The sequence below is a fragment of the Falco cherrug genome, chromosome 9 (assembly GCF_023634085.1).
Source record: "Falco cherrug isolate bFalChe1 chromosome 9, bFalChe1.pri, whole genome shotgun sequence".
NCBI classification, from domain to species: domain Eukaryota; kingdom Metazoa; phylum Chordata; class Aves; order Falconiformes; family Falconidae; genus Falco; species Falco cherrug.
Window position 1 is genome coordinate 15656104 of NC_073705.1, and position 115749 is coordinate 15771852.

The 115749-nt window shown below is 41.4% G+C and overlaps 1 protein-coding gene and 1 long non-coding RNA gene across 7 annotated transcripts; one reads left to right on the forward strand and one right to left on the reverse strand.

The window, feature by feature from the left end:
- Window positions 1-24244: 24244 nt before the first annotated feature.
- LOC114016642 (uncharacterized) lies at window positions 24245-28132 on the forward strand. The gene is made up of 3 exons (XR_003561226.2): window positions 24245-24399; window positions 26899-27052; window positions 27444-28132. It is a non-coding gene; the product is annotated as an uncharacterized LOC114016642 (long non-coding RNA).
- An 884-nt stretch (window positions 28133-29016) lies between these two features.
- CDK5RAP2 (CDK5 regulatory subunit associated protein 2) lies at window positions 29017-112312 on the reverse strand. Of its 6 annotated transcripts, XM_055719672.1 has the most exons (39): window positions 112125-112311; window positions 111894-111961; window positions 109838-109905; window positions 105284-105394; window positions 103767-103843; window positions 102294-102417; window positions 99736-99887; window positions 97507-97669; window positions 96025-96078; window positions 95478-95597; window positions 94769-94861; window positions 92840-93058; window positions 87049-87219; window positions 86118-86291; window positions 79590-79687; window positions 76442-76572; window positions 74722-74837; window positions 73161-73289; window positions 68453-68548; window positions 67684-67731; window positions 66862-67049; window positions 64254-64719; window positions 60786-61053; window positions 59247-59363; window positions 56458-57058; window positions 54171-54403; window positions 51395-51443; window positions 50417-50601; window positions 49166-49291; window positions 44690-44806; window positions 42622-42811; window positions 42285-42406; window positions 40653-40901; window positions 38937-39020; window positions 38551-38810; window positions 36093-36239; window positions 33970-34108; window positions 30540-30586; window positions 29017-29662 (listed from the first exon to the last, which is right to left on the reverse strand). In XM_055719672.1, exons 1-39 carry the CDS (start codon window positions 112175-112177, stop codon window positions 29603-29605), a joined length of 5913 nt encoding a protein of 1970 aa, XP_055575647.1. In that variant the 5' UTR covers window positions 112178-112311; the 3' UTR covers window positions 29017-29602. The 6 variants fall into 6 exon arrangements, with proteins under 6 accessions (XP_055575647.1, XP_027665409.1, XP_055575646.1 ...); XM_027809608.2 differs by lacking the exons at window positions 111894-111961; window positions 112125-112311 and adding an exon at window positions 111426-111444; XM_055719671.1 differs by lacking the exons at window positions 29017-29662; window positions 30540-30586 and adding an exon at window positions 30593-31439 and having other exon boundaries at window positions 112125-112312.
- Between the last annotated feature and the right edge of the window lie 3437 nt (window positions 112313-115749).

Consider the following 115749-nt stretch of genomic DNA (forward strand, 5'->3'; position numbering starts at 1 on the left):
TGTCTGGATTTGGGTTTGTAGGACTGCAATGATTATTTTTGTGCAGAGGTGGTGTAGAAGTGGGTCCTCACTTTTGCAGAACTTAGCACTTTTTTCCCTACTACCCCTCAAAAGAAGAAAAAAAAAAATTGAATCCCTTCTGTTTTGGAATGCAATGTGTAGAAGTGGAATAATTTGGTTTGTTTTTTTTTTTCCTTTCATAAGTCACATAATCATTTTCTTAAGTCACAGAATTGTTTAGGTCAGAAAAGACTTTTAAGATCATTGAGTCCAACTGCAAACCTAGTACTGCCAAGTCCACCACTAAACCATGTCCCTAAGTACCACATGCTTTCAAGCAAGGGAGATACGGGGAGGGAGTGGAGATGTTTCAGCACATCTTCAAAAGCAAAAGCAAGTTTCATTCCCTCCACCCCCAGAAACCATTTAAAAAAGCAGAAGGCAAACTTTTTCTTTAAGTTTTTCCATTAATAACACTGCATCTTCTAAGTGCTAAATTGCTTGGGTTTTTCCCTCCTCCCAAATTTACACAACCTCAGTTTGAAATAGAAGAAGCTCTGATTTGTCATTCTACCCCAGGATTTTCAGATCTAAACTTCTTTAGCTATTACACAATAATCTCTTTCTCAGAAAAAAAAAAAAAAAAAAGGCTTAAGGCAGTTATTGTTGCATATAACAAACGCACTTAGAGCACCAGTTATGCTTTAATGTACATTAATTTTAGATTTGCTGGCCCTTTTCCAGCTAAGCCTGTGCCTAGAATTTTTTTGGACTATGTAAAATTACTCACAGATATGCCATGCATTAAGTTAGTAAATGAATATAGGTTTGAATTCAATTTGTTTTAGCAAACTACTGTTATAAAGAGTCTAGTGTAGCGTGAATTATTATCCAGATTTATGCTTAGCATCTGACAAAATGTTAAGCTACTTTTTCAAGTATCCACTAATTCTAAATAAAGGCAGAACCTTGCCATTCCTCTATGGCAGTTCCCAACGCCAGCTTCACACTCCATCACATTTTTAACTTGATGCTGTTCCTGCCATTGATATCTTCCATTTCCAGGCGCTTCAGCAGAGGCAGGATTTATTCAGAGCCTGATCCATGCTGGCTCGCCTCTTTGGACAGAGGTATGTGATTCTGCAGCATCAAATCAACTGAAAAGTGTGTTGTCCTCCACACCTCCCATGTCCTGCAGGTTTCAGGGCAAAAGGCCCACCCCTGGGTGACTCTGGGCACACAAACACAGCTCGAAAGGCTCAATGCGGCTCAGCAGAAGGAGCTCTGCAGCCGTTTTGCCCGGGGGAGCAGAGCAGCTCCTGCCAGGTGATGGCCCAGGCTGGACCACTGGGAAGCAGAGGGAGAAGCAAAGGAACTGTTGGGTATTCCCAGGCATTTTGGGAAGGAAGAAGGGGGGTATACAACAGTTACCCCCCCTTCAGGGATGTTACTCAGTGTGAGAAGCATTGTGTCTTACCAGACCCATCCCCCTCGGTAGGCAATGACAGGAGAATGTGGGAGGACAGTCCCTTCGCAGCGAGGGGAGATGCTCTTGCCTCCTAGCCTTGGCCTGGTATCAGCCTAAATCCAGGCAGAGTTAGGTGAGCTTTGCTTTGAACGTCCATTCTTTACCCCACCACGTGGTACGTCTGCACTATTTACACATTGTCAGTGAGTGTGAGCTTTAAGCTCCCCAAAACTGAGCTGGGATGTGCCAGGTGCAGGGCTCAGGGATGGGAACACAGTTGCTGTTCCTCATAGGCTTTGGGAAGAGTGACGAGACCGTAACACTTCATCACCCCATGAAGAGCGAGCAGCTGACAGGAGGTGTCCAAAGGACTTCAGGTAACGATGGCTAAGGTCCGTATCCTCTTCCAGAGGTCTGCAGGAGCACGGCAGCTCAGGCAGCAGAAGACAGTCCTCGTGGTCAGCAGCCTCAGTCCCTGCTTGAGACCTATAAGGAGAAAAACGGTGGATTTACAACAGAGCCATACTCCAGCCCTACGCACAGGACTGTATCTTCAACTGCAAAAGGGAGCCAGGCAACAGCATCGCACAACCGCCCACACCATCACAGCGCTCTCACAGTGGGCCTGAACATCTGATTAAACATGCACCAGGCTGAGCTCCAGCCTCACCCTGGAAAGAAGCCACCAGCATATCACACCAGCATTGCAAGATTTACAAGGAGCAGATGAAGTCGAGTCCTACAATAGTTCATTATAATTAACAAAGCTGGAATTGCACTGGGCTTTGAGCTGTATATCAATGCTAAATATCTCATTACCAGCGTAAAATATTTATGTCTCGCAGTCTTTATCACAAATGCAGGCTCGTAGTTGGTGCGTCCTGGTCCAGAAGATGAATTCCAAGGAGAAAATGAACCGCTTGGATTAAAAGGCTGGCAGCCCTGCAGGGTGAAATTCCTTACTGCACACGATCCTGGCAATGGAAGGAGGAAAGACAGCAATGGATGCACAGCCTGGGGCTGCAGAGTTATAGTCTGTGTAGGCTAATGCTCTCCACTTCTCCCCCTTGCTGTCTCCTCAGGGCCAGATCAGTCCCTGGGCTGTCACAGCTGATGGCAGTTTGTGCTTTACTTCATCAGGGGCTGACAGACACTTCTGGGTCCAGCTTGAGCAGCGGTGACAATTGCTGGTGCAACCATGTCCATGAGTCTGAAGACTTTCTCTGCAGCACAGCCTGCTCTGCCTCCAGCCTGAGTGTCCTGGGGGATTTCCAGGTATTGGGAGTGGGAGATAGGACCGACGGACTTTTTCCCTGAGCAGACTGCTCCCTGGAGGGGTGGGAGCTGCATCGGCTGGGAGCTTTGGTGAGCTCTCCTAGGGTCTCCTCTCCTCTCCCCACTGGAGAGGAGGCACCTCTGCAAGCTCAGCCTTCCTCTGGCCACAGCAGCCCCCGCGTGCCCACCCCAGCTAGGGCAGGGCTCCAGAGCCACTGCAGCCATGTGCCAAGGGTAAGAAAAAGTTAAACTTTCATTACTCATTTTAATCTTTTCACTGGAGAACAAGGGTCAAGTCCTGGAGAAGGGTTGCAACTCGTTTTTGTTGGCTCAGCACTGCTTCACTGAGGACTTGAATAATTTGGAGGTGTGAATACTGTGCTGGGACTTGGAAGAGCTGCTTCCCTGCCTGCCACAGGCTATCTGTGTAGCTAGGCAAGTCTCCCAGGCTCAATTCCCTTCGCCTTCTGCAAGTGGAGGCAAGTGAACATCTGTTTCTTGCCTTTGCCCGGCCTGGGTGCAGGACAGAGCGGCGCTGCCCTGGGCTCTGCGTGTCTGCAGCGGTGGGAGCGGCGAGCCCTGAGCACTGCTGGGCATCTCTGGGCTCCACTCCAGTATGAACAAACAATTTACCCCTCTACTGCCTGTTCCTCCACATTTGTGAATAATTCTTAGATGCTCAACAAAGCTCCGGCATGAAGGTTGAGCCGCCCCAGAGCCGCAGCAGAAATGCAGCACGCTGGCAAGGGTCTCAGTGCAGGGAAGGAGCAGAGGAGCCCCTGTTCCCCCAGCTGCCCATCCACCCCGCAGGCAGGGATGTGCTGGCCTGGTGTCACCCTGGTCCCCTCCAGCCTGCAAGTCCCCCTGCACCTTCCCTGGTTCCCTGGCCTTGCAGGCAACTAATGTGCTGGCTGGGGGAGAGCACACGCTGGGAATCAGCCAGGGAGGGATGAAACAGGTTTGCCAGCATTTTTTAGCCATAGGGACTGCCATTAGTGGGAGTATTGGTGTGATGGATCCCCACCCGGCTGGAGCAGGGTGAGGGGGATGCGCTGCTTTGCTCACAACAGCTTTCACAAGTGAGGTGCTAAACTGTTCAACTCAGCAGCGTTTAGTTTCCAAAAGCTGGTATAGCTGCTGCCAACATACTCCAAAAAATGGGGCAATTTTTAAAATTCCAATTATCAGGTGAACGTTTTTTGACAGAGGGAAATTGGGAGCATGGAAGTATGTTTTGTATACATAGGATATTTATTTGTGAGATTAGCACCTCCTAGTAAATAGGTATTAACTAAAACCTGTCTGAATTATGCTTCTAATTACTATTTCATTTGCAGTGGTGTTGTATTTATTACAATAAGCTTCTTGTGTATTTATTGTATTATGTATGGGAGTGAGACTCTGGATGCTGAATCGATGTGCTAAATGCAAGGGCTCATAAGCATTACAGTGAGTATAACTGCAAAACCCTCTATAGGAGTCAAGCCATTTTATTCAAACCTTGGAACCCTTTCCTTGATTAAATGCAAGAAATATTCCAGGTGCCCACCTTTATTCCCATCTTTGTATGTATTGCTCAGTCATCTTGGTTTCTTATTTTTCTCTCTCATTTTTTTAGTCTGTTGCCCAAAATGACAATCCTAACTCCCCCACCCCCCAGTAATGTCTCTCTCTGGGGGGTACATTTACCAGCGGGATCACTGCGTGGTTTTGCTGGCAGTCCTGGAGGTATCGCTTTGCTGAAGTTCTTTGAGGTGGACATTCCCCTCCGTTTGCAGCAGGCTCAGGTTTGCTTTATTAATCGACGTTTCTGGGCTCGGTTGCTGTTTTTTACAGTGATGGCAACCTCCAAAGTGACCTGAGAAACAGCTGTGGATGGAGCTGTAGCTCTAAGGAGCCCATTCCAGGATTCATACTATAATATACAGAGTCTTTATGCAAACTCCACAGAGCCAGGACGGCTATAAATCGTAGTTAGACGATTGTGCATTTAATGTTTCTCATAAATGTATAAAGTTTGTCTCCAGAAAGCTATAATGAAAGCAAGCAGATTGAAGCCAGGAAGTGTCTCGTTAGCATGTGATGGAAATGTTAATCAGGAGTCTTTAAGGAGGATGTAATTAATTCCCCACACACTGGGAGTGAGGTTCTTGGGGCCAATCAGGAAGCAAAGGGCAAATCAGCTGCGGGGGAAAGTGGGGAAAGTTGTTCTGCTGGGGGTGAGAGGCTGCCTGTGGCAAGTCTCCCCCCTGTCGTGGGTGTTGTGGGTGGCCTGGAGCAAGAACCTGCCCAAAACCTGCCCTGGGATCATGGAAACGGGTGAGTCACGTCATTGCTTTCTGCTTCCTCATCACCGGGTCGAAGGTATTCACGTGCTCCCAGTTAGCAATGCTGTGCGACAGACACTGATGAAGCAAGTAAATAATGTGAAAGCTTTTACTCAGTCGGGCTTGCTGAGTACCCAGTACTCCCTATTCTCTCTCCTCCCGAGTCCCTTTCCCTCCTGCTCTTGTGCCCGTACTTTGGTTTGCTTGTGTGCTCTGCCCGTGATTGACTAGAGCCTCTCTGGGTCAGACGAAGTCTCTGATCGTGCTTGCAAAACGCAGGCTAAACCCGTGGTGCTATGGAACTGTCTCAGGGCAGTAACGATGCCTGTGACATTGACTCCTGTTCTTACGGTGCCTTGCCCAAGCTTTGATGGCAGCGAATGCCAGCTTCCCTGTGCTGCAGGCGGCGGGGCGCCTCCCCTGTGTAGTGATGGCCAAGAGCTGTGCATGTGTGTGTGCCCCCACAGCGATACCGGGTCCTTCCCTGGAAAGCAGTTCTGCTGGGCGCACGGGGAGGGGAATGAGGATTTTGTTCCCCCTCGGGAGCGGGTAGAGCTGTGCTGGCTGATCTGGGTGTGATCCTGGAGGAAAGCTGCAAATACACACATGTGCTCTGGAGATCTCGGCTAGAGCTTGTCTTGGTCTGGGCAGCCTCTTCCAAAGTCTGAGCTAAAACCTTGCCGTGTTTTTCACCAGATGGGTTTCATTTGTTTCTATCTCTGCTTCATTCAAAGCAGAGCATCAACTTCTACACTGAGAATGCAGTTGCTGTGTTTTAAACATCCCTCTGTATGGAACCTCTTGCATTTTTCCAGTGCAAAGGGCTTGCTGTCTGAATGGAAATCAAAGTTTGAGCTTATTCCCTTGAACTTAAGGATGTCTGTTAGTTATCACTTCTGGTTTGGATCCAGATTTCACCCTTGATACTGCGCTCCTTGTGCTCTGCCCGAGGCCTCAGCATCGTAACAGAACAACAGTTCCCAGTCCCGGGGGATCTCTATTGACTGTGGCTCTTCCAACATCTGGGACTCTCCCACCCCAACAGGTTTGCAAGTACAGAGAGACTTTATTTTACTGGCTAATATTGCAGAAAAGAATAAAACATGCAAACCAGTGAGCCTGTAAACCAAACCCATTAAGCCTGATTATTGTCAATTTGTGCCTCATACCTGCGGCTTGTAGAAAGTTCTCGCCTGTGGTTAACTAGCAGTTGTTGTTGTTTATGTGTTTATTAGCTTGTACCCAACATATGCTTAATGGCTTTTCTACTCCATGTTTTAGCTGTGGTTTTAATCTCTGTTTTTGTAAAATGTTGTGGCCGCAGCAGTCACAAACTCTCTTCCCTGCAAGCTCTACTGACCTTTTTGTAAGAGGTCCCTTTTGCTACAGGCTCTGAACTCCTGCCCCCCCCCTGTAGCGCTACTTTTGGCTGATGAACTGCTCTAGCGAGGAAAATGGCTACAAGAAGTCCTGGCTCGGGTCTGGCCTTGATCCACCTTGACCAGCTCTATTAGAGGGGGCTGCTAGATCCAGACATGATCTAGGCAACAGGAGAAAATATTTCAGCTACTCCAGAGCCAGCTGAGGGGTTCCTGCTGTCCCCATGGGAGAAGGCAAATCTGGGTTTGTTTTAAACTGCATCTTCTAGCACCTGAAATGATTTGTGTGGTGCTGGTGGACGCAGGACATCCCGTGGGAAGCCGTGCCCTTCAGGGGTGACTGGGGGGGACCTCGGGCACCATTCTCTCAAGGCAGTTGCCCTGTTCAGCCTGTGCGTGGGGCTGCCTGAGCCCCTTGGCTTGGGGCCCAGGTGTTTCCAGAGATCTCTTTTGGAAGATAAATACTTCTGTGCTTATTCTATCTCTACACCCAATTGTATCCAGAAATGAAGCCTTCATTATTTAAGCCTATGAGGAGGCTGGCATTTTTATCACATGCATAACAAGACTGGGAAAAATTGGTATTCTCACACAATGCTGTCTCTGTGGTCAGAGGAGAAAGCTCACAGTGTGGCTTTCCTGGGAGTGTCCTGGTGCAAGGAAGAAGCCCAGGATTCCTTTTGCTAGGACAGAAAAGGACCTGGTGGCACACAAACCAGACCTGGGCACTCAGCCCCAAGGTTTTGCCAGTAGCTGTCTGATTTCTGACAGCTCTGACGGTGGGAATACCCTCATTCCAGCACATGGGCTGTCTCCCCACTCTGCTCTGAAGTTAGGGATCGGTGGTGCTCCCCCCCCCCGCCTGCCTAGCTGAACCTGGGAGGTCTCACGCCTCTCCTGGAGCAAGCCATCCACAGTAACGGCAATAGCTGCTCTCCTCTTAACTAGGAAGCCAGTGCTTCTGCTCCCGTTCCAAACTGAGTCAGTAAGAAATGCAAACTATTACTTCAGTGCCTGCCCTTCTCTTACGGGGCTAGAGGACCGTTACCTTTACTCTAGCTGGTAGAAGAGATGTATTCACTAACTCTTCAGGGAATTAATATTCATGTTATTAAGCTTAACATATTGCTCTCAGTTCCACATCTTTTGGTTTAACAAGCAATTGCAGACCCAAAATGATGAGCTTGGTTGAAAACACTGCACCTCTCTTTGGGGGTCTGGGGACTGAGTTTTACCAATTAAAGTGGAAATATGTTTGAACTGCACAGTGGAAAAATCAACATCCAAATTAGTAGCATGTAAGATTAAAAATACTACAGTAGGAGGGCCTCACTGGAGAGAGTGTACCTGCACCTCCACGGGACTGAGTGGGGGTCCCAGGTTTGTTTCATTTGCATAATGTTTGTCCTTGGGGAAGCTCATGGCTCTGCGGGGATGGAGCATCATTCCTGGGCAGGGCTGCAGCCAGTATAGCTCTGGAGGAGAAACTCTTCTATAGGGTCTGGGCACTGGGGCCGCAGTGGGTCTTGGCAGAGGGTCAGGTGCAGGTGGGCAGATGTAGCAAACCTCCAGCACCTCTTGCCGATATCTGTAGACAATCCTGGTTTTGCATGGTTGATATGCCTTTTCCAAGCAAGAATGTCTTGGGAGAGATGTCCCACAGCTCTGGAACATCCAAAGGTCCAGCTCCTGGCTTTGTTACGGAGTAGCTGAAGGTTCTGCCAGAAGCATTCCCAAAAAAATCCACTTCTGGGCTTTCTTTCCATCCTTCCAATTTAATAGGTACCTTCATGCCTCCTATCTGCTGCTGAAATGTGATGTATGACATGCTGGGAACATTCTTTAAACCAATGAAGTGGCGATTCAAAAAATCTCTCCCACACTTATGTTGGAAGATACCAGGGATCAGGTGCTCCTCTACTGCTGGCTCAGCTCCTCCTCCCTCCCCAGGGACGATGGCCTCTTTGGAAGGCTGTTCTACACAGCAGGACAGAAAAACAGGTCTCTATTGCCTTCCTTCTTTGAGGTTATTTTCTAACGTATTTATGTATTTCAGCCCTCTGTCTCTGTATGGAGTTCTTTGCAAGAATGCAGTACAAAGTTAAGCTCATCAGGAAAAGCTGCAGCAACATCAGGTTATTTATTAGAGTGGACAGCAATAATCAATAATAGATGATTTGGAAGAAGTTTAAAGGGTTTTAATGAGCAACTTATCAAGAGCCTGTTTCTGTACATATTTGTCAGCATTCTCTACCTTAACCCCAAGCAGTGGCTGGTTTTGGGGTTCCCCTCCCCCCCCCCGCCCCCCCCCATATCTCTGGAAAGTACTCACTGATTTGAATGTGAGATGAACACCTGAAAGACTACTTCTTATTTCAATTTAAAAAACCCAAACCATAAAATCAAACCTCTGAATGAAGCGCCCCGTAAGCCTTTGCAGGAAAGGTGGGTTTGCTTTGCCCCAGCCTATCGCACAGCACTGAATTTCACAGCTGAAGTCCACGTTGCATTTCTGAAATGTTTTCCAATCTGTGAGTAGAGTTGTTACTCTTTCAGTACCCGGTTATCAGTGCTGCTGTGAGCTCTTCTGTCCTGCTTCTTCTAACCTTGAACGACCTTCGCTTCTGAGGCTGAGATGCTCGGTCCCTTCCATCTCACCATCCATATGTATGCAATTGCATAAAGAAAGAAATAATAAGCCTCCACACCATTAAATTCAGGGAACTGATGCATTTCAAATGCAGAAAACAGAAGCAACTGAAAGTCTTGCTAATTTTTACACTAATTTACACCAGAGGGAATTAGAAGTCTCTTAAATCAGATGCTAATTTTGTTTACTTAACTTCCTAGTCAGCACAATGACCTTTCATCCACAAGTAGGAACAAATTAGTGCAGAAGTTCTTTGTGGGAGACAGGAGAACTTGCCTCAACCTGATACTGAATAATACCCAATTAAATGTACTTCTAAACAACTCTGCCTTCCCTCCTGGAAGGAAGTTTCAGATAAAAGAACAAAAATGATACATCTTCTATTTGCCACTTTACAAAATCTCTTCACGTAATGCAAACAACCCTAACCCTAGTGTGTGTGATACAGGATTTGCAATGCTCTCCGTTATTGGCAAGAGGATAAGAAGCTTATTACTATTTATCGGGCAAGGATAGAAGTTCCCCTGTCCCTCTTGTGAGAAGGGAATGGATTTCCATGTTTATTGTCAATCAGGGAAAGCTGGGTGGGAGGCAGATATTTGGGTAACAAAGCTGTAAGCAGATCCAAAAAATATTTTTCTGGTAGGTGGAAGAATGGGAATTCTTCGTATTCGGTAATGGGATAAGAGATGTTGAGTGCGCTCTTTGGTGAGATAAGGAGCTTATGCTGAAGTGGAAATGCTTTTTGGTATCGATTGGTGGTGATCCAGAGGCCACCTGCTGATTAGGAGGCAGCTGAGCAGCTACTTGGGGATTTGTGAAGGGAACAAGGTGGCTCGTGATGTGCAACAGCTCTGGAACGTATGTGGCCGCAGTGGGCAGTGACCTGCAGCTCGGGGCTGGGGCAGGTGTTTCCCCACAGGCTGTGGGTGGGGAACCAGCCAGTGGGTCACGGCTATAGGAAAGCAAACGTGGTGGCAGGTGCCAGCTGTGCCTTTGGTCACTGACACATGGCAGGGTGCTGGCCAGGGGACAGTGCCTTCGGCCTCAGGGCATGCAGGGCTTGAAAGATATTTGCAATGGAGGCATTTCCAGCAGCATCCCTTCTGCCACCTCCTGCTCCGGCCAGACCCCAGGGTCTTTTCTCCAGGGGGAATCGAGCTGTCGGTGCTCAGCCTGGACAACGGCGATGAGGCAGGAGGAAAAGCAGAAATCCAGACCCGCGCCATGCATGCAGAGGGATGTCTGTCCCTTCCTCACTCTGGAGGCAATGTTACGTTTCCTTAGCCATGCTCTCATCATTGGGTTGATGTAAATTTAATATCTTTGGGTTATGATGACAATTTCCAGGCATTTTTCACACAGTAAATGAAAGAGACAATGTGGCGGCAGGCAGAACATCTGATTCGCTGAGCTGTGAAGGCAGCTGCCCGCAACACCACGTTCAAGTGCTCCTTGGGAAGAAATGGAGGGAAGCAGCCGGAGGCGGGAGGAGGAGAGTGCCGTGGCAAACCCCGACATTGCTCAGTGCGTGAGGTGCCGCAGGGGCTGGGTGGGCACTGGAGGAGGTTAAAAGTCAAATGTATCTAAACATTAAATCTGTGGCACAAGTCAAGTCTAAAATAGGCTACTGCAGCTGGAGGCTGGCAGTGTGTGGTAGGTAAAACGGCTTTCTGCAGTCACTGGAGGGGTGACCTCTAAGGCAGCACCTGCGCCAGTGGCATGCGACATCTGGAACATCTGGCACTAGCCCTCCTGCTGCAGCCGCTGCTCCCTGCATCAGTCCTGGTGCTTGCCGGGTGCGGGAGCAGCCATGGGCCAGCAGCGGGCCCTGGGAGGTAGCCTGCCTGCCGTGCTGCCCTCACCGGGCGGCATCCCCAAATGCGGGCAAGGGCACCCTGTGCAGGCTGGGCGGGGTGCAGGGCTGGCAGGACCGCTTGGCTGTGGCTCCTGCTTCTGTGTCAAGGCACAGCTGGAGCAAAGCCCCATCAAAGCGCCTTCACAGGCTCAGAGCAGCAAACTGCTCTTCCCTCCTGTCTTGCACATAGCAGTGAAATAGGAACTGCTGGCAGTGGCTAAAAGCAGTAATTTGGATTAAATATTTATTGATTGATTTTTTTTTTATTTTTTTTTTCCCCTCCTCAAAGAAACTGAGGATATTGGCTATGCAGTCCCAGGGACACTTAACAAGAGCAGGTATCTAATTCCTCTCAGCTCTTCTATGACTCTCCACCAAGGAGTCGCACCGGCTGTTGCACCCACCTCTGCCAAACCCAGCACCTTCCATGGGTCTTCTCTCCTCCCAGGAGCTGTGAGAGGACCCTGGTCACAGCAGCAGCAGCCTGGGCTTGTGAGGATCCCAGCAGAGACCTGCGGGCCAGGCCAACTCCCCTCTCCTCGGAGTGACCTCACCCAGAAGCATGTCTAGGGTTAAAGCAGCCCAATTCCTGTAGCTGTGGCTCTCGAAAGGCAGGAATGAGAGAAGGCTTGTGAGGAAGCTCATACTGCTTTTTTAACCTGCTAACACTACTGAGGGAAAGGAAAAAAAGCTATCCAGCAGGTGAACCTTCTTTAAACATGTATGCAATGCAGATGAGGCTGTGCCACCTATGCCCAAAACTTCTTTTTAGTGCTTTGTGTCAATCTTCCCCCCTGCCGGTCTGTGCCAATGTGACTGCCCCAGCTAAAGCATCCCAGAAAACTTCAGAGAAAAACCATGAGAGAAGAGAGAGCCTTACTTTACCTTCCTTTTTAATCAGCTGTTTAACCTAGTAACTCTAGTATTCCTCTCTTTCTTTTTTTTTTTTTTTTTTTTTTTTTCAGTTTGAGCAAGGACTGTTAAGGGAGCAATGGCTCTCTGAAAGGAAAAAAAGAAAAATAGACTGCTACCACTATAATCTTTTTTTTTTTTAAAGTCAGTTTTCATATGCTTGTTAGCTCTTGGCAGCTTCACAGTCTGTCACTTAAATTAATTTTTTCAGAGGTAACCACTAATTGTCTTTATTTTCTAGACTCTGGGGCACAGTGCTGAGCTGAGTGCTCTGCAGCTGGAAGCAGCTGTATTGTCCACCGAAGTCGGTTTAGGCCGACTGGTGACGTGGGGAAAGGAAACTACAGGCACGAGTGCAGCAGGGAAGCTGGGTTCAGCCCCCCCTGCCCCCGGCTCCTGCAAAAACAAACCTGGGGTTAAACGAACCGTGGCCAGGGGGAGCAAACTGCCCCTTAGGCCTGTGGCAGAGAAGCACGAGCAAAACACAGGGTCTTGTACCAAAAGCATGCTTTGCTGCACATGTCGTGCGGTGCGGCTCCTTGGTGCCGGGTGGTGAAGTCCAGCTGCAGGCGACCTGTCCCGCTCCCTCGGGAAGCATTTCTCCCATTAGGGCCTGAGGCCCATGGTACAGAGGGAGGTTATTTTGCAGCTGGTGCTGGCTAATCCTGTTGATTTCTATCTCCTTTCTCGGGTGCCTGGATGAGAGCGTGACAGCTGCCCATCCACTCACCGCACAGGCCATGGGGATGCTGCCCTGCACCAAGGTCCGCCGCATCCCTCTGCGGGTGGGCCAAGCAGCCGGGGCCGCAGCCGCCGCATGGCACCCGGAGGGTTCGGGCTGGAGGGTTAAATTCATATTCCTGGATCTGCCTCCCACCACACTGCAGAGCCAGGGCTTGGGCTGCAGCTGGGAAGGTCAGCAGGATGCTCCTCAGATCGAGAGCTCAGGTTTTTCAGCTAAGGCTTTAGGTTTGGGCTTCTCTCCAGTTGGGTACAGGCAACAGATTGATGCGTTGCTTATCCTCCCCTCAACAAACGCTCCAGCTCAGAGGATAAGCTCCAAGCTGAACTAGTTATCAAAGGGATCCAGGCGCCAGCTAGCAGAGTGTGCTTGCTGGCACGGACCAACGCTGTGCTTCGGCCTCTCCCAAGGATTCGGAGCGGCGGTGGTGGAACCGCTCCGGGGAGACTGGCAGGGGACTGGGCTGGCAGCCATCAACCATCGGCAGGGTAAGCGTGCTCAGCCTGGGCAGGCATGCAGGGTATTTCCATCACAGCCGTTGCACTGTGGCTGAGTGGGGGTGGCTCTTCTGCAGAGCTGTGAAAAGTGTCCGTCGCTTTCGGTGTGAGCAGAGGAGGAGGGTGGCGATGCCCCCTCCGAGCTCGGTTCCCTGCTCCACAAGGTGAAGTCTTATGGCAAAACTCCCCCAAATCTCCAGATTCTGGTGTCTGCACTGGGGCCTGAGGGGCCGCGGCGGGTCGGGCCGGGCTGTCTGAGCTCGGGGAAGGCTGGAACAAGATCGGGGAAGCAGCTGCCCAGCCAGGGTGTTGCTGTTCATCAGAAATGAGCCACGTTTTGTGTGTTAGTTATTTGCTCCACCCTCAAATCCTCGCAGGGGCCGTGGTTCAGCCTAGCCCCTGCGCTTGCAGCCCCTTCCCACCCCGCCAGGAGCTGCAGGCCCAAACCCTGCTCGCCCGGGGGTCCCGGCACTCGTCCCCACCCAGGGTAAATCACTGCCACCCCCTCAGCCAGCTGCTGCCCCCACCTGCACCCGGGCGCCGTCCCTGCCTGCCGGTGGCGGGGGACTTCTCATCTCCCCTTTCCAGATGAATCTTTCCCTCTGGAGCTTAACTCCAGCAAAGGAATGATTTGCTCTTACAGCCTGTTAATGAATTTCTGAAATAAGAAATTAATTACCGTCTGTCTAAATTAGAGTTGTCCTATCCTTTGAGATCCATCTTTTTGATTCTAATTAATTTTAAAAATTACTTTTAGAGTCTTCAGTAGAGATTCTAATTTATTTTACTCTAATATTATTTCTCTGATAAGCAATTTAATTTTTAGATCGGAATCCGCCTAATCTCAAATTTGTCACACAAACTCTGCTCTCTAAGATACTGTTTACAGCTTCTTGGAGATGACAGATCATGATGCTCAAATCATTCTTTCTTCTTTTTCCTTTTCAAACACCTGAATGTGTGTGTTCAAAGGAGATTAATTGAAACCTTTTACTGTGCTGTGTTAGGAAAAATCCTCAGTATTTTAGAACCAAAAACAAATATTAGTTATAAAGCTTCTCTAATTGCACTTCTTCATGGAGAAAAATGTGTGTCTAATTTGCTTTTTTAAAAGAACATTTGCTTTATGGGTATTTGCTAGAGTTTGACAGTTATTTAACTGGCTGTTTTTATTAACTCGTGTTCTCAGCATCAAGTGCAATGGCAGCTGGGGAAAATCCAAATATCAATTTTATGTTCTTATCAAAGCTGCCATCCCACAGGCTGCAATAAACCGGGAGGCAAACTTCATTCTGACTCCTGAATTTGTCCTGCTTGAGTTTAATATTTCAGATCATTATGTTTGTGGTGGTGACTGGAACGCCTCAGCTGATGCTGCAGCCCCCATGGCCCAAGTGGTTCCTCGCCTGCGTCTTCTAGCCCGACAGGGAAGGCTGTGAGGGGCAAGTTCTCGGCTGCCGGCGTTCCCGTTCTCTGCTGGGCAGCAGTGCTGATGGGGAGCCACGGCAAGGACAGGGGCAGGGGGTGTCCAAGGCCTGGGGGCCAGGGAACGGCAGCTGGTGTAAAAGGCTGGGTCTCCATCGCAATGGGTGATGGACGAGAGGACCAGCCTGAGCAAAGAATTGAGCAGACACTCCAGCCTCTCCCTCAGTATGGGAGGAATTTTGTTTGGGTTTTAATTTTTTTTACTTTTTTCCCGTCAAACATGCATAAAGCTTGGTAGAAGGTTTAAAAATATATCGGCAAGGGACAGAGACATAACCTGAAGTCTTACAATGTCTACCAAAATTCTTGCAAGCAAAGCCCTAGAGTCCTGGAAGTCTTCCTGGTGACCTCAGGGGATTTTGGGTTCTCCTAGTAAGTCTCATTCGTGGGGACTGCTGCTGCTGGGTACCCTGCCCAGCTGCCTCCCTGCAGCCCCTCCGTGCCCCCCCGGGGGTATGCTGCCAGCCGCTGCTTGGCCCTGGCGTGCGCCAAGGAGCACTGGCCGGGAATTGCCTGGCTGTCATCTGCTCGCCATGTAGGGCATCCGGTGAGAACCTGGCTTCTTAAATTTGTATGCAAGTTAAGAAAGAAACTCCTTAGTCATTTTGGACAATTTTATATTATAGTTTGTTTGGGTTCTTAAGCTCCTTCTATTTGTATTTTTTAATTCCCACCTGTGTGTGGTATGGATCTTGGATTCTAAGAATCCCAGATGCTTAGCAGATGGTTAGCTTGAAAAAATAATCAGAGAGGCAGAAAAATTCTGTGTTCATGAGCTCCTATTTATTTCAATCTGGTGTTTTGCCTCACAACAAGACTAATAAGCAATTACTCTAGCATCTCAAATGCTTATGCAGTGTAAATGCATCTGTCAACCAGATTCAGCATCATCAATAAAGCTGCCAAAGCTGTTCATAATTCAATGATATATGCTTTGAGCATCTTTTTTGAATATAATTTAAAGATTGCAGTCCTATGATTCTGACATTATTTCCTATGTGTTTAAAATACCTCCAGCTGGAAAGATCCATGTATGCATCACATAATCACCTCTGCCTGTGTGGACCACTAGAAACTGTGCCATTTGGCTTGCGTGCCCATCTTACATCCTGGCTGGTCTCTGACAGGGCTCCCACAAGGGCTGCTGGGGCTGCGAGAGTCTTTCTGGGATTTGCAGTATTTCCCTCCTCCTTTCTCTTCTGGTGAGATTCACCCCTCTGCACAGCTTCACTGAAGTGCTATAAGCTTTACATGCTGCGCAGGAAGGGAACTTGTTAACAGGGAAGGTGTACTCTGCAACACCCTGGGGGAATACTTTTTTTGTTTTTAAATATCTTCTACAGCCAGATGTCATTAGGAAACAGGCTGACATGATAAGTCTCCACTGTACTCACATCTTACTTGCTTTTCTGGATTTCAACTCTGTTTGGTAGAGATGTTCCAAATGCGTTTTCATTAATGTATGTGAACAAATCATGGTGCACTTCTGCAAACCGGTACCTTGCCTTAGCTTCAAAAATTACTTAAGACTAGAATCCAGCACAGGGTCCCCCATGATGCTCTTCCAGCTCCTTACACTTCCCTTTTCTCCCCCTCCCTACTGCTGCAACCTCCACCTTCCTGAGTGCCTGTGAACATCGCATATCGCTATACTCCGTCGATGCTTGTGGAAACAGAGTGATGCCACGGAAAGGTGTAGTATTCATGCCTCAGCTGCAGAAAGCGCAGGCCCACATGCTCAGCCGCTTGTTAGATCCCAATGTGTCTGTGTGGGAGAGGTATTTATGAATGTCCTAGCTGTAGGAAAAGCTTCAATCGGATCTTGCAGTTTGCCCTAAGACACAAATCCATGGGAGATGCTCCTTGGTTAGTGTTGGTGCTACAGGGTGATACTTTCAGCCTAGAGCATCATGTTGAGAAAATAAGGAGTATTTGGTAAGGTAAACGTCAGCTGGGGCCCACAAGTTGCTGGTCTGGTGAGGAGGGACCAAGACCTGCCTGTGGTCCTAGCTTTACCTCCCACCCACTGCTGCAGCAGGAGAACTTGTCATTATCCACTGGCCGTGCCAGAGACCTGAGTGACGCTGAGCTCCTGGCGAGCCAAGCACCATGCGGAGCCATGTGAAGATAAGCACTGTCCTCCTCTGCGCAAATGCTTGTACCAACACCGACTAGCAGGTGGAGAAATGCGAGGGGCAGAGGGGGCCCTTTGCTGCTGCAGGCTTTCGGGTGGGCTGGCTGTGTGCACGACCGGTAGCTGTGCACAGCCAAATCATCAGCGATTGTCCCAGTTTGCCACCTGCCTGCCCGTTATTCTCTGATCGCGCTCATCCTCAGCATCCGGAGGGCACAGGCTCTCATTCCTGGATGGAACTAGGAGGGGGCGTCCATTCAGCTCTGCCAAAAGTCCTCCCTGGGAAGCGCTGCGCTCCACTTGCTGCATGAAGGATTTTGCACACTGCTCGTGCCATGTCTGGAGGAGCTGGAGAGCCACGGCTTAACTCCCCCATCGCAGGGGTGCTGCGTGCCCACGGCTGGGCATGATGCCCGGCAGCTCTCGGGAGCTGGTGCCAGGGAAGTTGATAATTGCCACTGAGCAGGGTTTGTCACGCTCATGCCTCGGGGTGGCTCCTGCAGCCCCTCCTGGTGCTGAGCTTTCCAGCCCCCCTAACTGGGGCTGCCTGGGAGCTGCCATCCCGCCAGGTCTGGGCAGACCCTCCTCTGCTTTGCGCTGAGGTCTTTCCTCCGAGGGACAGATCCAAACTTTTTGTCGCTGCATAATGGGATTATTGTCACTTTCTTGTTTACCAGCATCTCTTCAGATGTCAGTGTGTGGTGGTTTTCTGTCAGGGTGCTCTCAACTCCTCTTTTCCAAGTGTGGTGCACATTTTCCAGCTTCAAGCAGAGCAGCTAATCAATTGCAAGAAAGTGATGCTCACTGGAGTTTGGCTCCGTCTTATCTCTGCTACCAAATTTGTGGACCCTCTTGGCCATAGGCTTTTATTGCAGCTCTGAGGAGGGATTGACTGTTCCTCCCGTCAGAATCATTTTGTATGAGTCAAAGTCCTCTGTTCGCTTTGCACACTGAGTATGCTAATTTACCCTGCCTCTCTTTTCTAGCTACCCACTGGTGTGAGTTTCTCTTTCTTTTGGTTTGCATTGTGCCTTATGCCAAAGTTAATGGAATACAGATTTCTGAGCAAAGAGAGATACTAATGATTTTTTTTTTTCCTTAAGTCTTTGTGTGAATAAGAATCTGAGTCTATCAATGCAGAAGGCAATCCTGCACAGTTCAATTTCTCTGCTCTCTCAACTGTGTCAGCTCCTGAAGGGACAAAAAAAATTAAATAATAAAATAGTTAAAGCAACACACTAGGAGCAGTAGTCTAAGGTTAGAACAAGGAAGTGTTTTGAAATTGGCTCTTTGGAAAAGATATGACTCAACTTTGGGCAAGACGACCAGGGAGGATGCAGATGTTGAGGGGCACAGGCTTGGTGCAGGACACCTCATCACTTGCCTCAGCACATGATGCTCAGGGCAGCCCTGGCCGTGCCGTGGGCGTGGTTGGTGCCCGTGTGCCTGTCCTGACCAGAAACCTCACCCGAGCACTGAGCCTGTTTGACTCTAGTCCTTGACCCGCATGTTCAAAAGCTTTGTGGGGAGGTCTGTGTCCCTCCTCGGCCCTCCGTCAACCCAACGCCTGCAGGCAAAGTGGGGGCTGGGGGGGCAGGGCAGGTGTTAATGTCACCACCGCCATAGAGGTGGTCCTGGGAATAACAGGGGCTGCCTGTTGCACAGCTGCATTATCCTCGTTGCCAGCGCTGTCAGGCTTCCCTTTTTTGGACAGTTTTGGAGTGACCACATGCTGATTTTTTTTCACATGTCAACAGAAAAACATCCTGGCTGTGGTTTATGCTAAAGACAACATATTTTATCCTAATGTTAATTCTTTCATTGGCTCTCCGGAACAAGCCAGATTGCTTTGACTGACCTTAGGTTGGGTTTTGGGGTTTTCGTTCCTAGATTCTACAAAAATGTAGTGCTCATCTGATGAAGATGAGGTCCGCTGGGTTGTGTGTGCCTCAGCATTTGGCTTCTTTTCAGGGGTGGTTCTTTTGGTCTATTACCCTGATGCTTTTTAAATAGTTCCCATCGCTGCTGGAGGGGAGCCCTCCTGTTTCTGCATGCACGCGTGTTCGGATCAGTCCTTTGGAGTCTTCAGTAGAAATAGACTCAAAATCCAAGTTTTCCAAGGGCATCCTCTGCCTCGCTGTGTGAAATCAGTGAAGGCGAAGGCTTACCAAAACACCGGCCATAGTCCGCCTAGACTTTTACCTCATGAGGAATTGCAGGATCACTGTGGATTGCATATTTTTACATAGGAGATCACATTGCATAATTTTACTCCATTTCATGCTTTCACAGCTAAAAAATTTTTTAAGACCATGGAATAAGTGAAAAAGTGAAGGTGGCTTCCCCCTCCTGGCAAGCTCTGTTCAGCCAAGCTTTCAGCTGTTAAACCCAGCCTGGGTTTATAGCCAAGAGGTACAAGGAAAAAAGACGACAGAAAAATTTAGAACACTTTATGAAGTATTTTACAGAAGAGTGATGTAACATATATAGGCTGGTTAGTAGTGTGGTGTAAGTGTTTTACTGGCACTTGTGAGCAATGCAACCCCCCCCCCCCCCCATGCTCGTGCTAATAAAACCTTTAATCGGCACCATATTACTGTGGTGCCTTGAGCCAAATCCTGCTGCCTCCACTGGTGTGCCAGATCGCCCAGGAGCTGGTGGGGCTCCCTGGGGATGGAGCTGAGCCAAGGGCCCGGGAGGCTGCCACGGCCACGCGGCAGCGGGTGCGAGCACAGGGGCTCAGCGGGTCCCCCCGCCCGCAGCTGGTGCAGTGTGACGTGCCGGTTCCCCCAGGCTGCAATACGGCCTTCCTCGCTTCCAAGGGGTGGTGGCTCTGCTCTCTGCGTTGGAGCAAAGCGTGTGGCTTCTGTAGAAGTACCAAGCCAAGCAGGCTGCAGGCTCTGGCAGAGGGGCTGTGGCAAGGGCGCAGGCCGTGTCATGGCGAGGTGGCCACTGCCTGCGGCGTAGGGTGGCCCAGCCCACTGCTGAAGGGCAGAGGAGGGGTTAGATGACAAAAGTTCCAGGGTTTGGCTCTGCATGCAGTGGAGGTGGCTGGTGAGACCCCGCTCCTGCCTCACCGTGGCTGCTGCTGCCGGGTCTCACGGGGCCGTGTCAGCAGGTAGCGCATTGCTGGCAATGCCGGCAGGAGCTGCAACATCGCTCCTGAAAAGTGGAGCCCGGAAGGAAAACCAGCACAATGCAAGAGACCTTGAGGGTCTGTAGGGAGCAGGTCATAGCTTCTCCAGGTGCATAAAATTCCCGTGCTGTTTCCCAGTTTCCCGATGTCAAGTCCCGGTGTAAATTCCACACTGTTGCGGAGGCTGCCAGGCCAACTCGCTTCATATTGATCTTTCCTTCTGCATTATCATCAGATGTAACTAAAAACAATCAGAGAGCGGGTGCATGCAAGCCTGCATTCAAGCAGACATAAACACAAAATCCTTCCTGTTCTGCAGGCTGAATTCAATCACACAAATTGGTTTGGGGGTGGAAGTTAGCCCCATTTCTGCTTAAAGTCACACTTTTCCAACAGAAGAGGTAAAAATGTCAGGTTTCTGGACCATATGCGTCTCTGCCTTTACACCAACAAAAAACAATCAGGCTCCAATCAAGCCTTGTCCCCTGCTATCTTGACAGTTGCTGACGATGATGGATGGAGACAGGTTTAGAAGATCAAACGCGAGACAATCTGTACTGCATTTCAAACCACCTTAGGCTTTTAAGTGCCAATGTGACATCTGGTGGACTCAGTAACACAAACCGCGCTTTAAAACACCTCCGCTGTCCCCATCAACCCTTATTTACCATTGTTATAACTTAATAGCTTTTGCCAAGATATTTTAACTTATTATCCCACATGTGCATTTTCTGTGTTGCTTTGTTAGGGATAGGCCGTTGAATGAAATTATAACTGCATGGTTCTTTTTCTTCCTTAACCACTGGTGGCTTGCTATTTTTTATTATCTTTTCTGCCTGGAGGAGTTTTAGAACAAAGTAACTTTTAAAATCACAGCATTTCTCTAATGCAATGTCTGGAGATAAGTTTATTGTGCTTTTACGGGATGTAAGTAAACACATTTTTTAAATATATTCCTGTCTACAAAAAAAAAAAATATCCTGCCATGGCTCCAGGCAAGCAGAATACTGGTGGAGACTGTCAGAGCACCAGTGTGTACCATAGGCAAGACTGGTATGGGTTGGTGGGATGCTGCAATCTCTTTCTCCATCTTTTTTCATGCCTTGAGGGCAGTAGGACATGGGGAGGGCTGCGGGACAGTGAGTTTGACGTTGAGCTGCGAGGGGATGCTGTGGTACCCGTTTGCCAAGTAGTACCTTGGGATCACAATGTGGATGTCACGGCAAGTGACGCTGAAGGGAAATCACAAGCAAATGGGCTCAAATTATGCTCGGGGGAAGCGGCTAACTCGCCTCTCAAGCAAGATGGGCGCACAATGGAGTTATTTAATTTCATATTACATGACTGCTGGAGAATGCATAATTTGCTCTGACGACTTGAGGCAAAGCAGGTTGGTTTTTCACATCTTTGACATCATTTTTCAAGGCTGCCAACATCACTTGCTGCCTTGAAGGCTACCATGGCTCAGAGCTGAGCTCTGGGATACCTGCCCATGCCCTGGCCGCATCCTGCAGGAGCTGTGGGGTGCTTGCGCCAGGCCAGGCTGCAGCCGGGGCAGGACGGGGGTGTGGGATGGGCATGGCACCCTCAAGATGGATGCAGAGCCAGGCAAAATGTCAGGGTGTGATTTCTCTGAGTCGCTCCAGCCCTGTGCAGCACAGATATCTTAACGAACCCTTAACGAACTGCTGCTTTGATGCGCTTCCCCCTGCTGCGCCATGAGCGGGTGGAGGAGGCTGCAGGGATGGGGCTGCTCCCACGCTTCCTGGTGTCTGTGATGAACCACCTGGCCTCTTCTAACCCCTAGAAAGTTTATTTCTATATATACAGCATCTTTATATAGCGTAAAGATTTTTTCCTGTCAACAAAGATATGCTGTGGAGGTGTGATGAAGGGCTCAGGCTCACCTAGTTAATTTATACAGCTGGTCTCCACCCCAGAAGTCACGGCTGAAGCTCTCATATCCCCACCTTCCCCTTCACCGGGATGCATGGGGCATACACCAGCTAGCATATACACATATATTTCTTTCTTTTTTAACATCTTTATATCTGCCCAAGCAGCTGCTGGGGTTAATGGTGGGTGGGCACGTCCCCAGCACCAGCACGCAGGGGCAGGGAGAGAGGAAAATATGGCATCTCAGCCTGAGCCCAGCTCGGGGGTGGGATGTCAAGAGAAGGAAACCCAACCCTGTGCCTCCCCACGAAACCTTTCTGCCCCCACACAAAGCCCCGTGGCTCTGGGAACGTGCCATGTTTCTTTTGCTGAGCAGAAGGGGAGACTGTAAAGAGTAAGACATGGCCTATAGGCAGTTAAAATTTTCCACTTTTCTGAGCATTAATATAATGATTACACTGTCTAAATAACGTCCAGGCTCTGACCGCTGTATTACCTATCCTAAGCATGATTTACCGCTGTAATAAATTAGCCCCTAAGCCAAAGAATCAAAAATAATTGGCTTTGTATCTTGGTCCCCATTTTATCTGGTTCCTTTTTCCTTTCCACATGTCCTCTTTCTCTCCCTCTTATTCATTCTCTGACATCTTTTTTTTTTCCTTTATTCCTTCTCAGGGGCCACTTTCTGATTCTCTTCCAGTTCTCATGCTCTTCTTGGGATTAACAGACCTGGTTTCTTGTCCTTCGTTTTCTCCTCCAGCCGTTTCCAGCTGCCGTGCCCATGAGTGGCAGAGCAGGAGGCTTCGCCCCCCTCCCGGCGCAGGGTGCCCCAGCGCTGGCCGTAGCCCACTGGGGGGCTGGAGGGGAAGCCCCCTGCCCACCATGGCTGCTGGGCGAAAGAGGTGATGGAGGTGCTGAGGGCTGCGCTGCAGTGGAGGTTGGTGAGGACACCAGTGTTGCAGCTGGGTTTTAATGGACTTTTAAAAAAGCTACACATCTTACTGCACTAAATAATAGTAGATGATCTCCAAGCATGACATACCGTGGCGCAGGGGGCTGGGTGGTTGTGGTGGCCTATGAACTTTCTGCATCTTTCTATCTTTAACCCGAAGGTTTCTCCCACAACGCCCAGCAGCGTTGTCTCCTCAGTCATTTGACCTTCCAGTGTCACCGGCTCCTACCGTACCCTCACTGCACAGCAAACCATCTGCTCCCAGCGTAACTGGCCAAGGAGATGGGCCCCCAGCCCCTGGGCAGGAGAAGGTAAAGGGAGGTGGGGGGGGGGGGGGGGGTGCTGGGGAGAGGCAGGTCTGGCAAAGAGACTGAAAGCCGTGGTGAACGTGGCCTTTGGGGTTTTGCCCAGGTCTGGCCCCGTGACACACTCCGAAAGCTGCTGCAGCACAGAACGTGTCAGCAGGGGTGGCGACTGCAGGCTTCATTTATCGCTAGCAGCAAGGAAGCATGGGCTCAAAAATGCCAGTGTACGTGCACATACGTGTGTATCTATACATCTAATACCATCAGTGATATAGAGAGCAAGCCTTCTCCGGGAGGGGGTACATGCCACCCGAGCCCCATTGCTGCGGGTGTGTTTGGGGCTGTGGGGTGAGCCCCCCCGGGCTCGGTCGCACCGAACATGGCAGCTCTGAGCCAGTGTACTCAATACTGGGGTGTAAGTGTGAACAACTTGACTGCTCTTGCTGCTTAGCTGCTCTGAGCAATCCCAGCTAGAACAGCTTGAAAGAGCGGAGGGGGGTTTTTTTGCCTTCCTTTAAATAAATGGGCATTTTCTTTTTTTCTTTCTTTTTTTTTTTTTTTCCTGAGCTGCTAATGTTCATTTTGTGTGCAGGCACGCGATGCCATTCCTGTTTCAGAATGCACACAGTGGAGTGCAAAAATAAAGATTGCATCTCATGCATAATGTATGCCCCAGCAACCCGCTTCAACAAATTACCCAAGCAGATTCCTCCAATGGGGCTGGGGGGACAGAGGGAAAAAAAAGTATTGTAACAAGTATCTTTCTAAAGAAATGACACAGTAAACACATTAAAAAAAATAGGCACCCAGAGCTTTTTTGCAGGAGGGTCAATGAAAATAAAAAAATAATGATAAAGACAATGTGGTTGCCGAGTGCGGAGCAGCAGGTCTGAAGCCAGGACGGGGCAGGGGTGGCAGCGGGTCCCACAGCCCGCAGGTGGGTGGGGGGAGCCCAGGGCTGCCTGTGCCGGTGTGCGAGGGGCAATCTGGTGGTGTTGGGAACTTGTCAGAGTGGATTCCTGGGCAGATAGGTAGGAAAACGGCATGCGTGTTGGTTCATTTAGCGCTTTCAATTTGCTGGTTTGCAAAGATGTGTTGCAAGTCTGCACTGATGCCCGGAGCCAGGTTTGGTGCTGCTTCTCTGGAGCCAGGAGTGAGCTGTGCAAAATACAGATTTTAATGTGTGGGAGGATGGTGGGTAGGGGGATAGAAAGGTGGGAATGGGCCACTAAAGTGACTTGAAATCTTCCTTGATTCCTTGGTGCCCCCAGCTGGGTAGCAGCGTTGGCTTGCCCCACCTTGGCAGCACGGAGAAGCTGGAGGACACAGCCTGCCCTCCCTGCAAGGGGTATTTTCTGCAGATGGATGCTACAGCTGCACCATGTAAGCGACCGAGCCCCTTCCCTGTGCACGCACACTTCATCCCGGCTAAATCCGAATGACGTGGTGCTGGGTGGCAGGCGCGGCAGCCCGCTGCCCCTCGCCGGGGCTCCCCCCTGCAGCCTGGTGGGTGACCCTGGTGGTCTGCTGCCGAGCCTGCGGTGGAGAAAAATGCCTTTGTAGGGGCAGCCGGGCTTTGGTCTGCCCTTGCTTCACCCGGAGGGCGAGGGGCTGGGCGCCCACCCAGCGGGGCTGCAGTTGCAGCAGGGGTCAGTGTTTTGGTGCTGAGCTGCCTGCAGCACCCAGCCGAGCATCGGGCACCCTTGAGCGCCGTGTGCCCTGGAAGGCAAAGCCTGTTGAAGGGGCCATGGGGGGGTGGGGGGCCTGGAGGGGTGCAGCACTGCAAAGGGCAGCACCAAAACATCAGCAAGCACCAAACGTGCCGGTAACAGCACCTTGGTGGTAACGCCGGTGGCCTCTGGGTCACTACGACTCAATGCAGGGCAGTTTGGGACTCTTTGGGATTGCGTTGGGTTTTGGTTGGGGTTTTGTTGGTCTGGGGGTGGGGTGGGGTGGGGGGTGACTGGTAAGTCGGTAAGCACGGAGTCCAGTGCTCAGCTTTTTAATGTCATTCGCACCACCGAGCCCAGGCCGGACCAGGCAAGGTGTGCCTGGGTTTATCGCAGGTTCCCAGGCAGGAGCAGGAGCCTGGGGGATCCGCGGCCGCAGGTACCTGCGTGCTCCGCAGCTTCGTCCCACAGCGGCTCCCGAAGCTGCGGCCGGTTCCCGGCCGGCACAACGTGCTTTTGCCATCTAGTGGCTGTCCCGGAAAGGCCCAGAAACGGACCAGGGTAGCCAAGGGAGGGATCACCTCACGTAGCTTGGAAAAGACCTTTAGCATCATCAAGCCCAACCACTCACCCAGCACTGCCAAGCCCACCGCTAACCCCGAGCGCCGCTGCTAAGCGGGTTTTAAACGCCTCCAGGGATGGACCAGGTCGGGAAGGGAAAGCAGGGCGTAGAAATGGGGAGTGTGTACCTGGGCTATTCAAACGGCTTTTTTCCAAGTTGTTACAGACCCGCAATCGAGACCGGCGTGCCGGGTTTTGCGGAGCGCACTGCGGGCACGGGAAGGCTCCTGCTGGAGGGTCTCAGCCTGCCCAGCGTGTCTGCAACATCCAGAGGCCAAACGGCCTCTGCCAGCAGCAGCCCCCATGCCTGGAGGTACGGGTCCCTGTGCACGGCCACCTAGACGTGGTTGCTGGGGCACCAAAGGGCCTCAGTACTGGTTTGCACCGCAGTGGTTCACCCTCCGTCTCGCTCACAGCAAAGCCCTCCGCCTGCTTCCAGGCTGGAAAAGCTCTGGGCACCCACCGCTTCCAGCAGCTCCTGTCTGCAGGTGACCAGGGGTCAGGCTTTGGCTGCTTGTAAATTGGGATTTTTGGTGTCAACAGAATTCCAAAGAGTGTTGTCACTTTCTTTTTATGTTTTTCTTCCCATATTGTCATTTCTGTTGAATTTCGAAGTGATGACAGGATTTGCTTTCCGTCTAGGTTCAGGAGTGTTCAAAATAAACCCAAAATGCAAAGAGGGCGTGTTCCCCTCTGCTCAGCCTTTCGGGGCACAGCTGTGGCGAGTGCTCTGCCCCCTCCACCGGCACCTCTGTCCCCTGCCAGGAGCCCCGGTCCCCTCCCCGTGCCCCGGCATCCCGCAAAACCTCACCGGCTCCCTTGCAAAAAATGGAACTGGCAGCTTTTGTCAAGATTAAAACACCATACAGATCTGCTGCGCTTTTGTTTTTAAACGCTTGAATGCATTAGCATTGATTTATTTTTAATACAACCAACCACCTGTGATTTTTGAATATTATTTCTATTTGTTCTCTTTGGCAGAGGTAATTACAACGCTGTTCTTAAGCTGTGACCGCAGCCTCCCAGCCGTGCCCTTTCCTTTTTATTTTTCTTTCCTTTCCTTTTTATTTTTCTTTCCTTTCCTTTTTATTTATTTTTCTTTCTTCTTTTCCTAGTCTCAACTGGTCTGCAAGCCTGGGAACAGAGCGGAAAGGTTCAAGGTCACAGGTAGAGCCAACAGACCCACAAGCCTCCCTTCGTGTACTCAAACGCTCGCTCCTGAACCACTCTCTCAGCAATGTTTCAATTCACCTTGCACATATAATGAAAGTACAGGCAGGAACTCACTAAGCAAATGAGCTCCTCTTTTAATTCCATTTGCTTATGCTGCTTATTTTTCTCCTGCATAATTATTTTTAAAGGAAAATTTAATTTTGTTTAATGGGAACAAAGTTTAACACTCCATAAGCTTTGTCTTCTATAGCCCTCCATCTGGTAAGCTTTTTTTGCGGGTTTTTTTTTAATTATTTTTAAACCAGCCCAATAAATTGTGTGTGTTTGAGGCACGTCTCATTAAGATGAAATACTTTGATCTCGTAGGATCATCTGTTTTTAAAGAGGTAAAAATGATATGCTACATTTTTCCCCCTAGTTAACCCACTGTCAGCAGTGGGTGTGATGTCCCCTTCCCTGCCCAGCGCAGGCGCACGCTCTGCTGTGAACTCGATGCAGCCATCGGAGCCGATCAGAAGGAAAAAGGGGTCAGGAGAAGCGCTCCAGGAGGGCACAGCAGGGGCTAGCAAGAAGTAAGTGGCAAATCATCTCAGGAAAGGAAAGATTTTTATTTATTTATTTATTTAAGTACATATCGGGGGGGAGGCTGCAAGACGACCAGGAGCATGGGTGTACTATATATAGATGTACAGCTGTTTCCTTCAGGTGTTATAACTCAAAAATGTAGGATGATTAATTTTGAAAGTTGAAATGTATAGCAGATTCTGATTACATCTGAGTGTCTATAATTTAGCTACTTAGTAAAATTAACTTGACGTTTTTAGTGAGCTGTGAGGACAATAACGTGTGAAGAGACTGAAGAACAAGTTTGACTGCATGCTCTTCCCTTACCTCCCCCTTTTTCAATTTGCAAAGTTTATTTTTAACTTTTCCAGTTTTTCTGGCATCTTTCCTCTAATCCAGACAAATGAGTTTGCCTCCCCCTGCTGCCAGCTAAAGACACCGTTTTGCTATTGAGTTGTCATTTCCCTTGATGGACCAGGAGTGCAAGTACTCAGCAGCCAGGACTTGAGGCGGAGGCTCAGGCTGGCTCAGGTAAGGACTGCCGGTTGGGATCTCCAAGGCACAGAACGTTTCTCAGAGCACGACACCTCCAGGCAGGCTGTGGAACCTCCCCATTAAATCCATTTTTGTACTTTAGAGAAGGTCCATTGCTGTGAGCTTGCAAAAAGCAGGTCATACCAGGGACTACCGGAACGGCCACCCTGAAAGCACATGGCTTTATGTTGTTTCTCTTTATTACAAGCTCACACGCACAATGGCTTGTGGGAGTATGGTATATGACCAGCCATCCCGCTAACCAGTGCCGATGTGACCTGTGTGGCACCAAGCTATCACACCGGTAACCGCCCAGAACTTAGGCGTGTAGGCCTGCCCAACCGGAGGATGCAACAGCTCTGACCATTTAATATGAATCTGCAATTTAGAAGCAATGGGATTTAAAGCATCTTTGTGGTATTCAGAGTTAGCTGAGTATCATCAAACTGCTGGGAAACTACTCCAAGCAAACCAAAGCTTCAGGGGGAGGAGGGGACCGATTCTGACTTGTCTGAGCCTCTGTGTGTTGTGCATGACCTACCAGACCAGGCAGAACTACCTGGCCAGCTCAGAGCTGTAACCGCAGGCTGTCGCCACAGCCGTGTTCCAGTGAGCACAAACTCATCTTCTGTGGAAGCCTCGTACACACCGGTTATGTTCTGGGGTGCAATAGCCAAGGACCCAATATAACCCCAGTCCTGTGCAGAGATTTCCCAGGCCTGGTGCTAACCTTCTTACATGACAGAGGCAAGTTATCTTGCATAATGGGGACATCACAAACTTGGAAAACATAAAAAAAAATCACACGGTGTGTGAAATTTATTTAGTTCAATCAAGTCATGATTGCACCATAAAGCCTACTTTTGTAACCAAAAAAATCACTTTACCCTACCAAGACCGTAACTTCAACTAAACTCTTTTCCCAGTTCACTTTGCCACTGCAAGCAGTCAGCTCTGCTCTGAAACTGGCTGCTCGGGCAGCTCAAACCGGAGGGAACATTGAAAAGGCAGCAGGCAGGACGAGCAGAGCACAACCAGGCATGTTTAATGCTGCAGTTCTCTGGCCCTGCCAAAATATCACTACTATACATACCGATGTGGGACATAAAAATCCCTAGTAAAAGACTTATTTTCAAAACTGTTTGGCTGTGTCCCTCATGTGGCCTTCCGTCCTCTCTGTACAGGTCTCGAGGAGGCAGGGGGTGACAGGGACGTTCTGTCAGCAGGAGGACACCCTCTGATCACAGCTCCCTGAATGCACGTTCCCAGCACTCCCACCTTGCCAGACCAGCGCTTCTGCCATACCTTACAGACGCTGCCGTAAGGGCTGGATTCCTCGGGCAGAACTCCGGGAAATGAGCATGGTAATGAGGAGGCTTCTTTGTTTAGTATAAGCTCAAAGTCTGGTGGTTTAAACGAACTAACACAAACACATTAGTGATTATTTTTCATTTTAATTGTCTGCTTTTTAAGTAACATTTTCAGACATAACATCATCTCAGTTTTTAGCAGAGCAATAAGAAAGCTCAGCATTAGGCAGCTTCCAGAAGAACCTTCCAGATATGTTTAAAATGCTTTAAAATATTGAACGTTTCTCAGATGGCTACAAAACAATGACAACTGACAACAATATATTTTTTTTAACCTACATTCTTTTAGCGGTAGAGAAACAGGTGGGAAAGTGGATCACGCTTTCAAGACCTGTTTGACTATAACAACAAATAGTTTTATAACATAACAAGTACAAATATAAAATTTCAAATTAGCCAACTTTAAAAAAAACAACTGGCTTTTCTTCAATACCTCCAGTACCTTGCTTCTGTAATAAATATTAAAAACCATCATTACATTACAGAAAATGTTAAATAAGTTATTTACCAAAAGATGTCTTTTTTTGTCTGGTTTTTTTTGGTCAAAGGCTGATGCCATTAAAAGAGCTGAACATTTTTACATCAATAAATAGTAAGGCATAAAGAAGCAAACAACAATCACAGGACCAGTCTTTGTAAGTGGAACCTTCTCCTTCAGAGAATCCTTTTTTTGCTGGTACAGAAAGGTGATTTTTGATTCTCAGCTGGTGGGACCTGGTTAGAAAAGCAATAATTATTACTATTTTACAGTACTTCAAATGCACACAATTTGTCCCTGGGCCACAATGCTGCAAATAGGAGCTTCTGTGTTCAGCAGCTCTTCAAATTAAAGCGGTAAGACTTCTGTAAGCAGAAAGACTGGTTTATGTCATCACTTTCTAACTCAGGTAGGGCTGAGACAACAGTACAGCCGCTGCACAGGGAAGTGTTCAAGAAGACACTGCTGATGAGGATAAGGGAGAAGAGATTCACGGAAAAGGTTAGAGGAAAATTTAAGGAGGGGGCTGAGAAATGTCATTCAGAGGGGAGTGTGTGAGAAGGATGGGATTTAGGAGTCAAGAGGTGCATTACATCCTTCTGGGACTGAAGTCTGAACCTTCTGGGAGAAATCAAATCCAAACAGTGATTACTTGAACACTCAAACTAATTTAATACACTGCATTAGCAAAAGGCTGTTTGCAAAAGCTTTGCCTGTTGGGTCTATATTTTTTTTAAAAAGCACCACCAGTTATTAACACATACACAGGCTTTAAATAAGGGTGACTTCTGTGAACTTTTTCAGTAGACAGGTTATTGGATTGTGATGTGCTGAAAATAAACTCCTGGAAGAAGAAGACAGACATGAATATTAATCTAGGGAAAGCATCAGAGAGGAGAGGGTTTAGCTGTTTACGTGGTCAGTCATAAAACTCTAATTCAAACATCAAACATTGCAGAATGTTTATCATAGTAAAATGCTGTCACCCAGACTTGATTAGGTAGCAAATCTAAAGCAAATAAGACTAATTCTGCAAAGTACTACTGACACAGCAATGCGTATTTCTAATGAGTATATACCAAAGAATTAAAAGCAAGCAAGAGTTTTACTTACTTCCAGGTTTCCTCTAGCCTTCTTCAAGACATCATGAGTTAAAACCACTGGAAACAAACAGGAGATTACAAACAATACTGCACAGTCTTTCTATATTCCCTGTATTCAAGTCTTATGACCAAATATTAAAAAATGTATGAACTCACATCTGTGTGATGGGCAGAGACCAGGCAATCTCACACAGCTCCCCCCACCACTTCAACTTTCTTACTCACCAAAATGTGAAATGGTTACTCCCTGTTCAGAAACTCAGGCTGATGTACAAACCTCCAGCTGCACCACCAGAAGGTTAAGGGGCCATGCTGGACAAGCAGACAGCACAGGGGGCTGGGGGGCACTCAGGACCACAGGGCAGGTCCCAAGCAGTGTCACCACCTGAATGCCACTTCCTACCTGCAGCCCATGTTCCATCTAGCACACCGTCTGCTTTTCAAATCTAAACATCAGGGAAGTGTTTTTAAAGTTTTTCCCACCATACCAAGAATGCTACTGAAAACAAGCACAGCTCATCACTGCATTTAACATCACCGATACAAACAGTGCCCTGCGATACTGATGACCTGGTTCCCTTGACCTAAGTCATCAAAGGAAGACTTTCTGTTAATTTTTAAGGGGAGATGGTGCATGATCTAACTATAATTTGATCTATTAGGCAGCCTACTTGTGCTGGGGGGAGCAGTTAGCAGGAGGGGGAGAAAAACTGCACAGTGGAGAGGTTATGGGGGATGATGGGCTGGGAAGAGGACAGATGGCAAAAGAAGTCAGCCAAATCCTCCAGCAGTTCAAGGACAAAGCAACCGATATACGCGTAGGGGAAATCATGCCAGTGGCTCGCTCTGAAGGGTTCCAAGTTTTCTCTATTCATCCAGCTAGTCTGCCTCTGTGGGGACAGCGCAAGACCTGTGAGGAGGACGGGATGCTTCTAAACAAAACTGATATTTAGAAATGTCAGGTTAAATATGTGATTCTCTAATCTATGTCAGCTCCATATCTGCTGAAAAATACCATTCACAAGTACCAATTTAATATTCCAGTCTCAAAAATACACAATTTAGCCATAATAAAGATTTTTCATTACAATAATAAGAACCCAACAACTCCAAGGGTATAGCTGTCATGAGATAATTATACCCTTGGCAGATTACTGCAATTTGGCACTGCATTGTTACATGTTCAGAGGTTCAGATGAGGTTTATAAGCAGTGAGTTCTCTTGCCAGAGAAAGCACACAGAAGACTCTGAGCCGCAATAATGTTCCAGTCTCTGCCTCCAACTATATTTAGGAATGCTCAACTAAATAACAGAGGGAACCTGCATATCCTCAGTGGAGTGGCCAGCTAACAGGATGTTTGGAGAATGAAGGCAGGCAAGGTCACCTGCTGTGATGCCTTTGCTTTCTTACTAGCAAAAGGAGAAAAGAAGAAATATCAAAAATAACCGTAAACAACCTAACAAAGTCCAGCAGCTTCAGATGATCCACCAGTTTTGTTTTATGCTTGGTCAGGAATTTGTGTACAGACACAATTTAGAAACATTTCTGAAATTGCTCTTTAAGGCAAAGGTAACTTGACATCCATAATCTCCATAATCAATGAAACTTACAGAAAATCGTATCTCGGTTTTTCTGTGCAGCAGAGTGCTCTCTGCTCATAAAGAACTCTGCTAGTAAATTCATTTCACCTGGCAAACTAGATTTTTCTAAATCAAAAATATTAAATTCAGTACATGAAAATAATTTAGAGGCTATGACACTAACATCAAAGCTGCTGCTAGCCAGGCAGCACTTTGCATTAAGGAGATCTCAGAAAATGCAGGCTTCGTTCTATTAGGACCTAGTTTGGATGAGGCTTAATGCCCTGAAAAGGAGCGAGCAAAGTAAGGGGGAGATGTGCCATTTCTTTCTGAACGTATGGGCGGGTGAAGTGGCTGTGTGCAGGGGTAACGTGTGGCCATAAGGGTAAAATCTCTGTTGATATATACCCTGCCCAGCCCTACTGAAACTACCCAGCACGTCTGCGCTGTCACTGGAACCAGGAACTGACCAAACTAAACCAGTACATCTGCCCCAGGGACAGAATTTGGACAGACAGAACAGAATAGCTTTGATTCTTATATGACAACCCCAAACTGAGCTATTTAACTGTAAAACCTGAACAAAACATAGTTTTGGATTTAAAATAAGTAACTTGTACATCAGTTAATACAAAAATTCTGGAAGAAGTGACCAAAACCCAGCCCACAAATGCTTTAAACAAAAAAAATAATAATCTGCAGGCAGAAGAGACATGTACCTTAGAAAAGCTACAGGCTATGGAGCAAAATAACATTTATTCCTCTACACTGCATTTAAATGACTTGAGTCACTTACAGTATTGTGGCCATTTTCATAACTTTGTATGATGTGTAACATTTTACAGTCTAGATAACTGATAACACAAGTGCCATTCCAGCACAGACTAATGAGTCACTTAGTCCCACCTCCTAAGAGAAGGATAATTATTTTTTTTAAGAAGAAAATTAAATCCTCCTCCTGCAATACACATATTACCATAGCATGAAGGTAGAAAAGAGGTTAGCTCCATTCAAATCTCTTCTGATGAGTGATTAAACTCTAAAGCAGAAGAGATGCATCTCTTCAGACACCTGGCTTAACACAGCTACAAAACAGTCCATATCCCACTTGTCTTCCTGTTTCCAGATATTTTCTAGATACAGCTGCTAAGGGTAAAATATCATTTCACAGCACATCCTAATTTTTCTTTACAAAATGACTCATAGTAAGCTTCTGTTTCCCTTGTTCTGAGCCTTCTGTTCTCTTGCACTTCTCAGTCTGGTGTAGAACACTGACAAATCTCCTTTGCTGCTGCGCTGCCTTTTCCCAGCATTCAGCTATCTAGTGTGACACATGCAACAGACAGACACCTCAGAAACTCTAAAAGCCTAATTCCACATTTATTAAGACTGAGGCAAAATGGCCATTTTGACAAGGACAACGTCAAAAACTTTGGCTGGAATGGTCTACAGCAACAGTAACTTTGCCTCTGTCTGGCACTGCTGTAGGATAGTACAACTTGGGAATGGCATTATCTGAAATGGAATAACTCAAGAAATCAGCAGCAATTAGTGGCAGCTGCATAGACTGACACATTATCTGTGGGTTGTGTAAAATCACAAACTGCTTCTCATGATACTCTGTGCAGTCTTTTGCAGTTGGGCAACTTCTTCCCATTTGAATGAGGTGCCATCAGTTCTGTACAGTCAGAACCTCATGAATTGTTTTGTCACTAAAAACTGACAGGGCACAGGAAAGCACCAGTCAGAGCAATTGCAGAAGAATGGGCACCTATATTAATTTTGTTTCTTCTCCAATTTTAGAGATAGGCACAGACAACAAAAATAAAATAAGAACCTATAATAAAGCATACACTTACACTGGTCAATGATGACTTTCTCCATGTTTTCCTTCAGCTGGTTTGTGGAGTGCAAGCGTTTCACTGTGCTATGTAACTTCTTCTCTTGCTCAGACAGTTTCTTACGTAATCTAAGTATTTCTGCTTTCATTCCTTCATCCTAATTTGAGAGAAGAAAATATTCAAGTATTATATAAGTGGTTTGTACACCGTGAATTACTAAATACTTTTGTACAAGACACCTCAAGCTTCCTTAGAGTATGAACAACTCAAGTGAAACAACATTGAGTGCCTCTCCTTCCATATTCACATCCCTGATGACACACGATTCCATGACATCTGCCAAGAGACAATGCTTAGCTGGCTTTTAGTGCAATTAATTTTTATGCTAGTCTGAGAAAATTCTTAACACCAGTGCTTATTTTTGGTTTTAAACTTCCATTCCCCTCAACTAGAAAATATAAGGCAGGCCAGTGCTGTGGGATCAGCAGGTATCCTTCTGCCAGGTTCAGAACCTCCAGCTTCCTTCTCCAGTATTCCATTAATGGTTCATGCTGCCTTTATAAGAGGGCTAAAAGGCATTGTACAAATGACCAAGACAGTTTTATTGCAAAATTATTTGGCAGTATCATTATTTAAGGTTCAGTTTTCAACACCAATTCCAACCAAGTTACGGTTAGTATCTTGTAAAACAGGACTATGAGTAGTACTGACATAGTCTGATAGTATCACTGATCTGGATCCTCATGCAAACTTAAGCTTGTACATATTTTTTCTCTTGTTGTGCCACTTGTTAAATAATAGTATCTTCTGGAATTCGCCCCTGGCATTTAGCTCTTCAGAAGAACTGATTACTCACAACTCCTGTGGGGCTGCAGAGAAGGCAGTGAATGCTCAGTATCTTTTAGAATCAAGCTTCAAGAGACATCCTTTCAAATACTGCATTTAAGACATCAGAAGCAATCTAATATCCTGAAGATCTCAGAATGTCGGAGAAGAAGAGAAGAAACTCCAGAATCGATTCTGTTAGGCTGTAATTAGGTGCAGTCCTGGGAACTCAGATCCCACACACATTAAGGTCTGATTTTCAGAAGTGACTGATCCAGATCAGGAAGGTTTAGATCAGCGTGACAGTAAAGCATTAGATGCATCACCCACATACTGAAAGCCCTCGGGGGGGGTGGGGTGTGAGATATGTTCAGATACTGCAATCCAGGCCAACATATAGCTGTGTGTATAGATTATACATACACATAAGGATAAAAATGTAAGTATACACATTTGTCAAGACATCCCAAATATGGAGCTGAAACATCAGTGAATAAATTAGACGACACAGTTCATTCTTACTGCTTCTGTGATTTTACACATTTAAGGATGCTAGAAAATAACATTAAAAAATGTTATGAAAATTTTATGTAAAATGTTTACTTTCCTAAAGTTTGGGAGAGGGTTTTAGCAATATCCTGCTTCCCTTAAGAAACACACACAAAAACCTCAGTGAAAACACTTTAGATTGTTTGAAACAGTTTCATTACTGAGTGGTGTATTATGACAGTATGGATAATTCATTCCTCATTCAGTTTACTTTCATTCATTTGCATAGTGCAATCCTTTTTAGTGAAAATGTTATAAAACTTGTCTTGGCATTTTGTCACACTTTTAAAAAAGCATCCTATTTTACAGCTTAGGCATCAAAAAACGTAAAAGAAAAATGTAGCTCAGATTACATCAAAGTTGCTGAAGTTTCTGTTGTTACCAGTATATACATAATCAAATTGAATTTTGTTCTGTAACAGGGAGTCCAAACCTTTTCTTGTTGAAACGGAGCGTTTGCCACCTGCCTAGGTTTCCTGACTATCATGTAACAGGGTTGCAGATTACATCTTTAATATAAAGTATTTTGTAAATAAACACTTTGGTATACAATACGATCAGGATAGAGAGCCAGCACACGTTCAGCCTCAGCCTTCGGTGATGAGAGCTGACTAAATCCATGTGTCCAGAGACTGGGCATCCTGGGTCCATGATTTTCAAAAGATTTTCCCAAATGACACATTCCTAACTGGTGCATCTTCCTCGATACATTACAGCAGTTCAGAAAAGGCCAAAAAAACAAACCCCAAAACGAAACATAATAGTACCTGAGTGCCATGAGCAGTACCGTGTACAGCTTTCAGTGGAAGGGAAACCCTCCAGAGAAGTTTCAGTAAACGTGCAGCCTCCTCTAAAATCTGCTGTACCGTGTGAACATTTGCAGAAAAGCTATGCAGCGATGCCTGGTCCAGTACCTGTACCATAGGATTAGAGACATGTTATTTTTTACGCTTAAAACATTACGAAAATATAATCTTAATTAATGGCTTAAATCCAGCTGGTATGATTTCATATTTAAGATGACGTACACAGCTATTGTGTGCGCCACAGAAGCTAATTTGTTAGTTTACAAAGACTGCTGAATTATGCATTATGTGAGAATTTCAGAGAGGGAGGGGATTTATCCTAATCAATAACCATGATTAATAATAGATTATATTTACTAGATTTGCTATGCCACATGGTAATAGCTGGCAACTCTCTTCGTTCTCCATTTGCATTTTGTGTCATGTTATTTGAAAGTCAAATGATTACAGACATCAATTGAAGCAATATAGATGTTTCTTCCTTAGCAGACCCTTTAAACTGTTCCATTTAATGCTAAAATAACTATCAGGACACACATAAAATGTTTTCCTCTGCTGACAGATGAGAAAACCAAATTGAAGAAATTGCATAAATGTGAAATAAAGGAGGCAAAGAATGCAAGGGGAGCAAATGAATTACCAAAGCAATGGCGATACAGAAGGGGGAAGGGTAATGAAAGAAAAGCATTCACAGCTCTTGCCCCATGCAGCGCATCATTTGAATACTTATTCAGCATTGTTATCTAACCAGAATCCTCCTGTCACATAAAATATCCCATTTGCTAAGTAGTCTGAAACTTCAGTGATGTAAAGCTTGATAGGAAACTGCAAATTTTGAAACTTACTGCTTTTATCTTTACACCAACAAAACAAGTTAAAAACTTACAGAGAGATTACTTTTTCAGTCATTATCAGTATCTTAACTAGGTCATTTGAAAATATATGATACTTCAGAGAGTCTTAAGTGTCATTCAGACATCATTTTACTGTGTGAGCACACATGTGATACCACAAAAAGAATTTCAGAATTGTTGATGACTGCATCTTCAATAGCTTTACTAATTATAACTAGAAACATAAGTAGCGTGAATTTACTTAGTAGTTAAGAACTTCTGGTTTTTGAAGAGCAGTGAACATGTTTTTTACAACATTTATATTATCATAAAATCATAGAGGTGAAAAGGACCTTCATTAGTCACCTAGTTTACTTTCCCACTCCAAGGCAGGAAAGCAATAAATGTAATTTTTACATTTACATAATCTGTTCTTAAAAGCGCCTCCAGTAACAGCATTTCTAAGCACCCTTGATTCCAGTGTTTCATTATTTTTACCACTAGTATGTTGTTTTAAATGCTTGATCCATGGCTTTCCTGTTGTGATTTAAGTTTTTTTTACTTCCTTACAAGCTGCCATGGACACATATATGGTTCCTTCCCTTTTGTTGGAGCTGGTAGATAGATTTGTCTTACTCAATCCACCCCAAGTATGCTATCATTAACTGTATCCAGAAATCATCAATATTAAATAAGAAAAAATTACCATAAGGAAACACTAGTTGTTCTCCTGATTCTAGAGGAAAAGGACTGACACTATTCAATACAAGGCAAACATTTTATTGGTTTAATTATTAAGACTATAGCAACAGCACCATGACTTGGTATCACTGTGTCACACATGAAGCAGAAAAGATGAAGCACTGTCTTAGAAGACAGTATTTGATCATTAATGAGATATTTAAGTTTCTAAACTAGCTACTGATATAGCTAAAGTGTTCAACTACTACCAGGAAGTGGAAAAACATAAAAAAGCCTTCCTAGTATGAAATAACCCTCATTAGCATACATCAATCATTAATGTACAGTTCTAACCTGATGTTACTAAAGGGCTGAATATGACCAAGTGAGAACTTCATCAGCTGTGTATCAGGTTTCTTTCATTTGTCTCATATTTCCTGGGTTTATTCCAAACCTTCATTACAGGAAAATCTCCTTAATTATTTTTATCCTTAGGCTACTGATACATACCCCTGGTTTAAGCCCTTCCTAAAGCATTTGAGAGTTTTATCTGGGTTCTTTTTGTTGTTGTTTTTGTTTACCTTTTCTATCATTTCCAGTATAACAACCACCAACTTCCACAGTAAAAGCAAGTAGTTTCACCTCATTTCAAGCTGCAAGTATAAGTACGATTGCTTATTAAAGGACCAGAATTAACTAATTTATCCGTAGCCTCATTAACCCAGAATCACAAATAGGTGCCTGCATCTAGATGAGACTCGGACTGTCAAGGCTGAGATGTCCTGGCAGAGTTATTCAGTTAATGGTGCCTGCTGCACCATTAACCTAGTTCTGTGCTTTTGCAACCCATACATTTTGCACCTCTAGGTAAAATTCACCATCCTTTAACAGCTTTCACTATTTACCTTTATTCCAGGCTCCTGCAGTTTCGTACCAGTGACCTCGTGTAAAGAAACCTCCATTTCTGCTAAAACTTGTTGCCCTTCTGCAATCTGTTTCCGTAGGGCATTATAATCTTCAATCAAGCCCAGAACGTGGCGCCCATTTTTGTCTGCCCACATGCGATGTCCAGGCACAAGGCGAGGGGTACATGCTGTACTGGACGATGAAGTGCTACTGCAGTGTGAAGTGCTGTCCAAATCGTCTTTAGAGGCCAAGTGCGTACCTGGGACAGAAAAATAGTTTATTTTTTTTTTATCTTTATATGTAGTACTAATTGACACTAGACTTCTCTTAAGTAGCAAGTCTGGGACACTGATAACATGCACGTTTAAGATACTTTGGGATGTACCTGTTTTCAGCAGCGAAATGCAATGTCCATGCTTCTGCAGCTCACAATTGTTTCTGCTGGCAGCAGGGCATTTGCAAAGATTTTCTGTATATATTAAGACAGGACAAGGAAGAGTATATCATTAGAAGGCAACGGGCATTAAAAAAACTTCCTAGCTCTACTTCTGTTCCTTTTTCTTGCTGATGCTGCACTTGGACTGTGGAAGCAGGGAAACACAGCTAATTTTCTAGTACCACACCATGTATCTTCCAGTATTTACCTACATTTATCTTTTTAGCATCTACCCAGAGTTTCAGGTATCTTCAAAAATAAGTCATAGTCAGGAAGTCTACAATACTTTCAATGAAGACATTTTATTTAACAAACATAGGCTTCCCGTTAACTCCACAGAACGTATGATGCTCTCCACAGCCATACACCACGCTAAAGATCTTATCTATACTCCCCCTCTTCAGACCTTCCAAAGTCCCTACATACCTATGATTAAAGACTAATCACAATACATCTCAAAAGGTAATAAATTCAGCTGTTGACATTCCAAGGAGTTTTTCTGGTCCGTATCATGCCAGGCTATTATAACTCTACTCACCATTTTCTTAGAAGAAAGAATGAGCTTCTCCAGCTCCTACCTACACTACCTGATGCAGGTCAAAAGTAACATCTAGGATTCTATCTAGAAACTAACCAGGAATAAATGCAATTTGGGGATACTGGTGGCACAGCTTCCCCACAAGAGCTGTTCCACACTCACTTGATCATGACTGGCCCTAAGGAGCACACAACTGTCATTTAGTGTTGAAGTATAAAGTGCACAGAGAACAGTACCAACCTGTAAAAGTTATTTGCTACATTCAGCATCTTTCTTACTTGTACAGAGTAGCGCAGAGCTATGCTCATTATGTATTGCATCTGAAGTGTGATTCCGATTGGACATGATGGACCCACAAAAGAAATGCGGTGGTAAAACCCCCTGTTATGTCTCACAGGCTCTCACACTAATCCTCTGGCTGGTGCTGCTTGCTCTGTGTGGTGCGCACAACAGAGGTAGGCATGTTCAGGTGAAGCATATGGACCTGCAAAGCCCCGTTACTACTTGTTCCCAGAACAAAATGCATACCTGCACAGGCAGTAGAAGAGTGGCCTGATACTGGAAGTACAGAAAGCTGTCACTATGCAGAGTACTTTAGCAGTAAGGAAGACGTTCCAGTGTCCTCTGTATCCCATGTACATCTATACTGGGACAATAATCTAACCCCGGGTGTAAACACTATATTCTCCTTGATTTGCTAAAACAGCATCACTTAACGGTGATTGAAATAAAGGTAAAATATTCTTCAAGGGCAAAAAGGGGACAACTAATTTATACAAAGACCATTTAGTGCACTTATTGATCATTCGAGTAAAACGTACTCACGCTTAGCAAATGCTATATAGCTCTGTATTAAAAAGAGAACCTATGGCAATTTAATGTAGGTACCCTTCCACCCCAGGGACCGTCTGCAGATGCTTTTCCTGCATGCGAAGGGAGTGGCAGCTGGAGGCTATATGACAGTGCAGTGTGCATTCCGCCTCCCCATGCACTAATAGCTCTAACAGGAAAGGGATCTGAAAGGCAGCTCCCAAACATACAGCTGATGTTGTATAAGGCTTTAAGAGCATCTGTAAAGAACAAGGCACAGGTTCTGCAGCATAACAAAAGCACGTATGGCACAGTACCATTCAGTCCTGCATGATGCTGAGATTCTTGTTTGAAAAGACAGTTGATATTTACAGCTGGCACTGATCCCACTTCCTCTGTCTTTTCTTTTGCAAGCTGTTCCTCTAATTTTTCATGCAAAGACTTGTTTGTCTCTATGCTTCTTTCAAGCTGCACTCGCAAACTCTGTATTTCAGTCAATAGTTCATGTAAGTCAAGTGGATTATTCTGATCTTTTCGGAATTCGTCTGATGCATCACATCTGGGATCTGAGACAATTTCAAAAGAAACACAACATCTTTAGCAATTAAAATAATATTAGCCATTACCAGAATGCTGAGCAAGTAAATTATAGCCAGTGTTATCCTCAATATTAAGAATTAACTACAAACAGCATTAAGATAATGGTTTGACAAAAAAAACATGTCTTAATTGCTTCTGCCCTCTTAAAGAGTCAAAAATTATTTTTCACTTTGTCCATAAAAGCTAATAAGTCTCATGCCAAAAGCAAAAAAAATACAATAAAAGGAGAATGAATAGGATTTACAAAATTCGAAGTGCATTAATGCACAGTCTGGGGAAAGAAAAAGGCATGGGTAATCTCGGAGTGCGGAGGAGGGATGGAGTAGAACTGGGAGTTAATTTTATACACAGAAAAAAAAGAAAATAGAGATCACCTGGCAACCAGAGGACCAAATCTGAACCTGAAAAAACCAAGAGCTGTGTTCGTCTTCTTATAAAAGAAGGTCAGTACACAAACAATCCCATTTATTCCTTCAAGCTGAAATCAAACTGTTCTCCAGAGCAGGAAGGGGTTCAACTGCACGAGGAGGGTGTTGCTGCTCTCTCATTACATTACCAGTTCTGCAAGGAGACTTACTTCCATCCCTGAGCCCACTTTGGCTTAAACCTTATGCCAACAGGACTCTTCTGCTGCAGCTAGGCATGAAATACAGTGATGGTAGGGCATATTACTTAAAGTAGCAGGAAGAAAAAATAATCAACTTTTACAAGAACTTCCCGTGGGAAATTTGCTGGATCCTGTAATGGGTTTGCAGCAATGAACAGCATTCCACTCTTTTGCCCAACCATACCAACAGCTATGTGGTGGTAAGCTTCCTTAAAAGGGGTAGGAATAATTCTTCTGTCTCATTCCTACTCCTCACCTTTAGCGACAGAAATGCAGAAAGGAAATTATTAAATGTCTCATTCAGAAAGCAGTGCCAGCACTTCTCCCCAGCCCTAGGGAGAAGACACTACCCTCGTACTCAGACAAGAGACAGCACAAGCTACCTAAGTAAGCACCACCTGTGAGGATGCAGCAGCATGTATTTAGATGACAAGTAAATATCTAAGATCCCCACAAAGCTTATCCAGCCTGAGCCACTGAATCTCCAATATTTGTTTTTAGCTTAGCTGAAAAGATAAAGGGAACTTGAGTGTGACTAGTCAGAACATATCACACATCTCAACTTCGCAGTTACACTGCTAAGTAAAAAGCAGCATTTGATCATCAAGTTGTCAACTCTACTTTGCATAGTAGACACAAGTAGAAACAAACAGCAACCTAGCCCTACTGTCCCTTGACGAGATCATATTCAGAGAGAAGGGTTTCAAGGGCTAAGGGTGTAGAAACAATTGTGCACTTATACCTGTCCTCTTCCTTCTTGCTTCTTCCAGCTTTTCATAAACCTTGATCTCAGTTCGGAGTGACTGCAGTAACTTCTCATTCTCAGAGACCTGATGTTCCTTTACATTAATTTCTGTTTGTAGCCTGTTAAGTCCGAATAAAACAGCTAAGTTAAATGTTAAATTACTGTATTTTGTTTCAAAATCTAAAATCCATTCCCCTTTCCTCCATAATTCTTCTCTTGCATTTTGAATCTATCTATGCACCTCATTAATGTTAATGGCTACAGCTAAACACGTGCTTGTCACACTGACAATTTCTTCTCTAAATGAACATCTAAATGTGGACAGAATCAATACCTGTTTAATTCATTACGACTGCTGTAAATTTGACATGTCAGATATCTGATTTCATCTTCCTTTTGGCCAATTTGTTTTTGCAACCTTTCATTTTCTTTCTTGATGCATTCATAATCCTCATGAAGATGCTCAATGATTGCATTCTTTTTAGAAAGAGATTCTCTTAACTTTTCATTTTCCTTTTGTTTATCTGAAACAAGAAGAGACACAAGGTATCGGCAATGCCCATGATCTACTAAAGGTACGCTTTTTAACAAAACCAGCTTTTTCAGAGACTGTCAGAAAATAACAGCTGCTCTTGTGAGTTTTAGGATCACAGTATTTCAATTTTCTAATTAATTTTGCTAGATGCATTTACTGTAATGTGCAACATTTAACTCCCAGGACTCACAAAGGCTCAACAAAAACCTGTGTACAGCCTTATGTGCCAAATGCCCCAACACCTCTTGGAATTTGGTCAGAAGGATAGTATTCAACAACTAGTGGCAGCACGATCCCAAAGCAGGCACACTGACTTTGCCAATCCTCATAAAATAATGGATTTGACTTCTCTTTAAGAAGAAAAGAACTTAGCAGGATTGTTCTAGGGCATGTTGCATCCATGTTCGTCTTTGCCTCACAGAAATCCCCCTGTCCTCTCCTTCCCAGCCCTATTCATCCACCCAATGTATCATATCAGTCCTCCTTTCCTTGGCACAAGCTACTTCCCCAAACTGGTTCTAACAAGAATTGCTGATAGAGGCAACTGAACATTTTGAGAGCTGCAATCACAGAGGCTTATCGGGACCCCAAGTTTTTTGTGACCTGTGTTTAGCATTGGAAAAGAAGGTGGCAATCTTAGCAAAGAAACAGCAGGGAGGAATCGTTTCATCTCCCAACAGTTAGAAAATCACTCCCTCATCTTCAATAGTCTTGTTGAAAGCATATGAAAATGGTCATGTCCACGTGCTCTTAGAAATGTGCATCACCAGCCTTTCACTACTGAAGGGCTAAGCTAAGACTAGAGACAGAAAGCACCTAAGACCAAAACATGCAGGAGGTACCTAGGAGCCTTTTCTTTCTCTAGTGCATCCAGGAATAAAAGGAAAAGAAGCTCACAAACTCCAGAGATACCAACATTATTTTAAAACACAAGGGAGACAATACCCTGTTCATCATGGTTCTGATAAAAAAGAAACGCTGGCATTATCAGATCATATCATCAACCGTGGAAACAAACAAAAGCAGGGATATATTAATTAAAATAGTAGAACCTGAACAAACTGACAAGCACCAAGATGCACCAGAACAGATGAGAGAATACCTGACTCTGGTAGAAGCACCAGTTCTTTTACACAAAGAATCTGAAAAAATGGAGACCTACAACCTAATTGTGGCTTAAGCTGCTTTTAAGAACCTAGTTGGCAAGTTGCTGGTTTTCTTGGGGGGAAAGAAGAGGGAAGACTTTAATCGTCTCTGTTCACAGGTCTGAAAATGAGAGAAGTTTAAAATTAATCTGAGATTACAAATACTTCCAAATGGAATCCCTCAGTTCTGTTCTCTTCTAAAGTGCTTCCAGAAAGGTGACTTGGCCTGTCCAGTCAAGCCTCTGTAGCAGCCTTCGGAACCTAAGTGTAAGTAGTTTGCTTCCCTTTGCAACTCTTCCGTACCGAATGGCTTCATTTTCAGCAATAACGCTATTCTATGGCTTTCTCTCTCTCTCTCTCTTTCTCTTTTAAAGGGCTTCAGAATGGAAGCATGGAGAAAAAGGAGGAAGAGAAATAGTAATAAAAGGCACAGGGGGAAGAGGAAAAAGAATGTGTAAAAAGAAAGATGTGCAAAAAGAAGAATGGAGTAATGAAAGCGAGTATCAAACGGAAAATGCTACAAATAAACAGAAAGAAAGAGCACTACTGCTACTCCTTTATCATAGTTAACCCCAGTTTGAATGCTTATAGTTGAGCACGGAATTTCAGTGGTGGGAAGAATGGTTAAGTCAGTTTAATGAGTGGACTGTTAATATTTTATTGTTTTCCGATCTGGAACAAATTGCAGCACACTTCTGTAAAGCACAGTTTCACATTTTTACCTCTCGATCCTTTTGCTAGCATTGCATTCAGAACTTGATTTTGCTTCCTCAGGAAATGTATTTCAGAAGTCAGGGAATTATGCTGCTCTGAGCCATGGATAAAAATGTTTGCAGAACCTATAAATATATACATAAAAGATGATTTATGAGTCATCTCTAGGTCATTAAAGATTAAACTTTCCAGACAAGAACAATTTAAAAAATAGCAGGAAAAACATGTTCTGAAAGATATTTCTCCCCTATATGTTTTGAAGGTTATCCCTACAGAATAAAAGGCAGTTCAGGTTAATGCCAAGTAATGCAAAGCCCTGAATCACAAGTACCTCTCATTGCTGGGCGACTATTACCAAAATTGCAAAATTACCTATCAGCCAATACCAACAGGAGTATTTTGTGACATTGCTATTCTTTGAAAATAATGCAAACTGTAGGAAGGTTTACCATATATTTCCGTCTTTCCCTGTGCATACTCTGTTGTATTCAGTGACAGCACTGCAGAGGACCACTACATTCTACCAGCTAATCCACGGTGGTCAATGTAGGAAGGAACGTAAACAGTCTATAGCGAACAGATTTGCTGCCACGCCAGCCTAGAGCATAAGGCTGGAGTCACTGTCTTAGGCTCTGATTACAAACTGAGAACCCATTTGGGATCACAGGGATGAAGATTCATCCCTCTTAAATTCAGGTATCTAAAACTTAAGATAACTGAGCCAGTGTTGATCAACCAGGCACCTCCAGAGAGCGACTCATCCGATGTACCCTCTACACACCTCCCTGCAGATGAGATGCCCTATCCTCCGAAGAGACGTACTTCTCTCCTGTGCCTCCATGAGAAGCTCTGGGCAACCGGCACAGATTTAGAGGTCTAACATTTAGAAACTTAAGGGTGATGAATCCTACCGTGAGGATTTTTATTGTGCTAGTTGTATGAATATAGGTGTTAAATCCTGTACCCAGTCAGTCAAATTCCAGCCTAGGTAATCCTCATAATGTACTGTATTTATGCTATTCCTCCCACAGCGATGTGAAATGTTACAGTACGGTCTGAAAAGTGCCACATTCCACTCTCAGGGTGGCTGCCTCTGAAATGCAAGTCAAGTAATTGCTATCGCCCTTTAGAACCTGCTTATAGTCAGTAAAACAATTCAGGACCCACCGGAATTAACATTACTATTAAAAGTATTTTTCAGTTGATTGGTTATCCCAGTATCTCCTATGCTGTACAACTTGAGGTAACTACATGAGTGTCAACTATTTGCTTAATAGAGAAATAACTAGCTGGCAAAAAAATTAGTGGAATGTATGAGGAGGATACCTTTCAGCTCTGGCAGTTCAATTCAACTTGATGTGCTGCACTTCCCCTGAGTAATCTCATTTTATTGTAATCCCAATTGAAGCTTTTACCCACTACCTAACTGGGATGTAGTGTGCCATGATATGCACCTCTTGTCGTTACTGAAAGACTCAAAGGCTCTAGAAGCCTGGCACTAATGGCATTTTACTATCTATATGTTAAAGAGTTGAGGCAGCTATGTGAACTCAAAAGCCTTTTTCCTTTCAGATTTTAACAAAGCTATTCAACTTGAAGTGGCAAGGCTTGATGGTCTCATCTTGATTCTAATTTAATTTATTGCCCATCACCCAGCTTCATCCTATTTGAAAGTTATGCTATCACAGTTCTACTGAAAGGCTTTAGAATATAACTATTAGTTATCTTACATAATAAGGGATAATGGAGAGCCAGTGGTAATAAGGCCACAATCCTGCAATTTGACCCACTACTGAGACTACTACTTCTGTGCAGAGCCCTGCTGACATCAATTACGCTCTCCACACATGCAAAGGTCCATCTAACTAGAGTAAAGTGGAGCATCAGGGCCTACAATTGCGATACACTTGAGTTTCCATTATGTTTTGTGCTGAAAGAGGGAGTGCTAAGGAAGTGTACCTTGAAGGTTTCAAAGGAAACGCTGGCTGAAAGACAGGCACTATTGAAAATCACACCCAAGAGGAGGGAAATATTCATTCCCAGGTAAAGCAAAATAAAGGCATACCAATGCTGAAGATAAGTCTGAGTAGTTAGTTACTTATGGGTTAAAAAAAGCCAACCAAACCCACTTTTAATGTTAACTGCTGTTAATAACATTTGAAACCTAGGAAACTCAAAATTAAACCCGTGATTTTATTTTGAAGCCTAACATTTGAAATGATTGAAGAAATTATTTTAGTTCTACTTGCACTGCAAACCTCAGCTCTCTAGTAACGACATAGTCATTACCAGCACTTGAGTCATTTATAGAATACTAGAAGCCCAAAGGCATTTAAATACTCAGAGAATCTGAATATTAAAAATAGCATGGCAAAAACAGTGGGCATAAGCGTGTCTCTACTTCCATATAATATTTATCAGACAGGAATAATTCTACGCATTAACTTCGGTTGAACAACCAACACAATATCAGATGGATTTAACAGGCTCTCATCAACAATTAAGTATGTTACTACTTGGTTTTGTTTTTTAAAGGAAAACAAACTAAGGATAATAAGTTGAAAGTAAAAAAGTTGTTTCATATTATTACGTCCCAAAGCTAAAATCCGCTTCAGCTTCACTTAAGAACTTCTTTTTATACTGCAAGTCAAAAAAAGCCCATCTATCAGGAAAAAAAGTAGTATTGTTACGAGAAGAGAGAATATGCATATCTGATTAACACGACAGGGAAACAGGAAGCACTGAAAGAACACAGTAACAAAAAGAAGCTGTTCTAACAGGTAGCTGCTTTTTTCCTTTCTTTTCCAAATTTCTCCTCCATGCATTGCTAGATGTGCTAAGACAACAAGAAGACAGATGGAAGGCATAAGACAGTTTATAAAGAAAATATACTTTCACTGCATTAATGGATGCCCTTGCCAGAATCTTTATGAAGCTGTAAAAGAGTTGGAAGTGTTTCAGTGTGGTTATTTCACAAGAACAGCATGCCTTTCCAGCAACGTAAATACTTCATGAATGAAATGGATGCTTTTTATACACCTTTCCATCACTGTAAATTATTCCTGAAAGCAAGCTGCCATTTGCAGGTAGTCTCCATTTAAACAACAGAAATGGATCATGGGGATGATGTAAAACATAATGAATCCAATGTCAATATTAGTGAAACTGAGTAAAAGGAAAGCATGTATGTATTTATTGCCTGCTTCCAGTCTGAGTAATATTGTATATTAATCAACTGTCCTATGGGGGGAAATGTGGGAAGGAGAGCAAGAACAAAGTGTAGGAAAGTATGCCTGGTATGGTGTGCTTGAACAGGCGCTACAAAAGCACCCTCAGTGAAAGCCTGGCTACCTTCTTCTGAAAAGTCTTAAACCTACCACAGAGCTTGGCTTTCAAAGATGCTGAACACTAGAGGCAGAGCACAGTGACTCTGAATTTGCATACCTATTTTTAGTATTTTTCATCCACTGCTTTATATTAGAGTTTAGAATGAAAACCACCTCTATGTTAAAATTTCCATCAGTTTCTGTCAGGTATTTCTCATTAAAAACTTACAATGTCATTTTGTCCAGAACACATTTGTCACACCAATCGACTGAAATGACAAGCTGAACACCATGGCCTAGGCTCTGCCTTACAGATGTTTTGTCCCTGTGTGCAAACAGAAGCTGGCTTTAAAGCAGTCACAAAATTCCAGAGAAGGCGTCTCTAACAGCCCAGTTAGCCGTGGTGCTGTACTGACCACCCTAGGTATACACAGAGTAGGCACAGGAAAGCTAATTCCACAAAATCCCTACTTTGGATCAATAGCAGCAATGTAATTTAGAGCAAAGCACCTCCTATATTCATACTGGGCCTAGGCCCAGTGAAATGAAGTTGATAAAATGGGCTTTGTCTCCTGCAGCTGCCCCTGGCTGGACTTGGCAAAGAATTCAAAGAAGATGACATCCTAAAATCCAAGACCATTACAACAATAATGATATCCCAAAGGCAGAAGGGGGAAGAAAAAAAGAAGAAAAAAAAAAAAAGCAAAAAAAAAAAAAAGCAGGCTGTTTGCTGATAATAGAACTAGAAGGGTGTTTCAGTTCTCTGTATGAAATTCAACCATGGCATCATCAAATGTTGTAAAACTACCTGATAGTCCTGTTCTTTTAGCAATATGTGCAACTGTAGGTTTGAGGCCGTGTGATGTACCTGTAGCCCATAAAAGATTTGTGCATCGGTACTGGACACGCTCCAAGCCATGGACTCAGGGCAGAGGCACATTCGATCTGTATTTATGCCACTCTACAGGCAGCATGGAAAAGCCATGGCTGCTGCTGGAGCTCAAGATGCAGCACTACTCAGAGAAAGGCACATCATTTTCCAACTGTAAAGGGGTGGGGGTTATTCAAAAAAGCATACAAAACATTTCCAGCAGCATTTGATCCCTCAGGCTTTAAGCATGAAAGGTGGATTTAATTTTTCATGAAATAGATTCTTACCTTGATCTAGTTCCTTGTCTGTTACTTGTCTCTCAAGCTGCTTCCTCAGTCTCTCATTAGTTTTTATGGAGTATTCTAAATGTTGTCTCAGAATTCTAATTTCTTGCAGATGCTCCATTAATAACTCTAAATAAACCAAGAGACCACTTGTTATTTAAAGAATATGTACTCCTGTCAAATCTAATGCCTGTTAATACTAAAAAATAATACAAAGCTGCTCAAAATGGCAGACATTAAATAGCTGATCCCCCAACAGTCTCTCTTCCATATAATCTGCAAACCGTGCATTTAGTGAAAACTCCAACTCTACATTTTTCCTTAAAACAATGGTCCAGTTTTAATGCTCTTTACATTTCTTCTTCCTACAAACTGTAGTAGATAACAATTTTATCTAGTCAAAACATTCCCCATACTGGGAAATGAATCCAAAGTTCTGCAATGCAGCTCCACACTCAGGCTTGACGCACCAATAGTATACATTTTTCCTTATAACAATATGAAGCTTACCAAAGCACCTCAGACATAAATTTGACTTTGACTTACACAATGCGCACCATAATAAATAAATCTGTTCTATCAAGTTTCATTACCGTACCTTTTCCTTCTTGCTTTGCCATTCTACAATTTTTCTTCCATTGGCTGTAAGTTTCAGCTTTGCTCAGGAACTTATCTGTTCTAACTGTCACTATCTTATTTGTCAGTTTATCCATGTCATACACTCCTGGTTTACTCTGCAATATTTTTCTCCTGAACAGTACGTGCTATCTCAGCTATTAAATTTTCATCACTGCCTATAACAAAGTACCGCAAGCATCACTTGTGCTTAGCGAAACTATCCAGGTCAAACATGACACCACTTATTAATTATGCAGCACTTACAATTCTCAAGAAAACACAACACTGGCTTTTATAAAATTAGAAAATCTCTCTTTTTCAATGTAATAATCTCTTGACAATTGTCTGTTTTCTCCTTATAACTTGTCTATTTAAAGACTGTCTGGAGTACTGTAAAAGATGATAGTCTAAAACAACAAAGACACAAAATATCATAGTTAATTTTGTTTCAAACAGGAGGTAGCTCAAATCGTTGTCATCTCTGTATGGCTTATTACTGAAATTGCAATGATTATGCAAGATACTGGAAAGCTGAAGCAGACAAACATTCTTCATTATTTCTTAATTAGTTCCCTTGTGTCTTATTTATCACATTTTCCCAATATCTAGCGAATCTTCAGTGGGAAAAAAAATTACCTGGGGGAAACTTGTTTGGCAGAAGCGCCAGTGTGCCATGCTGTCCCTCTAGGTCATGCCTGTGCTCAGGTGATCCAGGAGATGACTTTTCTGACAAATCAAAGTCAGACAAGCTATGAAGAGCAGATGGTACAGGTGAGTCATCCTTCAGTTGCTGGTACATTGTGGTGTTCTTCTCATTATCCCTTTTGTGCCAAACAAAACATTTTGAAATATAAAAATTATTGTATCACTTTGGAAGCATGAACAGAGAGCATGGTGTCAAATTTACAGGACACAGGCAAAGCGAGGGAATTTATGCGACAGAACATGACAAACGACTACACATCAGAGGTATATATCACGACTGAAATGCAGACCTCACTGAAGTCAGCAGGAATGATCAATGGACCCCAGCCTAGTGTGGTGTTCCAGTGCCAGGCAGTCACCTCCGCGTTAAGGGGACCTCAGGCTGCCGCGAACAGGCAGCTGAGCATTTCTGTAGTGCAGAAGAATCCCAGGCTGGCATAAAACCAACACATGCAGCATAACAACACCTGCTCTCTTCACCTTCAGCATAAGGGTGTTTTGAGAATGAACTCCAACAGCACTGTACTCCAGTGATGCTGAGCCAGCCCCCAAGGTCACAGAAGCAGAAAGGCAGCTGACTATCCCCCCTAGCAGATGCAATTAGGATAATATCTGAACATTACACAACAGTGTATTATGGCACATGTTTTATTTGTTCATGAAAGGCACAATCCGGGCAGCATCACGCTGCCTCTCAGTATCTCAGCTGTTTGAGGAGAAGCGGGGAAAAAACCCTTCATTTGTTTTCTGTGAATATTTTATTAACAAAATGGGTATTAATGAAACAGGCAACATAAGCAAAGCCCTCCCCAAAAGCAAAATGGTGGAAGTAGTGCTACAAAACATGGAGCATCCTTATCAACTTATCAAACAACCCTACATTTGATAAACATGCAATCGCACTCTTACCTTTGAGCTAATTCATTAAGTATAGTAACTTCCGTACCTATTGATTCTCCTGCAAAGCAGAAATAACCGATTAAAAGCAGACATTGAGAATTATACATTTTCCCCCTCCATCTTAAACTATTTAAATACAGAATGGTAAATCAAAGAGAAATTAGAGAAGTCAACAGATACTCAACACACTGTGTGTTAGTGTCAAATGCTGTACATGAGTAAAACTATTTATAGCCCAGGAACAAAGCAATAGCTTTCTCTGAGTGCAAAAAAAATTACTAGGTACCACAGATGCCGGATTTTACAGCTTTGGTGTTTTAGTTAGCGTACAGATGTAAAATACTGTGTTATATGGCAAAAGGATTAGAGGTACATGCCATTACTTCTTCAATAAAAATTATTTTAAAACAATTCCATCGCACTTGGATTTTGTCCACGCAGAGTCAGGCTAACCAGTTATCCTTAATAAAGGGGCATACACAAGATACTGCCTGCAATATTCTCAGTGGTATAGCGTGTGAGCACAAGCACAATTCAGTGCAAGAGACCTGGACTCAGGCACTAATTTGAATAAGGAAATAAAGAGTTCCGTGGTGTCACCTTGGCTCACCATATTTTAAAATTCTTGTGCAATTAAGCAAAAGTGGCAGGCAAGAGTTGCACAGCTGAAATTTCAGGGGAATGAACTGAAGGTCAGGATGGAAATGCAGAGACAGACGGTTGTTTATGCTTCTTCTTTACAGTCAATTCTTAGTACACTGGATGTTCTTTATAACCCTACAAACATCATTTTATTTTAATGTGTGATTCAGTGCAACACCATTGTGTTAGATATATTGAATTGTCTCTGTTGTCAGTGACTTTTCATAGTATATAGGATACCATCTGTTGGTTTAAAGGCATTTAATGTTTATTCACTACACAGTCTTCTCATTTGTAATGCAAGGAATTTCTGTAGCCACTGAAATCATTGAATACACTCAATCTTTTATTACACTGCTATGACACACTAGCCGTAATACCTTTTTCTCATATACAATTCCTTTATATGAGCAATCGAAACTGCAACATGCTGCCACTATCTTTAATGAAAGGCAGAATACAGATCACTGTATGGCTGGGTCCTGAATGTTTCTGAACAAAGTGATCACTTAGAGCCAATTTCAGGAAGACATGAGGGTCAGGGTCCCTATCTGAGGCCACCTCAAGCGTTTTGCTGAAGACGGCAGTTTTGCAGCTGACATCTGTGGAAGTATTGATAGTTGTTTGGGTCAGAAAGAGCAACACTTGCAACAACAGGAAAAGCTCTTTCTTGCTGAATTTCACTCATCTTAGCATCCCTTTCCCATCACTTTGCTACTAACTTTCTTCAGACTATGGACTGAAGGCCATATGCCTGATATACACTGCCTTCAGGTGACAACTGTCGATTTTGATGCTCATTTTACAAAACATGGTTGCATTTTAGCTACTATGAAAGAGAGTGAGCTCTTCTTAACCAGCTAGACTATGTGGCAGCAAGATACAGGTCTCTCAGGAAAATAATTAGAAAAGATCAGAGTAATACATCTCCTGATACGGTCCCACTTCTAGATGTTTAAGGCTTTGCCTTTCCTACGTAATGACTTGCCAAACAATAGGTAGGGAAACTGGGATAAACCAAGGACAAGAGTATTTTTAGGTCTGTAAGTTCCCATTTTTTCAGACAATATGGCAGTTATTACCTCACTGATAATTAAAGGGCTTTGCTTACCATACACATTACAATGTTTTTCCCTGGGTATACACTCCATTCAGCACTTGGCTTTCTCTACCACCAGGACAACACTTCTCTGGCCAACTTCGAGTTCCCTGCTCAGGAGGCTCTTGTTCTACTATTATGCCCTAAAGAAACCCTCAAACACACACTGATTTGCAATACCACAGCCTCTTAAATTCATGAGCTACTCAAAATTCTGAAAGGAATTATCTGCCTTCTAACCAAACAGATTTTACCTTTCTCCCCCCTGTTTTAATTTTCTATGTGCACCACTTGTGTGGGTTTCTCCATAAAGTCTATGGCTCTTTTTCTTGGTGTATCCAGTGACAGAGGATTTTACACCTGCATACAATTTAACACGTGTTATTTCTACAGGAATATCAATAATGTGCAAATCACCATGGTATTATCTTCCAATAGTCCAATGCAGGATTCCTTGCAGTTCCTTTAAAGGCTCTGGCCATAGAAAATTGATTAGATGGACTATTATATAATTTCTTCTTTTACTCTAAAAGCACAGAGCAGATCTCTGCACTGCATTTACCCGTCCTGCAATCAACTGCGCTTTAGGGGGACAAGCTTCAGGAACCTGTAACTTTTTATTTTAGTATAAACATATATTGTGTTAAAAACCAACTGTGAACCATGCCCATGAGAGCCCTTCAATGGAGATACCTGGTGCTCAGGCACAACAAAGTCAGCTGGGCTGCTTCCTGAAACCAACTTGTAACTAAGCTATGACCACTATATTTTGAACAGTTAAAATATGCATGTGCTAAGACAAACAACTCAAAACAGAAGGTGTCAATACAGAGGACAACTACAAAAGTAAAATCCAGTCTTGCTGGGGCACTAAAATTTTACCTTCCAAGACAGTCTTCCCTATAAATCATTTAAAAGCAACTAAGAGGAATTAAGGTTTCCTTTTCACTAAAAAGGAAAAAAACCATCAACCAACAACAAAACCTTCAAATTTTGAGAACATTAATATATCTTAGACAATAAGCACAAAATACTGCTACTTACCATACAGGGATTTCCTTTCTAGTTTCTCAAACAATAGTACCGTTTGATTCAGTTGTTCACGGAAGCCTTCAGCAACATAATAATCTACATCACTGGCTTGAAGCAGTTCCTCAAAAGCTTTAATAAGGCTTGTCAGATGGTGGTGGTAAGCGACACAACCACTGCGGATCTCTTTAATTTGTTGGCTTTGAAAGGAGAGTTCTTGGGCTTGTGGATGAACTAATGAATCATATCTGAGAAAATGAAATTATCTTTAAAGTAATTTTCTGACCATAAATAACATTTAAATGTAAATTAAAAGTGAATTAAACTTATATTCCTAAGCTATAATTTTATGTCCCTCAATTTCATTTTAACGTGTTTTTACAGCCACAATGAGAAATATATTTTCTCTAACTGTTGAGTTTTGTATTTATGGACATAATTTGTGGGTTATTATCCTTCACTTAACTGCTTCATTTATAAGATGGGCAAAAACTAAGGTGACAACTTGTTTGTCCTCTTGGAAATAACCCGATGGTATGCAAAGATGCCAAATTAAAGTAAGTAAGAGTAAACACATCAGAATTTTTAAGAATACACATATTTTTCTTGACTGGCTCATATTTTGCTGGGTTTTTTTGTGGGGAGGAGTGGGGCAGGCTGGAGTTTCATTCACTATGGAAGAACAGATAGAGCTATCCCTTCTTCTGAAACTGTATGTATTTCCCACCAGGAGCACAACATTGAACTTTCTGAGCTGATGCTTTCACAGAGTCTGAAAATTCTGCACATCTCTGCATGTTTATTACCAGAGACATGGCCATGACAACCACTGTAGTGTCCAAACTCTTGTACTCCACAAGCCAAGATATAAATTTCAACTCAGATCAATTTAATTTATTCTGCACTTGCAGATACAACATCTCTTTTATACCACCAACTGTCTGCATTACGGACTTCTTTCTACAGGCTCATACATTAGTGGAGAGAAAAAGGGAGAGGATCTGAAAAGATGCAGGGAATCAAACAAAATATGGGGCATAAACAAAATCTATGATGTTGTGAGTTGTTATAGAATTTTTATTGTCATTTGTATAGGAAGAGATGCATAACTCATTTTTGGGTCTGTCACTTGTGACTCATGCAGGTGTCCTAGACAGTGGCCATAAAAACTTTACAGCGATCCATACTGTCTCAACCCTTAACTTACAGTTAGATCTTCCTTTGTAAAATGGATGAGGTATATTTTCAGGGTATGTAAATTTGTATGTACTGTGTAGGACAATTGTATTTTATGATAGTAATACTAAAAGATATACAATAGTCCATGTTGGTGGTTGCTCAGTGTCTCCAAACATTTCTACTCAAGCATTCTGAAGAAAGCCAAAAGGCTGAATACTTTTGTTATACTTCTGCCATTCTGTAGGCCCTCAGGATAATGACAATAGTACAGGAGGAAAAAAAAAAAAGGGGGGGGCGGGTGCTGAAAAGTTTTGGTCTTATGGGACCCCATTCTATGTCTCTGATTTGTAGATATGCTAGCCAAAATGCCGACCTTAATCTTACCATACAAAACCCAAGACGGATACTTTCCAGTCTCCCATAAATGATTTTCCAGCTTATGCTAGAAAATTTCATGCATAAATTTTTATATATATATATATATAAATAAAATATACATAAATATATTAAGTATATTCTATATACTTTTACATCATTCAAAGGAAGGCATTACAGCACTCAACTGAAAATAAATTACAGCTAGAGTGTAAAATTTTTGTTTTACACAGTCTGGTCACACAAACAGAAGGGCTAGTATGAATCTGCCAGCTAATTGCCCACGGAAACATTTCCATTCAAAATACGATGTTTCATTTTCTTACACTTGTCACCTGAAAAAAATCTGAGTCATGTAAAACTGTAATTCTTTGAGGACGGCTGACCTCTGTAATCAAAGAGTAACCTGAGGACATCTCACTTTGCTCAAGAGAGGATGTCTTGGAGCAAAGAGAGTTGTGGACCCAACGCGCAGGGAGACATGCAGGTGCCTGGCACAGAATCATTACAGTGATAGGAGCTTAACAGGAGCAGTTATGTTGTAAGAGAAATACTGTTTAGTACTTCAAGGCATCTTTTAACTAAATGTTTCCGTTGCTTTATGTTAATGTTAGCGAAATTTAGCCTTTACTCTAACAACACACTCCTGTTGTATATGTGTGAATAAAATTATCTTCATATTACTTTCCTGTGTTATTGGTATTGCTGTTTACAAAAAGGAACCTGAAACAGTAACAGCTTTACTCACTTGGATGGTGATGCTTCTCTCAGTTTGTTCTGAAGATCATACACTTCATCAAGATGCATATTTGCAATCTGCTCTTTTTCAAGTTCTGCCTCATTTGCTGATAGTAGTTCCTTAAGGTTTTCAGCTGTCCAGGTATCAGGTGCTTTTGAAGACTCTGAATTCCTATTTTCAGTGTGGATCTCATAATCCATCAGCTGATGGGCACTAGAAAATGTCTTGATTTCTTGCATAGTTGTATCTTGCACTTGTGTAACGTGTCCTTCCACAGGCAAGGCTGTGTCACTCAAAACTAGATTGGAAATACCACTTGATAAAAGCTGGTCAGAGGTCTGTAAACGAAACACTAATATTTTGTACTTCTCAAGCTCAGACTGCATATTCTTAATTTTTTGTTTCAGTTCTTCTATATCATCTATGACTTCACAGTCATCAAGTGCATCTGTATTTGTTACACTCAATTTGAGAGAACGCAGGCACTTGGAACCTGAATATGCAGTGGCTGAGTCAATGTCCTCATGTTCCATGGAAAAAAACTCTCCATCTATCTCTTTTAATGAACGCTGGATATTCATGCTGCTAATGTTATGATGATTTTGCATTTCTGAAAAACAGGAGGTTTGCATGTGAATATTAATATTTCTTTATCTGACATTCTGTTCTTAACAGCACTAGAATGAATTCATTTACTTCTATAATAACAGAATAAAAACGCAGAATAATTACAACTATATAATATTAGTTTTGAACTTTTGACCTCTTTCTATGATTTGCCCGTTAATACAACTTGCACATCAGATATTTCAAAACCCTTATCACCTTTCAAATAAACAATACTCAAAATACACTCACTTCCCAAATGACTGAAAATTACTTTTGCCATATGGAGTCCTGAATCACCACCGACGAAGCCCAGACCTATCCAGCCCCAAAGATAACCTCAAACATAAGGCACTGAGATTTAAAAGTAGACTCTATGACTTTAAATTGTTCTTCCTAAAACTTCTAATTAAACCTTCTTTTTCTCCTCACTTCAAGAATCTATACAAAACCAACTGGAACATAAAGTCAGTGGAATTTTAAAAAGATTACCAACAAAATAGTAAAATTTGAAAAAAGGGGCTTTAATGGCTTCTTTTTAACATGTGTTCTAAACAAAATCCATGAAACTGTTCAGTGTTAAAGGTTTTACTGACACTCATTTGGCATGCACATCACATCCCTTAGTTGACTTTGCAATTCACAAGTAATGCTAATCACCCCAGATTCATCAGACCAATAAAAGCTATATAGTCCTATGTATATTCTATGTTTATAGTTCTGGGTACGTTGAGGGCTGTATGTGTAAGCACCTGGGAAAACAGTTATTTTCTGGTTACCACTAAATTAAATTTTCTCCTTCTATTAGTTCTGCAAAAGATCGCTATGAATTAGAACCTCCCTTCTGGGAGTTAATGATTGATCTTGCACAGGTCTTAATACTTTCAAATTGGTTTCCATGGAGAATTCGAATGCCCAGGTTCAAGCTCTAAATTAGCACAAAATTTTGGGGGGCAGCAGGGGGTGGAGGAGCTGTATATGAAGGCCCAACTCAAGCCCAAGCACAAGAGAATAAAACCAAATATAACCCAAGAGCTGGAGAAAAATGAAGCTGCAACGCTGGGATATCAACATATTTGAAATTAAGGCTACATGATGTTCTCTGCAGTACACAGCCTGCTGCACACCATTATGTATGTCATTCAAAAGGTGACAGAATCACAGGACAGAAATGCTTCCAAGAAAATGTCCGTCTATGAATTCAAGAAGACACACTGAATAAGGGAAGGCAACACTTAAGTTCATCAGCTTCTGCTCCTCCTCTACCAGTTGGCTGCTGCAGTAACACAGATGTCAAAGAAGGTTGCAGACTGAGATGGAAAAAAAACAGATACTAGATGAACTCTTAAACTCTGCAATCCTGATTTCATGCAAATGTTCCAGATAACAAAAAGAGGAAATAAAACCAGATGTTAGGGAAGAAATATTTCTGATTAGAATACTGGTTATGGTTTTAATGAGACACTGCCCTTTAATGAAAGGACAACTAGCCAGCTCTCTGTGCATATATATGTGTCCGCGCACACAAAGGGCACACACAGAGCACGATCCTGCTAACCAACTCACTGGCTTCAACGAAGCTACTTATCCAAATAAAATTAATGATGTGACAAAGGATTACAAAATTGGTCACATCCTCTGTACTCTATACACAACATGCTAACCAGGTTATTCAAGCCCTCCTGAAGAAGACTAATGGATGATACAGAAACACGTAATACACAGTGTTAAGCCTATTTACATTTTCATTAAACGATTCCATTAGGTTTCAACCTAGTTGAATGCCTTCAGATAATTCAGATAAGCAAAATTCTATCATTCAGTTGCTTCATTCCAATAGTTCAGAACTAGATGCAGAAGCAGTAAGTAACAAACATTTAATTCAGAGAAGAGTTCAGAAGTGAGGACATTAGCAACAGAGATCAGAGTTAGGCATACAACTCATTATTTTTACTGGAAAGCGGACTCATAAATCCCTGTGGCCCTTCTGAAAGCATAACCCTTATAAAAGACCAGCTTGAATTCTTAGAGCAATTAATCCATACGAGCTAAGAAAATTAGATTTAAAACCCACAAAAAATGGCAAGGGAGACAATTACCTGCAGTAATTTACAATTTTGCACATTTCAGAAGGAACTAGAGTTTTAAAATGTCTTCTTTTTTTTTTATACTACACCATATAAATGCTATACCTTGATAGTTTTGCTGATCTCTGTCCATCGCATATTCATTCTTGCCCCCTGTATCCAGATCAACACCTTGCAATTCCACCTGGACCTCCCTATTATCCAATTTGAGCAATGAGTCAACTGAATAGTGGGGGAAGGTAAAACAGATTATCAGTAAGTGGCTGAAAAAAAATTAAGTGGGGATAGTTAAGCCAAAAATAAACAAAAAAACCCCCAAAAAAACCCACACCCACAAACCCAAATCTGGCCCTCTTAGAATTTGAAACGGGAAAATTATCTAAGGAAGAACTACTATTGAAAATGTAATACAAACACTACTGGTCATATGAGAGAGCATTTGCACGTGTCTTTAAAATTATAAGGCTAAGTACTAAGAACGTGAATTGCAAAAGCTTCCTACCAGCAAATGAAGACAGACATTTGCAAGTTCCCTTTGTAACGTAACAGTTAATCGATTTTTAGTGCATTTTTAAATGTTTTACATTAAGCTTAGAGAAAAGGCTAAAAAGTTTTGCCAATATGAGCATTGATCATAAACTAATCTCCTGCAATCTCCCACTGCATCAAGTCCCAGAATTACTAAGCGTGCAAAATAATTGTTACCCAGGGTAAAGAAATCAGCGCAGAAAGGCAATCACAGGACTGCAGTCCTAACAGGCTCTGATTAATTTCAGGATCCAGTTCAAAAGTACTGCCCTTCTCAGAATTCTTCATGGATTTTTGCACCTACCGAATTAATTGCTGTGGTCCCATCACCTTAAAGTATTTCCAGTAAAGTTGTGCCATATCTATCCCCTACCACAATAACGTTACCATTAACAACAAAGTCTCTGCAACCTCTGTGCTTGACAGTGGCTCACTTGCTACTTGATTGAATCTTATTTCTTATATTTACGCTTCATCTCTCCCTCACCTATCCTCTACATCTCTATTCAATTTTTAATCTATACTGCTAAGCGCATTTTTATTTCTCTTACCACTCCAAAACTTTATATAATACCCATTGTTCTCTGCCTTACAATTTGTCATACTTTCCCGATCCAGATACTTTGTCAACAAGTGACTTTAAATTAACCCAGCCACACTGGAAACAGACACAGATGACTTGACAGATCAGTGGAATATTGGAAAAACTTATTTATGCAGCATAAACAAATACAGTAGTTTTATACTCTCCTGTCTCCATTACAGACAGTTTCATTAGACTTGGCATCCTATAAAGGAAATTTTTCATTCACCTAAACATTGACATATATATGTGTATGTGTGGGCACCCTGTGAAACTCTCATTTATTATAATCTTTACGTGATGTATACACAGTACTTTCTATTCTATATGAAGCTGTTTAAAATTCTAGCAACAAAGATAAAAGAAAAAAAAGGTGGTTTTCAAGGTCTATACATATTTGACTACCCACAAAAATCTTAAGATTAAGCAGCATTGTACATATGTAAAAATGATCTGGTTTTACTTTTTACTACAAGAAAAGAAGCTGGTATTTTAAGCAGAATTACAAGTCATTATGTCTGCTCTTTATTTACCTCTCACTGATGTGCTTTCCTGTGCAGGCTCTTCCTGAAGGTTTGCAGTTACAGACTGGTTCAATAATAACTCTCCATTTGTCTGTGGCTGAGATTGATTGTTCTGTTCTTCACGTGCTTTCAGACCCTCACAAGGCGCCCTGGTACAACACTGTAGTTTTGAATCTGACTTCTGCACAGAGGAGTTCAAAGGCACGTTTCCTAATGGTTTGGCTGATCTTAAGAGAACGGGCAGACGGGACTTCTTGGGCAGGTAAGCAGAATCAGTCTGAAAAAGGCGTGGAACAAAATGGGAAGGCAGTAGCTCACATGTAACAGTCAAGTAACGGAAACATAAACAAACATTCCAGGAAATTTTCTTGTCAGAGCAGTCAGCTGTCATGTTAGTTTTGAAAATAAGATCGCAACACCCTTGCAACATGAAAAACAAACATTCAGAGAGAAAAAACCCTATCCCACTGGTTCGATTTCCTGTAAGTACCTGCTACTTACGCATCCACAGCCACACAGCGAATGACTTCCAGTTCATGAAGCAAGACATCAAATACACCATTGACTAGCAAAGGCTTTTAATCAGTAGGCATATGAGTTAACTTTGAATTTGTTTATGCCCTAGGAAAATACTTTCTCAACCAAACTGACCTCTCTCTAACTGCTACTTCCCACTCTCCTTGTCTATATCATAAATGTCTGACAGCCCAGTAACTGTTTCCCTTAAACCTTAAATCCTTTTTTTGTTGTTGTTAATTGAGGATACTCCTAATTTTTCACAAATTCCTGAACATATTTTCCTTTCTTCTTTTTGTCTCCACCCAACAGGCCCTACTACATACCAGCCCACTTTCCTGCCACTGAGAAAATCAACATAGGTTTGCATCTGCCACAGAGGAAATCTATTCTGCCAGAGAAATTCTTTATGAACAAAAATAGCTTCTTCACACATTGCTTCTGCAGGATTCCCATTTCCTACTGTAACAGACATTCCATCACTGGAGATTGGGGGAAAAGTTAAATTTCTTAAGTCATTACATTTTAGCCTCTCACCTTTTGAAGTCTCTGCATAAAATGAACGTGTCCTTGCTTAAACCACAGAGCATAAAATAGTGCTATCTCCAAAAAGATAAAAACATGCTATATGTTGATGAGAGTTATGGAATTGTGTGTAATAATAATAAAAATCAATAATGGAATTTTCAGATAGATTTAGTATAGTTTTTTGCTGTTCATTTGCTTCACCAATGGCGTAAATCCCGTAATTTCTTTTACCACCCAATGTATTCTGAAATACCTTTCCACATTCATTTCTTAGCAATTATAGTCTTTACACAATTTAAAATAATAAAAAGCAAGTTCCATTTTCCTAATGACATACTCAATTCTTTTTGTACATACATGACTACAATATCATTTGGAGACTGAAAAATAAATCCGGGCAGGATGAACTTCCTGCTAGTTTTACTAAACTGCACTAATAACGTCAAGCAATTTCCAGCTGTCTCAGGGTTGTTGTACAGACATATACGTCACCCAGATTACCCAAAGTCCAGTTCAGCTGGCTACATGAAATTATTTACAAAAGCCATTCAGAAGCAAAAGAGACACTGCATTAGTCCAAACAAAGCTTTTAAAGCAACTGACTCAGGGATTGCATTGAGGTTGCGACTGATTAAACTGGAGAGGAATCTGGAAAATGATGAATCAAAACAGTATTTCAAAACTCAGTGAAAACAGGAACTTGAGAAAAAAGAGAATTGCAGAAAGAACTCTAGCTGTTCCCTGTGGGGGGTAGAGAAGCCTTTACTCGCTGCCTTCACAGACCGTCCTTCATTCCCGAGAAGACAGACCAGCAGCTCAAAGACATCGTTAGTGTTCTTAAGCAAGGCATCAAAAGCAAATCTTCACTAAGAGACCAGCTAGGTCCCCAAACCCCTTCTCCCTCTGCTACCCACCCTTACTCTAAGACTGACTTCCACCTGCCCTCATCTCTTCGCCTGTGTGTCTCTGGAGCACTACCCTGAACAGCGCCGACACGAACCGATGGCAAAGCTCATCCACTCCTTCTTGTCCAGACTAGCCAAGGCATCCCAAAGATGCAGGGACAGCTATCGCTGCAGCCAACCTGCCAACCATGAATGACCAAAGACCAAATAGACTACGAACATTAAAAACGGCCCAAGAGCATTTCTATTATTACCCTCTTTCCTCCCCAAACATTTTTTTTTTTAAAGGTAGAAAATTTACTTGCAGGAATGAAACCTTAAAAGACCAAGAATGCACCTGAAGATACTGAGATAGGTTTTGATTACGTGTAAATCATTTGGTGAAACAAGACATAACTTTTGTGAGTTAGGTTTTGATGTTTCAGGAGTATCATAATCTACTGCTTAAAACTGGCATGAATTTTCTAGGGTGTCTGCCACGGACCAACTGTGCATGCCAGAATCTTTTCCTTAAAATCTCGAACTATACTGAGACACTTACGCCTGTACAGAACAAAGTCCTATCAACATCTCTTGGTTTACAAGCCCCTTCAGAACAATGAACCCAACAAGAACAGGCCAGAATAAAAATGAACTGTTCCCAGTTGCTAGCTCACAGAAATCTCTTGATCACTGAAGTCATGGATACCATTCTTTGCAGAAGGTGCTACAACATTCTCTATTAGCAGTCCACAAAATCAAAAGCAATTCTCTCTTTTGTCTGCTCTGCTAAGATCTTCAAAGAGTTTTCAACTTTACTTCTATAACAGCTACTGAAACAATACACGTGAACTCTTTAGTAGACACTTTTCCCACCTCTTTGTTTGGGATCACAGACTGCCTGCATACAAAAGGCTTGAAAACTTACCTGGCACAAGCAAGTTACATCTGTACTCACAGAGCAGACCGCACCTAGGCTCCAAACAAATATGAAGAACTGCCCCCACAGTTTTATAGAGTACTACTGGTCACACTTGTCCAAAAGCAAGACACAATGATAAGATGTTAATACAACACTAAAATTAAGAGTTGAGTTTGTTGAAATCTACCATTAACTCTTCACCAGCATGCTCTCAGACATTATGTAAGCCTTCAATTTTCTAGACTGCATTTGCCATTCAAACTTAATAAGCTATCAGTTCAGAATGCTCCGGGTCCGCACATTATGAACATCTATGCAGAGATGCAAGGTAGTACAGAACCAAGCCATTATGCTATGAACTCTCTCTTTTTCCAAAAGCTATATTTACTAGTATCTGGTCCCAGTGAGGATTGAAATTCAATTAATTAACGTTCTAAAGCACACTGAAGTATGTGATGAAAAGCTCTGAACATTAAGAACAATTATCTAAAATAATTTGGCTTACATCTCTTTTTCTAATTTTAAAAATTACACAAAAGCAAGATTTAGTATTAGAAATGAAACATATTTTTCCCTTTTATACATCTATTCCCTAAGTATCAAAAAGAGAATCTTAAATAAACTTACTTCATTTGTTCTCCTTGTAAAGAGAAGTCTTTCTTGCTTTTCACCCTTCTTACACATGTTTTCTTGCTGATGTTCTCTTTCTGCATTTAATCTTGAATATTCTGGGTTTTCTTCTGAGGCTCCTGTTTTGCCTTCATGTTTGACTCTCATGACATTACTCTCTAAAGTCATTGTTTGTGTAGCTGCATCTTTCAATTCCACTTTCAACAACTCAATATCCTTATTAATCTGTGGCATTGCATCTGGATAAGGCTTCTCTTTCCCATCAAAAGTTGATTTCAATTCTACTTGCTGCTTTAAGAATTTATTGACCTGCTTGAAGTGCTTGAGTTCAGCTCTTAGTTGAATAATCATTTGCCTAAGATCTTTTTCATCCTTTTTCTCTATATCTTCACTTGAACATTCTTCGTCAGTTGTGTTCAGATGATCTAACAGTTCATTTACAATTTTCATTTGTTCTTGTCTGCTGTACTCGGGAAAGAGAAGGCATGAATTTTGATTTTTATTTAAGCAAACAAGAACACCTTCTAAGAAACTCTTTTGCAGTATCTTGACATATTTGAAATTCCCAGGGGATTCCGTTTTACTTGCTAATGAATCACTCACTAACAAACAGAATTTCTGAAGCCTTTTCACAACATGAGTTATATGGGAAGTTACCTCATCAGTGCTTTTCTCCCGTTTATGACCATATACGCTCTACCACCCCTCTCCCCATTCATGAACAGGTACTTAGCATCTGGTACATAAATCGATTGCTTACCTACCACAGCAGTATAAGAAATATGAATCGATATTCAAAAGAGTTTACACTCCAATTTAACTACCTTAAGAAGAAAATTCTGCCAAAAATACAGGAGACGCTAGATGTCGAGCTTTTCTGAAAATCTATCCCTTAATCTATTTCTAATATAACAGGAAAGATGGAACCTAAGAAAGCAGCCAAAAGCCTGCAAAAACAGCTCAATACAGACCATCAAACTGCCCCACAGATACCTCATGGTCCATGGACAATAGTTTGGAAAGCAATGTTTTAAGAGAAACTGAAGCCAAATAAGAGACATTTAAAGCCTAAGCAAGCCCTCAAATTCTACAGACGATTTCATGTGTCCAATAGAGAGCTGTTTGTGCCACTAAACATAAAAACCAGCATTTAAAACAACTGCATTTGTATGGCTAGCGTTTGAAATGGTAGAAGCTAACTAGGCTTTTTATATCTTTCTCTGGCATCTGATGTCATCAGTGAGAATTCAGTTGTGCAACGTACAGGCTCATCACCAGTCAATCTGGTCATTTGTATGTGAACATAGAAAAGATGACACACTAGAGTGGTAAAGAATCAGTCATCAGCAGACTTCTGTGTAAAGTTAACAAATAAAACAATGTTACCTATTAGTCTTCTAATGGAGTAGCATCTCCTCATTTACCATTAACTAGTGCTTTGACAACTAAGACCATTTAAGCCTGTTGCAGAGTTTTAAACAGTAATAATGTAAAAATAAAGAATTGCTTGAGTAAAGTCAAGTGCAGGACACGCCTGAAGACCAAACCCAGGATCTGACATGTGGAACCCCACAGGATATTCTGCGCCCACCACGGCCGAGCAGAATGGATATGGAAGGTCAATCCCATTACTCTCCGGAAAGCACTGCGGCTGGCTGGCAGAACAGCTCAGGCGGGCGCTGCAAAATGTCACGCAGTAACGTGCATAGTCATTAGAGCATGGAGAGAACTAGGAAAGGAAAATGAGAAGGATCCCCACCAAAGCTCTAATTCAGTTTTCAACCAGGAGATTAAGTGGTGTAAGCATGAAATTGGAGGAAAGCAAAACTAGTCAGGGGGTAGTTTTTCTATACAGCCTATTGCTTGGTATTGTCCAGTTGCTATGGACATGAGCATTTCAGATGGGAACTGATCAAACCATAATGTAACACACACACACACACACATATATTTTCTCCTGCATAGCAAGTGACCTCAGTACTTAAAACATGGTTCATCTCAGCATAGTCCTAGGAGTGGTTACAGTGGAATAACCAGCTAGCTGCAGGACATGGGCCCAGATTCCCAGAGCGGCTGACAGAGAGCAAACCTCTGCCCGAGCAGTTCAGATGAAACGACAAAGGCTGCAAAGCACACAGCAATGTCCATTCAAAATTAACCCTGTAAAACAGTCATTGTACCTCCAATTCCTCCATCCTCATTTCCGTAAACTTACAATTTTTAAAGCAGTACAGTGCCATCCCCTTCACCACACTGCCTTTCACCGGCCTGTGCTCTCAGATAAAAGTACCACCTGTTACCATCTGATCCCTTTAACACTGCTAGATTCCATCCTGAAAACAATCAGTCCCTATAGTAAAGCTTCGTATATCAGTAACTTTGGAGAGTTTTTTTTCTTGTAATGGGTTTTTCGTAAGGATTTCTACTGATAGTATGTTTCCTAATTACTTAATTGCATGATAGACTAAAATGGCTCTGAAGGCGCCTTGCCAATCTCTCAGGTAAATTAGACAGTGCCATTATCTAAATTCACTTTAGCAAAATTACTTTATTCTCTTCTCAAATAGAAATACTGTCAAAAGCAGCGCACATCCCTCATACTTACGTAGATTCCAGTACAGATGTTCTATTTTCTCTTAAAAGAGATGTGAGCAAGTTCTCTTCTGTTTCATGTTCACTCATTCCTATTCTGCCAAAGAGTTTGCCAGTTGTATCGTGTTCAAACTGAGAGTTATTTGGACTCCTGTAATGTCTGTCTTTGCAGAAACTCTCTGAATGGCCTGCTGGAGTTACCTGTTAAAAAATTGCACACATTTTCTTATTACACAGGTATGCAATGTTCTATTAAATTCAGGGCTGTAATCTTTTTGTAATCAGGTTTTGTAATTCCTGATGCTCTTTATCTACATTAAGAAGCATCCACAGACATTTCACTTGCTATTTATTAATAGAAAAACTAATTAACATCTATTTCATATGATTAATTCATAGTGATCAGTTGTTTAGTAAGTAGTAAGTAGATTTCCCTGAAGGTCTTTATCTATGAAGAGGTATGAAACTTCTGGAACGTTGCCTGCAGATTGCAGGTAACTTTTTATTAGTTCACCTTTGAATCATCTGTCTTTACAGTACAAAATTCTGTCCTGGGATCCCCAGACGCAAGCCCTGATGGCCAGGACAGGATGCAACCTGAAGTATTTACAAACTGCCAACTTTTTGTATGCAACACTATAGAAGTGTCCTAGGAAATTTCCATAGGGGACCTCTCCAGTAATTCAACCCCCATTTATATCAATGGAAGTCTTCCGTATCAATTACGTGAGAGTTCAGACTAGGCCCATTTGGACACAATTTCCATCAGCAGACATCAGCAGCGAGGGGTTCAGATGTTTAAAAGTCAGGAGTACCTTTACAATACATCACTTACCTGTTTATCCACCTCACAAGGAAAATCCAAGGAAACTTGAAGGCATACCTAGTAAACAGAGAAACACAGAAATTACAAATTTTGAAGAACAGAACATCATTATTCTTCAACATTACTAACCAAAATGCCCCTTTTTGTGTCATATTTGAGGAAGTTATAATTTTTAAACCAGAAAGGTTCAACTTTAATTGCACTCTATGATCCTCTAGGTCCCTTGCAATGTGAATTATGTTATGATTCCATGATGCTTTATATTACATTGCTTTTGAATGATAGAGGAAAAGGACAGCAGATTCCTGTACATATGAAAACACAGGTAACAAGCTACCAACACATCAAGTATTTCAACCCTGAATATACAGCATTTTTTCCTCAATCATAGCAGTGAGTTGATCTGAGACAATTTGTACCATAGGCCTGGCTGCAATCAAAGCTGAAGATTGGGGGGGGGGTGGGGTGTGTGTGTGTAAAGAAACATAGTTCCAAGGGACTTTATGTCATCTCTATTAAGGCAGATTATGAGTCCTTGAACAAGAGAAAACAAGGACCAGAACGAAAGCTATCTTCACTGCAAAACCCTAGCAGCAGAAAAATACAGGAATAAGCTTTCAGAAACTCTTCAGGATAACTATTAGTTGAAAGCGAAATCAGATACCAAGAAAAGTATATTTTGTTTGTAAAAGACTTTGTGTTCTAAGAAAATATAAACTTTTAAAGGCATGCAGAGAAGAAAGTATTGTAACATAATGCACCCAGAGCAGAGTCCTACCTGACTGACCCTCTCAGAAAATTGACTGTTCTGCATCTTCCTGTCATTGTCACCATCTTCCATCTGCATCACAGGCTCCTCTGTTATTTCAAGACACTACACAAAGTATGGAATGACATGAAAATGTAGCACAAAAAAAATACTGTGATATGAAACATGCATAAATAAGTCAGTGACATGTCTTAAAAGAAAAATAAAAAAAGCCTGTAATACAAAGTAACAAACACAGAATTAGATTTCTTAAACAAGATCAAAGAAAATTAATCTAAAACCCAGGAATTACTCATATTAAATACAGTGAAACTGTATCTTACACATTCCTTCATTTTTATTTAACCCTTTCTCCTCAGAATTTACAAAAAATGTAAAAATCACAACCTTTTCCGGCAAAGGACCTCTGTATCTTCAGTCATGTTCTCATTGTGCCTATTTTATTTTCCAATTTCCAGAATTTATTTTCATTTGCTACACAATTTAGGCTCTTCTCCAGCATCCAAGAAATAGATGCTTTCAAAACAAAGCACATGTAGCTTGCTGTACACTAAAAAGATTTACTGTAACACTGAAGGTTACAATCTGCTGTGTCTTGCCTAGATTTGCCCATTTGTAGCAAACGGTGCCAAATCATCTTTTTCTCCCAATTTTCCACAGAACCTAATCCACCTCCCATCACTAATACTTCCTGAGCAAGGAGGAGGAGGAGGAAGTCCTGTCACCAGCATTACTGACAGTAAGACCAGAATCCCTTTGGTTTGCTGGATGTTACATCCCAGCAACAGACCCGTGGGCAAGGGACGAGGTGTGCACGTTGCTCCTCTCTCAGCAGCAGCAACGACCACAACTGCGCGAGCTTCATTTATACATGGTTCACAGGGAACGTCTTCTCTTTGCTTACAACTCACCTCCTTTACTCAGCTTGCTCTGGAGGCGAGGACAGAATTTAGCCTTGCCTATGTCAGTTTAATGTTGATCATCATAAAACTGCTTATTTACAAAGAATTATTATATTCAGTAGCCACGTTCTGGTACAGCCTGTCAGACAACCCGAGTACAAGGCTGGTCCTACGTCCCATTTTGGGATCCACCACGAGTGACCTGCAGTTACCATGCTCCACCACTCCCCTGAGAGAAGACCAGACTGGACATTTCTATCATCTTGGTCCATAGTCACATTTCCCAATCTAATAGAAAAAGACAGTTATTTAAGACCTTTGCTGCTAACATCTCATTAAATAGTGGAAATGTGCAAAAGCATCAGTAAATATCAACGATGCTACAGATCCAAACCTGCATGGGATAAAAATTTTAGCCTTAAAGCCCCTGTGGCAATAATACAGCACGGTGTGTATAACAGTTATATTTTGGTGTGACTTGGCCTAAAGAAAAATTACCTTAAGACAAGAAAAGATGAATCTTGAGCATAGTTACAGAAAATTGGGATTATAGGTACAGAGACTCAGATGATGGACTGGAATGAAAGAAACTGGTGTCTAGGGGTCATGGATGTGATATTTATAGCTTCGATGGATATACAGCACAGTGCTGAAACTTACGGCATGAAAAGAGAAACCTGCTTCCCCAGTATCACATGCTGGAAAGTCTTGGCTCACAGCATGTCAGCCCAGCCGCAGACAAACAGGATTCTGCAAGGAGCATTATTTTTGCTTCCTAAGAACACTGGGACTTGAATGCATGTGTGGGTTTTGATTTTTTTAAATTAAGTATGCATAGAAGATGGGTGCATGTGTGCATGTGTGTGTGTATATATATGTGAAATAAATGAGAAAAACCTTTTTATCTTCCAAACCCTAGCAGTATAAGCAGCTCTAATGGTTTTAAATATGAATTTTAAAGGCAGAAACTGGATGGTGCAGCATATTAATGTATTTGCCTTTTACTATTAGAAATCTATATTGAAAACTAACTTCCAAGTCACGTTTGAATTATTTTTGTATTTCTCACTCAGACTTGGTTTTCTAGGACAACACAACGTAAAGACAATCTGAAAACCGAAGGAAGACACAGACAAAATTGTGGTATATAGCGTGGGCATGCATTTTAAAATGATCTTTCCATTGTAATCATGGGATGCCAAAAGTCCGATAACACTAACTATTACAAAAATAAAAAAACTGTTAAGCTTTAATCTTCCATGTGTAGATTCAGGACAAACCCTGAATTTGTCTATTCAAAATACACTTGCACACATAATTTATCCACTCAATGCAACTACCTGTTATGACTCAACATTTTTAGTATATGCTTTTCCCAGGCCAATATATTTTTTGGTAAGTGATGATTCTTAGAAGTCTAGATTCTTAGAAACTACGACATAAGACCAACAGGATATAGCACACTATTACAACAAATGACTGCAGTTTGAGCCTGGTCCTATGGTCCTGTATCTGAGAGGCTGAAAAGAAACTTTCTGTGCTCCAAGGAATACAAACTAATGTTCAACAAAATATTAAAAAGAAAATAAGTGTCTTAAGGCCAGAAAAAAAAGTCTACCAAGAATAACCTGCCTGTTTAAAGTATTTCCTTGGAGACTGAAAACCTTGAGAATGTTTTTCCTAAATGAACCACTGATATGCTTGGTTTGCAAAGATCCCTGGAGCCCTGAAGGCTGAAATCACTGAGACTGCTTCTCTCAGAGAAAGCAGATGTTCAGAGGACAGGACAAAAACAACCTTTTTCTCTCCTCTGCCTCCCTCCCAACACAAACATGAAGCCAAGAAATAGAGTACTAGGGCCTGTCAGACCACTGGGAGATGCCCTGCAGAGGCACCAGCATGCAGACTCATCGGATCTGTGCTCCGGCTTTGTGAAGGAAAAGAAGGATGGATATGTTTTAAGAACCTGAGAAGGCTACATCTTCCTGTGTCTGTCCAAATTCTTCTTATAGCACATATGTCAGTGTCATCTCAGCACTACCTGCCAACAAATTCTAGCCCAAAATACACACAAGAAATAGAACTTTGCATTTTTTTACAATGGTTATTAGTATGCAAAACACATTGATGTCACAAACCATAACCTGAAATCCCGGTTGCCATTTATTGTCAAGATTGATAAAATGGTACCTTTTAAACTAAAAAGTTTCAGTTTTGCATCCTTTCACTTTTGAGCTCCATAGTATTATCATTCTAGCACAGGTTAATATATCATATTTTACATTCCTATATCCTTTACCAGAATGTTGAGGTCTATTTATATTTTACAAGCTTCACTCTCTGTCATTCTACATCTATTTTCACAAAGACGGCTTAAGTATTCCTGTATGCACTTTTCATGCCAAGACAAATGCAGAATCACACAGTATCTTGTCACGATGATCTTAGCACAGGACATTAATTCCTTTGGTACAACTACAGCATCAGTGGGGGTGCAGCACCCTCTGCAGGGTGACTAAAATATTAATCTATAGAAACTGCACACACTCGGAAACAGATTGCCCACACGCTTTTCATGCAAACCTATTACAGTAACATGTATATTCATTATTTTAATAAAAGCTATGGCACCCTTAAAGGTCAATCTATAATTTAAAACATATTTCAATTAAAGATACCATGAGTATGCCCTAAAACTGAATAAGCAAGAATATTTCATGACCTTTGATTACTTCTCCCTGTGCATGTGCAGCACATATGGTAAAAGACATGACCCTTTTTCCAGGGTCTTGAGGAATAAACTGTCCTGCAGAAAACTCAGTCCCGGACCTCAAATTAGACAATCCACACATAACTGTTTCGAACTATTCCTAATTTTCTGTTCTCTTGAGTTTAATTCAGAAATACAAGACACAAAATACTAGCGGCATCATTATCCCTTGTACATTTTTTCCTTCCTATTCAGTATGTTGTGCACAACAACAATGTAACTGAAAGCAAAAACCACAACAGAATATAAAGAAAAGTACTACAGCAACATTTCATGTAATACTTTATAACAAGCTAGAAGGTTCACTATAATCTACCAGAGCCTCCTGAACGTCCTTCATCATCCACACATAGTAAGATACGTGGGGACACAGCACCCAAAATCCTTCTCAGTGGAAGTATTTTGCCAAGAACTCTTCTTCCCACAGCTAAAAACAGCCTTAGCTTTGGGCAAAACAATAAACACCCAGCAACAACTACTTCCTCGCACCTCTCACAATCTACCACAATGCTGGCCACTTCTTCATATACCTCTATATTCTGCATGAAGGCACAGCCATGCATTTAAGTGACCTGAAGTGCTATTCTCTCTTTTTTGGCTACAGTGAACCCTGGCTGTTTTGCAGATGCAGAGATACAAACTAAGCTCCTACAGAATTAGAAACAGTGTGACAATGACTCTTGAACAGGAGACAAGCACACTTCCTATAATAACTGTTATATAAGATATTGCATTCTTTGTAAAATTAACTATTTCCTCCCTTTTCAATTGACAAAACAAATAGATCACAGACCCAATTAATATTTTAACGTGTATGTTGTTTCCTTAAAATCAACTTGACACATCACTGAACACTTGCATTGAGCTGATTCTGTGTTGTGCTAACATCTTAAAGTTGTTTACATCATTAATTTAAAAAGTTATTAGAAGGAATTAGCAACCTAAGCCCCGAGGGTTTTACACTCATTCTGCACTAATGTAAATGGCTCCACAAGGTATATTAGATGTAAGAGTCAGATTCACTACTTTAATACAGAAAACCTACCTCACTGTGGTTTAATATTTTTAGTGCTTCCTTCCCTTGAGAATCTGTCGTACAAAGTCCAAGCTGTTTTTTCTTAAGTTCTTGATTGATTGACTGCAGATCCTTAACCATCAAGAGAAGGTCAGTAACCTAAAAAAACAAAGGAAGAAGTAAAACTGGTAACATCCATACTAGTATGAAAACAAATGATGCTATATAAATCTCCAGCTAAATCTAAACAGCAGAGTTGGAAAACCTGGTTTTCTGCATCTGTTCATGAGGCAATCAAAAACATGATTATATATTTGTGAGTTAGTGTTCAAGAACTCTTAAACTGCAAGACTGTAGTTTCCAGCCATGCTATTAAGTTGAGCTATCAAGTTTCACAACTCAGTAGCAACAAAAAACCTGAGGGCACCTCACACCAACAGGCTGATTTAAGAAACATTTTAGTTCAAGGGAAACCAGCATTGCAGGGAAATAGCAGCATTCAGAAACAACCTCTTCTCCTATCTCAAACACTCTTTATAAGCCACTATCTTTCTGAGTAGTCTCACAAATACAAAATCTGAATGGACAATCACGTTCAAAACTCTTGAACAGACATTACTATCACAGACCCACGTAGTGTATCAAGAAGGTAATGTTTGCAGAAAGTGAAGGCATAAAACCCCTTTTTCAAGTGAGAAATGATTTATAAACGTCTTTTGCTAACGAGTGTCCCTGAACCTACTGAAGGGAATACGTTCCAAGATAAAAGTGGTACAACCCCAGAATGGGACTGGAACACAATCTGGGGCTTTTTTTATTGACACCCGTTCAGTGTAAGGCAAACTTTTTTTCCTTCAGACTACCCACCTCCAGATTGTGAACACCTGCCTACAATTCAGCTGGCCATGAGAAATATAAAAATCCACTTATGTTCAGTCCCAAATGACCATTTTCAAAATAATTCCTTATTAAAAACTGGTGCATGGATCACAGGTCACTGCGCAGGATAAGGAGTCAGAAGAACAAGTATCCAGTGCTGATTTACTGTATGACAATGGTCTGCACATTTAATCTCTGTGAATTTCAGTTCTCCTTACGAAGAACGGAGACAACATTAACTTACCTCAAGGCTATTTCAAAACATGCTATATTTACCAGAAGATTTGCAAGTCCTGAGATGGAGTGTGCTATACAGGCACATAAATTATAGACACCACTGCCATCATCATGATTAATACAGGTGCCGGAAATACATGTCATAGGATACTTAATGCAAAAACTTTTCTTTGGAGTTGGGTATACTTCACGATGACTTAAATATGGCATTGAGTCTGAAACCTGAATCCAGGTGTCTATCATAAAACCTTTGCAGCAAGCTATCTATGTTTCAGCTGATTCTGAAGCTCAATGAAGTGTAACAAAGACTAAATAGTTCATAAAAGGTGGATCTCAAACCACAGAGGCGAGAACTTCAAATCCTTTCAGAACTACTCAACTACACCTAAATAAACCTTTTTGTGAGAAATACAGAAACCATAAACAAAGCAGAATTAAGCCATTAGAAAGAGTAAATAATAAAAAAGATCAATACCTTTTTCTTAAGTTCTTCAAGAGACAGATGGTCTACCTGCAGGCTTAAATGATCTTGCTCTCCTAAACAGATACTCATATAAGATGTTTGATCTCCACAGAAAGATAGTGTTTCATCTGTCAAAATAACCAAGGACAGGAATTATTTCAGAAACTATTTGCAGGAAAACACAGCATAAAATGCAAAGACAGGACTTTTTGAGTAAGAACCTATTAGTAAGTCTGTGGGAGGCCAGTTAAAATGTTTCACCCCCAAAAATAAGCTTTCTGTTTATTTGAACACATTCTGTCCTCGTATTTCTTTGTGCTTCTGACATGCTGTATTCTCTGTGGCTGTATTTTCTGTGATTATCAGCACGAGTTGTGAATGCAATTCTGAATTGTAATTTGCATATTTAGCATTACAATTAGATATAATTTTTAGGAAGGATAAGTAAGGCAGGAATAGTTATTATGTTTTAACTAAATTTTTATGAACATGAGCTCAAGATCTCAAAGCGAAAAGCCAGGTTAGACAAAGTTATTGAATTTATCTTGCTTTGGGGTCAAAAGATTGCATTAATTGAATTGAAGATAGCTACTTATTCATTTCCTCTATAACTGCAGGGATGATTTGTTATGTTTCAACAAACACCTGTTCATTTACAATATAGGTGATAGTTAATTCTATAAATACTTCTCATGATATATGCTTTCTCCCTATCTAAAGTAGGAGAAAGAGTCATTCAAATCCTACTCCCAGCTCTGACACTGATCTCGTGGCTGCTGCAAGGAGCCAAAGTTTCACAAATAATCACTAATTCTCAGAACCTTCATCCCTAGCAGCCTCACCCTCAACACAACTGCTCTTGACAACCCAGGAATATCCACAAGACCCATTGGTCTACCCCGGCTGTTCACCATCTCTGTGCTTTTGAGGTTGGAAACTCTGAAATGGCAGAAGCTTACCTTTTGTCACTTATCATAGCTGTCAAGGGAGTGGTGCTAACATTGAAAATCTAGGTTGAAAGGGGTAAGTGAAAAGGCTTTATCATTATTTATATATCCCCTATGGAATAAACCAGAGAGATCTGTATATATGCAATAAACTATATTTAACAATGTCCACTTACGTTATTCTTTTCTATATCTAAGTACATACTAGAAACAGCTCCAAAGAAGTACAATAAAAAAGCTAGAGGATAAGTTATATTTAAAAGCTCTTCTATTTCTGAATTACAAAATAACAAAACCTCTGGCTATTTCTTTCTTTCCCTGCAAATATTTCTTCTGTTAGGAAGAGTCTAGCCATTTCCTGAGACACAAGCTCTTTACCAAAGTATTGTGAAATAATTACACTCCATTGTCAAAAAGTGATCCCATGGCCACAGATTTATTCAAAGCCAGGAATCTCTGACTTCTGCAGAAAACAGTAAATTCTATGGGTACAAAATTGTAGGCAGCTTGAAATGATCACTGCAGTAGAATTGCCACTGAATTACTAACATTTGCTGCATGGAAAAAGAAAAGCTGTCCCTCTGTATATGCCCTCCTGATTGCTCACAGACATTCTGTTACCAATCCCCTGAATAATTTTCAGTGCAGAAAGCTGAAAAGAAGTCTTTTCACACCTTTTTCTACTCTCAAAAGTTTCTTCTCCACCACAGCAAACTGACTGTAATAAAACCAGTTTTCTTTTGTGCAAGATCAAGAAAAGGGATGGGCTACACACGCATACAGACCTTGTCGTTTTTTAATGTCCTTAATCTGATCTTCTAAGACCTTCTGTAGATTCCGATTACCTAAAATGCCTTCCTCTAGTTGTTTTCGCAACATGAAAATGTTGTTTAGCTCCATTTGCAAGCTATTAATACTAAAAAAAAGAAGAAAAAACAACCTTCAAGATTCAAATCAAAACATTATATTGCGTACCTCAGCATCTTTTAGACATCCGGGCTTCCACCAAGAGCCCATTTCACGTTAGCCATCACCATTTTTCATCACACAGTTACATCATTTTGATGCATAAGCACAAACAAATCCCTACAGAGAAAGACAAGACTAACCGTTTACATATACGGCCTTTACTTGCTGTTTCGAGCTGTGCTGCTTGTAAATCAGCTTAAACATGACAGATACATTCTACCAGCCAACTTCTCTGTAATGTTTTTTAAGGAAAATCAGAATTACTAACTTCTGAAAAGTATGCCAGAAAAATATCATTATCACATAATACTGATGGCTCTGCGTACTCCATTGTACAGTGACCATGGAAACTTTGTTCCCTTGCTACAGAACTATACTACATAATCTAATGCTCCACTTAAAAAAAAAAAATTAAATTGTGTTTCATTGAAAGTATGATTCAGACACAATTAACTGTTTTATTTCTCCATTTATCCGACAGTCTGTAAAAAGACCTTTTAAGGTCTAAATTGTCTCGATTATCTCAATGGGGTGTGTAAATGCCAAAACTTACAAATTTTAATTTGTCAGGGTGAATTAATTCTTTAAGCAGCTTTCTTCCGAGGTGGCACTGAAGCTTTTACTTTAGCATCAATCCCTGCCCCTCAAGGCCTCACGGTGTCAGCACCTCCAGCTGTCCCTTGCTAGATCTTCCCCACACCCTTCAACATCAACAGGACAGTTCTGATCAATCCGTAAAAAGTACACTAAGAACTGAAATTGTAATAAAATTAAATAAATTGGATTTAATAGCAAATAACAAGGTGTTACTGAACTGATTGCTTTATTTATTTCCGTATTCACGTCACTCAGAACCTCAGTGTTCTGAGATAAATTACACTGCTGTAGAATTCCCAAATCGATTGCACTAAATGCCAGAAAATTCAGAAATCTTTAAAAAAAATTTAAGTCCCTCTTACAGGAGACTATACAGCTACATACAGTACATTATACTTGCATGAGAATAACAGCATATTGTAGAAACATATTAATTAAAAGGCAGCGTGTCTGAAAAGACTCCCAGTCTGTCAGCTGACAAGCGTACTGTTGTCAAGTGTTTCCTGCACAAGAAACTACTGCTTCAACCAATTCTCCCTTGTTCAAGAGTATCTTTGAAGAGAGAGCTCTCTTAAATGCTCAGTAAAAAAATTAAGAATAAAAACAAACCAACACATTAGTAGAAGCTAAGTGAGCACATTTTTTCCTTCTCATGAGTTAAAGGTTTTATAAGAAAAAGCATTGATTCTCTGCTTGGAGAGACAAGAAATGTCTTGGTCCTGACATCCGGTAGCTTATTCTGAAAAATAAACATCCAGGTTGCTTAAAATATATAATGCCTAAAAGAAGATGTCAGCAAGGAAACAGATGTTTGCCTAAAATCCATGTCACTGCTGATGGCAATTACACAAATGAGGAAGCTGAATTTATCCACAGGGCTTGTTTCTCTGCTCCCCAGAACTTTGGGGGTTCAAACCTTCCTTGATGAGATTTACAGCACATCTCAGCCCACAAAATTATGAGGAGGGGAACTAAGACCACCTGCCTCCAACATCCAACTCTACTGTTAATTCACCGTGCATCCTCTTCAAATCACTGCGTAACATTCACTGCTGTCTGCATCCTGTAACTCCCTATCAAGAAAACAGAACTAACCATCCTGATCCTGCAGAAATTAATTGCAAAACTCCTATTACCCTACTGATTATAACTACAGTTACAATTTTCCTCATTTGAAAGATATTTTAAGAAAAACCAGTATCAGAGCTATGTTACTTTGTAGTCATTATTATGCAGAGCATTGACAATCACCTTACCCACAGAACGTGTTTCAATGTCAGGTCATACCCTCCATATGAAATATTTAAAAAAACTGGCTTCTTCATTTGGTGATAGTTCAACAGCAAAGTCACAAAAGACGTTGGCCTTTTCCCAGAGATAATCCCCATAATCTGACTTCTACCACTATTTCTAAACACCTCCTGAGCTGTGGCCAAGCACAAGATGGCATTACTACTAATGTGCTTAATTCAAATACCTGGGCTCACCTACCCTAGTGCTATTCACTTTACAGTTGCCAAACTATAGTGGTGTCTATAAACCAACTGCAAAATACAAACACACATTCCCACAAAGTTGGCAGTATAAGCCATTGCCTTCAGGCAGGAAGAGTCAGGAGCTAGCTCCCAAATGCTGTCAATACCTAATTAAGACATTTGTAATTATAACAGGAATTTTTTTATAAAACATTTAAATTTATTTTACCTACAGGCTAAGACTTTTCTTTAGTTTATCATAACATCTCCTTCTCAACTGCCAAGCAATAACAAGATACAAAGCAAGCCACTGATTTCTTTCTAAACTGTTGTGTTCTTTGATTTTAAAAGGTTAAAAAACATTTGCTCCTGCCATGCTCCTGAATGCTTTACACTGAAAACATACTATGCAAACATCAATTACTCTGTTTTGTTTAACCTTCCCCAAAATCTTATTGGCTTATGTAATCACCAGAATTCTCAGTGTCACTTTTAAGATAGCCATTATCTGTGGTTTTAGGACTAAACCACGGCAAATCATCCAACGCCCAAAAAGTTCACTATGGTTTGATTTTTCGTCTACATTCCAGCACAGGACACCTAACTCCTGAAAATCTAGCTGCTTACTTTGGTACCTAAAGGGAAGTCTGGCTCATCTGAGATTCCAATCCAAACAAAAATATTTTGAGAAACATTTAAGTAATTTAGATAATATAACCTCACTTATAAAAATATTTCTCCTTTAAGGAGACTACTACACCCAGTTCATGCCTTATGAACAACTGGCTGGTATAAAATAATCATCACTCAAGTTAAGCTGCACCATTTTTCACAACTTCTGATTCCTGCCCTTTGAGTTTAGATTATCTGCCAAAAGAGAAAAAATACTTACCTATCTGATTCTTTGAACGTCTTCACCAGCGTTGAATAAATACTTTGTTCTTTTTTTAAAGCAAGGATCAGCTTTTCATATTCAGCTTCTTTATTTTCCTAAATTAAAACAAGAACATAATAAGATTACAATGTAGTTTTTAAGTTTGCATGTCTACAGTTACATGTATAACTGTGTCCTGAAGACGATGTGAAAGAAACAGAAATCTAAATTTGCTGAACGGGACTGCCCACCTCCAAAGCCCGACATGGATCAGGAAACTATTCACCATACTTAGACCCAGCTATTATTAAAGGAGGCAAACATCGCTTCACTGTTTACCTGCTGTCAGTCACATACCTAACCCGTGGTTCCTCATTTTTATCACAGTCTGAAAAGCTTTCCCCCCAACCCAAGTATCCTCACTTCCAAAGTTTACAACTCAATAAGCCAGGAAAAACCTGGCAGGCAGCTGTGGCAGAGGACGGAGGGAGGGAAGGGAAAGTGGGCAAAACCCAAGCTCCAAGCGCACAGTTTAGAACATTGTCCTAATAGTCCTCTCTGTCTTCTGGACAAAACTACCTTTCTTTGGAGAAGGGGTTTCTGTAAATTCTGTTCCATTCTGAACAAAAAGGACCATATCAAGCCCACAAATAAAGGACGGCCATGGCAGATGCACACTCATCCAGTCAGCTTTCTGCACAATCAGCTGGGTCACTACAAGCTGCTGCTTTACTCATGCAAAGAAAATCGTTTGCTTGCAGTCTTGCTCACAGAGAGTATACTATTATTATCAGCATAAATCCAGGCTCTTATGCTACATTCTCAGTAAGGATCCACTAATTTCTCAAGACTTTTTTCACTCCAGAACAACCATACAGCCGCTTTTTCAGCAGGAGGCAAAAAATGCAGCTATTTAAAGGACTACTTGCTTGCCCTTATTACATAAAAATATCTAAGATATCAGCCATCTCTAGAAGAGAAAACAACTGGGATATCTATAGCAAATTTAGAAGTATTAATGTCAGGCACATATATTCTGCCTCTGTTTGAGAACAATAGTAAGCCTTGTTGCTTCTCTCAATTTTGTTTTTCGACTGAAAACTGAAAGGAAGAACAAAAATGCCACAGCTAAGGGGGAATGTCAGCTAAGGGAACTCTCATGAGATACTAAATCATTAGTGAACAGATCATTAACAAGGAAGAAATGTACACCCAGGAGTTTTAAGCAGCTGTTATTACTCCAATTGCAATTCCTAAGGAAGGGATAGCAACAAAAATTCAGCTACAGTAGAATCTCGTTAATTCCCACTAATGATAAAAAGACTCTGTTAATTTGAAAAATTCAGTATTCTGCAAAGTAAACAGTACAAAAGCAAGGACAAGTGTTGTTTACTTTTAATTATTTACACTCATACTTCACAGTATGCTAGCAAATATGTTAAATAATATTTTGCAAGTGTAATCAAGTTTTGATGAAATTACTCCCGTTAAGGTAATCTGCATGTTAGATCCTACTGCAGACAGAGTAGCTTCTACCACCTATCGTACAGATTTTTGAAGCAGTGACCTTGCCTTTGTACACGTGCATCATGTTGAGCTACCATCATTCCTAAAGGCACCTGTATTCCAACAAATGTTTCCAGGTTCTAGTGCAATTTATACATTAAATACTACTCTGTATGTGAAATGCAAAATACTGGGCTGCTTATCAAGTTTATTATCTAGATGAGCAGAGGAGAAACACACAGCAGTGGCTTCTGCTGACCGAGTATTGAGAAACACAAAGGCATCAGAGTCCATTAATAAAAAAATCTCACAAAAAAGCCCCAAGTAAGAAAGTCCATCTTACAGTCTGAATTAAGGAGTCTTATCAATGTGTTGGAATCTCAGCCTTTCAAGAAGAGTCACTAAACATAAAATACACAGATTGCAATTTAACTCGGAAAAAGTTTGATCACAATGACACTGATCAATGACGTAGAAAGCAACAGGAAGAAATAAATCTTTTGACTTAATTTAGTTGGTTAACAGTCTGCTAAAAGTTCTAGTGAACTCTTCCATATGTCTGATAAAGCCTTGCAATTATTACTGAAGACACTACAAAACTATACCCTAATTAAAAGCTCTTTTTGAAGCACTGGCAAAGTAACGTCACTCTGAAGAGTTTACAGTACACAAATTAGATAACAGTTGTCAACAATTGTTCAAGGTCTATGACTGCTGTATTAACAAAGCAATATTATACACAGAACCATGCTCTGGTTTCCTATGCTTCTTTTAGAATTCACATGTTAATTTAGTTCTACATTTGCATGAAAATCTCAGTAAGCTCATGAAATCCTCCCAGCTCTCTTTTTTTCCAGCATAACAGGAGACATGAGCTGTTTCTTAATTCCAAATGTCACAGACTATACACAAATTATTAAATTACAAATTCAACTAGCTGGGTAGAGGTTAGCAAAATCATGGAGGAGTGTTCTTGATTTTTCACAATCTTCCATGAATAATAAGGGCAAGAAGATACAGCATGAACTTTTTTTTTTTTTTTCAATATTACTGTCATTTCTAAATAAAGCGTAGGAGTGAATTATTCCAATCAACTCCCCAACGGTACACAAAACATAAGGCAGCTCTGTAACTTAAATAGACCGTAATGCTGTGGGAGTTAATGAAACATTAAACCTCTTGACACATGGTGTGAGGGAAAATGTGTTAGAGGAGATAGCTGCAAGACATCCAGGACCATATTGCAGTGAAAGATTTATATTCCCATGAAAGGAGGCAATCTAATACATTAAAGTCTATATTTAAGTCTGAAATACTATTGCTAAGCAGCAGTGGTGGAAAACATAACTTATTTTCATTAAAGGTTTCTCAGATTGTAAGCCATGAAAGTAAAAGGTTTATACCTCCACAATAAATAACTTATTGGCAACATCACAAGAATATCCAGTTGCCTCACTGAATACTCTCTTGCTTACAACCATCAGGATCATTTCAAAATCTCTGAAGGTTGGAGGATGAATGACTGAGAGAAGGCCATAACCTGCACTTCATCACTGGTTCATCCATCCATCCACCAGTTCCAGAATTAGGTAATTTCTTCTAAGACCGCAGTAAACTTTATGTATGGCCTACTGTAAATGAAACAATCACTAATAAGATTAAAATTGTTACAGGCCATTGAGTCATGTATCTAAAGACAAAAATTACTACAGGAAAAGACTTTGTTGGTGACTTTTAGAAGATGTCATCTCTACCGCAGAAAATGTCACGAAGCTGTTGGCTCCAAGGAACTTATGGCCTCCCTTGGCAATATGTGAGGCAAGACTACTGGACTATACACAGATCGCCAAATATCACTCCATCAGGTTGACTCCTTTACGATGAAATTTCTGCTAATATAGAAATGGTGAGACACACCAGCCACATCCATTCCCATCGCTAGGCCATGCTCAGTGTCACAGGTAAAGCATCGTGTTTAAAGTGTGTGAAGACATAGATATTGCCAAAAAGATTGTTGTTTTCAGCTATAAGCTAATCTCATCAAATCAGAAATTGAACTATCACCCTGTTTATGTGTCCACAACATCAACTTCAAGAGACTGAAAGCAACAACTACAATGCACTGATCACTATTTAATAGACAGGACATTTGTATTAAAAAAAAAAGTCAACTACATCCCGACAACTCAGCAACAATGTGCACACTGCATCCATTTCAGCAGCTAAGACATATCTGCAGCACTGCAACAATTACTCTAATTCCCATTCTCACAACACCCACCAACTGCAGTGCTCTGCCTACAGGAACTTCCATGCATCGACTATAATTTCTCAGCTGCAGCAAATTACATCACAACTGTATGCACACAGTATTCTTCAGTTCCCTGATTGCATAGTATTAACTCCCTAAATACAGGAGTAATTATAACCAGAGTCAAATAATGTGTGGATCATACAGGAATTAGGAAGTGACTTGTGTCTGCAGAAACACCAGATCTCCTTGCAGTGTATCAGCTAACCATTTCCTACTTCACCTCAAGTGGTATATAACCTCCCCCACCCAAAACCTGACACCACAGAGAGGCTACATAACAGCAAACCAAAGAATTTTTTTTTACATTGAGAGAAATTACTTCAGAATTAAAACTCCTGTCACTGTGTCCCCTTAGTGCAGCAGACACTGTGTGCAAGATTACACATCCAACACAACAGAACCCAGAAGCACAGCTCAAGGACTAAGCAATAGCCACTTTTCTCAATTTTGCTGTTTTTCTCAGTAATAAAACGAATCACAAAGGTCTAAAAATCTGTGTTAGAAATATACTTACCTAACAAATGCTCCCACAAAAAAAGCTTTGTCAGTACAGGAGTATGCGCAGTAAGCACAAAACCAACTAAAGTTTCCAAAAAATTACATTGACTCTGTTGCATTTCTAAATTCCTTGGCTGTAAAACGTATTTCATTCTAAAACTTCATAGATACCAGAGTAAGCAGTTGCATGACTACCCTGATTATCAGTGCCCTCACACTCTCTCTCTCTCTCTCTAGCCCATGACAGTGGCTCAAGAATCCAAACTCTAATTAGAAACTGTCATTTATCTTCCCTGGCCTGGCCAAGGCACCCAGCAGAGCTCTGGATGTTGGTTGCTTTAAAATTTATCGTTACATTAAAATAAAGTAAAGAGGTATGATGAAAGAGAGAAAGTTCTAAAGTTCTGCATCTCTCAGTTCAGTTTCTTCAACTTTAAAGATCAGCGAGGCTAGAAGAGTTTGGTTTCTGTTCTCTCTGGTGGGCAGGATCCAGCTGTGCGTTTGTTGAGAGTTGGTGCAGCACTGTAAAGTCATCAAAGAGTCCACGGCAGCCAATGAGAGCAGAGCTCTGGATAATCTCTGTTCAAAAACTTATGATTAATATGCCGAACTAGGCTCTTTCAGGAGCTATCTTACTCAGAGGTTGAGCTGAGAGGACAATGGGTTGTGATTAGGTATTGTTCACAATCACTAAGTGAACCAGCACTAGAGAATAGACTGTGATTAGAAGGTGGGTACTGGGTCATTACCATGCACGGCTTCGCCTGTCACTGTCCTCTCTCCTGGTTATACACCGGCATCAGAAGCGGGGCGTACAGCGACGAGTTAGTGTTTGATTTTCATTAGTTCTGTATCATTTTCCATCACTCTTGGGTCCCTTTGTGACAGAAGTTACATGTGTGCACTGCAGTTTGTTTTACAGAGGTAGAATTTCTACTCAACCTTTCACAGACTTTATTTTCTCTGCATGTATATTCATATGTACTTTGACATACTCGGCACTGGTACCCTGGGCAGTGATGCAGCTCCTTAACTTTGAGCTTGTCATATAACCTGTGACTCAACACATCCTTGCATCGACCTTGTTTAATAACAGTGCCCCTAACATATTAAGCATGTCCTCGCCAGTGTTTTCAGAATGTGACGCAAGACATAGCACTTATTTTTCCTTTGCCGTTGGCTCACTTTACTTTAAATTTCCTTGAGAAAACCTCACTAATGACTGATACATTATTAAAGAAACGAAATAGCTTTCTCCATCACTAGTATGTACTAATCTAACCCTTTTTACTTTGCCTGATGCTTTTGCAAACCTTAACAGACTAGGCTGAAAACAGCGCAAAAAAAAGACAAGAAATATTATCTTCAAAAGCAGCTTACTTGTTTAATAATCTGTACACAATAATAAAAAATGCACTGATAGTCAGCAAGTGATGCAAAAATTTCTTAACAATACCTGACTTTTTTTTGCTAGAATGGAAGTGGGTGGTAAAGGGGGAAGGAACTAAGACTTATCTTAAGACTTTGAATTTTGACTTCTGATTGCAGGTACTAACAAGTCTTTTCAATTTGTAGCATCAGGTAAGATAATGCGCACGTAGTGTCGTCCACCCTTTTTAATACATATGTACATACACACGCACATACAGTACCACTTCCTTTCTTCCTTGCTTTAAAGTAGTTTTCCTCTTGCCCTAGACATATCTTCACTCCTACCTATATTTTTTATCCTCACACTCTAGTTATCTCCTGTGGTCACTAGATCTATGCGATCTTTCCCCTTACCTATCAGAAGCACACAAACCCTCCTCTGCACCTCTCTTCAGAAGCACAGATACCTTCCACTCAGGGAAACGCATCTGCCCTAATTACCACAGAACTCTTACCTCTTTACAGCAGGCAAAACATTTTACACACTTTCTGAGAGTAAAGAGTTTAGCGACACCATATAAAAGTATCAGAGCACAATACTATAAACTCTTACGATGCCAGATCTATACCACTGCAATCATACAAATCATAGGACAGTATTATTAATAAATAGACTGTTATCTTTTAATGATACAGAACATTTTGACATGGTACTATTATGAAGGAAAAACAAGCCCTTGCTATGTGGGTGAATTATGACATGTATGAGTCCACACACTTTGAGCCAAAGCCAAAATTCTCTTCACTCTGAAGTGGAGGTATTTATCTGCAAATGATCAGAGTTATGAAAAACTCACCTCTAACTCCCTGACTATCTCGATGATTGACTGTTGAGACTGTGCAGCACATCTTTCCTTTACTAAGCCCTCATTTTTCAGTTCAAGTTCTTCATTGGCTCTTAGAAGGTTCTTGTACTTATTCAGGAGCTCCTGCAATTCTGCATCCTTTTCTTTAACTGTTCCATCCAGTTTCTAACAAAAGAAAATAATGAAACAGTTTTTAAAAAATTACTCTGGTTTTATATTGCAAAACAGACAAATAAAATGCAGGAGAATATCCAAGGATGATCCGGCACATGTTCTTTACATACCTCACAAAAGAAGAGCTCACTTTAACATAACAGAAGCAAAAAAAAGACGGAACAGAAGCTTTCCCAGCTATCCAGTCTTTTAACTATTAAAAAATAAGCCAAGGCATGCACCTTGGTCTCCAGGTATAGAGCAACCTCACCTAACAGTCTTTGGTTGAATACCATCAGTACTTTTCAGGGTTATACCTCCAGGTGTAAAAAAACTGAGCAGGGGTCTGTTAACATTCAGGCAGCTCCCTTCTCATATAAGTCATTTTGAATGGGGTCCAAAAAAAGAAGATAAAATATTTTAGTACCTATACCTATTCCTCAGCTTCTGGTTTCTGTACAATAAACTGAAAATCATAAGCACTTCAGAGCTTTTAAAGTATCTTACCACAACAGTGAAAATTCTACAGAAGTATTAGTAAACCTGTCGTCTCCCTCTGTCCACACACTTCATAAAACCCTAACAAGAAATCTTGAATGTCTCACACACTATAATTATATGTCTGTTCTGCAAACACAGTATTATAAAAAGTGAAGGATTATCATCAAAATCAACAGTAGTTCTAAACACAAATGAGATTTTGTAATAATACCTCATACAAAATCGAATTATAATTTTCCATTTTTCACTTCACCTGAAGTCTACTCACCTGAACCTGCAGATCCTTTTGATTGACATTGTCTGTTAGTCGTTTGATAACTAGTTCTTGGCTCTGAAACTTCTGATTGCTTTCACTCAAAAGAATATTATAATGATGTTCAACTGCTTTTTCTTTCTCGGTCATTTCACCATGTAATTTCTCTAGTTGATTTCTAAGGTCCTGGAAAAAAGACCAAACCTGAATATTTAGCAAGTCAACTTTAATAAAACTTTCAGACTAACAACCCACATTATTAGCTTAACTCTCCCTCGCTTTAAATTACTCGTATCACTGAATAGTCTGGAGAATGTATTTAAGCCAGTATCTTTCTCTTGGCATCAATGAACACAAAGAAAGAAAACTTTTAGATGAGGTGTCAGCATTGCCTTCTAAAAATCTAGGGTGTTACTGTTTAAATGCTTTTCATAGAGAACGACTGGACTCCAAGACAGTTGGAATATCATGCATGTAGACGCTGTCGCTGTCAGAATGAGCACTCACTTCTGAGTCAATTTACTCCCTTGCTAGAAATAGGAGAAAATTGGTTACGGGTGATTCAGTTTGTTATTTGCTCTTTTTCTCATCACACCATGAAAATTCTTGCACTAACGTTGTCTTATTAGTTACTTTTGCATCAAACAAAAGGTCAGAAATGTTAAAACATTTTCTTTTGACAAAAGCACAAACTTCAAATGGCCAATCAGGTCAGTCTCATGATTAGAAGTCATGAACAGAACTTGATCTTGATTCTGGCTCTGTTCGTTACTTCCTACAGCTCTAACATTAGTTGCATCACCTCCACATCTTAGTTCTCCATCAGAGAAACATATACTTCTTGTCCATTTTGCTTCTAAAACACAGGAACAATCTCTTTCAATAGCCTCATGCAGTAGCAAGTCCAAGGACTCCAAGATTTCTTATGACCAACATGGACTACTGCAACGTAAACCAGTATCTCCTAGTCTGCAGGTCACACACTTAATGCACACAACAATTACAGATTTTTCCTCTGCATTCCTACAGATCTTGTTCCACTTCATTAAATCCACCATTGGAAAATGTAGCTATCTATGGGGTTTCAAAGTCTGACCACCTGATATAGCCTTGGGTTCCCAGCAATAGCATCAAACGATTCCTATTCCTTACATCTTGCTACGAACTGGGACCATCACTAAATTGATGGAAATAGGTATGAAATTATTAACATGTAATTAATAGTCAGTTCCCAGTTACAGACTGGAAAAAAAGCAAGAACACAGGGCAGTAGAAAAATCCATGACGTGGCTTCTCTGTCCTTCCACCTTCTTTCCCACCACCACTTTTGTGTCACTTCAAACCTTTCTGCTGATTTGTCAGAAGTTTCAATACCACCAACCGAAGGAGGCATAGTCTGCATATACACTAGCCTCATTTTATAAGCTTTTACTCTGCAAAAAGATCCAGAGCATTTACTGCATGGATTGTGTGGAAAAAGAGAAGTAAAAAAGTGTAACAAAGGAACTGCCGTCTAAAATTAAACAATTAAAACTTACAGAAGACTTTATACTATCTAAACTTCTCCTCAGACCTAAAGAACCGGGTAACACAGCCTACATCTTAAAACAAATGTTTTCCATTTATTCCCAAAAAGGGCCATTTGTGAAGTATCATAAGCCCTTTAAATAGTTTTACACATATGGTAGTCACCTATAAACTTTACATTTACCTCCACTGGGATTTAAAATTCAATAGTTGTTTCTTATTCTAAGTACAAAGAAATAGTACTAGTGACACTTTAATTGCAATCTCTTTACAAACTGTTTTATGTCCTTTCCTTGACTTAATTACCTTGCTTCATGCAGGTTCACATCAAATCCTTAACATCATTTTACTGCTTCAGTGTTTTACTTCTGTTTATTTTGCACGTTAAATACAAATTGTCATTTACAATGCCTTTTGGTTTACTTGCTTAATTTTAGCTTCATTACCAGGATTCTGCTAAGAAATCCCTAATAGCTCCCCAAAACCCTCAAACGTTACTCAGTTTCAAAGAATGATTAAGTTTAGACCTTCAGTTCTGCAAACTAATAAAACACATTTTTTTCAGGACCAAAAGAACTACTTGCTTGACTAAGAACACTGAAGAACTGCAGAATCAGGTCCAAGTTTTGCCTATATACACAAGTTCTCAAATATGTTTATATTTATAGTTAATAATTAGGAAGAAATAGAAACTGCAGTGTAGCACAGCTCTTTCAGAAGGAGTGTAAGGTCTGATAACTGCAAAGTCTTTTGGCTTCGAGTTATGGAGCTCTTCAAGTGGGTCACTTTAAGCCCATTCATATACAACATGCAAAGTGGAAGCAAAGGATCACCTGCAGTGTTACGATTTTCACTGCATTGCAAAGTTCACTCCCCAGCTCTCTATTCTTATATTGGTTTTATATCATCACATCACTGAGAGGCTTTAAGTGAATACGTGACCTGCCAGATAGCTAGCAGTTTAGATAACTAAACCTCAAAAGAACATTTGTGACCTGTCCTATAACTTCAAGTGACCAATACTCTGTGGCTTCTCTTTATGAAAACCATAAACGGCTTTAAGAAGATTACAGGCACGCACAGATAGAAAAGATGCTGCCGCAATAACAGTGCTACACCCCCTGTTATCTAATCTCAGTTGTCTTGACTTGTCAGGTACAGAAACCATGCCTCAGCCTTTAAAGCAGCAAAAAATATGTTACAGCTGGGTTTATGGAAAGGGGTGGACTGACAAGGCATACAATTGTGAAAAAAGAAAAAAAGCCTGCAAGAGACTTGCAATTTGCAGATACCCTGCCTCTACTATTTCTGCCTGCAGGGTTCCCTAAATCCTTCCCAAAACAAGCTAGAGTTGAGACTGAAAATTATCTTCTTTGCATGAGCTAGAATTCTGTAAAACACAAAACTATCCATCACTATAGCAGCTTGCTTGAACTCATTGACCACTCAAATTGTCTGGGAGAAAATCTATTGGTTTCTATACATCGAGTTGCAAGGATAATATAGTACCCTACAGCTCTCAGAGCATAAACTTTGCAATTCCCTCTGCCAACCTTTTTTGCCAAGAGACTTTCCTATGATTAATGACAGCTGAACTAAGAAAAATGAATGTGAAACACTACAATATAGAAGACCAGAGCAGATGCCTCCCCCTCCCTGTCAGACAGGAAACAGGTAGGTGAATAATTAAGTTGTGAAGCTCCAAAACCTCCCTCTTAGGCTAAACTACAGGTAGAAAAACTAAATAATAAATTATGTGTAATGAGTTACTCTGCATTTCCCCAACCAACTGATCAAATATGAATACCTAGTAAATAGACTCTAATTGTCTGCATTAGGTCTGGAGAGAGAATGGATACTTGAAGTGTTTAATCATGTAAATTTGAACAAACTCTTCGATCAAGCAGCACTGAATCTGTTAATAGACACAGTACCATGGTGGACACAAGCAATGTTAAGGAAGAGTTGATGTTTATTCCTTGTCAGTTGTATGTAAGAATATACGCTTCCAGATTCTTGTTTCAAAGAGCTTAAAATGATGCTGAACTACTGCTTAACAGCAGCTTCTGGAAAGTACAGAACTGAAAGAGTTCTTGCTTTTAAAGCTGACTTAGTAAAACGCCAGGGCACCTGCCCACCCTAGAGGCAGGGACATTGTTCAAGAACATCTACACATATTGCCCCAGAAGACTCCTAATACTAGGAACAGTCTGCAACGTGGACAATCAGCTCACATGTAGCAGTCTTAATTAGTTTAACCTTCTTCCATGCCAGGACAGCAATGCCCAGATCACATCCAGATAAACTGGGTTTACAACAGGGCAGAAGTACTTTTCCTGGATCTCGAAGGTTTTTTAGAAAACTGATATATGCAAGAATTTGGATTATCCCAATTAGTTTATGAAAAGCATTTGAAAATTTCCCCGTAACCAAGTTAAGAGCTAAGACAGCAGTACATTACTGATGTTTAGGGCATTTTCTACAGTTTACACATATTCTTGCTGGTTTTATTCTAACAAAATAGACCCACTGATAAATAGGTATCTTGGAGCATAAATAGAAAAGAATTTTTAAGGTTGTCTCATAAAAAGTTTGTAACAGATCACTGAAGTGATTTTCTATTTGTCAAAGAGCAAAATATCACAGCATATTTTTTACTCCCACATATCTACTACTTAATGGGCAACATTTCACAGGCGATGTTGCTATATCCAAATGTACTAGCAACTCTGAAATTGAAGCAGCTGTTCTGCAAGGAGTAGGAAATAGGTTAGGGATATAATTTTTATAAGACTGCTCATCTTTTGGCAGGAATGCTTTTCCCCAAGGACCTAGTCATTTACATGAAAAACTTGGACATAATGGAGTCAAATAGGCTTCTGTAATACAAGTAACTTTGAATACCCTGGCAACTCCCTACTCAGTCCTATTTTTCTTGTCTTTCCTACACAGAATTATATTCTAGCTCCCCTGAAAGATGAAAAAACTTCTGAATAGAGAAGACAGTTCACTATGAAACACTTTAAATCAATAAAATACGTTCTTTGTGGCTGTTTTACTGACAGGAGCAATCTGTGTTTTCTCTCCTTAACCTCAACACCCTGAAGAAATTTCAAAGCACACCAAAGATAGAGACTTTGTGATGGCAGTCTAACCACAGTTGACAATCAACTAAAAATGCAAGTTAAATTGAGGGCAGAAGGGGAGAACTTATTTGTTTGTAGGTAAAGACAGCCCTCTCCTGGTTTTCAGCAATATTGCAGGAGCAGCATTGCCCATGTACACCTGCTTTATTAAGATCCTTATTTAATAATTGAACTAAAACATCCACTGAATAAAGACAAGCTCATTTAGTCTTTTATGTAATTTAATATAGCAGGAGGCTAATCTCTAATGAAAAAGGACCAGACCCTGCATGCAGGCAAGACTCTTGTTATGCAAATACTGCCCTAATGCAATGGTAAGACGACTTCAGAAAAATCCGTATGCCAAGACATACATACGTTGAGAATTATGTTTTATGGCAAACACTCAGCAGAAGGTGCATCTTTTTTTCAAAGGAAAAAAGAAAAAGAAGAAACCTAATCATTCACTTTGTTGCATGAGCTGTGTATGCTGGGAGCAGAAGTGCTTATCAAAACACCTACAGCAAGGTAAAAAACCCTAAACAGAGTATGAAGCAAGCAAAATGAATGAACAGATACAGCATATCATTTTTATGTTAAATTGTGATCAACTAATGCTGTGCTTTGGTAATTTTACAAGCAGAAAGTATTAAATTTACAGCCTTTACAGTGACCCTGCTATGACAGCTAAAAGCAAGCTGAAGTTTGGCTTAACGTTGCAACAACTGTCTACTTACTCCTGTTCCGCATTAGAACTTAGAAAAAAGTATAATTAATGCAATTTAAGATACTGTATAGACCTGTAACAAGACAAATACAGCAGAAATATAAAACGTACATTGTTGTGCATGTTTAGGTTCTCTCATCAGAAAAACTGAAACCAACAGTAACCATTACTTATAAAGGTTAATGATTCTTTCTAGGACCTAAGTAAGTATCAAAATTATATTTCTTCTCAAATATTTTTCTGTGCAGACCACGTGCCAGAATTTTCCTCAATTGTCTTGTCCACATCATTTTGAACACTGGCTTTAGGCAAATGTATTTACCTTTCCAAAAGTTATTTTAATTAAAAAACTAAATTTGTTAGAGAAGGACATGCTAGAAGTGCTAAACTATTGTTAAACTTAATGAAATAAAGAAGCGATAATAACATTAATGGTTTTGTCACTTCTGCTCTTCTGTAGTTGTGCTTCATCCAGCTCCTTCTCCATTTTCTCTCTTTCTAAATTCAAATCATTTAGCTCTTGATCGGTCCTTTTAATCCTCCTTTGTAGTTTACGATTCTCAGCATCCTTTGTAAGGTTTTCTGAACGCAGCTCTGCTAAGAGGGTCTCTTTTTCCATCAAGAGAGCTTGATAATCCGCAGCACCCTGAAACAAAGCAGCGTTCAAGTTCTATAAGCGTATTTTGTAGGGACTGGAAGTCTTTATTGCTGTTGCATCCAAACCCAGTCCCCCGCACTTCTTTCCAGTACTTCAAAATGTGCAAAATTACAGTGAAGTCACAAGTTACTTGCAACAGGGAGAACATTAGCTGAGAATTTTCAGTGTAATGTAACACAACTTTCAATGACATCCAGTGCAGGGTAACAGTCTTAGATGCCCAAGAATTAGACAAAAAGTTAGACTGCAAAGGAGTCCATAGTGCAAATGAGATCATAGTAGTATTATTATTGGTTCCCAAAGCTCTTACTATATTCTACTTTTGGGTCAGTCTGAATCCAGAGTAGGTCAAGTAGTTACCAAGTCACAGGCATATTTTTTATATGAAATACCAAGTCTGATTTGTGTTCTTCCCCATCACATACTGTTACAACTGGCCTTCAAGTTCACAACAGATGAAAGGAGTAGTGGGCTATGCAGCATGATCTACTCACACAGAACTGCCTTCAACTCAAGTTTGTAGCTAAGTAGCAGAGTAATGAGGAGAAGGGCTTGCTCTGTCACCCACCATGCAATATGGATTCTGTGGACAGGAGGGATTAGTTGCACACTTTTTAAACCTTGACCTTTTCAAAAATAATCAAGCTTTTATTAAAATGAAAGGGTTACAATTAGAGTAATATTTAAAAGCAGGACTTTCACAGTATGAAAAAGCAAACATAAGCCACAGATTCACACACAGGCCAAAATGACCTAAAGAAGAAATAGGATATACTTTTCTCAATAGAGCACACTTAAAATTTAGGCTTAAGTGAAATAAATGGCTTTTGAAGAAATGGAGGTGCTCTGTGAGAACTAAACATTACTACTCTATTAGACTCCATAACCAAAAACCAGTAGAGTTTGTTACAGAAGTTTCAGCTGCATGTACGTCGGAGGCAAGTGTATCAACCTCTTCCATTCCTGCTGAGCTAAGAGACCAAGTGGATGAACAAGCATCATAATGGAAGATTCATCACTGCCTCTGATCAGTATTAGTTTTACCAGACTTAGTTTTAGATGAGTTTGAAATAGTGACAAGACATCATCTATTTTAGTATCAAATTCTTACTTTCTCCCATTTTACATTTTAAGACCTTTATAATGCATGTTACCATCATAAAGTCCTCTCTCCTCCACACACGAAGGCATGACTAAATCACATTTTCACAATCAACATTCCACTATTTTATAAATAGTGGTTTCACTTTCATTTATTACACAAATAAATCCAAACAAATGTCTCATATCCAGCTCAACTCTGCTAACATCAAGCCTGTGCTGCTACCATACTTTTGGAAGAAAAACCAAAACATTCTTAGGTCAAAGAAAGGTAGATATCATCGTAGCTCCACAACTATTTGTGTCTTTATTTTTAACTCACTTTACTTTTACACATTTCTCCCTTAATAATCCTCCATTGTTATAGAAGAAAAACCTCAAGAAACAAGAAAAAAAATGTCAGATTACTTAAAGCTATCATTTAAATAATTTCATTTAGGAATTTTGTTGAAGTAAGAAAAATTAAACATTTTCAACAATATTTTCAACTGCTTTCCATTCCTCTACTTAGAAAGACATAAAGCACTACCACTATGTGGAATTATGGGGAAGGGGGAGCACAGATAGGGGAAGCCACACTAATTGCTCACTTCTTACCTTGAATTTTTGGATGTGTGCTTTGTGAGTTGCCTCTCTTGCCTTAGCCAATGAAGCTCTTAGATCTTCAATTTCAGAACCAAGCTCCTCATTCTTTAAGTAAAGTAAAATGAATACTATGTAGAAAGAGTTATTTCCAAGGGATGGTGATTCAATAATAACTACCCCATCTCATCATCCAACTACACAAAACAAGTACTTTAAAGAAAACACCAAATATATCATAATAGAATTTCTATCAAGAAATTCTTATTCTCATACAACACTCACTAGACTGCCTGTCACTCAAGTTAAATATTTCACATTCTTCCACAAAATCTGGGTTTGAGCTGACATTGACCTCTTCTATTTTTGGTGTCTTACAACAGCTCCACTTACTCAACAACATACAACACTTCTCATACCTTTTAAAGTGGTGCTCAGAACTGACAAAAAAAAAAAACCATCAGTGTGCAACTGAAAACATTTTCCCCTCAAAGTTCTTAAGGGAGAAAGTATCAGTTAAAGTACCTTGTTCCTCTCTCCTCCAGTTCAAAACCCCCAACTCTAGATAAACAGAACTGCTTACAGATATGACAGCAGTGATGAAGGACCCACCAGAAGCCTCCTAATGGTTACAGTGACATCAGTCAACCCCTGCCACATACACAACACACACATTCCCCTCCCAATAACAGTTAACAAACAAGCAAGATCATAATCATCATACCTCTTTTTCCTTTGCTTTTAATGCAACAGTTAGCCCTTGAATAGTTTTATCCCTTTTCAAACCATTCTTCTTTTCAGCAGCAAGCTCATTTTCTCGCTCTTGTAGCTCTTCTTGAAGTGACTAAATTAGATTATGCGAAAGTTGCATTAACTTCCCACTAAGAGATACTGTAACTGCACATTCATAAGCACAATCTCTCAGAGTTCTTGCGTCTTATTACTTAGATTACTAACATAAAATATAGACCCAAAATGCAAGTCATCATCTTAAAGATGTGTCTGGAATATAGTATAAGAAGCATAATCTCATGGGCTAGCCATGAGCACCAGCTTCAATATAGGATGAGTGTGCCTTTACGAGCCTTACTGAAAATTGCTTCAAAAACAAAGCGAGGCTTCCTGTTATCTAACATAAGAGAGTATTTACCAGAGGACTTGCCTTGCTACTTTTGGAGTCAAGGCCTCTCTGTATCTACGAATGCGTAACAGAAGGGTTCCCTACATGTACTGTAAGCAGTCAAGGAAACGGAAACAAAACTAGAACTCACCTGAATATTTTTTTCAAAGGAATTTCTCTCATTATTAAGCTCCATTCTAATAGCCTATAAAAACAAAACAGCTGTTACGTTCAAGTAAATTCATTCTAAACACAAATGTAACTCATTAAACATTAAAGTGAAGCAAAATAAGCTTAAAAACCTTGCAGGAGACGGGGAAAGAAACAACTTAGCATATGCCTTTTGGCAGGAATATATTGAATCAGTTACTTCCTGGAACTCTGCAAATCTATCCAGGCACAGTATGAGCCTGTCCAAATTAAGAAGGGGAAGGAAAAAAAAAAAAAAAAAAAAAAAAAAGAAAAATGAACAAACAAAAAAGCTATCCCATACAACACGTTTTTCCATGAGACAGGACAACTGTACTTGCTGAGTTAATAAAAATGCATTTTTATACGACATTTATCTATGTCAGAAAGATGCTTTAATTAGCACTTTGTCTTGGGGAGGTTACAGATTTTTTTTTTTTAATCAGTAATCATATATAGAAACAGACTTGTGCAAAGTTATTCATCAGATATTTTTTTCTCCAATACTGCATCTTGCAACGATCCTACAGTCTGTCCTGTCCACCTCCTATGAAATGAATAAAGATGACCCTGTTTTAACCTTAACACACAAGTACTATTGTGAAACCAGGGTGATTTTTCCTGACACATACAGATTCAATTGCAAGACCATGCAGAACTGAAAACTTTTAATTCCACTCAGTCCAATCACAGAAGGTTCTCTTGTCTATTCTTGACAAAAACAAAAGAAATGTGTAGGTACTTGAACAATATTCAGTTCCAAAACAAAAAGGGAAGAAAATTTCTCAGAAGTATGCCAGCTTCTATAATTACTCTCTTAGTTCTGCCAGCTTTAATTTAGGGGGGAAGACAAGCCTTAAGACCTGTTTCTATATTTCAACTTTCAGGTATCCGTCTTCCTATTTAAGAACCAAGTGACATAAAAGACTCACCCTTAGCACCTTTTGTAAAGCCAAAGGGTATACTTGCACTTTACTTCATGCGGTATTTTTTTATGTCTACCTTCCTTACTCTAGCTTTTTCTCCAGACTTTAACAGTAAAAATACTTCCCAAAAACAAACTCTCAAGTCTCATTCTTAACTTCTACAGAAGTTATGTCAACTATCGAGGGATCTGTTAACACCTAGCATTTCTTATAGAGATTATGCAATTGCTGTACTGAAGTATATGTATATATGTAATACAGGCATAAAGTCAAGGAGAAACACAACCTCTCATTGAATGAATGGTAAGCATGGATAATAAGGATGAATATTGACCACCAAGCCACAATAAAACCAATGAATGTTAAGAAATGGAGGAGAGAGGGAGAGAAGGAATAAATGTGGAGAAAAATATTTTTAAAACATTGGCTTGTCACTCACATAACTGTCATGCACAAAACCTTTACAATCCTACGCCACATGAGATTTATACATACAACTGTTCAGTCAGTTTCCTCACCTCTATCTCACTATCTTTTTCATGCCTCAAAGCAATGGTAAGTTCTCTGATTTTTTCTGCTGATAAGTTCCCATCATAAGATCCACTCTGAGACTTTTCCTCTTCAAGGTGTTGGATTATAGCTTCTTTACTTTTCAATGACAGATTCAGTTGCTCTATAAGTCTAAAATTATAAGATTTTTAATATTAATCTTGCATCATCTACCACCAGTTCTCCAGTCATTGTAGTAAATGTTGCAGACAACTTTCCTAGGTGAAGACTCCAGGCAATAACTGTAAAATTTAGGGGAACACTTTCACAACCACTTCTCCCTCCAGAGAAACCAGAAAAGGTGTTGTATCTTTAAAGCAAACAACAAACAGCATTGAGCTATCTGCAAAGTGCTCATTCTTATTTTCCTCCAGTACCATTTCAAATGTCAGCACTTAAACCTCAATATTTTGTCCTTCACAGCACACACAAAAAGCTTATCAATCTATTCCACTTCTTAGCACGTATAACACTATAGCGTGCCATCACTAAGTGTCCCTCAAGTACCTAGTTTCATTTATATTTGTACCTCAGCTGGTTCCCATTTCACACAAGCAAAAAGTTGGGTCAGCACTTGGTCAATACACATCTTGACACTTTCAGTATTCCAACTGATAAAAAAAAAAACAGCGCTTGAGTTTTCTGACATACGTAAGTGTTATATATGAAGAATTTCTGGCATAAGATGCCAGCTGTGATTCTCTTAGTATTTTGTAGCCTAGATGGCAAAAGTATTTTTTAATACACTATAAATTCCAGATGTGCTACTCCCAGACAAGTTTAAAACATTGCACATTATTTGACTTCTTAAAGTAAATCAAATATTACTTTCTTCTTCCATTAGCACTATGTTTTTCTGGTCCTGTGAACACTTACACTGATCTACCAGCATGTAATTATAGAAGATCCTGCTAACACTGGATCCCAAGAGGAAGGGCAAAGAAGCAGGGAGGGGGGAAGACATTCTTCATCACACTCCACACAGCTTTCCCTTCAGTGGTCCAATCCTGACAATTTGTTTCAGCACTTTAGGAACTCTTTTCACACAAGCTATAGAGGTGACGGCTAAAGTACCTCTGAAAGAAACTGGTTTTATAACTCCTTCCCAGCTCAAGTCACTCAGGAGAGCAACTGTGTTCTAACTAACAGATGACTAACAGAAAGAGGAAGGCAGGAAAGAGAAACGGGAAAGGGGAAAGGAGAGAGAGAACACGAGAGCCAGGTTATAATTACTACCATGGCACATAAAGTGCTGTAGCAAAACTTATTAACACAGTTTCCTAATTTTATGCCACTGTAGATTTCAGATTTGCAGTTTTCAATCTGTATGCTTTTACAAAAACTGTCTGGAAAACACTGTAAACCTTGCTTTGGTCCTACCATAACACAAAACCCATGAGATGAAAGCCTCCAGCCAACAGAACTTTCTGTTACCAGGCTGGCAATTATGCAGTTACAGTGTAGCTGCCTGCAGGGTTCAGTCACAGATGGACAGGAAAGGATAATCCGAAGCATAAGGAATCATAACAATCTTTTGATCTCCTCTCCAGACTCACATCCCCAAACTAACTATGCTTTACTAGAAGGCTTGCCAGGCGTGTATTTTACCCTACATATCAGGGAAAAAAAAAGCGCGCCCCAAAGTATTAAGATTTGAGTTTATACATTTTCCCCACCTAGTTACTGAACAACCCACACACCTTTCCCATTACCTGCCAAAAAAAGCAAAGCCAGTGCTTTGCAAAGCACAATCAAAACCATGAAGTCAAAACACAGTTTCTCTTCCCATTAGATTTACCAACCTCAAGAGATACGTCACTGGGACTGAAGAGCACGTAGATGCCATGAAAGCAGTAAGTGAACACAGATGGCAGAGACCAGCTCTATTCAGCAATGGTTCGAGACAGCAGCAAGCAGGGGGTAAAACAGCAAAGTTACAGATGCTGTAAAGTAGGATGTGCTCATGTCACATGCATACTTTTCAGACAACTTTTAAAGATGATTTTGCTATCATGGAGCACATAAATTGGTTGCTGTGTTGCTATTCATTTAAGAGCTGAATAGGTAAGACGGCCAGTAATGCTCTCATGTACCTGAGGGTAGGATCAAACTGTTAAGACCTCTATCCATTCCAGCTCTTCACACTTCAACAATAAAGAATTCCAGTAGTTCGAAACATCACTGCCAAGAGTTCTGACCTGTCTTTCTCAGCTTCTGTAATCATATCCACATCCTTTCCAGGGCCATTCATAATTGAAGAAAGTTTCTGCTCAGCAGCTATTCTCAGAGCTTTCTCCTTCTCTGTCATTGCAGTGGCTTTTTCCACTTCATCTTGGACAGCTTTAAGATTCTGCAATTAAAACACACAATCCTGATGCCTATAAGAACAAAATACTCACAACATTTTTCATGTATTGAAGTTTCTTCTAACAAACATATGTTGGTATGCTTAATTTAGCAACTTTTACCAAGTAGTTCAAGCGCTTTGCAGATGCTTCCAAACTCTGTGTCCGCATTTTCAAGATTAATCCATTTTCTGTGGTGCATAAAGGAGGACAGTTTCAAAGAAATAAAACAAATACCCTAAGCAACAGCAGAACTGGAAATGAAAGTGCCCCCATGCTATGGCTTTAGCCTTAGCTATGATAATTTGGCTTTGTCCCACTGTCTTAAATTGACTAGGTTAAAAGGCTTTTTTATTCAGAGATGAAATTAATATTCACAGGCTTGTTGTAACTGGAACTCTTCCCAACATAATTTATAATATTTTGCAAGAATTGATGAAGTATGAACCAGATATTTTTCCCTTGAACAGCAACAGAAACAGAGACAATGCCCAGCAATTACAGGCAACTTCCTCTATGAGACTCAACTCATGAAGATGGGGAACACCAAGATAAAAAAGCTACATCTGTCATACACTATATCAGATTTGTTTCAGATCTTTATTTTTATGTTGTAAGCCTCCCTGCTGTGCTCACTGAATTTTTATTTCTACAAAATAAAAGCATGCTTGCAGTATAACAATTAATTCCCCTCTCTCCTCCCAGTCTATACTAAAAAACACATCTCTTTGGGGGAGGGTGAGGAAAAGGTCCTTCTCCACTCAACTCCTGACCTGAAGAGCAGTTCTGCCAGCATTCATCTTTCATTCAAAAACTGTGAAGGAAATTAATCGTTGTTAACATTACCTGGATCTATACAATTATAACAGTGCTATGTAAACGAGTGACTACTACTACTCTGCAGTGTTTACATTCATCAGAATAATAAAATTAGCAGAGGCCAACACTGTCTTCAGGCTACAGAAAATGCTGTATCACCAGTAGATTAGAATATTTACCCTTCTGCCTGTGAGATCTGGGAAACACCAGTCTGACTGGCTGTTTTGGTACAGAGCAAGTGATTTCAGAACTTCCCTACCAATCCAATAGCACGAAGAACACTTTGAGAAATTCAGTTCCACTAAACTGAAAAAAGGTCATGGAGATTACCCCCCTCCTCCCCCCTGAAGGAGCTCACTGCTTTGTGAATACTGCTAAATCATCCTGATAGAAAATACCATGGGGAGATTGCTACCAATACTTTCCATGACCAATTCACTCTTTAGGGATGGGAAAGCAAATATTGGAATATACACACCTGTGCTGTTTCTATTTACTTACAGGAAGAGCACCAGATGTTTATCCCCCTCACACACACAGCTACAAAATCCCACACCTCCAGGTAAGTGTATGCAGTCAATGATGCTAAACAATCATCAGCTTATGTATCTCTAGAATCTGACACAAGCATTTCCAGCACAGACCATTCAATATCAAATTTGTTCTTTACAAGAAACTGAATTTCTTGCTTCTGAGGAAGCATGTTATTCATACAAAGAAATTTATGTTTTTGCCTTTACACTACAAAATGAGGAGAACGTGAAACAATTCCCCTGTAAAGGTATCAGCAATGGCTCAACAATAAATACAGGAATAAACTGTCTCAACCACAAACAGCAAGGCATTAAAAAAAAAAAGATTGTTAAGAATAACCCTGTGGAACAGAAGAACGTTACATAAAAAGGTGATATAGTGACAGCAGAAGCCAACAATACTTGGCAGATAAAGGTCAGTCTAACCACAGAGCATAAGGCATGCAGGCAGAAGGGAGGGAAGTGCCCACTGGTTCACCTGCCCAGAAGGAGGTGACCTCTCTCAGCCTGTAATGAACACACTCGAGTGGAGACACAGAAAGCCACAGAATCTCAGATTTATACCACAATACTGAGGTCCCATATAAAGATGGAAATGACAGAAGCACTCACAGAGTGGTTTCAGCTACTTATGAAGCTGAGACCTTATCAGTAAAAGCATTCAAAATCCAGCCCCTCTTCCTCTAAACAAACACTGCAGTTCCGAAAATGTAGCCTCCTCACACTGGAATTCAGGAATCAAAGGTTTGTTCTGAATGTACCTAAACAGCACCAACAGGTACAAATTTCCTGAAGAACTGCTACCCTCATATTTGACACTTCAAAAGCAGCTAAAAACACCTTCCTTTCCATTGGTTTTTGGGGGGTTGTGTTTTGGGATTTTTTTCTGGTTTTGTACTGGCTACTTTTCAGGAAAGGTTAAACAAGTTTGAAAATTGTTTTCTACAATTTTCACATGTAAGCATCAGGTAGATACAGGTAGACCACAGTATCAAATCTCAGACAACAGTACAAAGACAGTACTGATTTCTAACTATTCCTTCAGTTTCAGCCACTCACCTCTTCCAGAAAGTTAATTCTGCTAGTCAGGATTTCTTCCATTTCTTGCATCTTCTTTTGTGCCTCTTCTTTTACCCTCTGTATTTCAGCATCACCACCCTGGGCCAGGCTTTCAACTGCCTTACTGAAAGACCATAATACAGACAGAAATCCCATTGCATATCAAAGTGCAAAAACTAAAAGTGCTAGTAGCTGACAGATTAAGTACAAACAAGTGTCTTCCACATTATCTGTACCTGCTTGTCACTTTAAGGTTAAATAAGAACATCTACACACTATATAGCAATTGCAGTGGTATAGTCTGAGAGTTCCACAAAGCCTTGTCACAGCGGATAAGCAAGCACATCATACGTATGATGAAAAAGTGTAATATAGCCTTCATATTTTTAAAGCTTCCAAATATAGTATCAAGCCTTTGGTAGAGTTGTATTTTCTAAAGAAAGCAACAGTGGAGAACAAAATGAAGATACGCAACTGCTGAGATCTCTCCCATTGCCTTTTCAGTAATTGTCAATACCTTGTAAGAAAAGAACAGCTAGCATTTCCTTACTAAACAAAGGATGACCATTGTTTATGATTTCCCCCCAGATTTTGCTTTGTATTATGAACTTGCACAAGGGTCCATTCAAAGTCCAGCAATACTCTATGATGGCTACCTGGAGAGACCAAACAAAAATTAATCTGGTTCTCAGAATCTACCTGAACCTAGGCCTCTGAATTACTGAGAGAAGGCTAACTGGTAACAATTCAGTGCCATGTGTGTATGCCACACAAAATGCCATTGAAACTGAGGCCATGTAGCAGTCAGTAACTGTCATTCATTGCCAGCCTGGGTTAGTTCTGAACCAGACACCTAAAAGGAAGCAGTTTAACAGGCTACTGCCAGCCCTACAGTCATTCCATTCCCTCCGCAAAGCATACTCCATCTTGCCCATACCATAAAACAATGTAGCACTATGTAATTTCAAAATAAGTAACAGTGATTTAGAAAAGAGGTTCTAACAGGAAAGCAGAAATTTAAAGTATATTCATTTTTATATCATGAAAAACACAAGATTCAGTCTAGGTTAGTTCTGAACTGCTTCTTCAGCCCTACCAAGAAATGTTTTGTGCCACATCATCTCAATCCAGTGCTGTAAAAAAAAAAGTCCACCTCTTCACCTCTTGAGACAATTAAGCTCTTAACTAAACTTCTACAATAGGAATGCTAAACCATTCCCAATTACAGTAATTTATTTACCTGAAAAATACAGAAGATTGAAGGATAACATCAAAGTTACACTGGACAGTGCAAGTACATTAACATCATTGTGCATACATACCATTTCTGTAACGAATGAAGCAATTTCTAGATAATGCCCTTAAAATACTACTTTGGGATCGTGACATTCCTAAAACATTAGGAAAAAAAAAATAGAAGCAAAATCTTTGAAATCCTAAGTAACAGACATTAAGAAATATGTTGGTACTTACGAGGCTTTGATGAGTAGTTTCTCTCTCTCCTGCAGATCATGCTTCAGACTTTCTATCTCAACTTTCAGCTCAATGTTCTAGGACAAAAGAATGTAAGTGTCTGGAGAGAATGCAAAGGTCACCCAACCCAAAAGTTATTAGCAATGTGTAGATACTTTTATTTGGACCACCTAATATAAAGTATCATTGGGCTAAGAATAGCATAGAGACATTTTAACTCAACAGACATATTATGCAAGGTTCAAGACTTTCAAAAATCTGAAAAACATTTAGGACCATTGTATCCAAGCAATACACATCCCCTACACACACGTGCACACACACTTTACTGTAACAGGGAGTACTGCACATAAACTTGGGAGTTTCTAGGGCTTCCATGCATGGTTTTTCTTTGAGCTATGACATACTTTTCTTTTTATTTTAAAAAACTGATTCCATCAACTATTGATGCTTTTAATAATCTTAAAATCATTTTGTTATAGCCTGAGAAAACTACTCATGACATAAGCACACATCGCACAAAAGACACTTGGCCTGCAAGCTGACAGATACCATTTAAATACATTAGCATTTACAAGACCAACACCTGTGCAGGAGACCAGGACAGAAGACCAATTAGAAATATTCAGCTGAAACCATGACATAGCTAAACATTAATTCATGTACTGCACTACTGCAACAAGCATCAAGGGAGACTTAAGTTTCCATATTATTACAGAAAAGAGACCTGATGGAAGCATCTGTTTTAAATAACATGCTACTGTGTAACCAAAATGACTCCTTTTCCCTTCTAGAATGCAGGCACCACCAAAGGGTCTAAGAAATTGTTATCACCGGCCGCAACCATGACCTAATAAAGATCATAAAGATGCAAGACATGCCACTCAACTGAAATCCTTCTTTCAACTTAGAAAGGTACCGGTTTCTTCTACAAACCAACAAAGGAACCTAACAGGTTTCCTGAATCCTATACAAATACACACTCTTTCAATTTACAGCAGTAGAAGTGGAAGCTATACACAACCCTAATACAACTTCACCTACATGCTTCACAGGAAGCAACTCCGAGCTGGAGAGCCCCAACAACCTTCAAGCAGCTGTACTGACATCTGCTAAACCCAGGAAAGAATAGAGGGGCAAACTGAGCTGCCAGGTAGTAAAAAGCAGAATAACTACACACCAAATCCAGGAGAAGCATACTGCTTCTTTTATTCCCCATGCAGTATATGACTTCAGTAGCACAACTATCAAATTTTCACAACCACTTACTACTGGAAACACATAACATTTCTTAGTCTGTCCCTTCATTACACACACACACATTTGAAACAAATTTTTCCACAACTTATAATGGTCATTTTGATTTAGTTATTTTGGCCTAATCCTTTTCTGTAATAAAAGAGTTAACAAAATTTCCAACAAGAGAGGACGACTGAAAAGTTAGGTAAAACAATCTCCCCACAAAACAAACTCTTCAAAAAGATATCTAGTTCTATTAGATTATTCTAAATGCATACGATTTTGTATATTTCTTCCGTGGGACCATCAAACTTCTGCTGCATTCGCTCCTCCAGAAAGTATATACGAAGCTTCAGGTTGAAGTTCTCTTTTTTCAGGTCAGTGATTTGCTGTGAATTAAGAAAGAAAATGAGCAAGTTATGTCATGTGTTTCAAACCAAGTAAAATAAAGACTAAGAACTGGTATGATTTGGGTTTGCTCGCCACAGTGCAAGATTAGAATTCAACCCACTGGACAGAGTTGAACGCATACATATGTGTGGGTGATATACACACACACATATATACATATTCGAATTGTGGAAGTGTTGATAAAAGTGTATGACACCCAAGTCAAAATGAAACACCCATCACTCCAAGAGAGTGTCACCCAGTGAGCAGAAAATACTCCAAGTGCTCCAACAGATTTCTACCTTCTACAGCTTCAGCACATATCACAGAACATATTTTTCTCCCACCAACCCACCCCATCTGTATTTTTTTCCACCATCTCCATTCCTCACCTGAACAAGAAGAAATCCCACCCCAGCTTACCCCTTCTGAATGTTTTGGGGTTTGCCTTTCTGTTTTGTTTTGGGTTTAAGATATATAGACACATTGGTACCCACAAACTTTGTGTGTTTGGGTAAGATGTTATAGTTTAGCTTGTGTTTATTTTTAGCCCTGCAAAACTCTGAGACACTAGCACTTAGGCAAATAACAATTATAACATTTTTTTAAAAAATATATATAATACATGCTGTTGTGCAGACAGTGCTCTTTAGAATATTCCTTAAGTCCTAAAACATTGTCTGACTTTACACAAAAAGAAACCAAAAGAGTTTTTTCAATCTAAAAATATTAAGTAGTTCTTTCTTCTACAGAACAGAACTTGAACAAAGCATGAGATGTCATGTTGAAACAGAAGTATTTCCTTTGCAAAAGCTTGGGATAGTAGCCTTATTCACGGGAAGAAAAGCCACAAGCACACAAGGCATGTGAGCCCAATCAAACACCAATAAAACCTTTATCCCATCCCATATTTCATAGTGTAATTCTTTGGGAAAAAAAATTGCTTATGATTTTTAACCTTCCTAGTAGAAGCAGTAACATAGTTGATGGTTTCATTAAAGAAAAGAGACTCTAAATTTTTTTAAGAGGCTAAGCATAAAACATTCATTCAAATAAGACTGTCCCGTGCCAGAGGCTTTCAGCAAAAGGAAGTCTAATATGTTATAGAGCTACTAATAAAATATTTATGTACACTTTTCCAGAACAGTATAGTACCATTTGTAAAAATTATTAGCGATACAATTCTTCAAATATTTGGCTTGTGAAACCCAAGATTATTTTCTGCAACTGCACTCAGAACCTGCATCTGCAAACAATTCTTCAGTTTAATAATCTTTCCCCAGCAAGGTGCCTCATCATTATTCACACAAGTAAATATCACCCAAGCAACTGAAAATACGCTTGACTACATAAACTTTGTGGCCCATTCACACATCCTGAAGAAGCCTGTCTTTAGAAGCAGTAACAACACATATATTTAACTTTATCTTTGTTTCCCTACAGTTCCAATTGGATGATCACAAACAGTAGTGGATATAAACTTGAACTATGCAAGTTGTAGCTGCTTAAAGCATGACACCCTCAAGACTCTCATGAGGTGTCTCGAGGAACTGGAACATCTCTTTTGCAGCATTCAAATAGATGTAAACTCAAAAACAATGCAACTTTGAACTTCAAGTCACAGATCCCAATGCAGAACATTGCTCAAAACTGAAATCCTTATTCAGAGTAATCAAACAAATTAAAAATTTCTTAAACAAAGCAGGGCTACAGAACTGTGCTAGATCTTGCATGTCTTGCTGGCAAGTTTAGCACTAATCTTCAACTAGTGAGAGCAGACCTTGTAGTGTTTGGTTTGGTTTGTAGGGTCTTTTCTTGTCAGGTTTGGTTGGGTTTTTTGGGGTGGAGGGGGTGGGGGGCTGGGGTGTTTAAGCTGTCAGTAGATCATTCCTAACAGTCTCTATTCATTCAGAAAAAGTTCAAGCGCCAAAGACACTCTGAAATTGTATCAGCTGAACTTCTGGTTTAATCTTCAAACATACGTTTCCGAGTCAAAAGGAAAAACAATTTGTGAAGAACACGGCATACCTTAATTCTACTCTTATGTATTTCAGTGGCAATAGAATTAAACCAAAGAGCTTAAGGGTACTTCTTTCAAAAGGCAAACAAAAATTATGCAATCATAAACCAAGAAGTGAAACAAATGTTGTCTCTGACATTCAGTTTCTCACAGGAAAGTTAATTCACGCAGACTACAATTAAAAAGTTATAGCTTAATAAAAAGCAATGTATAAAATGTGAACAAGTTCACACTGCAAAAGGATTTTAATGGCAATGCTCTAGACCTACACATTTAAAGACTCTGTCTTAATTCCTTATGCATTTTGATTTCTGTATTTAAAAAAGGAATGAAGGAAGAGAAATAGCAGACAATTGTTGAAAAAACGACAATGCAATACACTCTACACAGAATATTCCACACCACAGAGAGCAGAGTGGCAAATAACACCTGCCTAGCTCTGTTCAGCTCCTTTCCAAGTCTGCATAGAGCCACTTTTATGCAAAATGGCATCTGTCAGCAGAGGCTGCAGTTTCACAACGCAACACAGTTTTTGCCAGCAGAGGCCATTTTACAAGACAGCAAAGCTCTAACTAAGTGTGTTTGGGGAGACAAGAAAAAACCCACACATGTTATTAGTTAGTTCCCTAACTTGATACCAATCAGCCTTTCTATTCATGAACATCTAATAAACCATAATGTGGCCCTTAATTAGAGATGCCTTTCACTTTGCCCATGTAATCACATTTTCTATCACAAGGTGGTTCCCCACCATATTGCAAGAAAGTGGGACAGACTATAAACACCACCAAAAAAATAATACACCTCTAATATTAATCTAGCTCAGCATCTTCTCCAGGTCTAAACATCAAAGGACCTTATCTTCATGGATCCACCCTTTAGCCCATTACATCCGCCTGGTTCTCTCTGAGGTGCAAGACAAGGAGCCCACTCTTTTAATCACTTCCTTCTCATAGCCTGTATAAATAAAATAGCTTCAAAATCAGCAAATTCAAGCATATAGATACAAATAAAAAAATTACACACACAAACCATCACCAGGCAGGAGATAGCAGGAACTTTACCTGTTAATTCCGATTTGGTTTAAGGTGGGATAACACCAGCCTTACCATGTCAGTCCAAAAGCACACCTTAACGACAGCTACTACTGGATGCTCGGTATATAGTAAAAGGACAGAAAGTAAATGTCCACAAAAGCCTACAAGAAGTTTTACAACTCAGTTTAACTTAAGAAGTCTGTACATACCAGGAAGCCAGAAACCTGTGGAGAGACCCTTTCTCCTTTACATTACACAGAACAACCAACAAAAAAACAACAAATACTGCAACTTTTTCCCCTTTTCAAACAAACACTGCAGATAATAAACCACTTGCAGAAAGTATATTCCAGACTGAGATCTTTGGCACCTATCACAGTAAAAGATTTCAAGCACATACTAATGCCAAGACAGCCAATACACAAAAACAAAAGAGAAAGTGAAATAGATTGTTAAAAAAAAAAATCCTTCAAAGGCTTTCCAAAACAAGCTTTAAATTCTGAGCAAAGAGCACAGCTTTCTCCTCAGAGGGATATAAGGCCACAAGAAACTCAAAAGAGTTTAGATGAAACACTCATTTCAAACACAGCAATGCTACAAACAGTAGCAGCAGCTACAGAAGCACATTAAAAACTGCAGACACTTGAACTGAAAATAGCAAGCCACCGCCTTTATCAGTAGCAGTCATCTCAGATTTTTTGATTGTGTGAAGAAACTGTAGAAGAGAAAGCAATCACAAGGACTTGAGTTAAATGACTTAAAACTTTTTACAGGGGAGTTGTCCTGCAACACAGCTATACCCCAATGAAATCATCATTCAGCAATTATAAACAATTGGCTTATTCAATTTAAATAAACAATAATTTAAATAAATTAAAAATCTAATGTTTTCCTTTACATTCTATTAAATGCATTGTCACAATGCTACTAGACCTTTTCAACAAAAGTATTCCAAGCACGCTCAGACATAATTATGAAGTTAAAAGGTATTATACGGCAGGCAATGAAATAAAAGGCCAAATCCTGTACTAGCCTAAATGAAAATAAACTTGATGCTTCACTAAAATAAATCAACTGCAGACTTGCAAATCATGTTCCCATGTTTATGGTGTTTGCGTGAACTTTTGAGCAGAGGGTGCCCATTTTTGTTTCACAACTTAAGAGCAGCAGTTGGCTAGTCTCAAAAAATTTTTGCCTCTTGTTTTTAAAGCAATACTGAAGAAACGGAGGTCCAAAGCACAGCCAGCTGGTCACATCTCCAACAGATCTGTTGTTGATTGACACAAACTAAGAACCTGACCCAGAGAGTCAACACTTTAGCCAGCATGTCAGAAATATCTTGGCCATAAATCCGTTGCCAAGTCTTATATTAAAAGTCTGCTTACATTTTCATAGTCCTTCATGGTCCGAGCTCTAGTTGGTGAGACTGTATCTTCTGCCACATCTGGTAACACTAGACATTCAGGAAGACAGAACAAGTTCAGACAGCTGAATCTCTAAGCTAGGCTTCAATTTGAAAACAGCAAAGGCCTACACCATCTAAACACAATAAAAGTACAACACCTTTTGGGAAGTGAAGGAAGCAATTTTTTTGCCCCTTGTTTATGTTATACGTTACTGCTACCATGTTGTTAGTATCTAGATTTCTTCCTGGTCACCCTAAGTTGTCTATCGCATAAAGCTCTCAAATTCCAACATCACCCATTTAAATCAAGACGTACACTGAAATTAAGCTACGTGAGGTGCACTTTCAAGAACAAGTCCTCACAGCAACTATACAGAAGACTCCCATATCAGAATCAAGTCCTTTTAAAACTACTAGAAAGCAGTTCAAATCTTTCAGTATCTAACTGGTCACAGGACAGGCCTCCACCTTAGACTCAGTGAAACCACAGAGGAAACTGCCAGTATCTGTATTGCTAAACTGTAGTCCCTCCTGAATCTATATGTACCTAAACTTCTGTTTGCACACACGTTCTGTATCAGCCAATTTAACAGCACCACATAACTTGTTTCCACTCAAATCCGCGAGTAAACTTTTAATTAGAATAATGACATTGTATAAAACATTCAGCACTTGCATCATCTTTAATATAAAGAGTTACCTGAGGACTCACACTAACTAGAAGAAAATATTTTATTTAAAGTACTTCCAAAATTGTGAGGCAACTATGAGGAGTCTTGAAAATAGCCCAAAGAATACCAGCCAGTGGTTTTCAAATCTTGACATTCTAATTAATCTCACAGGACAGTTCTCCTGGAGCACATGCAGAATACAGTAACATTACTTTGCCACATTTACAAGTTTCTTAGATTTGCTTCTTTTCATGAGCAAATAGCTCTTCCTGGTAAACCATCCAATTTGCCATAGTTTCAGTTACCTACCTCACCTATACAATGAGGTCGGCCAAGTTACGTTGCTGGATACATGCATGCATAAAAAGACATCAAAAGCATACACCTCAAATTTACATAACAGAACACGCAACAGTTAACACCACAGACAGAAAGTTTCAAAATAGTACTACTCAGCCATTTTGCTTTAAAATAAGCGTTTCAAGCAAGTCTCCCGAGAGAAGTGGGGGTGTTTAGCCTGAGGAAAAGGAGGCTCAGGGGAGCCCTTACCGCTCTCTACACCTGCATGACAGGAGGTTGCAGCAAGGTGGGGGTCGGTCTCTTCTCCCAGTAAGCAACAGGATGAGACGAAATGACCTCAAGTTGTGCCAGGGGAGGTTTAGATCGGATACTGGGAAAAGTCTTCACTGACAAGGTGGTCAGGCACTGGCACAGGCTGCCCAGGGAGGCGGTGGGGGCCACCATCCCCTGGACTATCTGAAAGGTGTGTAGGTGTGGCACTGGGGGACACTGTTTAGTGGTGGGCTTGACAGTTAACAGTTAGACTCGATGACCTTAAATGTCTTTTCCAGCCTAAGGGGTTCTATGATTTCATGGCCAACGTACAGAAAAACGTACTGAATGCTGGCTCCTGCTCAGCAGGGCGCAGGCAGGAGGCCACCCCGCAGCCTGACCGGGAAACCGCTGGGCCCAGAGGGGGTCCCTGGGCGGCAGCAGCTGGGCTGGAAAACCTGATGCTCCAAGCAGGCAACTTCCCTGCGGCTCAGCAGGCCCCGGAGGCGCAGCGCGGCCCGGCGGGATATTCCAGGCACGTTAAATACACGCTCCACAGGACGGCTGAGCACCTTACGTAAGGCTCGGCGCCACACCGGCCGCAGGCAACGCGGCCACAGCAACTGCGGCGGCGGCGGCTGGCGTTTCATAGCCTTAAAGAGACAGTCGCTTACAAAAAGTTGCATCCCTTAAAGACATCTCCTGGCTTTTTGCCTCAGGCGTGAGGCGTTTCCCCTTAGGTTTTGGGGGCCGCACGAAGCCCCGTGCCCCCGGCAGAGCCGCGGGGGGCTCCCGCCCGCGATCCAGCCTTACCGTCGCCTCCGGCCAGGCCGGGCTGGGGGTCCCCGCGGGAGATGTCCGGCAGCTGGGAGACTCTGACGCTGAGGAAGAAGGAGGAGAAGGACACCGCTGAGCAGCCGAAAGCCGAGGGGGTGCCACTGCCGCCTAGCACCCGCCCGGGGCCGACAGGCCCAGCCCCGCCACATGCACCCGCGGGGGCGGCAAGCCCGACGCCTGCCGTGAGGCCAGCCCCCGCCCGCCTACCTGCCCTCGAACACCACCGGCAGCGTCAGGTCCTCCCCCGGCAACGAGTCCATGGCGCGGCCGGTCCCGCCGGCAGCCAGAGCCGCAGCGCCTTTGTGCGCGGCTTTGGCGGCTTCGCTGGAATTCAAACGGGCGCAATCGCTTCCGCCATCTTTGCGTCGACGGAGGTGAAGCCGCTGAAGCCACCGCGGAAGAGCGTACGGGGCGGGCGCAATGGAAATGGAAGGGAAGCCGCCATATTTATTGCGGGCGGTGGCTGAATCGGGTGGGCAGGCACCATATTGGCTGAGGGCAGAGCGGGGCGGGGTATGGTGGAGACTGCCAACAGGGCAAGGGGGAGAAGGCCGTCGGGCGCCATCTTGAGTGAGGGAAGCAACAGTGACGTCCACTAGCCGCCATCTTTTTTCAAAGGAAAATAGGCGGCGAGACGCCGCGATCTTTAGTGAGGGAAGTCGTGCTCGCCCTTGGCGTGTGGGGCGATGTGCCTGGAGGGCCTGGGCGGGAACAGTGCTGCAGGCGCGGCCGGGCGGTGACGAGTGGCCCCCCGGTGCCTCCGGGCCCAGCTCCAAGAAAGACGCGTGTGGAAGCGGCTTCTTCAGGGGTGTGCCGGGCCCCTCGCAGTGCCCCAGCCGCTAATTGTTTCCATGTCCTCCATGGCGCCAAACCGCCATCAGACGTGGGGAGAGAAATAACTACGCTTCAGTTTCAAATTCTAGTCACTGTTCGTTGTAACTGGCAGAGGTGGTGACCTGGGAAGCCAGCTGTCACCAGCTGCCCTGCACTGAGGCAGGCTGATTCTGAAACAATTGGGGTTTTTTTGTAAAGCTGAGCATTGCAGCTCTCCCGCTTTTTCAGGAAGAAAATGCAATTATGTTGAAGGATTCAGGGCTGGAAATGCTAAGCTGAATTAAATACTGCCATCATTCCCTTCCCCCCCCCCCCAGCACCACGGCCCCTGGGGCAGCCGTGGAGGGAGCAGGGAGCTCCAAACCTTGCCTTGCTCCTCACTCTCTTTGCTCCCTTTTTTAATTCCTTATTGGAAACCTGTGTGTGGGATTGGAATACTTCCCCGCACTATTTACAGCCCCAGCTGGGGCACAGTGTGAGCACTTAACTGTCAGCATTACCTGTCCCACGAGGAGGCCCCATGCCGAGGCGCTGGCCTGGCTCTTGCCCACGGGAGTAGCCACGTGCTTTGGCGTTAGGTTTGGATCCTCCTCAGCACCTAGTGTGTCAGGTGCCCCTTGCTGTCATCTGGGCTGTCTCAAGGAGCTTCTCACCTACCCAGGAAATAGGCCATGGATAAGGGCTGACCAGGGGCCATGGGCAGCTGTGGGTTTATTCATCCAAATCATCATGGTGCCCTGTTGGCTCCATTTTCTCCATGTACCTGCACCAGCTCTATTTGCTGTTCAACACAGATCAAAGTTCATCACAGAAAAAATGGCAGTGGCCATTGCAACCCTTGGATGTGTATAGTCATGGTGGGCTTCCCAGCCCTAATGTGTCTTTCAATTTAATGTGTACAAGTCCATGATGGTGCATCTGTTAGTGCTCCAAACTGCCAGGAAATGCCAGGCACTACTTAGCACAACAAAGCTCTTAATCTCTTATCCTATCCAACTGGACATGCCTCATGCTTTGCATTTGAGGTCTGATGACCCTGAGAGATGTTTGGTCCCTTCGACTCCCCCATGGCCCTTGAGAGACATTTGTCACCTTATATGACTGGGTCCCCTTTTGCAGTGGCCTCACCTTCTGCCAAGCTGAAGTTAAGTTTGTAAAATCGGGTTTGCCATATGGCACTAGGATCTGCTCAGCCAGTCCGAAATGTGGCTTCACTTGTTTACAGAGGAGATCTTCATTAAATGAATGAGACCGCTTACTGAAAGGACGATACCAATTTGCTCGTGTTTAAGGTCACAGGAAGGTGTTACATATTTGATGCATGCCATTAAATCAGCATCCATCAGCCACAAGTACAGCGCAAACCGTGCACTGCTTGCATGCTATGTGCTGGCACAGCACCTCTGCCTGCAGAGTCACGGTTCATGTCCCAGCATACTATCTTGCAAAAGGAAATCAGCTGGGCCCTCCTTGTTAAGTTTTATCACTTCATGAAATGGTTGTCTGATGGAAAAAAGCATATAGATACATATACATGTATATACACATAGACATGATGGAAAGTTCCCCTGGGTTACTGCACTGCCCAACATGTCAGTCACCAAGAAGCTGCGAGGGGCAGAAGGGGCTGAGAAATGTGTTGTTCAGAAGCAGCTAACAACTTGTCTTCTGATAATCTGCTTAATGTTGTTTAACCTTGTCTTAATTAGCAGTACATTTGGGGAGATTATGCTAAATCCTCAAACCAGGAAGCTGTATTGGAACTACACTTTCCTACCTTACAAGGCAGCCTGAGATCCATACCACCTCAGAAACAAAGCACTAAAGGGGGTCTAGGAAAGCAATGCCTCTGGTGAGTGTAATGGTAGGGATGAGCTGACCACAAATGCCCATGGAGCAGGGTGAAAGCCTGCTGCTCAGAGCACTGTGGCTGAAGTGCAATGGTGGCACAAGCAGAATGGATGTCACCGCCAGCCATCCTGTTTTCAAGTCCCTTCTCTGGGGATCTGGTTCAGAATTCAGTTATTCCTCCCCCTGTTACTGTTCAGAGCAAAATTCCTCCTAAGCCAAGTCATACACAATCAAACTGTTCTGCTAATGCAAATCAGGTCTCAATGAACTCCCTGGAATATCACCAGTGTGGCCCTTACATAGCTCTGGCTCAGTAAAACATTTGAATAAACATTTAAAGTGCTCGCTTAATTTATGCTGACTTACCTCTCTTCAAGTTCTTTACTTAATAAGGACCAAAGAGTTAGACATAGCATTCAGCAGAAAAGACTAGCCTTTAGCATTTATATTTTCTTCTACACCAAAAAAATCAATTCCTAACACTGACAAGTGAGACAGAAATGCAAGTTCTCCATAGCTCCTTTTGCGGACACTACCAGAACTGCTCAAAACTACTGACACCACAGATGTGGATTTCAGAGTATCTGGTAACATAAATTTCCTTTGAAAGATCCATTGTGGTCATGAAGAAAAATCTGATACAATATCCTCTTCCAATTTCTAGCTTTGCTTTGTAGGTTTCATTTTTAGTGACTGCATACATCTCTGATAAAATATTACAGACAATAATGGGGAAATACACATTGACTTTCTAGCTACCAAACACATTAACGTAAGCAGCTGAAAGCTGGAATGGTTAATAGGCAGACATGAGATCCTAGGGCTCATTTTTTAGATGGTTTATCTGACACAATGTCAACTGTACTTATGAATATCTGATGTTAAAAAACATTTTTGTGCCATGGTTCTGATCTCACATACAGGGGTATTATGAAGGAATAATTCTCTTAGAATAAATGTCATTACTGGGATGAGATCAGATTCATTCCTGTAGGTTTCAATCCAGCTCTGGTCACTATCGGTGGAAAGACTCCTGCTGAACTTTAATGAACAAAAAACAAATGCAAAGATCCAAGTGGCATAGATACAAATTATATACATTTATTTTTATTCATTTTAAATAACATTCTTCTGTATAAATTCTGAC

Coding starts and splice junctions, on each gene's coding strand:
- CDK5RAP2 (XM_055719671.1), bottom strand. CDS start 112,177: ATGGACTCGTTGCCGGGGGAGGACCTGACGCTGCCGGTGGTGTTCGAG. Junction 64,720..66,861: donor ACATCTGTACTGGAATCTAC/GTAAGTATGAGG, acceptor TCCCGAGTACAG/CAGACAAGAACAAATGAAAA. Junction 54,404..56,457: donor AGAGAAGCATCACCATCCAA/GTGAGTAAAGCT, acceptor TCATTTTCTCAG/ATATGATTCATTAGTTCATC.